The sequence below is a fragment of the Sinohyriopsis cumingii genome, chromosome 5, assembly GCF_028554795.1.
Source record: "Sinohyriopsis cumingii isolate HCF-2022 chromosome 5, ASM2855479v2, whole genome shotgun sequence".
Taxonomy (NCBI): domain Eukaryota; kingdom Metazoa; phylum Mollusca; class Bivalvia; order Unionida; family Unionidae; genus Sinohyriopsis; species Sinohyriopsis cumingii.
The window spans coordinates 37,808,975-37,938,651 of NC_142965.1; the positions used below are offsets into that span (position 1 = coordinate 37,808,975).

Below are 129,677 nucleotides of genomic sequence, written 5' to 3' on the forward strand. Positions count from 1 at the left end.
TGTATCGGTATTTAGTCTGAGTTTTATTTGTGAACATTAAATATCTTTGCACAGTATTTATATTTTCCCCATTTTAAAAATTCTATATTTCACTACTAGAGGTGCCGAATTTTAAAGAGAATTTTTGCCGTGTATTAATTTTGAATTTGTCCTTGATAGCTGGATACGTTTGGACATGTACATATCTGGATACAACTGGACATGTTCGTTTACATTGAAGTTTTGGTTAAAAACAAACTATTCTGATTCGGATAGTTCATGCAAGCAATACACAATGGAAGAAGTTGAATCTGAATTTGATTGGTCGGCTCGACTACCATAAATATGATTCAGCAAAAAGTACTATTTAAAAAATAAAACAACAAAATCTTAAAATTACAACGGTCTTCAAAACCATAACTATTTCAAAAGCCATTATCGCGTTAATTTTCTTTACCTTGGACACGAAAGACAAATTCATCAGTTTTCTTTCCCTGTTTCACTGTCTGCGTGTTTTCGTTAATTTCTAGAGAGTTGCTGCTCTCATGCCATTTTGTGTCAAAACTATCACTTTCAAACTTTATAAAGATTTTATGTTAATAGCACTATTGAGTCTGGGACGATACTATTTCATTTAGTTCATGCAATTTGTGTTTATTTCAAAAAAATAATTGAATTTGTAGCATCACAAAGAATCGTATTGCTACTCTTTATTTCTCATCACATAACTATTCTAAATATCACTTTAATTTGTGCTACTTAGCATATAAATACTAATCTAGATCTGTGCAGGGGCTTTGTGGAGTGTTAATGAGAAAGGGCTATTATATTTAGGCATATTAAGGGCTTTGTGGAGTGTTAATGAGAAAGGGCTATCATATTTAGACCTATTAAGTGCTTTGTGGAGTGTTAATGAGAAAGGGCTATCATATTTAGACATATTAAGGGCTTTGTGGAGTGTTAATGAGAAAGGGATATCATATTTAGACATATTAAGGGCTTTGTGGAGTGTTAATGAGAAAGGGCTATCATATTTACGCATATTCAGGGTTTTGTGGATTGTTACTGAGAAAGGTCTATCATATTTAAGCCTATTCAGGGCTTTGTGGAGTGTTAATGAGAAAGAGCTTTCAAATTTAGACCTGTTAAGGCTTTGTGGAGGGTTACTGAGAAAGGGCTATCATATTTAAGCCTATTCAGGGTTTTGTGGAGTGTTAATAAGAAAGGGATATCATATTTAGCCCTATTCAGGGCTTTGTGGAGTGTTAATGAAAAAAGGCTATCGTATTTAGGCCTATTCAGGGTTTTGTAGAGTGTTAATGAGAAAGGGCTATCATATGTAGGGCTTTGTAGAGTGGTAATGACAGAGGCCATCAGACCAAGTAACAAGACATTCTTAAATCCTACATGAAATAGTATAACCTGACTGCAATTCACTTAAAGCGGTCCTTTACTGTTACCATTCGTCACTGAATTAAATACCAAAATACATAATTCCTAAAAGCCGTATCACGGAAACATTATCCTTTCGAATTCTTATGGAGGAGTGCTGATACTTGGCAAATTTTCTCTTATGTCCCTGTTCCAGTCTAGCTGTCCATTGCATTGTCTTTTCTAACAAAATCACATGTTCGGTACCTCCTGATCACAGATGCCTCTTGCTCAATTCTTTTGTGTCTCACCGCTTCTCGCAAAGTCGATGCCGTTTGGACCAGTTTCTTTCTCCTGGCTGTGTGTGTGTGTGTGTGTGTGTGTGTGTGTGTGTGTGTGTGTGCAAACAGATTAATGTATCTGTAACGTCGCCTTCTTAGTAAGAGGGGTGGTTAATTGGATTTGGCTGGCGTTATCTAGAGGATGACCTCCCTCGATGTTATAGCCCGGTGGGAGTGAAAAGGAATAGAATTTTAACACTGAGAACCGAGCAAGAATATTGGGAAGAAATAAAACAATAGGAGCCCCCTTAGACAAGAAAAATAACAAATTTAATCAAAACAAATTAATAACGGCAATTCAAATTCAATTTAAATTATTTCAACAAATTGAATAGTGTCCCATTTGGATTTGTTCCATCATAATAACGAGTGGTGAAAAGAGCTCAATGTCCGCGACCGATTTGCATCACCTGCAATTACGTGGGAAATTAAAATTGCGTACCTAAATGTTGCTCTCTTGCAGAGCGTTGCGTCCTAGCACTAAACCCTGTCTTTTCTCACAAGACGGCCATCTGGTCCCTTTCTTGTTTATCGAAGAAAGCGCTATTCTCTTTAGGCTTCCCCCGTGTCAAAACTACTCCTCTCTCAGGAAATTAAGACTAAAGAATTCCGAGTAAGGTCGTCACTTTAAATTCACATTGCTTGTAAAGTGTACGCCTTAATTTATTCTGCCCAATCGTGGGCAGTGGTTCCTAAATTTTCCCCAAGATAATAATTTCTTCCACCAGATTTAGACAGCATAGAACCTGTGAACTACGGGTTATATCATTTCACTTTGAAAATGATAATTTGACAAGGGTTCCTATCAAGAGGTTATGGTTGGTAGCTCAAATGTTTACATTCTCAGGTCATCGTAGCAATGCTTTTGGTCAAATCTCACTCAGTCAAAAAATTTATCCCTTAAAGTTTTAACACTAACACGGAAGGTGGGAGAAAAGAAGAAAGGTCAAAGTGACCCTTCACAAAGACTTTTCTGGCTTAAATGGGATAACATTTTAATACTTAACGCATTCAACTTTAAGGTTCAACACAATTCAAAATTCGACACTTCGCGGTATCTCAATATGGTGATCATGACCAATAAATAATGTTTTAGTAAATGAAAACCTATCGCTATGCAAAGTATTTCAACACACCTAGTGAAATAGTATTGAAATTATGAAAATAATCAACCACACAATATTGACACTATTTTCAGTCAAAGAACTATTTTATTTGCGTAAATTCAGCAATTTTCATCGCTCGCTATGTTTGAGGTACTAGCACTTCTGTTTCATGAAAAATGGTGGGTGGGGGCGAACTACTGTAATCAGATTCCTGTTTCATAGAGGGGGTAGTACTCCGGTCTTCACAGATGAAGCTTTCTTCCAAAATCCTTAAGTGTCGGATTTTTTTAAGTGATCACTAAATTATGTCAATTGTCTTTCAATGACAGAATTTGAATTCACATAATTTGGACATTATATACATGTATAGTGCCCTTCCTTTCGTGATTTAGATTTCTCTAATTTGTTAGTAATATTGGATAATTGTCATTTTTATTTCTATGTTTTTTATCTGTGCATTTGTTTATGGTCTAATGAACTTTTCAATCATAAAAGTATTTAATTTTCGTTTTGAATTTATTTTTAATGAGATAATGTAAACAGGTATGGCATTGAGTTTAAATTGATAGTTCGGAAAAAAAAGCAGTTAAAGCACCTCTGTGCCAATATTTAACCTAATTGTTTACTGGAGTTCAATTTCTAAAACATTAGCATAATACTTGGCAAATAACACAAGTAAATTAGTATGCCCTATGTTTGTACTCAAAGGCAAAATATCCCCTACACAAAGTTATGTCTCAAACCCCTCTTCTTTTTGGGTCTTCAGTTAGGCCATCACAACATATGCACCTGTTGTCACAGCAGCCTTACAAAGACGAAATTAATTTATAGCGTTTTAAATGAAACTGTAATTTATTCAGCACTCTTTGCATTCACAAAATAAACAGAAACAGATATGTTACACTCAAAACATAACAGTACCATATCACCCTTATAAACTATATACACTAGATTCAGTTAATTCCGGCAGAATGTTACCGCGTGATCAAAATTAATTGCATTTATTTCAGTACGAACAGTGAGGAGAACTACTTTTCCAACAATACCCACGTCTAAAAATAGAGTCAAGTGTACAGCAGAAGATGAACATTGCCAGTGAACGCAGACACGAAATAAGCATTTGAAGAAAAAAAAAACATTATTAGAATATTTTTAAAATAAAATACTTGAATAAATTGAATCTGAGATAATAAAGCAACAGACATTTCTCATCTTTTATGAATAAAATCATTCCTTCTTTGTCGAAATTGTGAAAAATATTGGCATTTTGGCATCAGTTTTAAACGTTTTAATGGGCTAACAAATGCCTTGATTTTTGGACAATAAAATAATCTCGGTTACTACGTAACATCAGTAAGAACATATAGCATGTTTTGTGTACATGTATATACATTGTTAAGTTCAATTTATGATACGATTTGCTACGGTATAAGATACAATTCACTATGGTATAAAATGCTTCAATTTAATAATGACCATTTCTTGGTCGATTTTAAAATTGTATCATAAGGTTCAAGCAATACCACGTGGAACATGTTTCATAATTTGATCTGTTTTTGTTATTTGGAGTTTCCGAAAGAGGCATCTACATTCTTGACAAAACTAGATAATGGAAAATCTGTTTTAGGTATTAACTGTCACTATTGGGAAGCAAATAAGAAAAAAGGACAAATGAATTATCAATCCCGTGGACGAAAAAAATTTTCGACAATAAACCAACATTAGAGTCGGATCGGGAGGGTGGGGTCAGGGATTGTCGGACCCTCCTGAGGCTAATAGAGACGAACACACACACGAAGGTACAGTCACTTGCCATTTTAATTTGACAATCATTTTATTATTGAGTATGCCTTTTAGGTATTGTGCATGCTTTGAGTAAAAAAAAACATAGACTTTTGCTTTGGTGTCCTTTAGAGGAAAGTCAGGGCCCGTTTGAAAGTTTGGACCCCACCCTCAACACATGACATGATCCGGTCCCGAATATATATAGTAAATTATTGGAATAAGATATAACAGAAAAATATAAATAAAAAAGGACTCAAAAAGTTTAAATAAAAGTTGATGGCATTATTGGTACGCCTGTAGTAAACCGTATCCTTAGAATATATACTGTACATGTAAACATTGTAAATAACTATTGCATTGCATATCGTATTTCACATTTTTATACACAGAATGTTTACAATGGTAATTCCCTGTAATCTAATGAATATAGTTAGAATCAAAATATCAATTATATAAGCCAGACTTATTTATATTCAAGGAATACTTGACTTGGACCCCCCCCCCCATAAAAAAAAAAATATTTGGTATCTCTGTCGGAAATGTCTATGATGTAGTTGACTTATCATTGGGACCTGGTCGCTTTGGACAGACTGATATTGAGACTTTACGGACGTCCATCCTAAATCTTACGTAAAAGTACAGAACTGTCGATACAATTTTATTGCCCATAAAATATTCTATAAATAAAAAGGTGAAAATTAAATAAATATGAATTTATTTGTTTGTTATCAAAAAGGCCAATACATTTCAGTCTATCACCTGATGTCTTAAGTCAAATGTACATGTTTATATATGGTGAGTTTAGGATAATATATACATTTATTGATAGGTAGATGCGATGGTCTGCTTGCTTTTTTAAGAGTTTAGATGCCAGAACCCTAAATATATTTACATTTGTGTTTTTCTGTACGAATTCAGACATTTTCTGTTATTTATCGCCTTCCTTGCTGAATGAAATACGTTTAAAACAAAAATCTATTTGCCTCTTCTTTCTATCCATACAAAATAGAAGAATTACTTCCTGTCATCCATCAAACCGTTTTAACCGAATCTCTAGTATACAGTTTATAAAGAGTGGATACGTTAACAAAAGTGTCTGTAGACATAGAAAGATGCTGGCAACTCTTGTAATAACCTTGACATGAGGTCGTTATTCCACAGCACTTTCAGGCCGACGCTTGTCACACACAAGCCTTCCAGCAACGAAGACAGCCACAATATTTCTATCATCACCTGAAATAGTATGTACAAATATCGATGACATTCATTTATGATAATATTTTGTCAAATGTTTGATGAACACGTTTACTATCCACATCAGAATATAATCTTAGTAAGTAATTGAAATCAAGTGATTATAATCCGATTTCAATAAACTGAAACGCTTTTCAACATGGGCTGCTAATCTTAAAGTGTTATCATTTCTGGACAGATTGACCTCCCTGCCTCTGTCGCCTAAGCGGTATTTCTGTCAGGGATAGTAATTTTCAGATATTGTCATATAGGACCACCTTTTTGACTCTATATTCTAAGCGACCACTCCTGTTGCCTACGTGTTTAGAGCGACGCCTCGGATGTGTGAGGGCGCTGGTTTGAACCCCAGTCGAGTCATACAAAAGACTTATAAAAAGGGTACCAACAGCTGCCTTAGTGGTAAAGGGGGATACTTTGGCGACAATGGAAATCCCAGTCAAAAAGGTCGTGGGAACGTTTGGCGACAAGGGAAATTTAACACGGGGAAATTTAACATGGGTGGGACTATAGAGCGACATAAAAGTATTGGGACTGTCTAGCGACAAGGGTAAAATGGAACAGGTGAGGTGACATCACGGTACTAGACATTGGCAACAATGTGGCAAGCGGCTGATCTGAATACGTGATATCTTAAGTAAACACATATATAATATTCTTCTTGTTGTTGTTGTTGTTGTGGGGTTTAACGCCATTTTTCAGCACACGATAGGCTATACATGGCGGCCAGTATTAATGGTGGAGGAAGAACCCGGGAAAACCCTAGAAAGAACCACCGACCAACCAGAAGCTACTGGCAAGCTTTCTCGCATACCCACATTGGCTGAATCCGAGACTCGAACCCACGCAGACAGAGGTGAGATGGCAGTGATCCGTAACGGAGAGCCACTTAGGGCCCCTCATATATAAGAAAACAAATCTTTTCGAGGCAATGGAGTGGCACTGAAAAGAGTCTTTGGCTTTCTTCTTCATCTTCTAGTTTCTTCTTTTCCTCATCTTCTTATTTTTGTTATCGCTGTTGTCTTCTTCTTTTATCATTTTGTCCTCTTGTTTTTCCTTCTCCTCCTCTTTCTACCTTTTATTGTATTCTTCCTTTTCTATTTTATTATTGCATTCTCTCATCCTCTTTTTGTTCTCTTCATCCCCCTTCTCCTTTTCTTGTTTAATGATATATGTTAACATATCCTTACACTTTCTCAAGGTGTTTATCTCCATCTTAACTCGATGGGGACTTTAATAATAATAATAATAATAATAATAAAAACCATCGCTTTGTTTTGTTAACATTTCCTCTATCATCCACAAATTGTCTCGAATGTCTTGTAACTTCTGCATCTTTTTAATGAAGTTAGTTGTTGAATGGCGCAAACACAACCCATATATACTATCCACACACGGGAAGAGAAAAAAAACAAACACAAATCCACACACCTGACGAAAAAAAAGAAAATCTACTATCCACACAACGTACGCGCACGCATACAAACCCCAAATCTACTATCCACAAACGGGAAGGAGAAAAAAAAAAAACCAAAATATACTATCCACACACGGGAAGGAGGAAAAACAAACCCCAAATATACTATCGACACACGGGAAGAGGAAAAACCAAACCCCAAATATACTATCCACACAGGGGAAGAGGAAAAAAAATATATACTATCCATACACGAGAAGAGGAAAAAACAAGCCACAAAAATACTATCCACACAGCGGAAGAGGAAAATACAAACCCTAAAATATACTATCCACATAGGTGAAGGAGAAAAAAACACAACTCCAAATATATTATCCACACAGGGGAAAAGAAAAAAAAAACAAATATACTATCCACACAGGGGAAGAGGAAACAACAAGGAGATCCCAAATCTACTATCCACATACGGGAAGGAGAAAAACCAAACCCCAAAATATATTATCCACACACGGGAAGGAGGAAAAACAAACCCCAAATATACTATCCACACAACCTTTATATGGCCTTTCCACCCATCACACAACGGTACGGGTATGACGCTACCTTAGAGATCGCAGTACCGTTGTCCAGGAAGACTTCCAAAACAGGGCATAAAAAGGAACTATGTACAAGCTCGAGACTTCATTATGAATAGTATTATAAAGGTCAACGTCCAAGGCCGAAAGTTCATTGTAACTACAAAGACCAAGCTACAAGGATGAATACTTTTAAACAGACATCATTCAAGTTCGGGATTCTCAAGCGGAGTGCGATGCTGTACCTTGCGAATGCATGGATGCCGTACACTGTGACCTCAGCGATTCAGTACCACAGCACGGCAATTTTGCTATGACCACTAGTACCACTACTACTGTACCTACCAGGGAAAGTGATGATGTGCGTGTCAAACCTGACGGATACGAAAGAGATGCTTCTCGTTATCGTAGACTCTTTACTGGTTTTCATGGTGGGTGTCAACCTCCACGCGAGACCATGCGTCTACCACCCTACGGACGTCATCCAACCCTGAGCAAACTCCTGCGGATTTCACCGTACCCACATCGAAATGAGCATGTGAAAGACGAATATTTGTTCCCTGTGCGTTTGCTTGAATACTACGACATTGAAAGTCGTTTTCAAACGTTCCAAGGAAAGTGGCCTAAATATCTGGAAGGAACTACCCCTGAAGAATGAGGTTAAGCCGGATTTTTGTACTTGGACAATGGGGATAAAGTCAAGTGCCTCCGTTGCGGTGTGTTACTTGCTAGTGGAAGCAGAAAGAATCGGCTTACCTGGAACATGCTCGATGGCCTCCGCATTGTCACTACCTACCGTTAGTGGGACCCTAGTAATTCAAGTGGTATGCCATGTCGTTTAAGAAACCAGCTTGGCTAGGAGTTAAATCTATGACAGCAACTAGACAAGTATTTAAACCCAATTTATAAAATAATATTCAACAAGGATTACCAAACGAATTGTAAGAGAAGATTTACAAGAAAGTTTGGTAGGGACTTGCCAGAGCAAAATCTCATTTGGTGACTGAGGAACTTTTGTGTCGAGACATTCACAAGAGGAAATTGACAAAAGTCAACCAACTTGTCATATTGTTCTGGATCAAGTTCATCCTATTATTCCACTTTAGACCGATGTATGTTTATTGAGAAGATTTTACTACCATTCTTGACCGTTACCCTGAATAGCAGTGGACAGAAATTACTCAGTATGTCCATTACTTTTCCGCTAGGAGAAGATTTTAAATAAAATAAGGACAATTAGAAGTGACCCCAACATGGGTATAAATATGACTGACATGATCATGGAAACGTTACAAGAGAACATTCGTGGTTTGCCTCTTGAGTTGAATTGGTCAAAGTTCAACGCAAAGAACAATTGCATCCGTTATGTAACCGATGTTTAAATCAATGGTACCTGAATGATATAAGAGGACTTATTCAGATGAAACTGTTCCAGTGGTCAGACATTGATCAACTACTCACGGACAAGAATGGTTGGATTGTTAGTGATTTTATTTTACTACGACGTAGACATACTGCAACGAATTCCGAAATAGTTAGAGGATTACCAAACTCTTTTACACAACGTAACCTTAGTTCAAGAAGCAACTTCTGAATGGCGTGTGATGTGCATGTTATTGACTGAACCATTTAGATTTTCCACTCGAGTACGATCATCTCTGTGCAGAAAGTACATTTATTGCTTCTGAAAAAGAGCGTATAAAAACGTCCTACCATGCCACCACCTTTATCAGCTGTGATACAACAGATTCCGTGGAAGGTAAGCAATGAATGAGAGCATACAAACTCTGGAAGATTATCAACACTTATTAAGAGAACAATGTCCCACGAATTGGGGTCGACGTGTGGTGTATGTCTTAGTGACTTCCTTTCTGGGATTTCGTTTACAGCCAATTCCTTGTAGACTCTTCACGAACAGTACCTACCACCAAATAAAACATGAAAGCAGTCCCTTTAAATATCCACGAGAGATTCATTCTGTTAAAAGTCTGCGCTTTCATCTAGATACTTCTCGACCTCTACGGGAAAAAAAGATTCGTCAACTTTTAGCAACTGAAAATGTGGACGACGATGTGTGTAGCTTGTGACTTAGATCCTCACTGGACAAATGTGTGGGTATGTGAGAAAGCTTGCCAGTAGCTTCTCGTGGGTCGGTGGTTCTTGCCGGGGTTTTCCCGGGTTCTTCCTCCAGCATTAATACTGGCCGCCATGCATAGCCTATCGTGTGCTGAAAAATGGCGTTAAACCCCACAACAACAACAACAACTGGACATATGTACGTGACTGGAAAAGTTTGGGTTTAGAGGCTTGGACCAAATAAGTGGCCAATTATGCCCAAGAGTTGTGATCCTACATTCAAACATTCAGTGAAAAAGCACAATTTAAACCTGTGTTAGTGACAGTGTCAAAAGAACCCGTCACCGAGGACAACCACTCCCTTCGGGACAGAATTGTGATGGACATTCTCAAAAGGCCATTCTGGAAGGACAGCGGTGTGACTGTACCCAATGTAAAGACTGTAAGACCATTACATACTGTCCCTAGGACACCTTTGTTACCAAAAACGTGTTGTACAGTCATTTGTTTCTATTCCACTTTGATCGCTTTAATGTGTATTAAATCGCTGTACTTAACCATTTGGCTTTATGTATTTTTGTCTTTCGTGTTGTTCCATTTTTAAGAAACAACAATAAACGTGTCCTGAAAAAGTATAAAAATTCTTGTATTGTCTGTATTCGTGTAAAAAGTAACATTCTCTACAATGGCAACCTCTGCTGTCTCTGCTCCCTCTTCCTCTACTTTCAAAGTCATCGACGAAAACTTAGATCGTGCCAGTTGGGAGGCCTTGTACCTTCGCCATCCGTTAAACATGTTAATACCGGACCTAGCGGTTCAGGCAAAACCAAATTTGTCAAATGTTTGATCAAACATAAACATCATTTGTTCGATCGTCCACCTCAATGGACCGTATGGTGTTACAAAGTATGGCAATCGGAGAACAGTCTCTGGTTAGAAAGTCTAAGCGATTCCATCGTGGTTGTGGAAGGCATTCCTGGTGAAAATGACGGTATCGTGTCTGACCACAGTCATACCCATCTGGTGATCTTCGACGACATGTTAGGAAAAGACGAAGAAGAAATTAAACTGTGGTTTACGCGCAAAGGGCATCATCGTAATTCCAGTGTCATTTCAATCACTCAAAAGTTTGTTTCAACAAATTAAAGCCCATCGCACCATCAGTGTCAATGCTCATTATGTGGTCTTGTTTAAAAGCCCTAGAGATAAATTGCAAATGTAAGTCTTAGCCAAACAGTTAGGAACGCCTTGGATGACTCATTCGTACGACGATGCCACTCAAACCCCACACGCCAATTTACTCACGAAAACAATCCAAAAATATGTGCTCGTGTCTTAGAAGCCAGTCTCAAAGAAGTCCTACGATGGCTTGTGTTGACAGCACGTCAATTACTGCAAGACATCATTCACATTCTTCATCAAACCAAACGCTTTTTTGAGAAAAACAAAGTAGCCTTGACGCAACCTGTTGATCTCCCATCGACGCTCAAGCCAAAAAGCAAAGCATTTTGAAACCTGTAAGGTAGCGGTTCTCTAGGATTTATCATCGTTCGATCCCTCTTAAAATGGGACCCAATTCCCCAAAGTTCTCCCCAAGAAAAAAGCCACTCCCCCCAAAAAAAACAATCGGACCCAGAAGATAAAGAGCAGTGGTGTCAAGACCTGGTCACAGCCACATAAAAAGAAAAGCCCACAGAAAAAGAAAAAGAAAATCCCACATAAAAGACCACATAAAACAGCTTGTTTCCGCAAAAGGTCACGACCTACAGCGACGGTGACCGCGTCTCCTGTAGCCTCAGGTTCTTCCACTTCTCCGTTGCTGGTGATGCCAGCCAAACCCGATTTGACGCCCGTTCTGCCTCATTTGATGAAGCAATAGAAACCCGCGTCTCCAAGAACGTCTCCTCCAGTGATGACACCCTCCTCCTCTTTAGCTGCAATCACAAAGTACCTGCCCCAAAAATCAAAGTCAAAGAGAGACCGCGCATGTTACAGAGTTTAATGGATTGTTCCAAGGAAGAATTTACCGATATATCATCAAGTTGATATGACGTAAAGACAATCAGTGGCGACGCTTTCCAGTATAAAATAGACCTGCGGTACAGGATGGGGATCAGTTATTTTGAGCCCCTGAACGCCCAAAGATGTCCCCCCAAAGACACACCGTTATCACCATCGTTGTTCTACTGTCCTAAAAGGAAAAAAAATGGAGTCTCGTCATCCGAAAAAAATATTTAAACATCTAAGCATCGACGTCTACCCATGAAAAGACGCAGTCGTCCAAAGAAAAAGAGGAGCAACCAAAACAGAGGATTTATTCCAACATTTTCAGTCAAAAAAGATAAACGGACGCATGTCAAGCGATGGACATCAGTGTATTGTTTGCTCCTGAACAAAAATTCACTGAATTTGAAATCAAAGGACGGCCCGATGATTACATCGATCTGAATATCAGCTACTTGTACTTGAAAGTCAAAGTGAACGATACGGATGATACCAAACTAGAAGACGATGACAAAGTAGCTCCATCAACAATTTCATGCATTCTTTGTTCAGCTCAGTGGAATTGTACTTGAATAACAAATTTATCAGTAGTAGCATGGATAGGAACCCTTATCGAGCGTACCTGGAAAATCTAATGACGTACTGAAAAGAGACCAAGAACACTCATATGGATGCCTGGGTGGTATGGAAACCTGACACACTAGGCAAGTTTAAAAGCCTTGATGACCACAATAATGAGTTTAAAGACCGCAAAAAGAAAAGAAAAGCAAGCAGTAGTTTAGAACTGATGGATCGTTTGCATTTAGACATGTGGTTGCAAGAGAAGTATTTGCTGAACGGCGTGGATGTCTGTCTGAGACTGAGTCGCAGAAGTACCGCTTTCCACTTGATGTTTGAAGCTGCTGTTACCAATTACAAAACCATCATCCAAGAAGCCAGACATTACGTGCGACGCGTGGAAGTGTTACCTAAAGTGGGAAACGAAATCAGTCACACTTTGAGCAGAACGACTGCCAAGTATCCGATACGACGCGTAGAAGTTAAAACTTTCACCATACCCGCTGGACAGCCATCCATGATTGAAGATCATCTGTTGCAAGGACAGTTACACAAACGTTTATTCATTTGCATCGTCAAGAATTCATCCATCAATGGAGCCTACGAGGAAATTCTCTTCGAGTTTAATCACTCCGACGTGTCCAAGATCGAAGTCAGTCGCTATGGCAATATACTGTGTACCAGACCCTTCGAACCTGACTTTGACAAGAAAAATTACTCGAGATCGCACTTGTCCCTGTACGAAGCCATCGGACAGTTAGGGACCAACACCAGCCTCTGCATTACGTATGCTTTGTGGGCTTTTGATTTCACTCCAAACCAAGGCAGCGACGAGGGAAATCTCCATCCTATAAAATCCGGCCAGATTCGTGTGGAACTTCAGTTTAAAGCACAACTGAAAGTGACAGTGAACGTCATCCTGTATGCCGAATTTGATAATTACGATAGAAATTAACAGTTTGAGAGAAGTCATTCTAGACTATTAGAAGCAACGGAAGCCCAAATGGCCAGAACAAGAATCACTTTTAGTCTCTTGTTTTGCCTAACACCTGGCGGATACAATTAAGGACTTGATCAAGAAAGATTGCTATGGATGTCAAAAGGATCGTCCCAAATTCAACACGATAAATGTCTGATGCTGAGTCAAGAAGAAAACTTGGACGAGAATCTGACTTCAGAAGAAGCAGTGCTGCATCAGTGGTATAAAGACTAGCGTGATCATTCCTCTTCTCCACTGACTGCTCTAGAGATCCATCACATCGAAGATCTCTTGGCTCAGGGTGCGGAGACGAATAGAAGAAACGGTTACTTGTCAGAGATTTTTAAGCAAAATGTTCGGACTGAATTGATGCTTTATCATTACCTGTTAAACAAAGCAAGAAAAAACAACAACACAAAAAATAGATACCTGGGAACTTTATTACCTTTTGAACAACAGTTCGTATATCTCTGCTTGGAATCCTGTCGTGTGTGCTAAAGATGAACTGCCTCATCGCAAACTTCACGACCATCAAGCTTATGTCATCAACACGGACGACAGTCATCTCCCAGGAACCAAATGCATAGCCGTCTACTTTACCCGTGATCGTTCTGTGGAGTATTTTGATTCGTATGGCCTGCTTTGGAAGACGATATCGTCGACTTTATGAGAAGAAATGCCCAGACGACACGATTCAATAATGTGAAATTAGAAGGCACAGATTCCATGGTGGTGGACAATATTGTGTGTATTTTCTTCATCGACGCAGTCTTGATATTCTTTAGAACATTTAGTGACTTATTTTGATCGTTACTCTTCCTTCTAGAAACGATGACAAAGTAGATCGATGGTTTTATGACCGTTATGGCTATATTTTGTCTTTAGCTAGGAAACTTAGTGTACTTCAATGGCCCACCTAATGACTTGCATTCGTGGAAATTTCACTTCACTTTGCAATGTTGTAAACCTTGTCAAAAATAATATGTTTGCTTGTTTTATTGTTAATTGTTGGTTGTTAGTTATTTTAATAAAAATGTTGAATTTTGTAAACAATTGTGTCTGTCGTTTGGTATTAAAATTGTATCAATATACATGGTCTTTGACTTCTCTATATCCCTTTCCCGACGATTAACTCTAATAATGTTCATACCCAACGAAACCATAGGGGTGTTTCCTATCGCGTCCGCGCTTGAGCCATATAAAGCAAGGCAGTATCAAGTCTGACCATATATTGTTGACTCATCTTCCAATGAAGATGTGTTCAAGACTAGCCAAGCTGAATGAAGCTTACGTGAATTTATATCGTGTCAGGCAAAACCTGATACCGAAGCCTAAAGAGACAGAGAATGCCAGAATGTTGCAAGTGACCGATGACCTGATAGAAGAGCTCTTCAGAGAGGAAATCAAGAAAGAACAAGAAGAGTGGACGGAGAAGTACAGACTTCAAAAGCACAGAAAGCAGAATGAACAGCAGCAACAGCAGGAACCATACAGAGGATTTGTTGACTGCCATGTAGACAAGAAAGAGTTCTCCTTCTCTTTCCGAAGAAGCAGACCTTTTCATATGGGAAAGCCTGCCGCCAGACGGGGACGCAATCTCAGACGATAAAAGATTGCCATAACTCCCCGTCAACAAAAACAAAACGTTGTGTGTCTGCGCTTCACAAATATAAAGGGAAGCGTTCGTCAGTCTGGCTACACATCGTTGAATCATCAACTTTTAGAAAAAAAATAGCAGAATTGCAAAATTGATAGAACTTCAGATGCATCTGGAGTATGCCAGGCGGCTACTGGATGAGCTGGTCATGGAGGCATTACAGGAGGAACCCAAGCAAATGAAGCTAACGTTTAACATTGCAAATGAAGTCAGCGTTTAACATTGCAAATGAAGTCAACGTTTAACAATGCATGCAAATGAAGTCAACGTTTAACAACGCAAATGAAGTCAACGTTAAACAATCTAAATGCATTCAGGACACACGGTACTAATAATATGGAAAAATGGAAACCAGGCTGGAAATGGGTGAACTATATAGTATATATGGGTTTGGCTGACCAGGATTGGTTAATACTGTAAGTTATATTTTAGGAAAAAAACTCTTTTGAGAGCTTACCCTAGCTGTAAGTGAAAAAAATAGTGACATTGTTTTATTGATTGAATTTCAGTCCTTTAACAGTCTTGACTTTGGAACACTCATTACTGAAATTAGCACCTGACTCTTTGGTGCGGAATTGAAAGCACATTTTTCAAACACATGCAGGTCCAGAAAATGCCACGGCTCATATCCTTTCCTCAACAAAGAAGCTGACATCCAGGTTTTATCTATACTGATAAATATATGCTTGATCATAAGCACTCAAAAAAATCGTGGTGTTTGCATAGGTTTACTATGGGAACTTAATTAGTACCGTGAGTCCTTCAAGAACATGCACAATTTATGAGCCACAATCATCACTGATTCAAATGTTCATATTTCTTTTCGATGTCAATTTTCGATTAAATATATGTTCGTGCACATTGTGTATTCTGTGTGTTGTAAAATTGGAAAATATAAGATTTGGACGATGCATTTTGATCTTTCGCTGTTTTCCGGTGTTATCTGTAAGATCAATTTCTAAAACACATATCAATGACATATTAAATATAATCAATGTCCTAAATCAGATAGAACTTTAGGTGACATAGTTTGTGTTAGCATTTACACAAATTTCTCACACACAGATGTACATTCCTGAAACAAATATGCTGCGTCTCTCTGATCATATGGCAAAAAATATTTTGCAGTTTAGCATGATTTGCCTTTAATAATAATAATAATAATAATAACAAGCATCATCGTCATCGTCATCATCATACGTAGACATACCTAAGTACATGAATTTTTCCACCATATCCTCAAATGTATCTTCTTTAAATACATCTAATGGTGATCCAACAACTTTGGCATCTATTAGCACTGCATCAAATTCCTTCCCAACCTCAAAATTGCCAACTTTGTCTTCTAAACCAAGAGCTAGAGCATAAAAATAAACCAATATAAAAATTTAACAAAAAAAGGTTCAGGTGATTATTCAATCCTTTTATTTCCTTATGCCAGTTTATCTATTGTTTGTGGCAAAGTCTACAGTATTTTCGTTCTTATATGTGTTACTTGAATCCCAATTCGACCATAAGATGACCCATCTGCAAATTCACAGTGAGACAAAATATGAGTTACGTCCCTTCACATAAATCCTACATTCTTCGAAAGAATTATAGTACTAAATTCAAGTACCAGCTAAAACAATCTAAATCAGATTTGATAACTGGAGTACAGATAGATATTTGAAACTGAACTTTCTAGTAGAAGAAATGCAGTAATGAAAACTAAAATGAACGTTCAATGTTTGTCATTATAAGTGTACTCAATGTACATTTGAGGAATGTAAAAATGTTCCGACTTATAGATATTGCCTGAGTTTTAGATTACAAATTAAGAATATAAGACCAACCCATTGCTTTTTAGATTGAATTCCATTATCGAAAATGGGACCACCGAGACGCATTCATACGTCTTTCAAGACACAATCCACAAAACGTGACGATTACAAATGTACAAATATGCCGTATTCTTTTTTAATCAGTGACATACTGATGGTAAATGGCGTCCGGTGCGACTATGAAAGCCCATAAGGTTTTGGCGCCTCAAGAGACCTCTTGCGCTCGTGGTTTTGGCGCCCCAAGACCTCTGGCGCCAAGGGAAACCGCCCCGTCTGCCCCCTGCCCCGTTAGTACGCTGGTGGTAAACTATGATTTTCCAAATGACTTTTAGGCATGCCAGTACACTAAGGAACATAACATTAGGTGTATTTATTCTTAGGAATGGATCTACTTGTAAAATATTGATCTTGCAATCAATTTCATTTGGCATGTCTAAAACTCAAACCAGATAGCATAACATTTAAGCAGGAAATCTACAAGGAGTGTGTCCTATAAATAGTGGTTAATCATTTGGCAATATTATCGAGCACGATTTAACCCTGACCTTTGACCTTGAAATAATTTCTGCAGTTTTTCTAATCTCCAACAAGTATTAAAAGTGGCCTTGTGGCCTTCTAACTTAACAATCTCCAAAGCTGTAGAATGTCTGAAATGAACTATTATTTGCATATATTTCATAAGCAAACAAAGAAACAAAAAAAAAAAAAAAAAAAAAAAAGCAAAAAAAACAACAATCCTACTGTCTAGTTTATGCTGTTTAAAAACTACAAAGACTAAACTCATCCAAAATATGAGATTGTAATAGCAAACAAAATATAAGCATTACTATTTGCTCGTGCATTATGCAGCAGAGGTACATGGTTGTTACTGGTATACCAGTTTACCACGGTATGTTTATTTCGGTGGTACATACCACGGTCCTTTTTTACTGTACAGAAACTTCGGTAGCTTCCGACAGTAAGGAAAATTGCAAAAATTCCCCAAAAATCATGTTACAGATTTAAGGATATTAACAGCATGCTACTGTTGTATATAACAAAATCATTCATAAAAGTATTAATTTTGTTTTACAACACAGTTGAAATTGTCACAAATTAATGTTAAATATTACAAATAAAAATATATATATATATATATATATATATCAGTCAAAGCGCATTATTCACGTGAAACCTGTGCGCTGAATAGTGCAGTATTATAATCTATATCGAGCTGATCACCCCCATTTCACGGCCAGTCCATGTTTTGTTGACAGAAATGTTTTCTTATGTACGCTACACGTACGTGCCATTAGATCTGTGTTATATGCAGCAGACATAACTTCCATGATGACAAAATTATTAAGACAAAAATTAAATGCTTGCCTTCGCTTCCTCCGAGTGTCGCCATCATGAATGCTTCGTTGTGGCCGATTTCTCTATACGAATCGCCGTTCTGAATTCCAAGAGTCTTGGAGACATGAATCGCGCTGCGCATTGCGTCCAGCATAGAAGTGCTATACCCACCCGAGACATCTACAAAAAGAAACGGTACTCAACTTACATGACAAAGCAACACTGATATTATCTTCATTTTCTCTCTCCGTCTTTTTAGTTATTGAGTTAGCTTTGATATACTTTTCATGTTTGACCTCAGGAAGAAGTTAAAACATTATCAGGCAGAATGGCAATAAAAGGGTTAGCTATGACAGAACGAGCTGGAGAAGGCTTATAAATCTCGAAACTGTAAAACTTTTTAGGTTATCATAATGTCAGATTACTAGACTTAATTATTATTTCAGCTCATTAGAAATTTGTCAAACTACTGATTTTGATACATTCTAGCAAAAAATCTTCTAATTCACACAACATCTATATTATTCTACAACTATGGTACTATTCAATCACGAATTGATGATAATATCAAATGGAAGAGTATATTATGTTGTTTGTGGTGTTTGTATTTTAGTCTGTTTACTATTGATACTCAGCTACATAAGAATTGTAATATTTGTAATCCTTATTGATTGGTAAAGTGAAAAACGAATGAGCTCAGCTCGTCATGAAGGTTTATATGCAATCATTTCACGCGCCATCTCGTGCACATTGAGCAGCAGAGATCATATTTGACAGAAACGCTATTTAGATCCGCCCCCGCCAGCAGCAACTACTTTGGAATACACCACATCGGTAAATTCCCAAAAGTCAAATTATGAGGACAATTGCGAATGTTATATGACACAAATTAGAAAATGCAAAAGACTTTTCGAATAAATCACGAAGTCATGGATACTTTACAGAAACTAGCAAAAGATGCGATGCACAAAAACATTTGCAAAAAACACATAAATACTGTCAGGTAATTGTACATTATTCCCAACCATTTGCAAATACACATGGACCGCGTGATTTATATGACGTACCATCGATGTTGTGTTATTTGTCTAGTTATGTACTCAATACTATTATTACAAAATAAAGCAACAATTGTATGAATAATAAAACATAATTGATCGAAAATTCAACACGTTGTATAAAACGCTGCATATTAAAAGAACATTTACAAAGCACGTTTAAAAGGTCAGACTTTAGCATACGTTATATAGTTGTTGGTTTAAATTTTGAATGATCTCATCTTAATTTACTGAATATTTCATAATTTACGCAACTATCTCTAAATTCGTTGTGTATTGATTATTTCTTTCTTTAAATAATAGAAGAAATCTATGTTTATTCCTTTGTTTATTAACTTTAACTACATGTTTATTGTATCGAACAAGTGAGCCTTTTTCTTGTATTATTTAAAACCAGTTTTCTCTACTAAAAACATGTTTCTTCAATAATATTTACCCGAACATAATAACTTAGGTGAACTACAAGTACCTCGCAAATCCAACCCTCCCAGACTAACATTTTAGTTAAAGATCTAAAGGTTATCTGCCCACATATGTGGCAATTTTACAGAGTGATCTCCTCTTGATACAGGGATTGGCGCCAATTCACATGAATACTGCAGTTACTAAAAGTGTGGAAGATACGCTCTCTGTATGGATGTAACTGCGGAGAGGTTGGGTAGGTGTGTGTATATTGTGAACGAGTAAGCATTATCAAGAAAACGTATTTTACTAGGGAAAAAAATGGTTTATTCTTCAGATAGGTTACCCCGTCATAATACCTTAGAAGAATAGGCAAGAGGTGGAGGGGGTTGCATCCCCTTACCCCAGGGATGCCATCTCTTGTCCACTAAGGTATGTGCGACAGCTTCTAAATACGTCGACAGAAGAAAATACTCCATGTGATAATGAGCAACTTCGAAAGAGATTTTGTCCCTTCCAAAAATACAACGGACGTCGTGAAGCCGGGTCTTTATGAAACTGTCGAGCCACCCGCGGAATCTTAACCTACATTGCCACAGCAAACAGGTCTCGCCAGTTTGAGCTTAACCATTTGAGGTGAAATATTTAATTTTAATGCTGAATAAAGTGACCATAGTCGCCGTCCGACGGCATGGATAATGTACGTTAGTGAACAGTTTCTGCTCTTGGCAACTGCCGTAACTTTGAGTGGAAATGCGTAGCAAATTCATTTGATCTGTTAGGAATTAATTTCCCAATTTGCCGGATGAATAACCCAAAGTGTCGGTGCTGGTGTGTAATCGTTTTACTCTGTGAGGGCTAAGAAAAGGCGTGATCTAACTCAAAGCACCGGCTCCGACGTTCAAAAGTTCCACTTTAGAGCTTACACTTGATCTTGTAGACAGCCACTGAGATGAAGAGATTTCACTACAAAAGTCTGATTCCCTTTGAACGGGAGCCTGTTCTTGGCAATGAAAGCAGGGGCCGTCATGAATGATATTGATCCACTCTGGGCATAAATCTAACGCCTTTGGACTTGTGAACTCGAAATGTCGGATATCGTGAAACGGTAGCTTTTTATGATTGGCCCCTAACTGTTTCTTGTCAATGAGCCAAAGCTTTTTGTGCTTTGGCTCATTGTAGTATTGATGCGTTCAATTGCACAATGTGTTTGCGCTCACACGATTCTACGAAAATTCTTCATTTCACTCGTACGCGTCAAGTAGACAGTCGTCTCTCTGGAGAGCTTCTCTCCACCACTTGATGAGAGAATTGTTCTTAAGGACGAGCAGTTTCAACAACTCTAGATTGGGATGGAAGGCCTGATGTCGAGGTTGCTCGAGCAGATGATGAAATATCTCTATTTTCCTGAACATCTCCGTCTCTAGATTGATGAGGTGTAGTTGAGCCAGAACTTTTTCCCGTTTGTGAGCGACAAAACAGGATGAGACGGCGCTCATATTCTCCTGCTTTTTGTATTATGTTCAAAAACAGGTTTGTTGAAGGGTGAGCGAATGGGAAAAGCTTTGACTGAGACCCTCGGATCCGGGACTGACGAAATCATGGTTCGGAGATTTGCACTTTCCTTCACGCCAATAGATCCACCAGTGGCTGATCCTAGTGGGCACATACACTAGTGAAAACCGAAGGATGAAGCAACCAGTCTGCTTATATTAGTTGATTCTTCTGTGACAGCTAGTCTCATAATATTTGTATTCGGAATGGAATATAGCAAACTTGTCGACGCCGTTGCATTGTTGGCAGCCTGCATGAAGCATGTTGATAAACGAAAGCAGGCCCATAATTAAATATAATAGGCATTATCGGCTTCGTCACTGATCTCATACAGCCCGAGTCTGATAGCGACGGAACGGGGGATAATTGCATTACCCATAACCTTGTCAAATTTTTCATTTTGGAGCTGGATATATGATATTTATCCACGAATGACGCTCGGAAGACAGTGTCCTCTTTTTAGTGAGATCTAGCCAAGACGACGGAGTATACTTCGTCGTCTCTAGGTGAACAGGGTGACGATGACGGATTCAGTAAAATCTGGGATGAAACTGATAAAGATGGTGCAGCCCACCACCATGCTCAAAAATCTACCTGACTGGGGATACAATCACTTCGCAAACGTTCCAAAATCATGAGAAGACAGGGAATCCACATCCTTTGTGTATTGGGGCACTAAACAGGGTACCAGAAGCAGCAATGAATAACCTGTGGCTGATCCATGAGTGGGTTTAGTGGCGTAAAGTAGGTAAATTAAACAAAGACCTCCCGTCGTTTGGTTTAAATGGCTAGATCGACTGTGAAAGCGGCTTGTTACTATCTAAGACAAATTTCGTTTTATACGTACAGTACCATTTTTATATTGCATGATATATATTGTGCCGTTATTTGTGTTAAGATAAATTAGAGGATATTTGATACAAAAACCCGGTCCACACAGTTGATTTTCGCGATAATATCTACTTAGACTTGTTTAATCTTGATCTCGCTCCAATATAGTCGATAAAGGCGTTCTGTCTTGTGTTTCAATGTACAATAGGCTGTGGTGGTGAGATACGATGACTTCTAAAAGAGGGATAAATAAAGGCCCCCAGTTAGTAGCATAGACTTGAGAACAAAGTGAAGCGCCATCCCTTGGTTACAGAAGCTGACAATCCTTTTCAGTGAGTGTCTTATAGCACTACGCCGGTTAGACCGATCCACACGAGTGCCTATAAGGCTTGGCTTCGGCAAACTTCTGGTGACTAACAATGGACGGTCGAATGTGGTATTGACTCGTTGCGATCAGAACATATGGTTGAGACCGGTCGAGACGGAACAGTGACATCATAGTTGGCATGACGTTTTCTAGTGCATTAGGTTAGGACAAGGTACGAGATTTTTTTTATATACGTAGCCTGTCCCTACGTTTGAAGTACAGTAACTTATGTCGTTTGTTTTTTTGTTTTTCTTATCTTGATCGTGCTCAATGGCAAGTGATGAAGGTTACTGAGCGCCGAACCCAAGCAATAACAGACCTATTGATTCTTCGGTGAGGGAAGAGTCGGAGCTGTCACTGACCGTTATAGTCTGGATCAATTTGTGGTTGATGAACTGTATTGAGTATACTGATGAGTCTTCATTAATCAAGGTGCGCTTCTGCGCCTTCCCCTTTAGCAACCCTAGTACTGCAGCTCACTGACATTCGATCCACGCAGTGCACGTCTGACATACATGCGTAGACTGGCAACCGGAACAAGCTACACATGTAGAGTGGTTATAAGGACCGTATTTCTAATATTTCCATTGCTTCCACTGGTTCTAAATCTTTAAGACTAAATGGACCAGTCAATACATACAGGTATAGCGCGGCGAGCATCCTATGAACTTGGAGTGTGTGTAAAGAGCTAAACGCTGTGATAATTTACCTGTCAATTGGTGCGCGTGGCACCTGCTATGTGTGTCCATATTATTAATATTATTTTCATAATACTGATTTTAGTAAGGGTCATTTAGTTAATGACATTTTTAATGCTAATATTCTATAGATAGATTGTCGCGTAAAGTGTGATGTACGATTTTATTCATAAAATTCCAAGGTCGATTTCCTATATCAGTGTAAGTAAACATTACGTTATCCAACAAGGACATTGGAATTTGTAAAAGGGTCAGACCGACCTAGCTCCTGATTAGCTAGAAGAAACTACATGACCCTTGTTGACTAAAATGAGTGATTTCGAAATGCGTAAAATGATTCACTTAAGTCTTGAGTTGCAATTTCAAGCAATAGCGTGTTAGCTTACTATATTATGCGAATCATTGTGCGGACTTATTTATTCTTCATATTAATACTCTAGGAAGAGATACATTGAGTGGATGTATTTATTAAATATATTATATGTTGTAACTGCAGTGCTTTAACATTTGTTCAAAATCATTTGGATATGTAAGTACAATACAGGCTTTATTCAGAATACCTTTGGAACAGTTATCATTCAAAATACCTTTGGAACGTATTAGGATTACTTGGAACTGTTATATGTGATATAATAATGAGGATTGTTAGGAATTCATTAACAACTTAATGTATTTTAAAATCTTTCACTTTGAATATTAGAAAAATGAATTCTATTTTAAATTATTTAAAACATGCTTCTGATGATGCACCTGTCGTTCAGTATTTCGTGAAATAGCAACTTAAGTAAAAGAACAAATAGGTGTACGAAGTGCGATGTTAACTTTAAATGTGAACTCTTACCAAGAGTTAAAATGTCCCATCCTTTTCATACAATTATCATAAGAGAATTAATCTGTCAGGTTAGAGGAATTATCACCCATCGGTTTAAACCCGAGCAGCTTATGAAAGTTAGATGGTTTACAAGCCTTGCCTTTATATTTGCGTGCGTTATCCGCAATAGGTACACTCGTTGCTTACAATAGTTTTTCAGGTCTGAATACGGAATCTGAACAGAGATCTTGTTTGAGGACTAATCGCAACAGAAATTACAATAGCTAGAATTATAAACAGACATAGAGATAGACGAACGAAGAAGGTCATAACACTTTGTTCACGCTTGTAAATAATATTATTTTAATCAACAAACGTACTTACCTGTTCCCAGTCCGAGTTTAATACCAAGGTCCAATAGTTCTCGTACGTCTAAAAGTCCACTTTTTATTCTAAAAGTGAAGAAAGAAAAAACAGGTGAAAGTATTACTATGTTATATGAGCGGTGTTTAGAAAGGTCTGAATATCAATACGCTCTACAACATAAGTTCTGTATTAGTTCTGTATTAGTTATCTATTAGTGAACAGTGGAATAGCACAACCCTCTGTCCAACGATGCAATAACCACAATAGATAGAATTTCATTCTGTGCCAAATTATATCGCCTCTCCTCCTATCGAGCATGATATCAAAAGAAAAATCAAAGATTACACTGATCAGATTAACAGTTACTTGAACCTGAAAGTCAAAGAGCTCAAAAGCGACAAATCCAGTACATGCGTTAATGTCAGAGTGGCTTCCCTCAACAACTGCCTGTTCTTTTGTTTTTGTTCAGCGAAGTGAATTTGTACTTGAAGAACAAACTGTTCAGCATGAGCATGGATACTTCACTTTACCGAGCTGACCTTGAGAACCTCATGATGTACGGAAAGAAAGTCAAGAACTCACTCATCGTTGCATCATTGGTGTGGAGACCGGCACACCATGAATGTAACCGGCACAGAGTTGACAGAAAAGATGATCCTCACAATAATGTATTTACAACCCCTCCTCCCAAAAAAGCAAGATCAATCAAAGACGAAATTTCGAAATGATGGATCGCTACACATGGCCATGTGGTTGCACGACAGGTGTGGATGTACTGCTGACATTGATGGCAAACTTCTAACGAGTACAAAATCAACATTGAAGAAGCAAGAATTTACGCGCGTCTCAGAACAAGAGAGTGTTGAGGTACATTTAATTAGTTCAGTTTGAAGACGCCCTGAAGCATTGAATGACCTTTTTCATTTCTTTAGATTCGTTGGTGTGTGGATAATGTTGTATATGCATTTTCTGTCATCAACATAGTGTCGGATTCTCATTAAAATATGTACTGTCTTCAATATGATTTTTCATGAAACGATACAATAAAATAAATGTTTATTGATCACTATGGATATCTGTTTTCTTCAGCTCAGAAACGTAGTATAAATAGATGGCAAAATGACACTGTACTTGATGGAAGAAACTCTTGGTCTTCTCTTAAAATTGTAAAAACGTTCTTGTTAAACGTGGCTTTTCTTTTGTATTTATCAGTTCTTCATGGAGAGGGAGGGACTGGACCAAATCTTTACTTGTTTATAATTGAGTTAGCTGGTATTATTATTCTTGGTCAATTTTTCTTAACAAACTTTGCTTTTGACTTCTTTACTTTCTTTAACTGTCCAACTTTGAATTTGTTTTTAATAGGATGTTTTATTCATGTCCGTATCTACACATTCAAGAATATTTACTTCACGTCCGTGGTTAAAGAATATAAAGTGGTACATCCATCGGTCTTGATATTCAGCATGTACTCGTCGAGGAAAATGAGAGAGAACCAGCAAAAATAGGCAACTTAAGTGAAGCTATGTGCTTGTTTAACAGAGTACAGCACCTCCTGGGAACAACATTCTCAACTCCTCACTCAACGATGGGAGACGGTACAGTAGCGGTTGATACAGAGATGGTGAAGTAGAAGAAAGCAGAGACGAGAAGAACAGAGGGAGGAATTTTCAGTCCCCATAACATACGATTGGGAAACGGAGGCAGATGTGACTATTTTAGGATGTCAGTCTCCGGCAACTAACATGTCCAGATGTACCCCTAATGTCGAACCTGGTATGGAAGATGCAGTTACCCTGGGTATTGATAACATACGACATCCGGGATAAAATCCAACGACCCTGTTGTTTTTAGAAACAGAGATAATACTCAAGTATTGATAATGATTGGAATTTTTTTAAATGTTATACGTGTCTTTCACAGCTTAAACTTAAATCCACGCTCCATTATTATCTCTTGTGATGATAGTGTGATAATTTGTTTGAGTCTATAGTGTGTGAGACCATATACCCTTTTTATGGGTGATGCTATGTTTTTGTGTGAGCATTCTTACCCCACCCATGGATGGCAGTGTGTGCATTTGTGAGTACACCTACCCTTTCCGTTAGTTAATAAGTGTGGATACTGATCATTTAGGCGGCGTATTGGATAGTAGGTATGCCTGTGTGAACTTTCCTACCTTTCTCAGGGGTGATAGTATGCTTGTGTGTAATTGTACTCCTTTGCTTTTCGTCTGTTAGGATGTGCGGGTGCTGGTCAGTAGAGTAGATAACAGTGTAATGATCAGTGAAAATGATGTGGTGGTTAATCAGTGTTGTTTTAACATCACATGTTCCCTTATATCCAGATGCCATGTTTTACTGAAGATCAAAAAACCATTTGTATATACAAAGGGAAATGTCACATTCAATTTTAACAATACATTTCCGCTTGTACCGCAGGCGCCTTATTAATGTTGAACCTGTATAGTTTTAACATTACGAAAGCGCCGTTGAACCTATGTACATTTCTTTTAACATTACCGTTCTCTCATATTCTTTTAATCAGTGTCAGACTGTTAGTCAGACAGATTATTGTTAAATTCCCCTTGTGCCCAGACTCCCACTGTAATGGTGCAAACGTTCGTAGAAATAAATTAACTGTCCATTCTGTCGCAATCAGCGTGACATGTAACCATTAGGTTTTATGTATGGGCTGGACTCTCAATCTTTTGCTGACTGCAAGGTATGGAACTGGCTCTGTTTGGGGAATGAACTGACTTTTAATTAGGGTCCGTTAGATAATGGTCAGAGACATGGAAGACGTCAGTGTGAATGCAAGTTCAATAGCGGAAAATGGCAACTGTTGAGACAAATCAAGAAATATTTTAGGAAGTTTGGCGATTTGAATAAGTGTTAAAAAATGATATTTTCCAGCAAAGTTATTAATACGGCGGAATAGAGGATTATACTGACTTCAATGGGAGTTATACAATTGTTGGCGGGTAAAGAAAAAGTAATTCTGATTGGCTAATCTAAACGAGATTATGTTTTCCCAGACGGAGTTCAGGCTTTTAAGAAATTCTCCCGGAGAAAGTAGTCAGTCTAAGTTCTGAGGTAAACCAGAATTTAAGCTCCGGAAAATAATAATTATTTTTCGTTAGATTGTCTAGGGGAGGCGAGTTGGAAAGTGAGGGATACGAAAAGAGAGAGGTTCGGCTTCATAAAAAGTGTGCGAGCCTCGATAACGCATAAGGTTTGTCTCAATTGCATACAATATATGTCCATTGATATAAGTTTGTAATTATTCGTTGAATTATCCATTTAAAATGATAAATCAATGTTTTTCTTTGAGTTCAAAAGTAATTGTTTGCAAATTCAAATGTTATATGTACGACTCATTCATTATATGAATGAGTTCGGATATAGTTGTTTTGTATGTAATGGAAATCATGTATCATAAAGGTTTCATGCATTGCTGGTGAGAAGTAAATTGTATCTCTTAAATGATTTATATAATGTATGCTGAGAATTGATTTTTCTATGTCAGGAAACGTATGTCAATTTATCGCTAATTAGTAAAGTAACGTAGTTATGATAAGGAGTGAAGTCCATTGATTCGTTGTGTAATTAAGTTGTGAATTCTTTCAAACCGGGAATCGAGGTTGTAAACATTAGGAGTGTGTATCGACATGCATAGCTCAGCTGGTACTTTTTAGCTACCGCGGGATAGTACTGGTTACCCGAGAGTTCTAATTATGTCGTAGTTCCAATTAAGAATGCAATGAGCGGCTGGAAAAGTTATAAATTCACATTAACATGTTTGTGCGTGTGTGTGTGTATTATGTTGCAAACTGACCATAGCTTAGTTCTGTTGAATTACGATAGACGATATCTGACGTAAAGAGTATGAATATTGTTGATCAAAGGAAGAGGAAAAACCCGACACGTATTTAGGTTGGGTATTATATTTTATATTTGAAGCAAAAATAGCTTCATAATGTATTGCACAGTCGAAAAGAATACAGTCTAAAGAAATGGCAGTTGGTGACCCGAAGAGGCGAGAGAGAGAGAGAGAGAGAGAGAAGAAGAAGAAGAAGAAGATGATGATGATGATGATGATGATGAAATACGGCAAGGCCGACCTATCACCACTGGGATTTGGAAAAGATAGGAAGCACCAGGCGATGCTGACATGCCCGCAATTTCAGTTCGATCAGTCATTCGAATATATGATGAAATTTCTTCTATCAGTATAACATAACGGCTAATTGAATTTCGCATAAATGTTTTAACTTTGTTTCTAAGAGAAAGGTAGTCAGTCACATGTCATATTCAATTTCATTTTGCTAATGTAATTAATAAAATTGTTACATTTCAAATACTGGGCCTAATGTTATTCTATTCTATATCTCTGCTCAGATCTCTGTTATTCCATTCATTAATTTCATATTCTATTGTATTGCTTACTCCATCTAGCCAATAACACCGTGGTCGATCATCTCATAGATTACGATAGCCAAAACCCATAAGGAATGGGTGATATCACACATTATCATTATACCCCCGACACCAACTCACATGTTAAATCTGTGGGCATTTCGACATAGAATTTCCGCTGGACCCTGATTCTCATCATTCCAAGATGTTTGCCCAATGTTAGTTTCCCTTGTACCGATACTCATCTTTTTCGTACCCTTAGTAATTCTCTTAACTTCAGCGGTTCGCCTTCTCCGACATTTTTACATCACTGTCATTTCCCTATGTTAGGTCAAACACATTTCTCTTCTGGTGTGCGGTTTGCTGCACGTGCAACTGCAGATAGTTTTAGAGAGGTATTTTGGCTTTCAATCGGCATTAGATTTATTGATAGGATGAAAGAAACAAAACAGCTATACAAATAGTAAGAACTTTTCAAATACTCATCGAATCCTACATTGAACACCATTGCAACTAGAATTTATGACTGAGTTGCACTCGCAATTTCAAATGCGTACAAAATGTAATATTATATTTATCAAATAGCAGATATTCAATGAAACCGTGTAACACTGCAGCGAAGTACATTCGGATGTCTTCGATGTTATGCTTTATTGCCTTTAGTCAAAAGACGTCCTTTTGTCCTTCCCTATGCTCATGTGAATGTTTTTCCACGTGGTTAGTATGAAAACAATATATGTGTTTATTTAGCTTAAAAAGACAGTAGCAAAGTGATTAAAAAAAAACTTTCTAGTTCAGATCTAAAGTAATGGGGATTTTTTTCTCAAATTGCAATTATTTTTCATTTAATTAACGTTGTACTCAAATGATCAAAGTAATATGACTGATTACAGTTTTTATGTAGGTAATTCTGGTACGATATTTTTGTTGCATGTTATGCTACTGTATAGTGCACAAGTATTTGCGAAACGTAGAGACCCTTACACGGCAAATATAGTATCAATATTATTATGTGTGTGAGTGTGTGGGCTTTGGATTTTCAACGTAGTTTTAACACTTTTTCAGTCATATCGCTACGATGTCTGCAGGGTGGCAGTTTATAGTGATGTCTAGCACTGGGGCGTACTGCTGCAGACATGTAGCATCATGTCCCGCCCATTCATATGATCCTGACGCCAGGCCGACCAGTCCTAACACAAACTCCTTAATGCTGAGCGCCTAGCGAGTCAGCTATTAGAACCATTTTTATAAGTCTTTGATATGACTTGGCCGGGGTTCTAACCATCGACCACTCTAACCACTAGACCATCGAGTCTCTCTCTCTCTCTCTCTCTCTCTCTCTCTCTCTCTCTCTATTTGATTGCAGAACTCCCATGCTTCTATTGCAGTCACGGACAAGTACCAATTCCCCAACCTCCTAACTACCGGTATTTATAATTAAAAATTGCACGAATCTTTACATGGCAAAATAATACTACCAGGCAGGAATGACACAGACAGACGAACAGATACACAATACCAATTTAAGATGCTCCCGCTGCGATTTCACAGGGAATTTGTTATGGAATTGATATTCTTGTCACTGCTATCAAAGGCTTTCAGTTTGTTATGGAATTGATATTCTTGCCATTGCTATCAAATTCTTTCAGTTTATTATGGAATTGAAATTCTTGCCATTGTTATCAAAGGCTTTCAGTTTGTTATGGAATTGATATTCTTGCCATTGTTATCAAAGGCTTTCAGTTTGTTATGGAATTGATATTCTTGCCATTGTTATCAAAGGCTTTCAGTTTGTTATGGAATTGATAGTCTTGCCATTACTATCAAAGGCTTTCAGTTGGTTATGCAATTGATATTCTTGCCATTACTATTAAAGTCTTTCAGTTGGTTATGGAATTGATATTTTTGCCATTGCTATCAAAGGTTTTCCGTTTTGAGTTTTGAAATTCTTGCCATTGTTATCAAAGGCTATCAGTTTGTTATGGAATTGATATTCTTGCCATTGCTATCAAAGGCTTTCAATCAATAGCTGAGGTTTTGTTTACCTTAGAGATGATATGACATAAAGCTACGTGAAAGGTTAGAGATATGGAAAATGAGATGAACAAATGTCACGTGAAAGAGTCAGTGATGAGGAAAATTACATGAACTAAGGTCACGTGATTGAGTCAAATATAGGGAAAATTACATGAATTAAGGTCGCGTGAAAGAGTCAGAGATGATGCAAATTATATGAATTAAGCTGAAGTGAAAGAATCGGAGCTGTGGCAATAGAGACTTACGAAATATTCGAGTTGGGACAGTGCGACAACGAAGTTCCCATGGCTTTGATCAAAGAGAGTTCTTCTGAGGATAAGAATACGCCATGCGCCAAAACAGTCTGAAACAGATAAGTGTATATAAGTATGTATGCGTGTCTGTGTGTGTGTGTGTGTGTGTGTGTGTGTGTGCGAGAGACAGAGAGAGGGAGAGCAAAGTTAAGAATACAATCCAAGTTCTTGTTGTCGTCCTCGTCCTCGTTCCTCTCGCCTTTCAAAACATTTTAAAAACATATCTTAAAACAAGTGATTCAAAATATGATTATACAATACGCTATGTACATTTTACAGTTTCGTGAATATTGCCAACAATTCAAGTCCATTGCCTCTCTTTAAACCAGTTTCTTGAATACTGACACCAGGCCGACCAGTCCTAACACTAACCTCTTAATGCTAAGCGCCAAGCGAGGCAGCTGATAGTACCATTTTTATAAGCCTTTGGTATGACTGCCGGTGTTCAAAGTTGCGACCTCCCGCATTTGAGGCAGACACTCTAAGCACTAGGCCACCAGAGTGGTCAGCTCTATGAGTATAGGAAAATAAAGACATTTTGTGTTTAAGATAAACAAATAGGATCATATATTAGTGTCTGGAAAAAATAATAAAACTGGGATTATATATTTAATTAAATCCTTAACGACGAGTTATGATGCGCTCCTTTCTCTCCGAACGATCAATTAATGTACTAATTTGTACTTTAAAGTACACAAGCAGTACGCATCAACACATGCGCATTATACATGTAGTGTAAAGAACTTACTCTGTTTGTTAGAAGTCCGGCAGTATAGTAGGTGTCGGTGTAGTTTTTGCTTTCCGGAAAAAGTTCATGTACAAGTTCAACTTCCCTTTTATTCTCACTTATGTGCGTCTGAAATAATAATAATAATAATAATGCAAATATTATTTTTTTTCAAGAACAAAGTATGAACAATAACTATAGGTTACTGCATTTGTATGGGAAAATACGATCTTGGGAGTGCAGTATATTCATCCGACAAAACGAGTTCATATTTTGCCCATACAAATGCAGTAACCTTTTATTTATATGCTCATTTTCTTATTCTACCTAAGGCTTAATTATACAAACAAAAATACACTACAAGAAACAAAGTAACTGAATGGATGTCGTATTCCAAACTAAATACACACGCGCAAATTCATCATTACACAACAACAACAACATTATTAATGCGCACATAATTCCGCCCAGATAAATTTGAATTTAGTCGCGCGCTAGACATAACGTTCGAAAGAAAATTGCGTTTTGGTCTACTTAAAATTTAAATTTGAAGTCATACTGTGAATGAATGCGCATTGCAACAACTTTTCCATTTGATCTGGAATGAATAGATTTTGGTACTGTTGTCGTTTCTACGAAAATTTGTGATTATGCACTGGTTGTATCTATACCAGTTCTACATGAAGTACATCGGATTTAAGCGGCGACGGAGCAGCGTGTTGACATCTGCAAGTGTGTTTCTGTTCTGTCATTGAATGTTAAAATCATAATATGGGGAAAATATGAAGTCTTTCAATTGCAATTATCAAAAGGACGCTATGGAATACAATTTTTATTCCATTTTGAGTGCAGTAAGGAGGATGTAATTTCACTTGGAATAAAGTCGAAATTACAATACAAATTTGAAATGTGTAATCAAGCTTGAGAACCCATGACATGGCTCATGTAATTCGGATTTGCAGACCTAAGAGAATACTTTTTGAGGAAATTCAGGTTGTAAAACTGTAAGTATATTTTATGCCATTCTTATTACCAGCTAAAAAAGACAGTTTATGCCTTGTCACTTGCATGTTATTTGTAGGAACCCAGCATTTTTATGAAATCTGGCGTCTATCGCCCGCCTAAATCCGAAGCATTGCATCAAAAGGTAACGCGGAATGTAGCAAAGCAGCTGCTATGTGGCAATCCACGAAGCATCTGCTTTAGTTCATTCAGAAACAAATTTAATCAACCAAAAATGTAAACCGCCAGGTACGAGAGTGTACATGATTTGTTTAGAAATAAAAAGTGCTAGCGTCTGCGTCAATTGTTTGTTTAGAATAGAAAGTATTTTCTTTATGAGTGCAATATGAAGTTGAGCGCGAGTTCAGTATCGTACAATACTGAACGATTCTGACAATGCAATGTTAACGGAGAAAACAAATGAGCATATAATAATAGCGTCTAACTATATATTGAACTATCTCTCTGTCTGCTTAGCTAGAGAATTACCTATAGGTCTGTCTCTCTCGCTGCACACACACACACACACACACACACACACTGATGTTCATTACAAAATTATGCCACATTAATCATGCTGTGCACGCGCATATGTGTGTTTTGTATATATGAAAAAAATTCTACCTACCTGTATAGGCACCTTGTATTTTTTCGCCAAGTCTCCCAACTGCTTAAGTAGTTTGCTGTCACAAGAAACGCTGAATCGAGGGGTGATTACTGGCGTTATCAGTGGATACTATAAAAAAATGAAGCAACTACCAAATATTTCAGAGCTTTTATTTCTTTTAGAACTGTAAAAATATTTGTGAGTCATGCTTTATCATCATACGTTACAACCAGTATCTTCGGTCGAGTTTGCACATGTTGGTGCACACAAACACAAAGTCATGTGCCGTATATTTGCAAGCTTATGCCGAGACGAAATAGTTCCGATGTTCGGCTGCAGGAGTTTGCTTCACTATGAATAAATTAAGATGTAGAGCCAATAAATGTATTATATATCCTGACATGCAGAATGTGTCATCCGATATATTGGTGAACCAGCTGTTTTTAGAAAAAGAATAAAACACCACAAAAGTCAAATTCGCAATAAAATCAACTCGCCAACCACCAATACTTAAGTGGTACATTCAGCATAGTCCCTTGAGATGCTACCGACTGAGTGTGACTCACGGTAGACGACACAGAATGCATACGTCAGGGAACGTCACTAAATGCAGCAACAAAGAACTTGTGGTGAAATGAGATATTCCAAATGCAGTCTTTTAAAAAAAGTCATTTAGGTGTCAGATTATGACTCGTATGCAGGTATTTACGACAATATTTACATACGTAAGTATTCGTTAACTTATTGCATGAATTTATATTATTATTATTATTATTATTATTATTATTATTTGTTTTTCGGTATTCCGCTACAATATTTTCATGACAGATTCCCTTTACCACCATCTCGAAGCCTAGCATTACTTGGATGCATAACCTTTGGTACGTAACCTTTGGTACATTACCATTAGTACATTACCACTGGTACATAACCTTTGATATATATTTCAGTACCTGGTCTTCCATTTTTTATCCATAGCCTCGATTCAGGTCCAAATAATTTGGTACTCCGCCAAATTTGCAAATACAATTTTATTATTTTCAAAACGAAACACAATATAGATAATTTGTTTGACTCATTTTCAGACAGTTTTCATCTTTTTTGTTGCTGTTTTTGCCTCATCGATTAAATCTCTTTTGTCTATATTCCCTTTTTCATTTAAATGTGTAACACGCCTTCCTCTCGGCTTTTGTGTGAAGTGTCTTCATTGATGCAAGTTGTTTCCCCTCTAACGAAGAGCTCTGTTAACTCGAATCATTGGGATAAACACAAGTAACTGTGTCGTCCAATATTCCTCAGTAAGGTTCTATATATAGAAATATATAATAAATAAAAGATAATATATAGTGTATGTAATTTTCGTTGATCGCTATATGGATTTCATTGATCGCTATATGGATTTCATTGATCGCTATATGGATTTCGTTGATCGCTATATGGATTTAATTTTCAGGAAAACATCTGTTTTTGGCTACCAGATGCTCACTTCAGAAGTAAAACAGGCTGTCTGATTTAAAAAAAATTCAAGAGGAAGAAATTAAAACTTCGAAAAATCACATACAACTAAAAGAGACCAGATACAGACGCGAGACATGCCAATTTTCGCAAGGACATGTAAGTACGCACATACCGACAGACACAGTTATGAGGATGCATCCAACATTTTGCCGACATGTCTCTGATTATTTGCTTATAAAACAAAAAATTTCTCCTTTCTCCACATAATGACGAGTTTATTTATTACGAACATGAAATCCTTGATCATTAAAAAAATGACAATACCCTCCAGTTCCTTCCCATAATAAGTCCTTACTAATACAATGTGTTTCTGTATAAAACTTGATTGAAGTACCTTCTTTTCCAGGACACTTTCTATATAGCTGGAAAAAAAAGAACAGGAAAGGCAAGTTACAAAGTTAGGAAACAATAAAACATGGGCTAAAACCAGTTTTTCTTTGATTAAAAACACCGTTTTTTATTACATAATATGAAATCTGAAAGATATCACATAAAATACCCATTTACAGGAAATAAACTAATATAGTCAGAAAGTATTACTCCTTAGATGTTTATATAATTCATGCTAATTCGATTAATATAATATAATGTTCTTTTGTTAATTTTATTTATCTGTTTAAGTTGAAATTCAAAAGAATTTCAAATTGAGTTTACAAAATAAGATAATATCTATTTATCTATCTATCACTTGGATTCATTCACTTATTCCTTCATTTACCGCTCTGTTTCCTGTATGGATTCTTCTGCGTTTTCTCTGTAGAAGTCAGGGGAATTCCTGTTCATATTCACCTTTCCAACCAGTGCTCGTTGACCAGTCTTGTCTGTGTGTAAAGACCCAGATGTCAATATCTTTATATATATATATATATATATATATATATATATATATATATATATATATATATATATATATATATATATATATATATATATATATATATATATATATAAGTATGCTATCATCGAAGATATTTCGTATTCCTCATTTCATTTTGTAAACTGTTTAGAATTATATTGTTTAGGCAACATATCTATTTAGAAATAAATTGGATAGACTAGAGATCTGTTTTCGTATTGTGTGCATTGCAACAAAATAGCAGGCAGTCCTTGTCAGTGGAAGTCAATAGTTTTTTCTTCTTTCTAAGTAGGTGTAAAACTTGCACTAATATAGGAAAGGAATGTTTTGACTTTTACTGTTTGTAAAACTTCGACAGCATTTATATATTATTAAAAAAAAAATCCTTAAGCAGTTTAAAATCTGATTTCCGGCATTTCATTTATGAACTTATATATGTATCAGGTTTATTCCACATATCGCCTCGATACTGTATTGTAAAAATATCAAGACAATAAATTAACGACAGTAAATTAAACCGATTACCTGTAATCTAAAATGGTTGTCAGGGTGAAAATAATATGCATTTTTTCAGAATAAAAAATGAATTATTAAATTGTCTAAGAGGCGTCACAGTTTAAAAGTAGTGGATGTATGGAGCGCACGGGAGGGGTGTACAATTGTTTGAATCATTTTGTTGTTCAGACAAGTACTTACGAATGATGTCACACAGAAGAAGTGTTGCGTCGGTGTGTATTGTGGCGAAATAACAGGCAGTCGTTGTCCCATTTTGTATCACTCGGTCCTAGAAAGTAAACATAATTAGCACAAGGTTTCAAGTAAGTAGACATCACCTTTACTTAAAATCTGTCAGATTTGGTATGTTAATTCGTTTATTCTATAAGATATATTCACGTGTTTGTCAAATGTGTAATTCTGTACATCATGCCTACAAATATTGTGACACGAGTTACAAGATAATCTAACTTAATTACTGTCCGTTTAAAGGAGTCACGGTACTAATTCAACTGCCATAGTAAACATATGGAAACACTATCATATTCAAAATTCAATAACTTAAAATTTCTGGGTGCTGATGATCAGACTTATATTTCTCCATGCACAACTATCCTTGGTACAAGCTTCTGTGTGGAGAACACCGTATGACCCGCAGCATTTTCTTAATCTACATGTGCATGAAACACATGTTATTGATTCTGCACCAATGAATCGGGTGCTACTTTCATTAATGAGTACTCCTAAGTCAAGCCTGTAAAAATACTAAAACTACATCAATAGAATTTTGTCTATATTTTTTTAAATTACAGATAGGATAAGCTCTCAAAAGATATTATTACTAAAATTTTCATTTTCATTATTAACCAATTTTGGACCACCAAACCCGTATATACTCTATTATTTGTTCACCCATTTCAAGACTGGTTTACAGTTCTTCCGTATGATTAGTACCTTGTGTCCTAAAGAGAAGGAGGTAACCCTTGAAGACCCTCGGCTGCATCCTTTGTATTTATTTAATGCAAATGAAACTGTTAATATTTGAGTAAATATCGATTAGGTATGTATGATCTTTTCTATAAAACTAGTCAAAACCTCTCTTGTCAAAGACAAACATCAAGGGAAACTAACTGAACTTGTTGGTTGCATAGCTTGATAAAAAAAAAACATTGCAATTACATAATACTTATCATAATTATTTTTCTGTTGAAACTTCATCATATTTATTAAACAAATTTCAAAGATTGCACCAAAATGGTAATTTCTCCACCTCCCCAAACCCCATTTTTAACTTTAGCTGCTAGAGTCATTGTCTGTGAAGAGGGTCAGTGACCCCCAATAAGGACTCCTTTAATAATAATAATAATAATAATAATGAGGACTTTGTATTGCGCCTAATCTTTAGAAGCTCTAAGCGCTTTACAACATTAGACAACACCTATAAGATAAAAAACATATAATAATATTATTACAAAAACAAACATCATGAAATCAGAAAAACATTAAAAAATAAAAAAACGTGCTGAGAATATTTCAGTTAGGATAATTAGGTTTTTAAGTTTGTTCTTGCAGTCGAAATAAGTGAGTTTTGAGAGCCCTCTTGAATGTGATCACTGTCTTTGTGTCTAAGTTCAGTGGGCAATTCATTCCACGTTGCTGGGCCCTGGTATGCAAATGAACGCTGTCCACATAACTTTGTTTTCATAGTGGGAATAACGAGTATACGATTGTCAGAAGAGGAGCGTAAGTATCTTGCTGGTGTGCACACATGGGTGAGATCGGATAGGTATGTTGGACTAGAGTCCGACAGTGAAATGTAGCAAAGAGAACAAATTTTATGTTTGATTCTGGATCAAATGGATAGCCAGTGTAGGGTACAGAGCAGCGGGGAGGTGTGCTCTGATCGTGGTACTCTAAGTATGATCCGAGCAGCTGTGTTTTGAATTTTTTGAAGTTTCTGGAGTAGATATTGAGATGAACCAGACAGAATTGAGTTACAATAGTCCAGTCTTGAAAGTACTAATGAACACACAAGTGTTTTAGTGGCATCAACTGAGAGATATTTGCGAACTGAGCTGATGCGTCTCAGCTCAAGATATGTAGCCTTGGATATGTTCATAACATATTGGTGCAATGTGATAGTACTGTCCAGAGCAACACCTAGGTTTCGTACTGATTGTGTGAATTTAATGTTGGTGTTGCTGATATTTATTGTTTGAGGTAAAGGATGTGAATGAGAAAGTCTTTGTGTTGTGATCAGAATGGCCTCGGTTTTATCATCATTCATCTGCAGCTTGTTACCTGTCATCCATGATTTCACATCAGTAATGCACCTCTCTACACCTCGGATGGTAGCATCAACTTCAGTTGGGTGGCTAGATTTGTATATTTGGGTGTCATCAGCGTACAATTGGTGAGACACTGGATGATGATCTATGACACTTGAGAGCAACCGAGTGTACAGAATGAAGAGAACAGGTCCAAGAACAGACCCCTGTGGAACACCACAACATAGATCAACTGGGCTGGAGTGTATTTCACTTGCAGATACAATTTGTGTCCTGTTGACCAAGTAGGACTTGAACCACAGTAAGGCTGTATCATGAATGCCAAGTACATGCTGGAGACGGTGAAGTAATATATCATGGTCTATTGTGTCAAATGCTGTAGACAAATCAAGGAGGGTGAGGGCTGTAATCTTTCCGCTATCCAACGCAGAGAGAATGTCATTAACTACTTTTAGAAGAGTAGTTTCAGTACTGTGGCAAGGGCGATATGCAGATTGTACATTGCTTAAAAGACTGTTTGAATTTAGGTGAGATACAAGCTGGGATAGAACAACCTTTTCTAAGATTTTTTATATGAATGGGAGATTCGAAACTGGGCGGTAGTTCTTTAAATCGTTATGGTCTAGTGTTGGTTTCTTCAGCAGAGGCTTTACAAAGGCAGTTTTGAAAAATGATGGGAATTCCCCGGATGAGAGAGAGGTATTAATAACATCAGTTAGTGAAGGCAATACTGGATCTAAGCACTCAAGCAGCAGTGATGTTGGAATTGGATCAAGTTCACATGACTTTGGTGCACTCTTCATCAGGATTGTACGTACGAAATCCATAGAGACAGGTTCAAATGCTGCTAATGGTTGCCGCTCAAATTCCGTATTCCAACTGTATGGTGACGACGTGTCAATTGAAATTATGGTGTCAAGCTTATCTCTAATGGTTTGTACTTTGTCATGGAAGAAATTTGCAAACATGTCCGGAAGGTCGACTGGAGATAAGGTAGTTGGAAGTGGTGTTGATTTGTTCCTTGACATTAGCTTGTTAGTAATCTCGAAGAGCTCTTTGCAGCTGGAACTTTCCATGATCTTAGTAGTGTACTGGGCTGATTTCGCTGCATGGACTATATTTGTGACATTCTTCTTAGCGGCTTCATAGATTTGCTTATGAATAGTGATTCTGGTGGAAAGCCAGAGCCTCTCAGCTTTACGGCGATCTCTTTTAGCAGTGCGAAGCTGGTCCCTAACACTGCTATACCATGGAGAACACTTTTGAATTGATACTCTGCACTTGGTAGCTGGGGCATGTTTGTCAAGCAATGAACGCAGACAGTTATCGAGTTGTTCTGCGGTAGGAGGTAAGCAAATTGTTATTTTAGCTTGGATGTCGTGCATTAGTTTCGTTCTATTTATCATACGGAGGTTTCTCTTAGTAGCAGATAAAGGTGGAGGGTTAGGGACTGATACGTCCAGATGGCATATAATGCAGAGGGGATCTGATGCAAGGTCATGGGATACCAGGAAGGACCGTAGAATGTTATCATCAGGTCTATGAAGAATCCAGTCTAAAATGTGACCATGTTTATGGGTGGGTTGGTTAACTGACTGTTTGAGGTTGAAAACATTAATGGAATCTATGAGTTTTGATGTATCTGAGTTTCCAGGACAGTCAAAGTGAAAGTTGAAATCTTCAAGAATAATCAGGTTGCCACCTATCGAATTTCCAAGGTCCAGGAGATTCGGAAACTGCTCCAAAAAGAGAGAGTCAACCAGCTTGTTTTTTCTACTAGGAGCAGGGCGGTATAGGCAGAAAAAATGGACTGACCTTTGCTCCAGTTTGAGTGTGGTTTGGACTAGTTCAAACGATGTGTGGTCGAAATTGAATGTTGTGGTGTAGTTAAGACGTTTTATCATGGAGTTCTTTGTGATGACGGCAATTCCACCTCCGCGAGAATTACGGGGGAACGACTTGATGGAGTAACCAGTGGGTGTTAGATCCGCACACTTGGGCTCATCGCCTGATGTTTTTATCCATGTTTCTATCAGGAAAAATATGTCAACATTTTGGTCGTTGATAAAATTAACTATTTCTGTGTGCTTTTCCGGTGGTCCTACTGACTGGGCATTGAATAATGCAATGCGCATAGGTATTTCTTGGATAGTTGACACAAAGGTTGACGAATTAATAGGGATTTTAATTAGGTTATCTAAATTAACGGTCGAATTTTTTTTTTACTGCTTGTGCCGAAATAAGGGAGATAACTGGGATTCTTCTTCCTGTTCTACGCCGGCCAGCTTTGAAACAACGTTTAAATCATCAACTTTGTACGGGTAAGAACCCTACTTTCGATTTGTTACAATTTCGGTTTTCGGAAAATATACCCACCGTCGCTAATTAAATTAAAACCCGTCATCATTATCTGAATTATTTGGGATATATTTTTAAAGGGATGCCAAATGTATTTAAACACATTATGATCTATATTTCTTGATGAACTGAGGAAGGACACCTGTTTAAAGCTAGTCATTATCATTCATGTCAAAAAGCCAATTAGGAAATAAAAAAAAAGAGTAAACCACCTCTTTTCACGAACTAATTACGTAATTTTTATATTAAATTATGAATTATTGAGATAAGTACGTGCCAAGACAGTTTGATTAAATCAGATCTCCAAAAACCTACGTTATATATAGAAAGAGGCTGACATAAGAGGTTATGATCTGATTACAGCTCGTGAACCAATTACTTACATAACATAGAAGTATACTGACCATTTGGAAAGTCTTTTCATCGGCTTTAGCCCTTGTTATTTGGTGTACGGGGAAGCCTACACCGATTGACAAATATGTTGTTGAATACCTAGAATGACATTCAGAATCTTGAAAGCTTCAGGGTTACTGACCATAAGGTCATTATAATATGACTCCAGATAGGGACGGTAAGATCTTCCAATAACATTGGTCCGAGGAGATCCAACTGTAACCAGATTTGAGTGAGAATAAACTTATCTATGTTAATAAATAATTTCTATCATTTCCCTGGCTATGCAGCTGATATGCAATCGTGGCCTTTATTTTCTTTAAGACTGCTCTTAAGTATACAAAATAAGGAGGTCTAACTTGAAATTAGTGTTCTTAGAATTATGGAAATACACCTTTCATCTTAGACTGATCTGATATGCGTTGCTCTGATTTGAAATTAGAGACCTGAACAAAAGCTGTAGTAAAGAACCCCGAGGGCTTACCACGACTATGTCGTAGGCGTTGTTGGCAAAAGTCAGATCCTTGTAACGAGCCTCCGTTGGAAACGTGTATTTCTCTAACCAGTCTAGGAGCTGAAGGTCAAGGCCCTTTCCAGCATTAGGGTATTGGGATGCATGTATATGGGTATCTACGAAGCCAGGAAGTATGAATTGCCTGGGGGGAAAATATCAGTTGTATCATAGCTAGCTAACTGAATAGACTATATATATATATATATATATATATATATATATATATATATATATATATATATATATATATATATATATATATATATATGTATGTATGTATGTATGTATGTATGTATCTATCGATCTATCTAAAGTATCAAATAAACCTTTTACGCAGTATATTACATCTGCCAAGACTTAAATTTATCATAAAGATTGGTTGGGTTGTTGCTTTTTTAGTAAATAATTGATCTAGAGATATTCAGGTTAATCTGTTATGATCTGTCGGGTTTGGAGCTAGATTGCAAAACCATTCCGGCCGATCGATTAATGACATTTGCTCATAAGTATGTCCGGTGTCAAGACTTAAAGTTTATGTTTAGGTCATTTTTTTAATGGTAAATAGGGGTTTTTGTTGTGGGTTTAATGGCATTTTCCAGCACATGATAGGCTATACACGGCGGAGGAAGAACCCAGGAAAATCCACGGAAGAACCAATGACCGAATGGAAGCAAAACTTTCTCATATACAAATGTTGGCTGAGCCTGAGACTCGTACCTATGCAGAGATGAGGTATCGGTAATCTGTAAGGGCGAGTGCCTTAGACCACTCGGCCGCCTGGGCCCCTTTACAGTAAGTAATGACTACAGATATGTATTGTGGCGAGTAAAAGGAGCGTACACTTTTCTTAAATGTAACATCCTGAGTTGCATTAAAGATCAAACGAAGTGTAGATAAAACCTATATTATACGAGCTGCATGGACTGTTCATATTTTATTACTTCAAGATATTATGTAACTTACATAACCTGTATCACATTTGTTTTATTACACGGTTCTTTATCCACGGCTGAATCGTAAGTTTTCGTTTAATTCTGGCGAACGTGGGTGATATCATTGGTGCCAAAATACAACGTTTAATCATGGTATATTATTGCTGCAATAAAGGTCACCAGTCCAGTATGATCGATTCAATTATTCTAATCGGCTCAGGAAGTAAGGAGAAATCTCGTTAACTTTCTTCATTTTGTTTGGAGGCTGGGAGGGGAATGGGGTTTGAGAAAGGCGTGAATTGTGCTAAGTGATTTGGAGAGCATTTCGTACAATCCAAGTACTCAAACTAGTAACTCAGTAACCCCTACATTCTTTCTCGGCTATTCAGATTTCAGTCGAGGCCAAATTATCGTAGCTATATATGTGCCAGGTTGTAGAGAACCTTTGGAGGGTAAATTCCCATTTCTGCATCCTGCCTGACATCGGTAATTTTTCCCTATATATTTAAACTGGCATGTCATTTTATATTAGAATTTACTCGTATAAGCTGAATTTCTTTATGGCACATGGAGATTTCAGATTAGATTGAATCTTTGCTGGCCTAAACAAGTTTTTAAATAATTAGTAATATAATCAAGTATGTATGTATGTATGTATGTATGTATGTCCTCGTTCTGTCATTTTCAGATGATCGTAATGTAAAACGAAAACTTTAATTGCGCCTTACACTAACCATGTCAGTAAACACGTATAAATATATACTGACTCAACAGACATTCGCATTTAAAATCAAAGATCATATTTTTCAGTCTAGATTTATTTTGCATGATACCCAGTATGTACCAACATGGATATGCTGGAGTATATGTTTGATCTTAAAAATATTTTTAAGAACATGCAAGAATTTTTATATAAATTTACCGCATGCTATAAAATATACAGAGCATAAAATGTCGTTAACATATTGATTACTACTTACGATTTGTAAGAATGCTGGGTAATGTCTAAATGTGTACCTATTCGTGGTCATTTTCAGTGTGAACCCGTATTTGAGTGCAGAACTCGGTCATTGTATATAGCATGTAACGTCTCATTCAAGCTAACTCTTGCATAACATCAAAGAAGGGTTTAGAATGTATTGAAACAAGAACGTACACTGTTTGAGAAGAAAAAAAAACTAATCTAGCCAAAGCAAATTATATTTAAAAAAAAAACAGCAAACATTTATTGACCAATGGAACGACGTGATTGTCAGGCAATCACATTAACTTGATGTACGAGACGAAAGTCGATAATGGAGACTTCGTAATATCAGAGAATCTGAAGAGGGAAAAATTGTGTTTAACGCAAAATGAAAATGTATATTCTAATTCTCCATTTCATTCATGTACAAAATAAAATAGTTTCATTTTAATATAAAGAATAATATCCTTTATATTCAAATATAGTTTTCTAAACGTACTACACATTCCAAAGCACACTACTAAAAAGTTGTATAAGAAGGTGTGTGTGTGTGTGATTTGGATTTTTAATGTAGCCTTAACAATTTTTCAGTCATATCGCTACGATGTCTGCAGTGTGACAGTTTGTAGTGATGTCTAGCACTGAGGCATCATGCCGCAGACATGTAGCATGATGTCCCACCAAGTCACATTATCCTGACACCAGGCCGACCGGTCCTAACACTAACTTCTTAATGCTGAGCGCCTAGCAAGGCAGCTATTAGTACCATTGTTGTAAGACTTTGGTATGACTCGGCCGGGGATCGAACCCATGACCAACCGCATCCGAGGCGGACGCTCTAACCACTAGGCCACCGGAGCGGTCGCCTAAGAAGGATATTACCGATCTGCATAAAATACATTTTTCTTACTAAACCCAAAACAAATATTACAAACTAGAGCAAACATGCTCTCCTTTGTATGCTAGTGTAAAATGCATTTTCAAAGAGTGAGAAAATACCAAGTATAGAGAATTACAAAATTTTAATGAGATAGACTCAGCTTCTAGACAGCAAACTGATAGCAATGAACGACCTAGATAAATAGATGTAATAACATACGACAATCTCTTGTCGATTACTACTACTACTACTACTATCTATCTATCTATCTATCTATCTATCTATCTATCTGTGACTGTGTCTGTGTGTGTGTGTTTATTCACCAGAAAATAACAGAGAACGACTCTGTTGTGCAGACAAATTTCGTGTTAAGTTACTACTTAACAAAACGACAATAAAATGGGTTTAACACAACAAAACTAGTAAGTGTTGCATCGATATATTTTCAAAACTTCTTTTTGTCGCCTAATTGGCCAAAATGACCAACCATTTTTTCCAAACCGTGTATTTCAATGTAAAGGACTAAATGGCAAAGGTTGAATGTATGCCCAGATTTTAAAGTATGTAAGTTCATAGCGTTCTATTTGCAATTGATGTCCTGCAAGTAAGTTGACATTAAAGTATAATAGTATAGGTTGAGATAAGAAGGGTAAAGTACTTAGTAAAGAGTGGTACCAACGACGTAACGTTAAAATATAATTGTATAGGTTGAGATAAGAAGGGTAAAGTACTTAGTAAAGAGTGGTACCAACGACGTAACGTTAAAATATAATTGTATAGGTTGAGATAAGAAGGGTAAAGTACTTAGTAAAGAGTGGTGCCAACGACGTAACGTTAAAATGTAATTGTATAGGTTGAGATAAGAAGGGCAAAGTACTTAGTAAAGAGTGGTACCAACGACGTAACGTTAAAATATAATTGTATAGGTTGAGATAAGAAGGGTAAAGTACTTAGTAAAGAGTGGTACCAACGACGTAACGTTAAAATATAATTGTATAGGTTGAGATAAGAAGGGTAAAGTACTTAGTAAAGAGTGATGCCAACGACGTAACGTTCAGAAAGTAACTACACTTACATTTACCGAAAGTCAGTTGTGTTTTCTTCGTGGAGTAGGAGGTAGCTATTTAAAACCGCAATTTTTGGTTTAATAAAACAAACAACCAATTAGATTTGTTTAATAAGATAATTTGAATGGTACTTTATCGCAGACTTTATTTTCCTAAAATTTGACCTTTAAGTTTTACGATATTTAAATGCAAATAACTCGTTATGAATACGTATCATTTAGAGTACTAAAGTGTTGGACAGATTTAGGTTACCGTTGCCGATGCTTCACAGTCAGTGATATGCTTCATAATTAAAATTTATCTCAGTTTCTCAGACACTACTGCCTGTAGAATTACGTACTTTGATATGTATATGCTTCATGTAAAGTACTACACTGTCGAACAATTAGGTCACTGTTACTTTGTCTGTCAGTACGATACGGTTTGTTTTTCCTAGAATATACTGTTTACAAAGTCATCCTGTTTGATATATGTTTCATAAAGAACATTACAATGTTCAGGTAATATTTGTCGAAGGAAATTGATATAAAACGCTTTGTGTATATATTTGCGATAGACTTAATTTCTTAATGCTTTGAAATTTGGACAGTCTACATGTAACCCGTTTTTGTAATGTTCCTTCGGACGTAGCTGAAGCATTTTGACTGGAGAAGTCCATGTCCTATAAAGATAGGTCTTGTTATTGTGGTTGTTGTTTCTGTCATCTGTTACATATATCTGATTTAATTCATATTTATTTTAATTTAATTGTTTGTCAATTTAAAATTTTTTATTGTATTATATGCTATTATAATGTACATTTTTTCACTGGAGATGATATTTTTCCAGAAAATCAGTTGACCTGCATCATTTTTTTTTTTTTTTTTTTTTTTGTAAACACCAGGTGTTTATCTAAATCCTGACCTTGTTTCAGAATTTGTAGCAAATTTCGTAAAAAAGATCTATTTTATTTTAAAATGATTGGTTTTCGTCAGGGTCATTTTTGGAATACGTGACATAAACACGACCATGTGACCTCTCCCTTTCGATTTCGCATATCCGGTTTTTCCATTACTGCGCATTTGTCAGTTTTAATAGAGATGTGTAGAGAGAGAGAGATTTCTCAGTTTTGGGCTTTTTACACTGATGTCAAGTTATTTTGTTGTAGCCAGATTTTGAGTTATAATTTTCTTCAGATCAGTTGGATTTCAAAAAGGATTCATTCTTTTTTCTCTGGAAATATTTTAAGGAGTGCTCACACAGAAATTTTGGAAAGACATTGCTTACAAATTTAATTTGGATTTCCAACACTGGAGTGTCATTATTTGTATTTCTACAAGGAATTGTAGACTTCAACAATACAGATTATAGCATATGTCATCGTCTTCCATCTTGGATTCTTCGTCGAGATTCGAACGTGAAATCAGTAAAACATTTTGCTATTAGGACTACTAAAGTTTTATTCTCGGACTATTTTTGAATCCTTTTTGGATCTGATTCTATAAAACCGTAAGTTCATATTATTTTTTAGTTTTACAGAATTTTGCCAGGGAAATAAATTATTTGTTAAATTTTAAAAAGCTTGTTGTTTTCACTCTTTCTGTGTTACTGTTTATTCGAGCCTAAAAACGTCGGAATATGTATTGCTGTTGTTATGAGCACGACCACACGTACTGATTTTCTTCACGCTGCGTGATTTTAGTTATTGATTTAGATCTCCGAATGGATAATGCAAAAACACGGAATTATTTTTTTCAAACATAAAATTAACTCTGTTAATTGGGCCCCATTCTTGTTAACTCCTGCCATTGGTTGGTTTTCATTTTTATTGTCTGTGTTATTACAATATTTTATAGGCTTGGTAGATGATATCATTAAAGTGATATATGCCTCTTGTTTGGCTGGTTTTGTTTTTAAAATAGAGATCCGGGTTCATGTGTATAATGCCATCGCAAGCCAGCCCAAGTCGGCTGCATGCCTTCATTTGTCATGGGGAAAAAAAACTATTCTCCAGTTTCCTACATATGATTAAGCAGAGATAGGTTAAAAGCGCCCTCTTAAAACCACATACCCATCTAACCAACCAAATTTAAATGTTGATTTTATTACTTAGTTCTGGCTATGTTTTAAATGAAAAGAATGTTGTAATAATCCACGTGGTCACTCTGCGTCGCTCTTTTTCTCTAAGCTGGCACGTGCATTGGCATTTTTATATTTTAAAAAAACTGCCACTTAGATGAATGACTAAGTTAGTAAATGTGAAAGGAGCGTCCGTTTATCTATTATGTACTCAATCAAAACAGTCATGTTTCATTATTCAGCTTTATGACTGTGCCCAAAATGATTGATATCTTAGTACCACATGCGAAGTAGAGTTAATAGGGTTGAAATAAATCTTTTATTTTCCTTTATCACTGTAACGCTATTGTTGACAATAAAATATGTTTAAAAGCAAACACTGGCATAAATGGGTCAACGTGTGTTTTAATTTAGGAGCACTATTTTACCACTCTACCACTTGGTCGTTTTGTATAACTGGTTGGTTGGTTCGTGCGATAAATGTTTGATTGATTGTGTGTGTGTGTGTGTGTAGTTTGGATTTTTAACGTAGTTTTAAAAAAAATTCAGTCATATCGCTACGGTGTCTGCAGTGTGACAGTTTATAGTGATGTTTAGCACTGGGGCATCATGCCGCAGACATGTAGCATGATGTCCCACCCAGTCACATTATTCTGACACCAGGCCGACCAGTCCTAACACTAACCTCTTAATGCTGAGCGCCAAGCGAGGCAGCTGCTGTTAGTACCATTTTTGTAAGTCTTTGGTATGACTCGGCCGGGGATCGAACCCACGACCTCCCGCATCCAAGGCGGACGCTCTAACCACTAGTCCACCGGAGCGGTTAATGGTTGATTATAGAGATATCAAAATTTTATCCATATGTTTATTTTCAGAGACATTGATTTTGTGAGAAATCGGTCTCCTGATAATCTGCCTTTCATCCAGTAAACAACTATTTGGAATACGTCTATGGACTACTCCAGGAACGAGTGCATTTTTTTTTCCTTCATAATATTCAGTTACATTATAGACGTAATTTTCGCATACTACACATTTCTCGCTCATGATTACATGGCTACTTTCACTGTGAGTTCAATCTATTATTGGATGTGCCAAGTGTAATCCCCTAGATGATCAAACAATTAATTTAAAGGTGTCAACCACGTTAATTTTCAATTCCAATACCTATTTATGTGGGGGCCCCGAGTGGCTGAGTGGTCTAAAGTACTCACCGATACGAATTGCTGCCATCTCACCTCTGTGTGGGTTTGAGTCTCGGGTTCGGCCAATGCGAGTATGTGAGACAGCTTGCCAGTGGCTTTTCGTGGGTCGGTGGTTCTTTCCGGCGTTTTCCCGCGTTCTTCCTCCACCATTAATACTTTCTGCCATGTACAGCCTATCATGTGCTGAAAATGGCCTTAAACCCTACCACAACAAGTTCAACAACCTATTTATGTATTCTTATGGGTCACCACATTCGTGATAGGAACAGTCGCAAAACTAACTCATTATATAATGTTAATTCGTAAAGAAACATAACCAAGTTTAGGCCATCGTGCAAGTCTCTAAAGTTGTCCTTTCATAAAAGTTCAAATTAATTCCCCCAATATTCGGAGAATCACATAGAAATCTAGAGAGACCACTTTGTCCAAACAGAAATGAAAATGGAAGTGGGATTTCCTGTAAATTACCCTTCCTTTAGGTTGGTCACATTTTCCTTTGGTATCAAGAATTCTTCTAATCTGGCCTCGAGTGTCTCCATCTTCTCAAAGAAAACGATCTGAATCAAAACATATATGATTTGTTGCAATATCTGACGTTTATTGTCTAATCATGTGATGTTTGATATACACTGTACAATACATGTCCTAAATATACAATGCACAACACGTTTCCTAAATATATCACGTACAACACGTTGTCTAAATAAACACTGTACAAATACAAACATACAACGTACAACACTTTTCTAATTATACATTGTACATGTCCTAAATATACAATATAGAACACGTTTTCTAAATGTACACTATACAATACATGTTCTAAACATAGTATGTACAACATGTTTTCTAATTACACACAGTACAATACATGTCCTAAACATGCAATGCACAACACGTTTTCTTTAATATACATTTTTGCAATAAGTGTCTTAAATGATTGTCTCCACTCGAATTAAGAAAATGCGAGTATCACCTAGCAGTCCTTACTTACGTAAGTGGTTGTTGGAAAGCACATTATCAAGCAACCTTTTCATGTTTGGACTGCAGATGTTTAGACAGTTTGGGAAACTCGGTATGTTGGCATAACCATGCGCTTAGGTATGGCCGCCCGACATTTGCGTTGTTTAAATATATTTTCTTGAGTAAATTGTACATGCATTAAATGTTAGCCGCTTACCAATTTTACTAAATTAACCTATCCCAGAAGTTGCCCTACTTCCTACTTTAAAAAATTGTTAAGTCACTCGCTATACAAGTAACATTATTTTTACACTCCACTACTCGACTACAGGAACAAATCTATTCGATAATTTTGTGGAGAAATTGAGGTACTAAAAATTGCCTTGTTTCATATATTCATGTATCCAAGCATATAATCTGAGTTCCGTTTATAAAAGATTTCCTGTTTACACATCTCTCTCTCCCAACCATTAAGAATATACGACAATCAAGGAATTCATACATGCATGTAAGTAAAAGTCCCTGGAAAATATATATATATATATATATATATATATATATATATATATATATATATATATATATATATATATATATATATATATATATATATATATATATATATAACATAGAAGCAACACAATGTATCTACATTACCTTGCCATCCACAACTCCAAGACAAAATTTCTTCAGAATAACCAAAGGTACCTCTTTAGTTGCATGGACAAAATTTCCACAAAATGCAAGTCTATTATGACCTTCCCCGCGACAATCCATGATCGGAATAATTTTACCTTTCTATGCCTATACCGTAAATGGATCATAGTCCTACCGCTTTAGAACCCACACACCATACATATAGCAGCAGGGAAGTTGTACAGACCTTCCGTTCCAGACAAAATAAAGCTTCCTACGAGAACTTTCTCCGTAGAAGCCTCAGATTTCACTTTTACGGCCTTCTACGGAAGCTAATTTTCATGCATTTCAGACCAAGTGCATCAGGTGGTCGCGCCGGTGTGTTAGTAAATATAGCGTTCGAGACAGGAAAAATAAATGAAGGGAATAAATTTTTGTGTTAATTTTTTTGTTGCAACGTGGGGCTACTTTTTCATGAATAAATTTGATCGAGACCAATTCGATACCGACTGCGTGGATCGTGAAGATTGATCGTGATAAAACCATGCGGTGTTGACTGAGCGCGGCTGAATAAATTTTTGAATTTATTTATATCCATGTCGCCGTTGCACCAGGTCTGATGGATATTTCTCAACGTGTGCGTGTCTACGCCATTGAACACCGATAAAATATTGCAATTGTCCCTAATCACCTTTGGAATCTGCGTATATCTCTGTGTTACATAAATAACATCGGTGTTCTTGTGTCTGCCACGCGAGAATATCCTAGCCGGGTTGGTCTGCTTGTCCAGCATAACGTCATCGAAAACAACAAGATTATTAACATCACCGTCCAAATTCTCCACGGATGGAGCTTCATTGATGTCTGTGATGAATTCGATTGTACCTTCGTCGGTATTGTCGCTAAATTCTTTTAGCACTTGATAACAACGTTGATCGTCCACGGATGGTGCAACCAAATACAATTTGTCCCATTTCAGCCATCGCATGATCAAATTCAATAACAATTGTGTCTTACCAGATCCAGATGGACCGATGATTATCATTCTAATCGAATTCGGTAATACCGCATGATGTTTCACCTGCTCGCGTCGTTTCGTGGCTGAAAAATCAATTACATTCATGTTACTAAAATACATGGATCTATATTGTGTTAAGTGTCGCACACACACAGCTACGATAAATCCAACCGAAATCATTACACGCAACAACAGGAACGCAATTGCAGGAGAATGTGAAGTTTGTAAGACGCGTAAGTTCAGATTTGTAAAAAAAAAATAGAAGAACCGGAGGAGATATCGCAGCCTCCTTGACAAATCTACCTGGGACCCCCTGGGAGTAATATCCGGGAGAGAAGCATCTACCTGGATACAATTACTGCGGACCCGGAACGAGGCTCGATATCAGACTCGACGATAATGACCAACCAAAGCAAGGTGAAGATCCGGTAAACGCAATCGATAAAGCTTGTTACTACCACGACCTCGCATATCGCAGCGGAGATTTACAACAAAGACATCTCGCTGATATCAAGCTAATTCACGCATTAGACGCGATTCCTAATAAAAGTTTCAAAGAAAAATTGGCAACTTGGCTGGTAAAAGGCGCGATGAAAGGTAAATTAGTATTCGGTGCTGGTAAATAAATATGGAGCAAATATATTATTCTCCGCGAGGATTTTGGCGAGGAAAATCAGCAATTGCCAAACTTGCCAAAGCCGCTAAAGTAAAACAATCCGTCGCTGAATCGTGGCTATCGAAACAGGCAATCTGGCAAATATATCTCCCTCCGCCCAAGAAAATACCGTACGCGAGTTTCACCGTCAGCGTCCCCAATGAGGTCCATCAAGCGGATCTGATGTTTCTTCCTCACGATACCGTCGACGGAGTCACATATAAATATGTCCTGACAGTCGTTGATATCGCTAGTAGGTATAAAGAAGCCGAGCCATTATCGAATAAAACAGCAACGGAGATCGCTAAGGCGTTTAGCGAAATTTATTCCCGATCCCCGTTAACATGGCCGAATCTTCTCCAGGTTGATCCAGGTCGAGAATTTCTTGGCGCGGTTACTTCATTGATGAAAAAAAATAATGTGAAAATTCGTCGTGGTATCGTAGGTGTTCATCACAATCAAGCTATCGTCGAAAGATTCAATAAAACGCTTGCAGAACGATTATTCGGATACCAATACGCGCGTGAATTTATTCAGAATAATCGATCTCACGATTGGGTATCAAGATTGCCTCATGTAATCAACGCGCTGAATAATGAGACGACTCGAACAATAGCAATGAAACCCGCAATTGCAATTACAAAATCGAATATACCCCTAAAGCGAGATTCCACAATTCAACCTGTACTAGGTAGCGTCACAGTCAGATATTTATATAAAGAAGGCGAGGCTGAAGGAGGAAGAAAAAGAGCAACCGACCCAACCTGGAGCGTTACAACTCACAAAATATCCGCCGTAACAAGATCGTCAGGAAGACCAGCTATTTATATCCTAGATTCGTTAGCGCCTCAACGCGGATTTACCAAAGAAGAATTACAAATAGTACCAGAAGATACTCAACTACCGCCAGCGTCACTGATGTGATTTACTCGAATTCGTCCTAGTTGAGATAATTTTCTTACTCTCGACACGGCTAAATATACCAAATTTGACCAGGAAATTCTATCATCGACGATCCAAACTTGGCCATCTACGGTCAATCCCTGCGATGAGTGTATCGTTGTTGCGTATCCTAGTTTCCACGGTGATTTTTCTGCATTTATCGCGTCATTGACAAGATTAATATCAACAAAGATAATATCATTTAGGACCAAAATCTTTTCCTTTCCGCATGGCAAAGTAATATTAATATTTTGTCGTCGAGTATCAGTGGGCCTGTAGCATAACGGTACCTGCAGTGTTGGAAATTTCTCACAATGCAGCTTGAATAACATTTCCTGAATAATATCACGAACAATTTTCCTACTAGCAACGATCAAATGATCGGGACGCCACAAATTTAGAAAATCGCACATCGGAGTCTCGTCGATTATTTTCCTCATGACGTCACATTGAATCTTATTCGGCTGTAATCGAATCAATTTTTTGAATTCTGTTAGTAAAGTATCCGTCGATCTATAATCAGCGTCGATTTCCTCGTAATAATCAACGAAGTTTCTGAGCCATTCGTGAGGCGATTCGCCATCGATAGGATTAGGTTGGCCATGATCGCCGCACATTATTACGGCGGTATTTTTCCCTCCCAGCCAAGCTAATATCGATTTTAATATATCTAAATTCACCGTGCAAATCTCATCAAATATTATGATCTTGTTGATATATTTATCGCCCATGCGTGCCGAGTCCCATGATCCACCGCTGTATTTGAAATAGCTATGGTACGTGCAAGAATTAACACCGCGCTGCTTTATTTCTCGCGCTAATCTATGTGTCGGAGTCAATACGATCATATCGGAGTTCGCAAATAAGTTTATTACTCGCGTTGTTTTACCGCTACCACCAGGCCCATTTAGGTAAACAAATTTGCTGCGTGAAATTGGGTCAAACGCAGATGCGGCTGTCGAAGATTCCAGAATCGAAGATTCTATCGAAGATTCTCCAAATTTATCTCGATGAAATTCATCGCGATCTTCAACATCAGCGTCTTCACAATAATCTAGGATATCTTCGTTTTTTATCCTCCATGTTCCCCATGAACTACCATCGGTGATTAAATTTTCCAACTTGTCCTGATATTTTTTATCGATATAAAACGAATCCGTCGCGACCCTTACCGCGATATCAGAAAATTTGTTTATCATCGACAGCAAATTTATACTAACATAGGCGAGCAAAATCGATGATCGTAGATGCGTATATTGCGCTGATTCTCCGTCAAGATAGCTAATCACGGTACCTAATTTTGCTCCATCAATGATAATATTTTCTCTGTTACAAAATATTCCTCGTGATACCGTATCGGCGATTATAAAATCCATCTCCGCATCGTTGATAAACAACCTAGCGTGTCGATGTTTGTGATCAACGGATCCACCTTGAGTAAATTTACCAATTATTTTTCTTCCGATATCTTTCGCGTTGTCACAATCTGTCGGTAGCCACACATCGGTCTGTTTTCTGTAGGATATAATCGCCTCGCTTACTGTCAACGATACTAACATCGACGAATCTAGCATATATCTCAATAACACCGTAGGAACCCAACGGCGCTGAGATAAATGCCTACCGAACCAAATATAGCAAATTTTATGTAAATTTTCAGCAAACTCGAACGACGTTACACAAGCGAATCCGGTCATGACAAAATCAGGCAACGGTCCGTTAATTGCTACCCTTGTCATTTCGCTGGTAGGATGGCCGAATTTAGCAAAATAATCTGCACAATCGCCGTATCCAAGGAAACTTCCAGGATAACACGCGCTCATGTCAACGGAGATCATATCTTCGAAATCGTACTTGGTATTCCACAATCCGCCATGGCCGTATTCGATACAACTAAGTTGAATATCAGCGAGATATTCATTCCTCGTAGGCTTCCACGAGTTTTTCTCCCTAGCGGCATGAGCGGCCACAGACGGAACTGTAAAGCAATTCGTTAGCAACTGATCGGGATTCGACGAATATTTCACCGCAAGTTTTTTCATCGACTCGTGTAATATTTCATCCCTGTAAATATCGCCACATGGCAAAATAAATTGATCGTATTTTTCTTCACTCGAGAATAACCATATCGATATTGGATCAGATGCGCTTAATTTTTTGATAAATCTAAACATAGCATCGGAATTATTATTCTCAACATCCGCCGTGGAAAATTCCGCAGATTTATTATCTGTGGGATAAAATTTGACAATACGATCTCGTGGAAATATCATTACCGACTGTGACCACGCATGTGAATTGTGATCGACAATCTCGATTGGTGCTCCTCGGGATCTATACGGTGATGAGTATAATATTTCTCCCGATAACGTTTTCACCGTAATTGGAAATTTCAGTTTTTTGCTCAACGCAGCTACGTCATCCACCGATGCACCATTAGCGACAGTCTTCGCCCACGCATTAATTTTATCTAGCCTTAATTGTGTTAAACCAGATCCACGTCGAGCGTTTTTCATATGTTCGATAACACGCTCAGCCACGCAATTTATCATCGGCGATTCTTTCATCGCAGGTAGATTTTTCACATCCGGATTATTATTTAGCCGATAAATTCCATAAACAACTGCACTAGATGGATATGCCCTAGCGTAATAGGGGCCATCGATTACCAGTAACAATCCGGGTTTAGAATTTTTATCGAGGACAACGTTTTTCTTACCGCCACGCACTGGATCTCGTTTATCACGAATAATCCAAGTATCGTCGGGCATTTGTGCGATAAATTTTATTCGAAAGATAAATCGCTCTTCTTTGTGTTCGGTTTTTATGTACTCGATTATTTTCTTAGCTCGCTCCAGGTTCATCGTGGCATCGATGGAATTTGTTTTCCATGTCGACCAAGTGTGAACGGCTCCGTCATCGAAAAATTCTTTCTTCGCCAGATCAGCCTCAGGTATAATATATTCTGCCTCATCAAGATCAAATGCGTCCATGATTATATTTTAGACATATGTTTAAATTATAATGCATTGCAAGTGGATATTAATCGGCTCAACAAAATTCTGTGACAAATCCTGCAGAGGCGATTATTGCGGCGCTCATATACATGCGATTCGACGTGGCAGTAAAGGACCACAGCGATGTTTAGTTTGTCAAGTTGGCACGCGAGGGAAAACTCGATTGTGTTTGGCATGTGGAGGAAAGAATTATCGGGAATTGCGGAGATATTACGAAAAAAGATCCTCGACCGTGATAACCTGCTAAGAAGATTATATTAATCGATTCAAGGCAAATAACGATTTAGACATATAATTATTATATAATGAACTTGAAATCAGTGATTCCAGAAACAACAATGACATGCGAGTTTAAATCTCATCCAACGATCACTGGATACGAGGCGTCGTCCGATGGTATCGTTAGAAATATTAGAACAAAGAATCGGATCGGTAGGGTTTGTAATTCAGGTTATCTTGTTTTTACCATCAACAAAAACAAAAAAACGAAGATGCGCAAGTTATTTTTGTCATAAGTTTGTATTCGAATGTTTCAACGGACCAATAAAAGTCGGTCTTGTTATTGACCACATCGACGGAGATAAGCTTAACAACAAGATATTCAATCTTCGCGCGGTAACTCCGAGTGAAAATTCCAAATTTGGTAATACCGGTGGCGTATGGCGACCATCTAAGGCAGTTAAATCAGTAAATCGAGAAACAAACGAGGAAATTGTATTCACGTCGATGAGTGCCGCTGCAAGATATTTTAGTATTAATCCAGCATCGGTGCAACGTGCGACAGAAAAAATAATCAACGCGACGTTTTCCTACAAATTCGGCGAATGGTTCGAATTTTACTATATCCCGATAATATCCGATTAAAAATCTCAGGATTTTCTAAAATTAAATTGAAGATTGCAAATATAGATATAAATGAACGAGGAGAATATAAATAATATCATCGAGGCCATCGAGGATTTAAAAAATAAAAATGTAAATTTATCTTCTGATTTGGACGCAGGTAAAATCCGGTCCGAATTTGAAACGATCGTCCAAGGAAAACTCGAATACAGGTACACGCTACCGTCAGAATATAAGTTTATAAAGAAAATCCAGATTGCGATGTACCAATCTCTTGCGACTGTCAGCGATGATCAAATCGAGGATTTTGTTAAATTATCGACGCTGGTAGAAAAAGTTAGGTCGAGTTTGTCTGACGAATATGAGTCAAGAAAAATTACCAGCTCGCGCGTCAGGCAGCTAAAAAAGCTGGTCGATGAAAGTAAAATTAGCGTCAAAGATTCTTAAAAATCTTTGATTTTCATTCTTGCCACAAAAAAAACCAAAATTTCAAGAATCTTCGATTCCAATTCTAATTTTTATTATTTTTTTTTTTCATTTTACTGAAATTGTACAAATTTCTTATTTCTGACTACCATTTACCCCAACAAATTTACGAAATTATATAAATTACTCAATTTGACGGGTATTTACCCCAGCAGATTCACGAAATTATATAAATTACACAATTTGACGGGTATTTACCCCATCAAAAACATAAAATTACACAAATTTCTTAATTTCCCTGATTTTTATTATTTTTTTTTTATTATTTACTAAATTAATTTATTTACTGAAATTGTACAATTTTCTTAATTTTGACGGGTATTTACCCCATCAAAAACATAAAATTATATAAATTACTCAATTTGACGGGTATTTACCCCATCAAAATTAAGAAATTTACTAATTTTGAAAAATTTCCTGGTTTTTATTTATTTTTTTGGCCATTTTTCTTTGGCGGAAAGACTACGATCTCACCAGCAAGTTGATACTCAGCGTTTCTTTGCGTATATCAAGTAAATTTCCGTTTTGATCCGTCAGTTTGAAATTTATCTTCGATAATAATCGATTGTGGCATCGCAGATAAAACGGATTTACTGGCTCTTTTATTATCAAAAAACCCGGAGATGCGCTAGGTGAAAACGAATATAAGATAAATCCCTGCTGTGCCTGCTCTGACACAGACGAATCCACGTTGTAGCTACCTTCGACGACATCCGCGTGAAGATAAATCGCGATAACTTCCGTTATGTTAACGATACCTGGCGAGATATGTCGTCCCTGCCCGGTTGGATCATTATTATGTTTGAGAATCGATTCTGATTGTATTTTTTTAGTCCACGCGGCATGTAATTTCGGAAATAAATCATCGATGGTATCAGTGACGGATTTTCTCATTTTATCAACATCATAATCGGGAAATTTGAAATTTGGTAGCGTTTCCTCGGTTAATCCGAATACTGTCATGAATTTTTGTTTTTCTCCTGAATTTCTGATCAACTCGAATTTGCTAATAGGAAGAACATAATCGGCAATTGATATATCGTCGATTATCGCCCGAATGAACATACCATGATAATATTCAACATCATTCGCGAGTTGATTTAAAAACTTCATGCGTCCGATAATTTCGCTGCATGAGCCTGATTTATTTAAGATACATTCATGAAAGAATCCCCGCAATAAATTTAACTGTATTTTATGTTCTTGATTAAAATCGTCGATGGTTCTTCTTATCAAGATACCGTCTATGGGGGCTATTATCCTGTTAATATTCGTAGCGTCGAAGATTTTCACACCGGGGGGAATTTTGGGAAGAGGCAACCACGAGAGAATTTTGTTGTCCCTGAAAGTAAAAGCGAACATCACCAAGTTAAATTTGTGGTTATTCATGAGGTTGATGGCATTGTGGATCGTAATCCTGTGTCCAACATCTCCGTACCATCCTTCGTCGGTGATAAAATCTGATTTTTTTGGCTCCGGTAGTTCTGGAGGAGCTTCTTCGTGCCAACCTGGAATAATAAAATCAGATTTTTCTGGTTTTGCCAGAGGTGCGATTTCAGGCCAACCTAGAACTGTCCTAATCGATGACTGGTAAATATCGACGACATATGGCGATTTTACTTCGATTATCGATGACAACGTTGGTTCGTGTGCTAATATTTTTATTCCTGGATTAGCATCGCCGGTTATATTCGATATCCTACTGGTAAGTTCCTTATCTAGTTGCTCAATTTCGTAACTGCCTGTTGGTATGCCAACGACGATCCAATCGGGAGTTCCATCGGGGCGGTTTTTATTGGCAAAAACAAGCGAATTATTCGATGATAATCTACCAAATGATTTCGACCTAACATTGGGCCAGCTATTATAGACGCGTAACTGTGACAGCGCAATTTCCTTGACGCTAATTGGTATTGGAAAATCGATACTAAATTCTGGCCTGGTTGAGCTTGCCGATATCAGCGTTGTTATCGGCGGTGTCGTGTTTGTCACGATTTGAGTTAGTTCCAACATTATTGATATTCATTTGTTCAATCTCAGAATAGATATTTACCATCACGGAAAATTCGAGATCGGATATAACTCCGTCGTTGAGACTCTCAGAAAGCAGCGATGATAATTTCGAATACGCCTCGTTGACCTGGGATAGTTTACTCGTGTACAGGGATAATTTTTCATTTGTGCATGAGGATATTTTTTTTGCGATAATGTTGAGAACACCGGCGATTGTCGTTGTCGATGAGATTATTATCGTTGCTGCGATCGGCGCGATTGTTGTCACCGCGGATAAGATTATTCCCGCGCCGGCGATTATTGCACTTACCGCGTACACGGCGACATCGATGGCAATTAATCTGCGTTGATATTTTTTTATTTTTATCTGATACTCGTCGAGAAGTTTTTTTAACGAATCCTGCCATAAACGCGCCTGATTGTATCGGTAATCCGATGCAGTCATTTATTAGTTAGGTTATCTAACCAATTGCGTGTATTCCGGATAAATATTCGAAAATTACTTGACAATTGGCCATCATCATGGTTCTAATTAGTGGTTCTAGCCTAAAAGTTTTTGTTGTATTTTCAAATATAGTAGTAACAAAAAACCCAGGATAATATTCACGAAGATCATAAATATCGTCCATTATTACATTGAATTTTGCCATCAAGGTGATAATATATACTCGATATACGCCAGTAATTGGCGAAGTAAAGCTAAATGTGTTATTCTCAGGTGTCCACTCAACATCTTGTATTTTTACCACAAATGGTACATGACAACTAATATTTTTTGTTTCTACCTCCGCTGGTATCGAAATACGCGCTAATATTCCAAGATTCATTGACGATATTTTTGTGTTAATATCGCTAATTTTTGTAGTTGCGTCAAGAAGTTTCGCACTTAAATATCGAATTTCTCCGTCGTACACCGATGTATCGACTTTTTGACGCGCCAATTCACGTACCACGTTAATTTCCTCGTTGATTTTAGTAATATCCTCGTTAATTTTTTTTGTTTTCTCGCTGAGATCGTCGTGTAATGTTTTATCGCTTTTCTGACTCATTACGGTTTTTATCTCGGTAATATCGACGAGAATATTAGTAATATCCTCGTTGATTTTTCTTACTTTATCGCTAAGTTCATCGTGCGATGCTTGATCGGCTTTTTTCTTTGCAAGCTTGTCTGCGGCGGTGGAGATATTATCGACGGATGTTTTTATATCTTCCTCAAATTTTTTGCTAAATTTAGCTAAGGCATCGTCGAGTTTTTTAAGGTCGTGATTTAGCCTGTTAAGTCTTTTTGTCATTCTGTCCTGAAGATCGTCGTGTAATGTTTTATCGGCCTTTAGAAGCAACGTTGCTGATAGCTCGTTGTCCTTTTTTTCCACATCCGCGATATTAGCCTTCAGGGGTAACTTCGCTATAATATCGGCGATATCAGCGATGGATTTTGATACCGAATCTGATAGGTGAGTAAATTGATTAATGCGATCGTTATATTCGTCTCGCTTGATTATATCAGTTATTTTGACGTTGCTTGTTTGTAATCTCCCTTCGCGGCTCTGAAAAATAGCAACTTCGCCAGGATCTACCTCTGACAGCGACAAAAGATTATTAACATCATCCCTGGTTGCGAATTTTGATAGATCGACGTCAGTCACTTCTGCTTCCTTCTTCCTGTAGATGAATCTACCGTAAATATCAACCATGATATTTATCTACGGCGTATTTAAATACGATCTTGTGGTACGGACCGGATGATTTTGAAATCGCATCAAGGACATTAATTGATTCAGGACCGCATATCGGTGGATCCATTAACGTCTGCGTCGGAAGTGTCGAGTACCAAATCGGAATATTTAACTTTGACACGTAATCGATAAATTCTTTTGGTGGAGCTAGTCCGTACGAGTCAAAGTAAACAACTTCGCGAGGATTAATCGCGTAGGCGACCCAGTGTGTGCCAGGGCCGGTATTTGAATCGAGATTTATTATTCCTGTCTCGGTGGGGTTTGGTTTTTCTGGTAGTTGATCCCGCATAAATACGCCTCTGAAAAATTTTATTTTTTTATTCTTTGCTTCGTTGAATAAATCTAAATTTGAATAGGCCGTGCTAATCTTAGGCCGGATCCGTACGGGGGGCGTCTTAGATAAAGGCCGCTTCCCTTTTTTTTACCGTATCGCCCTCCCATTACTTTGTGTACTAGTTTGTCGCCTACAGCTCCGGCCGCACCTAATCCTATCGCTTTTGCAATTGCCGGAAGAGCCCCGGATAATAATCCAGGAATAGCAGCTAGGAAAGGGAAAATTCCGCCCGTTTTGACCATGTCTCTGATGGCACCTATACTAAGATTCACATGAACGCCGGAATTTGCTGATTTGGCTTTGGTAAAGCGTTCACGTTGATTCTTAGTTAGCGATAGTTTGTTAGGACCGCCCTGAATTTGATCGTTTTTCAGGGTTAATTTCACACCGCATCGCTTTGCTGTTGCTGTTTGGAGTTTTTTCATCTGACCCGGGGTCAGAGTTACGCTGACGTGTTCGTATGGCATATTAATAATCGTTTAATCTAAATTTAGAAATCTTCGATTTTGTTACATTTTCTCAACAGGAGCGTCGATGATTCTCATTCTACCGCTGATTCCTTCCAAGATCATTGTTCTATCGCTGAGAATCACCGCGATCGCTTTATATAAATTATTTCCCGTGCGAATTCTTGCCTTGAAATGGATATCAACGACGGATTGTTTTACCAAATCGAGATGTTCCAGGGAAAAGTAATAGATAGGATAAAGTTTATTAAAATCCAGCTGTGATATTTGCAATCCGGTATCGATATTTTGATCGCGACCCATGAAACTTAGCAAGCGATGATACGCGCGAGCTGTCGAATAATTTTCAAAATTAATTGATATTTCCTCTGATGGTTCTTGTTGGCCATTTACTCTTAGAGACACATTTGTTGCGTGGATACTATCAAATATCATGTGGCTGTATAATTGATGATACCTTCTTGTGTGCAAAAAAGCGATAAAGATATGCCTAGGTGCAGAGGTACCTTGCTGCGATGCAATACGCCAGGTAAAATCACCATCAATATCGGTATTTATGGAATCTGTTGTTGTTGTCAGCCATGACATGACAGATTTACCGCCTTGGTTCATGAACGATAATAATTTTTCTTCCTCGATTATTGATGGAGTTATCGCTGGCATCCACAAGGTAAATTTAAGTAATTTTACCTGGCCGGCATTTGCGAGATCGGCATTGGCATCTATCACGTTAGTATTGTAATTGATAGCACCTTCTCGCCAGATAGCATCATCGCTATTTCCTTTTCTGACAAATGTTACGGTGTGTTTTGCTCCGAAGATAATTTTCCTGAAATGCCTGCAAAATCCGAATATATGGGATAACGGAATAGCACAAGAGAATCTTCTGCGATTTCCTTCTAGCATAAGTTTTCGCGTGGCAAATCCGAGATTATAATCAGTATTATTACTAATAATTATATTTTCGACATCAGCGTCAGCATTATTAGCGTGATTTCTCGGTCTCCCGACGTTGTGCTGCCTACTATCGGGACGATCAGAATTATCTTTGGCAAACATCATACTAGGGCCAGCTGATCTAGTAAAATCATCCGAGTATCTAGCTAGGCCTATTATCGTCGTTGCTAAGTCAACATCATTAGTAATTGACTCAATCTCTCTTCCGTCGATCATATAAGTGGCACTCTTGAATAATGCCATAATGCCGTTGTTAACAAATCCGACTCTAAAATTTGCTCCATAGGCTGTATTATCTGCTTTAATAACTTCCCCGACAACTTCGATATATGCCTCAGATGGGAGAAAATATCTTGTTGTATCGTGAACTTGAATTTCCAAGCGATTTCCAGTATTTGGTTCAACTGCATCGTATGAGAAATACTGGAAATCCCGCACGGATGTATCTCTACCTACAGGCTCGTCCATGTCGAACACTTCATTTGACACTTGTGCGAACATTTATTAATAAGAATTTCATCTAAAACGAAGACCGCTACCCGATATGAAGCTTGTGTTCGCGACTTCCTGTGCTAGATTTGTGTTAGCAACTTCCTGTGCTAGCTCATTTATTTTTTTATTTGCTGCGTCGTTTATAGCTTTACTGACCTCGGGGGGCATTTCGCTGGTGCTAGGTAATTTGACGGGCTGCTTTTTTTTACGCGTTAAATTTGATATTTTACCTCTGACAAAATCGAAGCCTTTAGTGGCCAAATTACCAATACCAGAAACGACAGTCTCGCCGATCTTTCCTATTGCTTTTGACGCGAATTGCTTAGCTGCGGGTCCTATTTTAGGGACTACTCGCGTGACGAAACTTTTAACGATGTCGCCGAGTCCATTGCCGTGAATATATTTGTATACAGGCAATCGAGAGTTAACTATGCGGACCTGTCTAGGTCTGCGCTGATGTTTGTGAATAATCATGTTATTTCAATTGTGTTGTTTTAATCGATGAGTTCATCGACGAGTTCCTTGTAAATGTAAGAGTCGATGACACCGCCGCGGAATAATCGCTGACAAATATCTGAGGCCTCGTTGATTATTTCACGAGAATTGTTTCCGGCTCGCTTTCCTCCTATTAATATTTCAAGTCGAGATACGTCGTTGACGACGCTGTCAGGGCAAACGGTATATCCGCTTCCTATTTTAGAATTTTGTGGTGGTGGGGTACCTGGTCTAGGATAAGGATCCCCTGGTACCCCGCTAGGATGTTGTGGAAACGATCTTCTTCTTCCAAGTGTTTCTTGATATTCATCGAGCTCCTTTTTAAAATTTGAATATCCGATATCGAATAAATCCATCGGTTTTCCCAAACTACCAAAATAAATTAACTGCGGCCATGTTCCTGGTCCAAACGAATCAATGTACTCTTCTTTCACGAATATTTTTTTATTTTCTGGAGAATAATCCGCAGCTATAATTAATCTTGTAAAATTATCTTTGAGCATATCGATATTGTCTTCTCTCAAATAAATATTAGCGGGTTTAGTATAATCAACTTTTCCTCTTAAACGAGATTCAATTTCTTCCTCAGTTAATTTTTCTTCCAATTCCTGTGGTTGAATATCTTCTTCTTGTGGTTGAATATCTTCCTCCTGTGGTTGAATATCTTCTTTTAATTTTGCTTTTCTTTTCCGTGAAGATTTAGCCTTTTCTTCTTTCTCCTGTCGTCTTTTTCCTTTCGCTTGTTGCTTTTCTTCTTTCGTTTGTTGCTTTTCTTCTTTCGCTTGTTGCACATTATAATTATACGTTTCCTTTGCGGCTGTTAAAAATCTTCTGTAATATGGATCCGTTTCTCTCGCCTGTGATTTTCCCGTGTAAACTTTATATAACATATTATACCAATTTTTACGGTTTGCGTATCTTTTTTTTCCTTCATCAGTCAGATATTCTCTTCGACCATCAAAATAATCTTCCGCAAATTGACCAAATTGATCTATATTACTATACAACGTCGAGAGCGGCTGTGATATTATTTCCCATCCCGCCTCGGTGAAATTTCCTCTTAAATCCTCGAGATGGAACGCTTTTTTTCCTACTCCAGGTTTTCTTACTCCAGGTTTTCCTTCTCCAGGTTTTCCTTTACTTATTTTAAAACCAATTGCAGGTTTTCCTCCTCCTGGTTGTTGCCCGCGTTGTTGTGCTAGTATTGCTAATCGTTCCGGTAATACTCGTGAATGTTCCTCGATACCTTTCAACATGGGATAAATTCCACTTTTCATGATATCCTTATCTTTTTTCTCACCATATACGACTCGCTCGGTTGTTTCGGTAACTGGCTTTAACCATTTTGACGATATCTCGGTAATTCCAAATTCTGTGTCTTCGTGTGCTCGGACATTTTTCTTATATAATTCTTTTGCCGGGATAAGTTTCTTTACCGCCGCTAATTGTTCTCGCGCTAATCTAGCAGAATGAGGCTCTCCAACTGTGCTAGTTTTCTGACTCATATTATTTTCAAGTATATTATTTTAATGCGACGTAAAATTGGCCAAAGCAGCCCAACGTTGCAACAAAAAAAATCCCTTCATTTATTTTTCCTGTCTCGAACGCTATATTTACTAACACACCGGCGCGACCACCCGATGCACTTGGTCTGAAATGCATGAAAATTAGCTTCCGTAGAAGGCGTTATTTTTTAATTCTGAGGCTTCTACGGAGAAAGTTCGTGTAGGAAGGTTTATTTTGGCTGGACGCACTGGTCTGTTCAACTTCCCTGCTGCTTACATATACATCCATCCGATTGTTAGGCTTACGTCAACAGCCAAATGAAGGTCATGAAGGTCAACTTCGAATTACACTAGTGGTATGATTAGGCCACATACTAGTATATCGGTCACAGGCAAGAAACTCATACATATTTTGTCCAATCGTATCATTAGCGCATATTCACGTTGTTATTTCCAGTGATTAATCTTTGGGCGAGAAGACATGACATCGCCGTATACAATAAAATATACAGAGCATAAAATGTCTTATCATATTGATTACTACTTAAAGGTAGACCTGAGACCCCCGTACCACTTAACTCTAAATTATTAAATATCATTATTTATGTAGTATCTGAAAATTTCTACCCTATGCGATCAACGGATGGCAAGATATTTATTTTAAATGTACATGTCATGAATATTCTCCGTAAATCAAGTACAACTTCGGCAGTTTCCGTGATCTCAGGCAGTGTGACGTCACAAGAGGAACCCGACATTGTAAGGAACCATTGTTGTACCGTTGTCAAGCGTGAAGCGTCTCTGTATTGCATTTTGATTGCGTGTATTTCTAATTATGGGAAAGAGGTGTATCGTTGGTGGATGTAACAATACACCAAAAGATGGTGTTTCATTGCACTTGTTTCCTTCGGACATTAAATATAAAGGACTTTGGTCCCGGTTTGTGCGGCTGACAAGAGCGGATTGGACAGAGCCTTCAAAACATGCCACAATCTGTACACAGGTGCTCGACGCGAGCTTGATGTTAAGAAAAAAATAATAATCTAAAGGAAGAAAAATTATACAGAGTGACAAAAATACCTTAGATTACCCCGATGACCCGTTCTGACATACGACCCTCTCTAACATAATATATAAGAGAGAAGGTACGGAACTTCCAAATACTTCGCTCCACCCATGACCCTCGATTTCCTTCTGCTATTTCCGTCTGTAAAGGCACACGACCATACTATTTGGCTTGTTTTACTTCTGAGATATTTTTCTATCCATCAAGCCATCATTGACTTTTCTGCGTTGTACCAAACTGAAGTTACTGGCTCCGAAACGTGCGATTTTCGCGAAGTTTTGCTTTGTGGACACTTCTGTGCTCATCCGAAAACCGGTGACAACAGCGATATTGACAATGTTTTTAACTCTATGGTGCATACCTTCTTGAATTACAGAACAGCGGTAGATGTAAAAGTAAGTTTTTTACTTACCATTAACTCGATTCAACTTTAGGAATCCTGTTCTATGCACGTATTATACATTGTCTTCTTCACTGCACAACACATCGTATACATGCATCTCTATTTTCAAAATAGGCGGCACTAACGTCAACTCCGAAATATGATTGGCTCAAAAGGTTATTCTTATTATCATAGGAGCACGGAAGTGTCCACAAAGGAAAACTTCGCGAAAATCGCATGTTTCGCAGCCCGTAACTTCAGTTTGGTACAACGCAGAAAAGACAATGATGGCTTGATGGATAGAAAAATATCTCAGAAGTAAAACAAGCCATATAGCATGGTCGCGTGCCTTTACAGACGGAAATAGCAGAAGGAAATCAAGGGTCATGGGTGGAGCGAAGTATTTGGAAGTTCCGTACCTTCTCTCTTATATATTATGATAGAGAGGGTCGTATGTCAGAACGGGTCATCGGGGTAATGTAGGGTATTTTTGTCACTCTGTATGATTTTTTTTTCCTTTAGATTATTATTTTTTTCTTAACATCAAGCTCGCGTCGAGCACCTGTGAATCTGTAATGAGCATTTTCAACCCGATTCTTTTGGGCCCAATCAGAGCTTGATGGCAACGTTTGGAATAAAGAGAAAAGCTACTCTTCTCCATGACGCAGTACCATCCATTATGCCACGAGCAAAGCGTGCTCATAGCCCTGATGTGGATGAAAGCCACCCACCCACCACAACCAATAGTTCAGGCCAGACACCCAAGTGCCCGAGATCGGCATACAAGAAGAGGGAGAGAGAACGGGTAATATAGTATCTCTAACTTTTGCAAATTGTCTTCTTTTTATTTAATTGCTTTATGAATGATTCTTTTTCATGTTAGTGTACATGTGTGAGTGTGTGTGAGAGAGAGAGAGAGAGAGGGAGAGAATAGGCTGTCACACATTCATATGGACAGGTTTCATTGGTGTAATAGTGAGGTGGAAAATATTTTATATAAATGTATGTAATAGCTTCTTCATGTAAAGTTTCACATGACAATTGCATCAGTATTATGCTTGGCAGTATAACATCAGCTAAATTTTTCTTTCAGACATTACAGGATGTTATGGCTACATGAACAAGTTCAGTAGCAGAAGATGAGGCAGAGAATGGAACTGCTTTTTCTGACCCAGATATGGTAGGTTTCACTTAGCAAGATTGTAAGCACTGCAGAGCATTCAATAATCAGGAAGAAATAGATGTTTTTAAAAAAATTGGGTATTAATTTTTTTACCAACAAATATTGAATTTGATTAATGCAAATATATGACAAAATTGTCACACACTTCAGTAATGTGTGCATTTCTATTAAATCATTATCCCACCCATGTGATTTGGTACTATTGTACTTTTTTCCTACAATGATGCATGTCCTAAAGTTGACAGATTGTTATTTGAATATTAAGTTATCTAAGTATTTTTCCTTAAATAAAGTTTTGGGTAAAATGTCATAAAAGTAATATATAGAAATACACAACTTGAAAATATAGTAACTTCTATTGCATTATAAACCCAGTGTCACAGTCTAGCAGTGGTGGAAAGGAGGTCAGGGGGGTGGGCAGGATATTTACTTGGTTGAAATTAGACTGTAGTCATCCATGGTAGTTGCTATACTTGATTCTTTCTAAAATTTTCCAGACATATGATGCCTGTGACTCAAGGGTGAAAACAGTAACAACTGGTTGTCAGACGTCACTCAGACCAAAGAGAAAATCTGCTAGGACCCAGTACAGTGGACCAAGGAAAGTTGACAAAGGTAATGGAGATGATTGATGGTCTAGATCTTAAATTGACCACAATGTGGCCCAGCAGTGTTGATTTACCTTTAGTTTTATGAAAGCCTGACTTTATACCAAAGAGGCATCACTTTAAGCTCATTGCTCACTGTAATCCGACTTAATGGATATTCTTTTATAACTAATTAATTTCTACATGTGTGCATAACAATTATAATACCAACAGCAATATATATATATATATATATATATATATATATATATATATATATATATATATATATATATATATATACACACACACACACAATTCGAGTATAAGTAAATATTTTTATATTTTTCTCAGGTTTACAGGTCCTGTTTAAACCCAAAGTAAGGAGCTGCGGTACCCAAACTGATAACCCTAATAACACGGATGAACCACATCACACAACAGTTACTGTGGATGACTTGAATACCTCTTCGACATCCGAGTCCAGTGAAATAACAGTCAACCTCAGCGATTCAATGGACTCCTCCTATGCTGCTACCAGTTCAAGAAATTCATCGTGGCAGAGCAGCTTTAATGAGGATCAGGGGCAAGTACAATGATGCCTGTGTAATACAGTCACCAGCCCACCTTTAGTATTGGCAACATCTAGCTATATTATAAAAGTGGCCTCGATATTGAGGTTCATTTATATGAATAATTTCATTTTACAACAGATGTGGTTTTCTTGTACAGGGGACTGTCGTTTTAACAATTTCAAAATCTAGAGAGAAAAGGAAGCATAGTTCAGCATTTATGTCATAGGACTAATTATGAATTTTTAGTATTTCTATTTTTATTTGCAATTTCCCTTGCTGTACATGAAGTCCCTATCATACAAGAAATGTTTATTTTTCTTACAGACAAAGGTCAACTCATCAAGAAAAGAAGTTTTTAGTAGCAGAGAGTGCTCTCCTAAGCCTATTCAGTATGTGTGTTAACTGTGGAAATGAAGCTCAAGGAAATATTAATCACAGAATGGGAACTTTCATTAATATTGTCCAGAAATGTGACTTTTGTAACCACAAAAGATCATGGAATAGCCAGCCCTTCGTTGGATCCATTCCAGCTGGAAACCTACAGCTTTCAGCTGCTATTTTGTTTGCTGGAGCCATTCCGTTACAAGCCATGAGGATTTTTGAATTCCTGAAAATGGCCCATATCAACATGGACACTTTCTATATGCACCAAAGGTACTACCTCCAGCCAACAATTACACATTTTTGGAAGCAAAAGCAAGAGAGTTACTTTGAGGAGGTGAGGCTTGGTGGTGGTGGTATTGTTGTAGCTGGAGATGGTTGTGCTGACTCACCTGGTCATTCTGCCAAGTTTGGAATTTATTCTACTGTGGATGTCAATACTGGGAAAGTAGTCAATATGGAAATTGTGCAGGTAATCAGCTTTACTAATATATTATCATATACAGGGTCTATTTCAATAGGGTAGAGGGTGAATGTTATACATGTAATAAAGTAGTCAGGCAAAAGTATATAATTTGTTCAGTCTTCAAAAGAACTTATTATTCCTCAACATATTTATGTTTTATTTTGGGAGCTGTGGTCTAGTGTTGGACTTGGTTGCAGATTCATTACCAGCCAGTGTCAACTGCCTCGACGTGTCATTGGGGAAGTGAATTACTTCTAGTTTCCTCTGCATGTTATAGCGAAAGTTTTAATTGGCTTTTAAATTAACAAAATCTGTTTTTTCTTACAGAGCAATGAAGTCCATAACAGTTATCATATGGAGTTAGAGGGCCTTAAGCGCACAAATGATATTTTACAGGAGAATGGAATTCACATTGAGTCCATCATCACAGACAGGCACACACAAGTCAGCAAGTGGGTGAAGGAGAATTTATCTGACTGCACCCACTACTATGACATTTGGCACTGTGCTAAGGGTAAATATATTTCATTTTTATTAATGGCAATATTTGGAGATTATGTACGTAAACATTTGACAAATTTAGACAACTTGATATATAAAATGGGGGTAGAGAAAATAAAATCACCCGTTTGTTCATTGTTCAGGTGACAATAGAACCAGAATCAAACATTGTAAATCAAGCAAAACTGCCCCAATTTGTTGTTCAAAAAGTCACTTTTTTGTAAGAATGCTGGGTAATATCTAAATGTGTACCTATTCGTGGTCATTTTCAGTGTGAACCAGTGTCTGAGTGCAGAACTCGGTCATTGTATATAACATGTAACGTCTCATTCAAGCTAATTCTTGCATAACATCAAAGAAGGGTTTAGAATGTATTGAAACAAGAACGCATACTATCTGAAAAAGAAAGTAATCCAGCCAAAGCAAATTATATAAAAGAACAGCAAACATTTATTAACCAATGGAACGACGTGATTGTCAGTCTATTACTTTAACCTGAGATACAAGATGAAAGTCGATAATGAAGACTTCGTAAGTTATTCAATAGCAGAGTATCTGAAGAGAAAAAAGTACCCATGTGTTTAACGCAAAATGAAAATGCATTTTCTAATTCTCCAATTCATTCATGTACAAAATAAAATAATTTTAGTTTAATATCAAGACTAATATTCTTTATATTCAAAAATAGTTTTCTAAACGTACTATGCATTCCAAGGTACACTATATTGCGAGTTTCCTCTGAACCATGCCACCACATTTTTGATATTTGGACATTTATGTTGGTGTGTAGGGTCAGAGTCCATTCCCTATCGAAACGTTGGTATTCGCCGACAACATTTGGTGTCGGCATGGGGTAGCCACTTACTAGCCGGCCCAACAAACTTTAAAGACCTTTCATCAAGAGATACCTGCATGAAATCGATAGGAATGTGATTTATTTTCTTAGAAATTGTGATCATAGATTTCGTCATGTCCTTAATCCGCTGACAGTCGAGAAGAAAGTACATCGTTTCTGAAATTTTACCTGGATCTGGCCCTTTGCATTCCTAGTCGCGTGACTACACAACTCATGCAACCTACATGTCAATGACATCAGAGGTCATACAGTCACGTGATATCAACAATAGCCATTTCAAGTGTGCTTGAAAACAAATCGAACATATAAATAAAAGTCGCGTAATTTTTATATAAAAATGAAAAAACAAAAACTTCTCAAAATATTTATTCTGAAAAAAACGGCCGAAATTCTGTAAATGTTGCAGCAACTTAAAGAAAACCAGATTCAATGTCAATGTGGTAGTCACGTGACACCAACAAAAATATCACTGACACGTGCACGGTGCTGCTTTAAAACGGTTATCCCTGCTGCGATACCGACAGGTTTCTGGTCGTTGTTTTCAGATTAAATATGTTGATAATTAAGTGTGCATTATATTTATTTACAAACATTAAGTGACCTATATAATATGTCCAAATTCTAAGTACAGCAACTTTGGAAATTTGTTTATTGTCGATATCACGTGACTATTTGACCTCTGATGTCAATAGACATGTAGAATGCAAGATTAGTATAGTTATGTGACTCAAATGCAAATGAGGAGATCCGGGTCACATTTAAGCAACGACGTACTTTCGACTCGTCTGTCAGCGGATTAAAGATATGACGAATGCTATGATCACGATTTTTGAGACAATAAATAATATTCCTATCGATTTCATGCAGGTATATCTCGATGAAGGTGTCGGCGAATTCCAACTTTTCGATAGGGAATGGACTCTGAATCTATACCCCAACATAAATGTCCAAATATCAAAAATGGGATGACAAGGGTCCAAGGAAACTCGGAATAAGCACACTACTAAAAAGTTGCCTTAGAAGGAGAATACAAATCTGCATAAAATACATGTTTCTTATTAAACTCAAAACAAATATTACAAACTAGAGCAAACATACTCTCCTTTGTATGCTAGTGTATAATGCATTTTCAAAGAGTGAGAAAATACCAAATGTAGAGAATTAAAAAAATGTAATGAGATAGACTCAGCTTCTAGACAGCAAACTGATAACAATGAACGACCTAGATACATAGATGTAATAACATACGCAAGCTCTTGTCGATTACTACTACTACTATCTATCTATCTATCTATCTATCTATCTATCTATATATCTATCTATCTATCTATCTCTGTGTCTGCGTGTGTGTTTATTCACTAGAAAATGACGGAGAACGACTCTGTTGCACGGACAAATTTCTTGTTAAGTTACTGATTAACAAAACGACAGTAAAATAGGTTTAACACAATAAAACTAGCAAGTGTTGCATCTATATATTTTCACAACTTCTTTTTGTCGCTTAATTGGCCAAAATGACCAACCATTTTTTTCCAAACCGTGTCAATGCATGCCGTTATCTTGGAAGCCTATCTTAATGTCTACCAGTTATATAACAACGTCTAATTCCGTTCAAAATATGTAAATGTAGGATATCAAGTACGTGCTGGAATGGACATAAATATATATCCCAAATTAAAGCGATTTTGATGTGGTATGGAAGTATGTGATCAGCGCTATGCGTATGTATGTATGTATGTATGTATGTACGTATGTATAAGGGTAAAAATTTATGTCGATCTATAAAGAGCAAATTAATTTGGGCAAGAGAACAATTACTTAGATTTATGGGGACAGGTGCGTGTTAAATCGCTATACTGCAATGCTTTTTAATGTCTGTGTCGTGAGATGAAGTGATTATTAATTAAGCCTTCGTTTATTAAACCGTCAGACAGACTGGAAGGAAAAGGTAAACTTCGATCTTTGTATCGAAAATGTCAGAGTTGAGATTGACCAGTCTCAGTTATTTGGGAATCTAGACGTCAGGCTGACCACAATTTTGGCGCCCGGTTATAAACGGCAGTAGATATATTTAATCCTGATTGGTTACGCTAAATAAGGGGCATGTTTCCCACACGAAAGTTCTTGGGTTTATGTGCCCCATCGCAAACGTTTAGTCTACGTTTTCCTGCAAGAGGAAACAATATAGGAGACCCCAATATTGAATTTAGAAGAAATTCTCTCGTAAAACATTTATCCGAGGGACCGGATATCTGGAAAGTCAACGGACACATGTCTGGTGGTAGAAACGAGGAAAGCTTGAAAACACAAGGTATTTGCGTTAATCTCATGTAATTCGTTGATACCAATATAATGATATGCTTGAATTTATTTGCTTATATTTTCGTGAATTTATTTGATTAAATCCGTAGATCAATTTTCTTCATATGAATATAACTATGATTGAGTCCATCTATCTGAATTCGTACAATTATCTTCTTTATATAAGTTTGATGAATTGTTTGAATTTGTCGTCTTGATTGTTATAGGAAGAATCAGGTATTCTAAGGATTTCATGGAATACTTTATTTGATATGAGTTACGAGAATCCGTGTGAATTCTCCGATCTTAGATGATTTCACGTATGATAAATACTTGAGTGCCATTGAATGAAATTAACGTTGTTAAGCAGTGAAGTGAGATTTCATGTATGCTAAAGACTTGAATGCAAGTATTCGCTGAAAATAACGTAGTTAACCAGATAATGAATTTCATTCAGTCATTTGTGTAACTGAGACGGGAACGGAACTGTTATGTCTCGTGTGATGGTAATGTGAGTCAGTGATGAAATAACCGTTAGGAAGTATATAATCTTAATGTACTAGGTTTGTTTATGGTCTGCATGTTTGGCTTGACCAGATAGCTTTTGGTATCTGCTTGAATTCCGATAGGATGATATTTGACATAACGAAACGGGAGTAATGATTTATTCCCAACAGGATATCTGACAGAAGATTTCGATTGCTTCTCTGTTTATTTTGAAAGGGGAAATAGCTCCACTGACGTATCCATGTACTTACTTATCCAAGTATCTACGTACTTACGTATCCACCTACCCACACAAAGTTTGAGGGCCGAAAGAGGCGAGACAATAGAGAGTTTGGAGAAGACAAAAAGCGAAAGGACCAAGAAGAACAGCCACACTGAAGTTGGAGTGAACCGGAAATAAGCAGGTTATGAAGTTGTAAAAGGCAATGATTCGATTGTTCACTCGAATCTATGATGAACCAATTCGGCTGTTTATATAAGTATATTTGTGTTTGAAATTCGGTGAATTATTTATTTAAGAAGAGAAGTGTATCTTCCAAATGTAACGTATTATCACAGTTGTTTATGTAATTGATTAAACTGTTGTATTTCATGTACGGGGGCTCTTGTCATTCTGCTCTATATATCTGCTCAGATCTCTATTTATTCCATCTAAAAGTTTCACACTTGATATTACTATTTACTCGATCCGGGCCACAACACCGAGGGATATCACCCTCTAGATAATGATAACCAAATAAATCGGACACCTTGTAAGAAGGTACAATCCATCAATCAACACCACCAATCACTCAACCAACAACCACCCACAGTAGGTATGTATGTATCTCTCTCTCTCTGTCTCTGTCTCTCTCTCTCTCTCTCAACCATTAACAATATATGTAAAACAAGGAATTCATACGTGCATGTAAGTAAAAGTCCCTGGTAAATTAATATAACATAGAAACAACTAAATGTATCTACATTACCTTGCCATCCACAACTCCAAGACAAAATTTCTTCAGAATAACCAAAGGTACCTCTTTAGTTGCATGGACAAAATTTCCACAAAATGCAAGTCTATTATGACCTTCCCCGCGACAATCCATGATCGGAATAATTTTACCTTTCTATGCCTATACCGTAAATGGATCATAGTCCTACCGCTTTAGAACCCACACACCATACATATACATCCATCCGATTGTTAGGCTTACGTCAACAGCCAAATGAAGGTCATGAAGGTCAACTTCGAATTACACTAGTGGTATGATTAGGCCACGTACTAGTATATCGGTCACAGGCAAGAAACTCATACATATTTTGTCCAATCGTATCATTAGCGCATATTCACGTGGTTATTTCCAGTGATTAATCTTTGGGCGAGAAGACATGATATCTCCGTATATGGGGTGAATCTAGTGGGGTGAACGAGGGAATTTGTATTTATTTATGACACTTGTTGTACCTGGATCAGGCGACCGGCATTGTCCATAACTACCCACATCGAACAGCAAAATGAATGAAAACAAAATGAATGGTTTTATACGATTATATAATTCTTAATGTGCCACTTGGCGATCAAAAATGATAGATTTACTTAATCAATTTAAAGAAATTGCAAAAGATCTACCTGCCTTCATTTTCGTATTTTTAACGTAACTGAGATTCATCTTATATCAAACTGTTAAACAGTATTTGAAAAATCATCGACTATTCATCTGATGAACAATATGGCTCATCGTAAAGAAAACTCGCAACGAATGCTGATTTTCTTATTAGTACTATGTCATGCAAAGCATACGTGCTGAGACAGTCTGAAAGTGTGACCCATAATGTTATTTGAAGAAATAATATATCCATATTGTGACCATATATTGCATTAGAACAAACATTTTCATAGAAAACAAATAGTTTTATATTCAACCCTAAAATTAAAATGAAATACTTAAATCTATTTGTCAAACTTGCATGACCTTCTAAATATTCTTCACAACTTCACGAAAATCTTGTATTAGAAATTATCTTTCGTTGGGAAAAAAGATTATTTTCTATAAAAAAATAGAGAAGTTTAATGAATGATTGAATTAATCATGAATGAATGATATAAAGAAAGAACAGACGAAGGAATGAATAATTAATGACTGAAAAAAAAAACAAATGGGAGAATTAGGAAATATAACGAAAATAGACAAGAGATTAATACATGACTATTATAGGATTGTAAGATTACAGGATAAGATAGTAAACGTTCTTGTTTTATTCACAAAATGACATTTCGTTTCACAAACATACGTTTTAAAGATAGTGAAAGTACGAAAGGGGAATACAGTTGCAAAGTGTAAATTACGAAAAGAAACTGGTCTTGCTTTTGAGTGGGAGTTTGATTTAGTTTTTGTATTAAATTGATGAATAATGAATTCATTTTTAATAGCCGGTGTCCCTCAGATACACTCGGGTACACTCAGATATACAGAATAAAAACTTCTAGCATAGCTTACAAGTCACTAATATGATTGCACTTAGAGAACTGAGCAAATCTTTACTTCATTTAAACCGTTACATCTGCCTTGTGGTTTATACTTATGTATTTTGATATGAGTAGATCAACTGAAACCAAATTTGATCTTTGTCAGTTCCCATGTGGGCCACATGATGTGGCATAATAAAAAAAAAAGCCGTCTTGGTGACGGATAATCCCTTTAAGCACAATTTATCCATGCCATTCGGAACAGCTGATATGTTTGCCCCTCTGGTAAAGCCTCGTAGAGGTGTGTGTGTGTGTGTGTGTGTGTGTGTGTGTGTGAAATTTGTTCACTAGCTTTTTATTCTTCCAGGATCGAGATCTCGCGTGTCGATGCAGAACCAAACACTCCTTTTATAACCTCATCGGCCCGGTACAACATTGACCACGCCACATATTTCTCTCTCTCTCTCTCTCTCTCTCTCTCTCGTTCGTACTAACAGCGGCAACTAGATATTACTAGCCTCCATTTTCAGTTAATGTGATTATTTATTTTATTATTACACGCATACGGGTATTTACTTGACCGAGCGATTGTCAAACCCTGGCGCGATTTTCGCTAGAAGTCATAAGTTTACTCCGACTTTCCAAAGACTTCCATACAACTTCAGTTGTAAATTAGAAAGCCCGACGTGTCCATTCTATACCTAAATTTTACTCTAATTAATGCAAGACCACAGATAAAACAACCTGCCAGATATATATCAACCGCACATCTACATGTTTCATCTTCATTATGTTTCCGTACCGCCAACCGTTGACGCCTTAAAAAATTTATGAGTATCCCCTAACACTAGGAACTATTTTAACTCCGCCACCTTAGGCCAGTCAATGTATGCTTTCCAGGTAGCAGCAGAGAGGGTGAACAGACCATAGAATTCCGACAAAAACAAATAAAACAAACAAATAAATCATCTCGTAGAAAGGTCCAGATTTTACAAATTAACGTTTCCTTGAGATGTTTATTTTTGCAATAACCGATTGTGCTAATAAAACCTCAGTTCGAAATAGTAGCTGAAAAAATAAAGTACTCTACGTGTTTATTTATTTCTTGTTTATTTGTTTGACGACCAACGTTGGTAGGTACCCTCTCTGCTGCTATTAATTTACCACCATACCAAGTTTGATGAATATTTTTCAACGCGTTCTCGCTGTCGTTTTTCCTCATCTGTTTCATCTTCATCTGAATCTTCGGAATTTGTTCTATGTTTCAAGTAATATTCAAGTTCTGATGGTGGTTTTTCTATTTTGGGATTTATGTTCTTTCTGTGTTTATAATATATCATCAAACTTCTGTATTCCTCTTCTGCTGATATTAATTAAATTATTATGTTATAATAAAATGATACATCCAGAATCTCATACTGCAAGAACAGCACGAGAACGATTAGAAACAATTAAAAAATTTCTTCCTGTCAGAGACTCATTTAGAAAAAATCTGCAAGCGCAGCAAGAATCAAAAGTTGAGTACGAAGAAGACACTAAAAAACTGTTTAAGCCCGTCACTGCAGCTACTGAACAAGTTACAACTGTCATCAAAGAAGATCTTCTTCCGGTATCAGAAAAAATAGCAAGAAGAACCAAACAAACAAAAAAGATTTTACGAGACCTTCCAACTGACATAGCTGCAGCTCAACCTCCACGTGTTGATGAGGAAATACGTGAAGGTATTGGAGCACTTCGTGCTGAAGTCGCCGATGTGAGAAAAAAACTTGCATCTGAACCCAAATCAGCAGAAGAAAGCTTAAGATTAATTGCAAGATTTAAAGAAGGAGTTGTTGAGGAAATTAGAAAAACTGAAAGAGAGAGATTACCTGAAGCAATATTAAATAGTATATCTAATAAATCTAGTATTTTAAAACCCGGTCATGAAAAAACAAATGATGATAATTTCATTAAATGGATATATCGCGTATATTACAACAGAAAACAAGCTAGAGGTCAAGAATTTAAAAGACTTAAAGAAGAAGTAGAAAGACTTAGAGGGAGACGGGAACAACCAGAACAAGGAGAGTCCTTCCAGTATCAGCTTCCTCCACCTCTGCAACAAATAGAACAACAACAACAATCTTCTTCGCCACAGCAAGGGTTGATGTCGAAAATTAAAAAGGCTAAAGAGTCACTTAAATCACCCTTCTCGAAGAAAATTTCTGCACCGAAAATGACATTTACACCGACAGGTTCACCACATGGATTTCGAGAAGGTGAATCACCCCCGGACACCACTGAAGTACCTACTCCGGTAATGCAACCACCACCCCAAGATGAACCTAAAACAGGACGTGGTTTATGTCCTGATAATATCATCAATGATGTGTCACGGTTAGAAGTTCTCATAGGAGGAAAACGAGCTGGAAATAATTCACCAGAAATAACCAATGAAGCAGCTGATATTTGTCGGCGACTATTTCAAGGTGGTATCATGGATATTGGCGTTTACCGAGAACTTATTGATGAGCTCGTTGATGACTAGTTGTTAGATAAATGGTAAATAAAATAAGATGATTGTGCATGATAATCATCGTAAACCCGCACAGGTTAGAGCGGTAAACTCACGATTACCAATCTATAGTGTTATTTACGGAAATGGACTTGGTGATGTCATTCGGGGATTATTCACGAGGATAGCTCCCAAAGTAGCACCTGTTGCAAAACAATTATCGATGAAGGCTATTGATATTGTTCGTGATAAAGCTCCTGGTGCAATTGTCAATGTTGCTGGTAAGGCGTTCTCGGCGATCAAGGAAAGACTAGCACGATTATTGCGACGAAAACAACAACCACCGGTGAAACTGGCAAGTACTGAGGTGATGCCCTCAGACGTAAGTAAAATAATAAATCAGGCTGCAAATCAAAAACTAGCGGCGATATCTGAAGAAGCAGAAAAAAATATAACAGCAAATTTAATAGCAGGAAGCGGTCTTCGTCGACGATGATCATCATTTGGAAAAATGGTAACTATAATAAAAATGTTCAGGCGCGAATCAGACCCAGCATTTGATATGGAGGCACCTGTCCTTAAGTACGAGTCAGTACGTGATTATCAGTTTTATTCTTATGACGCAAGACAACCAAATCATCAGGGGAGAATCGAATTACAGGTTCATGATACAAGTAGATATTTCTTGCCCGCTGAGGCGTTTATTGAAGTAGAAGGTAGACTTGTAACGAATGTTGTAGCTAATACGCCATATGCTGCTAATTTGCGTGTTGGTTTTGTCAACAACGGGATCATGGCGTTGTTTGATAGCGCCACATACATGATTGATGGAAAAAATATTGAATCAGTTCAGAAGGATGTTGATGTTGCTACAACAATAATTGGTCTGGCGAGATATTCTGACGACTTTACAAGATCAGCTGGTCCAACAATGATGTTTGCTAAGGATATTACCAACAACGCTGATCATGTTCAGTATATTAAGTTACGAGCAGAACAAAATACTGCAGTTAATCCACAACCAGTTGATTTTGAACACGAAGACAGACCGGGTGCTGCTTTTGATATTATAAAAAGTGTTAGTGCGACTTACAACCTAGGATTTGCAACACGCCGGGCGGCGCTGTCGGGAAATGATAGAAATTTTTCGTGTGCAATTCCATTATCACACATCTTTGGATTTTGCAGAAATGTTAGAAAAGTCATCTTTGGAGCTAAACACACAATTGTGCTCGTAAGAAAAGGTAATGATAATGATGCAATCTGGCGAGATGCTGGTGTTGCCGAGGGTAAAGTAAATATATCAAAACTTTCATTGTGGATGCCAGTAATGACTCCATCTATTACTGAGGAACAAAAATTACTATCTTTTATGGATCAAGGCGGTAAATCATTGCTATCATGGTTAACAGTAACCACAGATGCTGCTCAAAGCAATATTAATGGTTTATTTACATGGCATATAGCATCACAACAGGGTGTTTCTGCACCACGACATATTTTTATTGCATTACAAGATAATGCTCGGACGAATAATCAAGAACGTTCACATATGATATTTGACAACCTTGGAGTTAATGAAGTTTCCTTACGGATAAATGGACATCAAGAACCAGCCGAGGATATACAACTAAATTATGCACAAAATCATGTAGCGCGCGCATATCATCGTTTGATGTCATTTATGGGACGTGATCAAAATATAGATACCGGGTTGCAAATATCACAACTAGATTTTACAGGTCTATATCCGATTTATTATTTTTCACTAGAACATCTTGATTTATCCAAACAATCTGTTGTTGATATACACTTTCGAGCTCATGTTACTAACCCTCCTCCTGATATAGCTGGTCCACCAGTTGTTCCCGGCGCCTACAAAGCGATCGCGGTCATACTTAGCGATAAAGCCATGTTACTTGAAGGTGGTAGTGGTCGAATGAGGGTCGTTGATGCACCGGTGGAAAATCTTTAATCGTGTTATTTAGAAAAATATATTTTATATAAAAATGTCGTATAGTCATGTTAATGTTACTCTGACCCCGGGTCAGGTAAAAAAGCTTCAATCAAAAACCGCCAACAAATGCGGAACTAAAATATCACTAAAACGAGATCATATTAGTGGTAGTCCAAACAAATTATCCTTGACAAATAATCAGATTAAACATTTCAATAAAGCCCTAGAATCAAAAACTGGAGTTCAATTCCATCTCTCCCCGAGCGCCATCAAAGACATGGTTAAAACGGGTGGTATATTCCCACTACTTGCGGCCATTCCGGCATTAATAGCTGCAGCTGCTCCAACCGTAGCAAAAGCGGCCGCGTTAGGTGCTGTTGGAACAGCCGCTGGAATGGCACTAAAGAAAGCAACAGGGCAGGGATACAAAAAAAAGGGACGCGGTCTAAGATTACCGGGATCTCGTTGGGGGAGAGGCCTAAGGCTTCCAGGATCATTTCGTTAGATGCTCCAGCATCAAATTTTGATTTACTTGATGCTGCTAAAAAATTAAAAATATCCGCCTTTAGAGGTGTTTTTATGCGAGATCAATTACCGAAACAACCAAACAAACTAGAAACAGGTATTATTAATCTTGACAAACGTTCCGGACCCGGTACTCATTGGGTATCATACGCGGTTGATCCGCGTGGAATTGTTTATTTTGATTCGTACGGGTTAGCTCCACCTGTTGAATTTATCAAGTATGTCGCACCACTCCACGCAACAACTAGAGGTTCCAAAGTTTGGTATTCAACGCTACCCACACAAACAATGACAGATCCGCCAATATGCGGCCGTGAAGTAATTAATGTACTCGATGCTATATCAAAATCATCCAGGCCACCACATAAAGTCTTGCACGATTATACAAGCAACCGATATGTTGCGCGTAAAGCATTTTAAACAACGGATCTTATTATAATGGTTGATATTTACGGAAGATCTTCTTCACGCGTTAAGAAAAAGCTCGGCGACGTTGATCTGTCGAAGTATGTGACTAAGGATGACCTCGCTGATATCATGAACCTGGCTGGAGTTGCCCCAGATGAAGTTGTTATTTTTCAAGATCGATATGGTAAACTAAAAACCAGCAATATCAAATGGAATGATATAGTCCGGCGAGTACTCGGTGCAGTTACAGATAATATTCCCGTGTTTACTGACGGTGGTAGAATCAGAGATTCAAGTATGTCACTTAAAACCATCAGAGATGAAATTGCAAAAAGTGTTGCTAATCGCGTGAGAAACACCGGTGACACAATGATGGGTGAACTTAGCATGAACGGGAACAAAATAGTAGTTTTAAGAGATCCAACATCTGACGAAGACGCAGCAACAAAAAAATACGTCGATGTCAACTATGGCACCGTAGACGGTAAATTATCCACGTTACGGGCTGAGTATGACGTTCACGCAGGAACTTTTGGAAGATTTCGAAGAAATTTTCAAAAAACCGATGATACCATAGATAAATTCTTCGGTACTCCACGCGCCATTGACATGAAACTCGTTGATATCAAAACTGACCTAGACACGATCAAACAAACACAGCAAGACGTCGTAGCGGAAATTCCTGAGATTGTCAGTAAAACCAATTTGATTAAAATTCCAGCTGGAATAACTCCCGGGCATATCACAAACATCGTATGCACGGTATCATCGGGATTTGCAACATGGTCAAAACAAAATAATACCATCAAATATACCGCAACAAACACTGGCGTGTACAGGTTGTCTGTGTTCAGTGCTGCAAAATTTGAAATATTTACAACGTTTCCATGGCGTCATTCCACAGACAGGTTTTCCGGGGTTGTATCTGTTGTATTAAATATCGGAACCGAAGAAATATTTATTCTGGAAGCAGCTGATAAGAAATTAACCGCAACATCCTTCTGGTGGTGTTTGGAATTTGTAGCTGAAACACCTCAATTGGTTACGGCATAAAAATATATATGGACGGTGCACAATACAGATACAATCAAGCGCGTGAATGGCAGGCGACGCTAAAAGATCAAGTCGATCAATATACAGTAAAAGTAAAAAAATATCGACGACGATTGGTTATCGTTGATGTGATTGTTTATTCAGTATCCGCTGTTGTTGCTGAAACCGGTGTAATATTATCAGCGTTGACAACGATGGCACCAGTAGCTGTAACTATCTGTATTTCAGCAGCAACAACTATTGCAGGTGTGCTTGGTATCATCACAAAAAAAATATGTACTTGTACGAACGAAAAATTATCCGATTACAAAATAAAATTACATACAGCGACGGTAGCATACTCGAAATTATCCTCGTTGTTATCAGCGAGTCTCAGTGATGGAATTATATCTGATTTCGAATTTTCAATGATGACCAAAATATACGATGAAGGTATTAAAGATACAAGTATCAATAATGACAGAATTACTGCAGCAGATCGTGACCAACACAACTCCGCCAAAGATAACGATGATCTCGGTAAGTTCAACTAATCCTGAATTTAGTGTTAATTTTCCTATTGCAATTCCAGTAAAAGAAATAGCACTAGCACAATTACGAGTATATTACAGCTGGCCAAATATCAGATCAAAATCATTTAATGGTACACCAGCAAATAATTCGCTCGTATTTACTAACAACAACAAACCCGATGGAACACCTGACTGGGTTGTTGTTGGAATACCAACCGGCAGTTACCAGATTGAAGAGATCGGTGAGGAATTTGCGCGTAGAATAAAATCAATAACGGGAAAGGAATCAAAAATATCAATAAACGTTCATGAGCCGACGTTGTCCTCGACGGTTGAAATAAACTCGCCTGATTATGCCGTCGATATTTATCAATCTTCAATCAGATCCGTGCTAGGATGGCCTGAAATATCACCACCGATAACACCGATACCACCAGAACCGAAAAAGTCTGATTATGTCACGGATAGACAATTATATCATCAAATTTATCCATCATACGAGGTGTTACTAAGTATTTTAAAAAGTAAATCGATGCTTGGCGAGTTTTTCTTTCGCGAAGATATTGAGACATGGTCTTTTATAAATCAGGGGGAGTGGAAATATGATGTGAGGTTTGATCGGAGTGATATTATTATATTTTTTCAGGAAATCAATCAAGAGTGTAAAAAACAACTAGATCAACTAAATCAATATTTTAACGAACATATTTTTGACATATCAGCGTCATCGCGTGAAAAAATCATCACGCGTGTGGAAAGATTAAATCGGCTTATATCAGACATGGAATATTTTAATAACCGAATAGTTCAGGCGATGGTTAGTCTTTTAAAATCACCTAAAAATTCTGATGCAAAAGCATGGTTAGAAAAATATAAAATAACAGAAGCCGATGTACCAAATTATAAATTTCCCGGGTATAGTGTAACCGAGTTAAGAAAATCTGTCAGTGATGTCATCGATGAGTTTTTTCCTAAAATACTCGATGCATGGAGAAAATTAATTCCGCCTTCAACTGTTCTCAGATATGATAATGATCCACACGGCGGTGGAAGGCACGTATCTCCGCGGATCGTTAATATAACACCGACGGTCGCGGTCAATCTGGTTTGTGACGTAATCGATGGCAGCTATCAAATAGATCTCGGAAGATCAAATCAGGCTCAACAAGGATACATCCTATACACGTTCACACCACAAGTTCCCCCTGGAAATTTAATCGTGCAAGAACCAACTAATCCCGTGTATTTGCGGTGTCACAATAATATGTTAACACGAATCAATTTTAAACTCACAGACCACCTTAATCGCTTGATTGACATACGTGAAGAAGAGCTTGTAATAAATCTGTATGTAAAGTCGTAAAGACTTTTGTCTTAAGGATTTCTGTCCTAGGACTTTTGTCTTAAGGATTTCTGTCTAAGGACTTCCGTCTTAAGGATTTCTGTCTAAGGACTTTTGTCGTAGATCTTCAGAATCAAATTCGATCAACTTAAAAAAATATTTTATTATTACTAGCACAAATTTGTGTTTGGTACAAATTAATCGGCCCAGGCAACTAAAAAAGCTAGTCGATGAAAGTAAAATTAAAATTTCTATCACAAAAAAAAATAATATTTATTAATTTTCCTGATTTTTACTGAAATTGTACAAATTACTTGATTTTGACTACCAACTACCCCCTCAGAAACATAAAAATGCACGAACTACTTGATTTTGACTACCAACTACCCCGTCAGAAACATAAAAATGCACGAACTACTTGATTTTGACTACCAACTACCCCGTCAAAATCAAGAAAGTTCTAACCTTGTCAAAATGTTCCTAACAAATTTTATTTATTATAAATTAATTTTATTTATTAATAATATTATTTTTACTGAGATTTTTATTTTTTTTTTACTAAAATACAACGAAATTGCTCAATTTTCCTGATTTTGACTACCAACTACCCCGTCAGAAATCAAGTAATTTGTGCATTTTTCGTTGATTTTGACTACCAACTACCCCGTCAGAATCAAGTAATTTGTGCATTTTTCTTGATTTTAGTAAAAAAAAAATAAATTAATTCAGTAAAAATAATATTATTAATAAATAAAATTTATTAGGAACAAATTTGACAAGGTTAGAACTTTCTTGATTTTGACTACCAATACACGTGGTCAGCGTTGACTTGGACCCCAGTTACCAAAACTTTCATTTTCATTATCACCAGTAACGAAGTTACCTTGGATCGTTTTCACCAGTAACGAAGTTACCTTGGATCGTTTCACCAGTAACGAAGTTACCTTGGATCGTTTCACGATCTAACATTATTTTTCTTAATAGTCTTATGCGAGTACTAATCGTTTTCTTTGCCTCATACTCGTGGGATAATAACGACTTAATTCTTTCTACGGCGGTAGAAAGAGGAACGAACTCCTTCACATGATCATCTTCTACGGTAGCTAGCGACTGAAACATTGCCGATTGAATCCGTTTCATGAGCCTGTATTCAGATGATAGTGTGTGTGTCCCCATGGTTTTACGTTCTTGTAAAATCTCAAAGTCAGAAACTATTTTTTCAGGATTAAGTTCATCAGATATATTAATTCCATCTTTTTTTAATTTTTTAATAGCGACAATTACATCACTGATATTTTCATGGTTCATTATATAATATATAAATCTTTAAAATAAAAAAATATCCCTAGAACACCTATCGAGTGTATTAGCGAGTTCGTCGGGATGTTTCAGGGACAGCACAACATATACAATGAATGAAGAGCTCCTATCGAGTGTATTAGCGAGCTCAGATTATGAATGAAGTACAAACATATAACTTAACTAAGGAAATGGATATATACAATGAAATGAATGATATACAATGAATGAAGAGCCCCTATCGAGTGTATTAGCGAGCTCAGATTATGCTTGGACGGCACAAACATATAACTTAACTAAGGAAATGGATATATACAATGAAATGAATGATATACAATGAATGAAGAGCCCCTATCGAGTGTATTAGCGAGCTCAGATTATGAATGAAGTACAAACATATAACTTAACTAAGGACAGTACAAACATATACGCTCAGCAAAATCACACCCACAATAATTAATCCAGTGGGTGATACGAAAATATGTATCAACCACAAGTCAATATTGTGGGGTGAATTTTGCTGAGCGGGGTGGGTTCTTGCGGTTCCCCCCACTATTATAAAAATCGCAATTATGCGCACCACTGACAAATTGTCAGCCATGGGGGTTTGATCCTGGACCGCGAGCGCCACAGTCCAATACCATACTGATCGAGCTATCAAACATTGTTACGAACATATGTTTCGGAAGTTAATATATAGCTAGCTATATAGCTAAGGAACCAATATTTACACTAAACAGCGGTTTCTGAATAATAACGGTTTCTGTATTTAACAGTTTCTGTATTTGTAGCGGTTTCTGGATAATAACAGTTTCTGTATTTATAACAGTTTCTGAATAATAGTTTCTGTATTTATAACAGTTTCTGAATAATAGTTTCTGTATTTGTAGCTGGTTTCCTAAGCAGACCGAAAATCAATAATAACAGTAGCATTAATGCACCAGTCAAAGAACTTTCCAGAATGTAAGTTCAGTGAACACACAACTGCAGGTCAATTACAATGAGTAACGGTTTCTGTTTCACACACAGCTCCCTACGGATCAATAATATTATCATGTGTTGTATGATGGGGAAATATTTAAAAACCATAAATAATACTTATGAGTCTAATGAGTTAGGTTCGTCGGCACTATACGATGTAATTAGTTAAACTGACTAATTACGATCATAAAAAACCAACCATCTACGAAGAAAACTATATATTGCAAAGTAATCTCCCCTTAAATCAAAAATTCAGTAGTGTATGGAGGACCTACTGTGACATAAATTAAAAAAATTAATTCAATGTGGTGATGATAGTTAATAATGTGGTGATGATAGTTATTGATACTGAAAGATGATTTTCTGCTTATATTTTTTCGAGAGAGCAGATCTGGTTATATTATCTGCTACTTTTTGTACTGAACGCGAGTTAATATCAAAATATGTCGCAGCCGCGTTCATAGACTGAAACATAATTACTTTACCGGTTTCTATGTTTGTAGAAATTACCCCCCTCTTTCCGATTGTCTTATATCTTCCTGTATTACCACATGCAGAGTTCACGCTTCGAGTGACAACACGAAGGTTGGATAAATTATTGTTTTGAGGATTTCCATCAATATGATCAATAACAAGACCGTCATTGATCAAACCCTTGTGACACTCGTATGTAAATCTATGACATAGATATCTTCTCTTTCCAACTGTAAATCTAAGATAGCCAGTATTAGAAACATTACCAACTTGTCTCTTCAACTTGCGGTGTCTGATGATACCATTAATATTTGATTCATAGTTTGTTATGACAGGATGTGGGACAAATATATTTTGCTCCATTATAATAATATTATATGTTTAAATCATTGTTTGTCTGAAATCTTGATATATAATCCTTCACGGATTTTATAGCGTTTTCACCGCTATTATTTTTTTTGTCATAATATCTTTTAAGCTCTCTGAACCGTTTCCCGCCACACTTTCCACATAATTCTGTCTTTCCTCGCACTCCAATACCACACCGTAGACATGGTATTGGTCCTAGACTTCCTCGTCGTATGTTTTGTGAGTGCATCCAACAAAATTCCTTTCTACAGGATTTGTTGCATCGATTTACTGAGCCGATCATCAACCATCTACATTGGGACATTGTATATATATATAATTTTCTTTATTTAAATATTTGTTTTAATTATATGAACGAGTTTGAGAGATTATCCCAAACTAGGCCTGTTAAGTATAAATTCAACCTTGACAGATTATCTTCTGACTTGCCAGTACGAGATCTGGTTGATCCGAAAAATAAAAGTTTGATCTCGAAAATTCACGACGCCAAGAAGGAATTTTACACGGATGGTGCATCTCATACATGGTCAACGTTCAAGATTATACGCAACACTGACTTTGTCACGGACGCTACAATGAATGACAAGCGAGCGGCAACTATCATTAACTACATCGCTGAATACGAGGGCAATCAAAAATATTTCTTCAGAGTAAAATTTATTGTATTAACAGAAACAGATAGTTGGATTATCCGTGACAAATATGATCCTGTCCTTGGCAATAATAAAACTATCATATTAAGTAAAAATTCCAGACCGGGTCTACTGACAGGTATTGATAAACCGTATTATGAGCGAGCGTATCCTGTAACAGCAGTTATTTATGGAATTTATGAGATAAATAAAAAACCCAACGTTGATAAACTAGCGCCGATGAAATTTTCAAGGTTAAATTGTGTAGCTGAACGAGTAATAGAACACTTTACAAACGCGATGCGTGGAAATGGATTAACTGATTTAAGGCGTGAAAAAATAAACTCGTGGGCTGATTCAGTTAAGGATACTGGTGCTACAATAAAAGATGTTGCTGAGTTAGGAAAAATATTAAAATTTCCAATAACTGTGGCGACAATAACGGGAGAAGTACTGTACCAGTCGAAATATAAATCGAAAGGAGCTCCAATAAATATTATCGATCATAACGCGCACGCATGGACTAACGCAGTAACAATATTTCCACGTGATCGAACTGTTAGATTTTACCCCACAGAATTATCTGTGGCAGATATGAGTATGTTTGATTTTATCAACGAAATAAGTAAAACCGATCCTGTATCGGTATGGTTATTCAAAAGTAATGAGGAGGGTGAATTTGATCAGTTTGTCAAACCGAACGGTGAAATATATCGCACAGAATCCCTCCATGACGAGATGAAAAATCTTGCGACGTTTTTACAGTGCAAGCACGCGGAAAATACTGACAAATTACTAACTAATTGTTTTACCGTTCCATCTGTTGCGGCTCATTTCGCCAGGGAACGAAATTCATGGAAACCAACACGATTTGATTTACTCGAGGACGTACGCGCAAGTTGCGTCGAATATGGACATGGCGGATTATGGAATACCAAATACAATTACAATGATGTTATTTCGGTTGATATGGTTGCATGTTATCCAGGAAGTTTTCTGGGATACGGAGATTGTTCTACGTACTTTGAAAGATTTGGTCACCCTACAAACGAGATGACGCGAGTGGCAATTAATGGACCATTACCTGATTTTGATCTGACTGGATTCGCCTGTATTGAGTCGTTCGAGTTTAACGAAAATCTTCACAAGATTTGTTATGTTTGGTTTGGCAGACATTTTTGTGAAAAACGTTGGGCACCTATAGTTTTGTTGCGATATATGCTAGATTGTATGATACTGACATCGTTGGTGGTCAGTGAGGCAATTATATCATATCATGCACAGACCAAAGTTTGGTTGCCCATGTCAGATTCTGAAGTTATTAGCGAGTTTAAGGATGTTTCCGAAGATGATATTCCTAATAAACTCAAAACCGCAAAAGATCTCGGTAGAAAAATTATAGGTAAATTTACTCAAGGTGGTGCATATGATTATAAAAGACATCACGCACGATTAATTTTAGATGATGCCGAGTACGATTTTATAATCGCTGATACAACGGCGAAAAATACATTTGTAAATCGAGAGAGTGTTTATTTATCCGACGGAACAAAATTAGGTACGATCGTTAGTTACATAAATGACGTATCCCCGCAATATACTCATCTAAGATCTTCCATGTTGGCTTATGTTTCTATAAATTTATTATCGATGATTAATAGATTTCCTGAGACCGCAGTCAGAGTCGCAACAGATTCGTTTTATATTTCAAGTAAATATTTAGAACCTGTTATGAAATTTACAAGTAATGATGAACGATGGGGTTCGTGGAGAATAAAAAAGGAACTATTACACAATTATGTAGAATCAGCAGATGTTCCAGTGAGAGATTTTTATCGTGAGGGTAATAAAATATCAGAAATGTCGAAAGCACCATCGTTGAGTGATCCAATAACCAGATATAAGACAGTATATCTCAATGGACCTGGTGGATGCGGCAAAACAACTCGAACGATTAATGTTTTTAGAAATTCAGATATAATCGTGCTGACACCCACACATAGACTCGCACGTGAGATGAAACAGCGGCAAGTACAATCGTGCACGCATCATAGTTTCTTTCGGTGGCGCGGGGATACATGGACTCCTGAACGGATGGGAGAAAAATATATACCTAAAATAATTATTTGGGATGAGATATGCACGGTGTCATTAGATACATTAAAAATGTTTCTTGATTGGTTGTTGACAAAAAATACCGCCATAATAATGTGTGGCGATCATGGTCAACCGCCGCCCTTTGTTGGACCATCTCCACATGATTGGTTAAAAAATTTCGTTGATTATTACGAAGAAATAGATGATGATCATAGAGCTCTTGATGCAAATTTGAAGGAGTTTAAAAAATTAATCAGATTACAATCAAACAAAATTCAGTGTGAAATAATACGTGGAGTGATCTCAGAGACATCAATGAGTGATTTTTTGAACTCATGGAGACCCAACGATTTGATCGTAGCAAGTAGAAAGATAATCAGAGACGCTTTACAACAACAGTTATTTCAACTACATAAAGAACAATATTCAGAACTACCCGTACCGTTGTGTTATAGACCATCAGATACACGAAAACAGAATATTAATGTTGATATTCCAGGACAGACAGAGTCAAGGAAACAGAATCTCGTATTAAATGATATTGTCGCTGTTGATATCAGTGTGGTCGAAGATGCATTACGTGCTGACAAATCTCCATGGGTGTTGGGATACGCTATGACGATCCACTCGTCTCAGGGATTAACTATTTCTGATACACGAGTCTGGATTGTAGACGATCGCATCGAGTGGTCAAATTTAGTTTATTTGGCGGTATCGAGGGTCAGAAATATATCTCAATTACGTAGAATTATAATTCCTGAAATCGTTGATAAATTTAACATCATCGATGATGATATAATAAGAAAAAAATTAATCGGATACAAACAATCTGACAAAAAAAATAAACGTGACTTTGATCTTGATGCTGAATTTATTATTGAGTTAAAACAGCAGCAGAATAATCATTGCACCAGTTGTAATTGTATAATGTTATGGCGGTATTCGAGTAATGATTCAAGACAATTTACCGTAGATAGAAAAGATAATAGTCGCGGTCATACACGAGAAAATACCATGTTAACCTGTCTTGAGTGTAATCGACGTAGAGGCGCTAGTTAAGTGATCGAAATCACCGAAGTGATCGCGGCGGTAGTTGTGTATCCGCGGGAATTATTTGTAGTTGTTCACGTGTAAATCCACGTTGAGGAGCAGCCGAATCTAATCTGTAGATTGCAGGTCTGGAAACGCCTACATTTCTTCCAGTGGATCTTGTCACGGTAGATATTTTGTGTGTGGTACCACTCCAAATAGGATCAGTTGCTCTCGCGCTACCACCTTCAAGTTCACCAGGCTCATATAAATATCTGACTGTGACATCACCTAATATTTTTTGTTTTCCAGCATCTTTCCGTTGTGTTGGTATATTTTTTTTGTGACCGCGCTAATGGGTTTCATGTTGGTTGTTCGTGTGATCTCATTATTTAATGCAGCTATCACGATTGGTAATCTTGCAACCCATTCTCGAGATCTTTTATCCTGAATAAATTCCCTCGCGTATTGATATCCAAATAACCGTTCAGCAAGTGTTCGATTAAATCGCTCAACAATTGCTTGATCACGGTGAATTGCAGTATGACCTCGTCGTATTTTGGTATTATGTTGTTTCATCAGCGATGATACTGGACCAAGAAATTCCTTACCAGGATCAACCTGTAGTAGCTGTGGCCATCGCAGGCCACCTTGTGGTCCAAGTCCTCGTTGATAAATTCGTTCAAACGCATCGGCTACTTCAGATGATGTTTTCGCCGATAGCGGATCTGCTTCTTTATATCTACTTGCAACATCAACTACGGTTAGCGCGTACTTGTACGTTTTTCCACGTACAGTATCATGCGGTAAAAACAGAATATCAGCTTGATGAACTTCATTAGGAACACTGACATCGAAATACGAGTACTGAATTTGTTTAGGACGTGGTAGATAAATTTGCCATATTGCTTGTTTAGATAACCACGTTTTAGCAGTAGAATGTTTAACCGATGCTGCATCAGCAAGTTTACCAATTGCTGCTTTGCCTCTCCAGTATCCTCTCGGTGAATAATAAATTGATTCCATTATTAATTACCAGCCCCAATCGCTAATTTACCTTTCATCGAGGATCTTACTAACCAATTAGCTAATGATTCTCTAATATTTTTATTTTTTATAGAATTTAATGAATGAATTAATTTTACATCTGCAATATGCCTATCTTGTAGATTTTTACTTTTATAAGCTACATCATGAGCATGACAAGCTCGATCAATAGCATTTATTGGTTCCTCGCCTGGTTTTGGTTGATCTTGATTATCGAGCCTGATATCGAGTCTGGTACCAGGACCGCAATAATTATATCCTGGTAGATGTTTTTCTCCGCTGTATTTAGCCCATGGAGCACCTGGAAACTTTGACATCAAATTAGCAATATCACCACCGCGCTTATTAGGTAAAAATGAAAATTTCTTTCTACCGCATATAGAACATTTTCCACCGTACGCTATTTTTTATTTTTTGTTATAACTGTAGCTAAATCAGTAGTTGGAGTTTTAACTCTACAGCGTAAACAATATAAATTCATGTTATAACATATATGGATATAATTGATTTCTCAGCAACTCGGCAGCGAGAGCCAGTTAAGCATCATCCTGCGCTACCGAACTCCATCAGAATGATTATCATAGGACCATCTGGATCGGGTAAGACGCAATTATTACTTAATCTGATAATGAGATGGTTGAAATGGGATAAGTTGTATTTAGTAGCACCATCCGTTGATGATCAGCGATGTTATGATGTACTTAAAGATTTCAATGAAAACGCGCGATTACTGGATGAAGATAATGATGTTATAGAGTTTATAACCGATATTGATGAAGCACCATCCGTAGATTCCATAGACGGATTTATTAATAATTTAGTCGTATACGACGATGTGATGCTAGATAAACAATCAAATCCAGCCAGAATATTTTCCCGAGGTAGACACAAAAATACAGACGTGATCTATGTTACTCAACGATATACACAAATACCAAAAGTGATCAGAGACAACTGCAACATTTTAGTTGTGTTTAATGGCGTAAACACACACACGTTGCGAAATATTCACCAAACTTGGTGTGGTGGTGACATGGATATAATTAAATTCAAAAATTTCTTCTCACGAGCGCAAGCTACCCCGCATGGATTTATAACAATAAATTTACATGATCCAAGAACAAGATATCGTGTGGGTATTGATAAAATATTTGGGTAACAGGGGTGATGATAAAATTAAATTGAATTAAACAGATATCATTAATATAATGAACAACTGTGCGTGGCTGCGTCAAGGAACAACAGATAAATGCAACAAAAGGTGCCGTGGAGAATATTGCAAGAAACATAATTATCTTATAAAGAAAAACCTTCATGCTGGTCCACGAGGTTGTGTTGGATGTAACAACGGCGTTAGAGGATTATATCAGATTTGCAAAAATTGCGGTGGAGATCGATATCGAAGTTTGATGAACTATTACAGAAAAAGAAAAAACATAAATCCCAAAATAGAAAAACCACCATCAGAACTTGAATATTACTTGAAACATAGAACAAATTCCGAAGATTCAGATGAAGATGAAACAGATGAGGAAAAACGACAGCGAGAACGCGTTGAAAAATATTCATCAAACTTGGTATGGTGGTAAATTAATAGCAGCAGAGAGGGTACCTACCAACGTTGGTCGTCAAACAAATAAACAAGAAATAAATAAACACGTAGAGTACTTTATTTTTTCAGCTACTATTTCGAACTGAGGTTTTATTAGCACAATCGGTTATTGCAAAAATAAACATCTCAAGGAAACGTTAATTTGTAAAATCTGGACCTTTCTACGAGATGATTTATTTGTTTGTTTTATTTGTTTTTGTCGGAATTCTATGGTCTGTTCACCCTCTCTGCTGCTCAGGTACATTTCGCCAATATAACTGCACCATATTTGTACCGCATGGCGACATAAACGGTATCTGCCAAGTCCCTCCTTATTTATTCCTTTGTGTAATTTAACGGTTTCCTACTATAAATACTGCCCTTGCAGTCACAACACCAATGTACACCACTAGATTTTAATATGGACTATCTTACGACAGGGACATTCATTCGGTTTTGGCCGGAATTCACTACTAGTGAACCATGGCATCATGGAAACTCACTAACACTTCACTCCGTGACGTTTGCTCCTAGCAATTGGCTATTTTTTTCGGGCTAGGAATATTTCCATGGGTCCGAATTCCAATAATCACACAAGTAATCACACAAATCTAAGAATTCCTTAAAACGGGGCGCTATAACCAAATGCGCATACTCCATATTTATTACATTATTTTTCCTTCCAAAACAAATCTTTGGATGTATAGAGATTTTCTCTTTTTTGGCAGTATACATAACACATATTTTGTTATTTAATGAGAGCATAATTTACTGATTCTCCAATGCTGGTGTCAGGTAGAAAGGGTTACAACGGTTGCAGAAATCTAATAACAATCTGATTTATGAAGTGGTCAACATTCCACGTTTCCATTATCATTTTTATTTACCGTAGCCAGAAACAATTCATCGAACAGTGGCACGTGTTTACCATAAGTAAGAGGTGAACATATTTTACTTAACTAAAATTAATACAACCTGGATATTGACCGGAAGCAACATGTTTGAATGAATATATATATATATATATATATATATATATATATATATATATATATATATATATATATATATATATAGAGAGAGAGAGAGAGAGAGAGAGAGAGAGAGAGAGAGAGAGAGAGAGAATTATAAATATACACCAGACAGAACGGAAAGTGCTATCCCTGGATTCCTATAGAAGAATGCTTGGTAAAAGTAGGCAGAATTAATATTTTAATGCAAATAATACTATCATACACGGTAAAGAATTTTTAATTCGTATTCTACGGAGATTCGAACCCAGGTCGGCGGGTAAACGGCACCCATCGCCTTGCCTGCACACACGATCCCATATTCCTTCACGACTAAGCACACATCACCAAAGAATGTTGTTACTCAATCGGTGTTATATGTACTCGTGTGTAGCAGACACATTCTAATGACAACCTAGTAATTAATTCTCATGTATCTACCCATTCCGGATTCCTATGAAAGAAATCAAGGTATATAGAATTAATTATAGTGAATTATAAATATACACCAGACAAAACGGAAAATGCTACCCCTAGATTCCTATAGAAGAATGCTTGATAATAGTAGCCAGAATTAATATTTTAATACAACTAATACTCTCATATAGGTTAGAGAAGTTTTAATTCGTACACGAAGATTCGAACCCAGGTCCGCGGGTAAACGGCACCCATCGTTTTGCCTGCACACACGATCCCAGATTCCTTCACGACTAAGCACAAATCACGAAAAAATGATAGGTATTGACATTGTCCAATGTATTCTTAACAACGAATTTACTATAAGAAGATATGTATACATGAAGCATCAGTAAATTTGTCCACAACGTGACACCTACATACATGCATACGTACATACATACATAGAGAGAGACAGACAGAAACTGAGAGAAGCAAATGGAATTATCATCGATACAATGTATCAGTCAATAACTTCATCGACTTCTAAATAAATCTATATTCTTTTTATTTTATCTTTATATTTAGGTATTATTTAAGGCCGATAGACCACAGCATTCTAGCAACAATCATAACACTGCACTTTCAAAGTTTACCCGCCACCATGACAGCAAAATTTCGACAAACTCAGCGATATTGTAACCTTGTACCGAATTGTTCTGGCCCATCTTTTCATAAGCATATCTTCAACTCTCATTTATATATTTGTCATTCTATTCTAATATTCATATTTTTATGTTTCATTGGCTATATGACATTCCATCCTTTTTAACAAACTTAGTATCGTTTATTGATGAATGAGAAATCACCTTGTGATTGCGTGCGCCTCTATAGCGATAAAGAAGTGACCTACTTTGTTAATCAATATGGATGGATAGAAAAATGGACATACAAGAAAAGCCGGCCCTAGAGATTTCATTAAATGTACAAGTAAGTACCTTTGGAATATTTCAATTTTTCTTTACAATATCAACTTCGCTTTCGTTAAATAATGTTAAAGAAGCCGTAGCCGCAGCAATAACTTTCCAGGAGTTGTCATCGTCGAGAAGAGTAATTTCTTTTAATTATAAAAAAATGGTTCTTCATTTGCATGTATTTCCTAAGCCCCTTGATAGATTCCCCATATAGCCGATATGGCAGATTATGAAGCTTAGACAATTAACTCTTTGACACGCGTGCTGGCACATTTCACTTTGGAATTAACACCGTCACGATCATAGCAAATAAGCATTCAAGGTAAGGGGGTGGGGTGGCGGAACCAGCCGTTTATTTAGGCTTCTGCCCAAGATTTGGATTTGAATATATTTGCTTAACATTATTATACATGACACGAATCATTATGAAGCTAAGTTAAGACAATGTATTCAATAACACTTGTGCTTACTCAATTCACCTTGGGATAGAAAACGCACACATAGAAAATATACATTAAAGATCATACATGGATAGATGACGAAATCAACAGTAATCATGTTCAAAGTGAAGAAACGGAAACGAATGAAGCTGGTACACCAAGGGTTACAGCTAAATCGAGCAGGAAAATCGTAACTATTACCGGAAAAAAATACGAAAATACGTTGCATTAAAACTCAGAATCGAGATCTCGGCGTATTTTCTGACTCTTATATTATTTAAGCCACTCAGAGAAAATAAATACACCAGATCCCAATTTTAGAAAAAAGTAAACTGCACTTTCAAATGGACCACGGGTTCCTCTAAATACACCAGATCCCAACTGTCGAAAAAATAAACTGCAGTTCTGTGAAATGGACTATGGGTTCCCGTCCCCTGTTAAATATAACCCTTTCTATCCTAAGACATTGTTTGCAATGTCATTGTTGTTGTTCTAGGGTTTAACGCCATTTTTCAGCACAAGATAGGCTATACATGGCGGCCAGTATTACTGGTGGAGGAAGAACCCTGGAAAACCCAGGTAAGAACCACCGACCCACGAGAAGCTACTGGCAGGCTTTCCCACGTACCCACGCTAGCCGAGCCTTGGACTCGAACCCACGCAGACAGAGGTGAGATGGCAGTGATCCGGAACGGTGAGCGCTTTAGACCACTCGGCCACTCGGGGCCCCTTGCAATGTCATACTTATATATATATATATATATATATATATATATATATATATATATATATATATATATATATATATATATATATATATATATATATATATAGATAGATAGATAGATAGATAGATAGATATATATATATATATATATATATATATATATATATATATATATATATATATATCACTCATATGGTCTCTCTAACGTTCATAACACACCATGCCACAATACAAAATATTTACACACACACACACACATACCACACACACACACACACGCACACACATCAGAGTGGTTAGTTCATCAGTGCTATAGCTGTTCCACGTGATTTCTATATAGCGTATGATTAGGCTCGTCATAGTGTCACGTTGTGTTAGAAAATTTGCTAACAATTCCTGCCTCATGTTTACATGTCTTCTGATAGAACTCGTAATTCAAAGTACTTTGGCTAAGGTCAATACGTGTTATATAATACTACGACTTCAGACCGAATCTGAAACAAAGAAACTACCTGTCCACGACTTAGCTATTACGTCACGGTGAAGTTCGCGGTTAATTCAAAGGGAACCTTGCCGCGTAGGTGAGAGACTGTTTTGCAATCAGCTATCGATGTCACCGATCGACTTAGTTGAAAAATACGAGAGCGACACCATATAGCAAACATATAAACCACTAGGGTTTTAATTTCACAACAACGCAACGCTATCTCGTCCAAAATCAAAATTATATAGCCTCCGAGAGAGGTGATAGGACAACTGGGCTGAGATTTGAACACCGCTGAAGTCCCTACATAGAAACAATATATAGCAAACACAACACATAGCACCAACATATAACACACACGGGACGTAAGAGACCACTAGCAAGGTCACCAAAAGAACAAAGGGAAGCAAAACCAAAATTAGGTGATGGAAATCTATTTCGGAAAACAACCCTTTATACACACTAGGGTCATTTGGAATACCCCGACAAAATTCTAAATAAAACTTGCTTTGTAAAATTCTTTTAATAAAAACAACAGATACAACAAACCATTGGGGGAAACATAAACACATAAAACTACTTTCTCTTTGACTAAGTAGGGGTGGAGGGGCATCTGTCTGGTGCCTACCAAAAAAAAAAAAAAAAAAAAGGCTTAGAAACCGGAAAACCCGACATTATAAAATGTCAGTGCTACTACCCCAAACAGTTTTTAATGAGACCACGCGGTATCCATTCAAAGCTAAGATAGTTAAAATTTTGGGGCGGTTTCTCACGCAGCCATACGTTGTCCTGTTACATTCATTTTCGAGGATTAGTACATGTTTAACGTGACTTAATAGAATAGTGTTCCGAAAGCATATTGTGCACTCGTAAAAAAAGAGCGGGAAAAATGAGTTCTAGAAAATTCGGACAAGATTTGAAACAAAGGCTTCGGAGGTAAGATATCCTTGCCCGTATCTTTCTCACTTTCCAAACTAGGTGTCGTACGATTTATACGTAATGTGCATTTAATTTAGTAATATAGCGTATAGCGAATTATTAATATTCAAGATTAATGTATGCAGTTATTATGATAGGATCGAAGTGGATGGTGTGATCTGCTACGATGTTGCATCGTGGTGCATAACTAAATTTAATAGTGAGTAGTGTTAGAATTTGTACTTGTTTACATTTGAATATATAGTGTGGATTATGCAGAGTTATACATTGTTGGCCTTGTGTACGTATAATTAGGCACTTTATATTTGTATGTGTCTTTATAATTTGAACATAGGAAATATAGTAGGAATTTTGTTGATGTTGATAGTTTGCTATATCGAGAATTAAGGGTATGTGTATATACATCAGAAGTCGTGTTATTTTTGCTGTTGTTATAGCCTTTATTATAGAACAAGCGTGTATGGAACATTTAGCTGTGAGTGTATGTGTTGACCTAATGATTTGATTGCCATTTTGCTGATGAAAGATCCGTGAGTGTGTGTTAATTCTCGTGTTTTGAAGCAAGGAGACAAAATTGTACGACCCTTCTAATCCACAGGAAGCTTTCTGTGTGTGATAGGGCGCCACCCGAAGATTAGTTAGAGAAGAGAACGTGGAGAGCACGGAGAATAGACAGTTGTGGAATGCGCAGGGCCGGGATAATAAGCAATTGTGTGAAGGCGCAGTGCCAGGAGCATATGCGGTTGTAAGAAAGCGCAATGCCGGAGAACGGAAACAAGGGCACCAGAAGTACCAAATCCGGATGCAAGGCGAAAGTCGCAGATGAGTAACGTAGAAGGGACACGGGAAGGAAACCCTCTCACCTTTAATTTCGCGTGAAAACTGGCAATTGGAATAGGTCTTTGTAATGATTCAAAGAAATTGCGTCGAAAAAAACAATTTCTGTATTTTTTTTAATACCGTGATATTATTTATTAAATTGTTATACCTTTCACCTTACTATTTTTATTCTTTTTACACCTAGACCGTCGGGTTTGGTGACTGGGGGTCTCGAAGCTATTTAAATTTTTAATTGTCCGACCTTCTCCGGTGTTGGTAACTATTCCGTAGGGAGCACGTGACAAATAGTAACACTTGACTTATTTCCAGGATAGAAAATAAATTTCCAAGAACGTAATGAAATTTAATTCTACTCACAGTGCTACACACTTATAACTGTTTACCCAATATTGTACTGCACATATGTACCGTTGAATACCATAGAACATATTCCAAATTAGAACCGATGAAAATTAAAACTTAATAGTATAAAATATATTAATTACGTATTTTTTTATATGATAGCCATCGATTAAATGCGATAATACGATAATAATATGTTTCTATTGTAATAAATTAGGAGTATGTGCATTTGTTTATAACGCTATGTTTTAGAGATTTCTTAGATGTTTGTGATTACTTGTTTAATTATGGGAAGTCGGTGCTGGGAATATATTCCTCATCCTGAAATAATTAGCCATTTACTAGGAGCAAACGTCATTGAGTGAAGTGTTAGTGAGTTACCATGATGCCATGGTTTACTTTTGGTGAATTCAGGTCAAAGACGCATGAGTGTCACTGTCGTTCAATAGTCCCTATTAAAATCTAGTGGTGTACATTGGTTGTGTGACCCCAGCTGCCTATTTAAGATTGGAGATTGGTATACTAACGAGAGGGGGCTGTTCCGTCGTCGGCAGGCGCCGTTTATTGTTGCCATGGTGGTAAATATGACGCTATTTTACAGGCTAAATATGGCTTGAAGTCACGGTTTGACTGGTTTAAGATGGCGTAGTTGAAATAGTTCCCGGTATTGGGGGGAGTTTTATAGTTTTACGGCATGAAATGCTGACGGTACGTTACGGAAAGTTAATGAAGAGAAACGATGCAGATGTGCGGTTGATAGACAATTGGGAAGCTGTGAGAACTGTGGTCTTGTATTAATTAGAGTATAGTTATTTATAGAATGGACACGTTGGGCTTTCTAGTTTACAACAGTACTTGTATGGAAGTCTTTGGAATTATGTGAAACTTCTGACTGACTTCTAGCGAAATCGCGCCAGGGTTTGACTCGCACGGTCAAGAACAAATAAAATCCCTGGATTGTTACACTATTTTCTCATGCTTGTACACTTACGGTCGACAGGTCACCCCATTGCCCTCATTAATATATTTGTATTAATGTGCGGTATTTATAAACATAGCATGTTGTTACAGTTGCTCATTTTGCAATACTTCAATGTATAACAATTTTATCTTTTTCTTTATTTATTTCGTATTTTCTAATATCAGCGTATTGAGCTTGATTCTAATTAGATAATGATTAGTATTTTCATAAAAGAGTACAAGACCTGATGACCTTTATATAAAGTTGGAGGTATTAATAGTACCTCATAAATATGTGTTTAACTATATTTAAAAATGCAGCGTTATTTTAATTTCATTTAAAGAATTGGGCGAGAAAAATGTCTATGTCGGTGTTTTTACCAAGACAAGGGAATCCCAATCGCGGAGTTACAATATTTGTCTCCACCACGATGCTCTGCCAGGTGGGGAGAAAATACTGTAGTTCCTTGGCTGGGATTTCATTGTCTCTGTGAAAACCCGAACATAGATTCTTTTAATATTAGTGACAGGTTGTCGTGTTCTTGAATGGCGTCACACATAACAGCAAAGGATCTTTAGTCAAATGGAGGTAATGCAGACCTTAATTTTTGACGACTATTACACTTCATTAATTTTACAAGTATATGTATGTAATTAGACTGGAGTAAATCTAACCAGATATATGGACTGTTAACTTTAAATTCTAACAAATCTTGTACAATATCTTTGATTTGTAGTTTTGTTTAATGTTTTTTTTTCTTTTTCATTTTTTCATTTGCTTTTATTTCCTAAACTTCTTTATGGATTTCGTCCATTCTTGGAATGAATCATAATGAAGCTAAGACAATTTATTCTGTGATCTGTATGCATGCCCGTTTGACTTTGGATTCCATGTAACAATCAGATTTTGCTAAGGTATCGGTTTCAGCTTTTTTAATTGTTTTTATGTTTTATGCCGCTGGATGGGTTTTCTGTATATGGCTGGATGACTAAATTCACTAATGAGGCACAAATCAATGTCGCTGGCACGTTAAGTTATTATATACGTTTCTTTCCTGAATGCATACCTTTTTGCTATATTAATATACGTCTAACATTCCAAAAAAATCAATGTAAACAATAAATACAGCTTGTATCTGAAAATATCGCAACTTAAATGGTGTATATCAATACTTATTTACTGTCGCTAGTGTAATTATGAGATAAAAATGAAAAATAACAATGAACATTGAATTAAAAATTTCTTTCCCTGGAAAAAACAAGGTAAAAATGAAAACAAATGGAACTTAGGGTTTTAAGAATCAAATCCTAAAATAATCCAAGAATAATTTAAGAATTAAAAATTAGAAGTCCTAATAATATAATGTTCTATAGAAATTTGAGTTCGAGTCCCGACGAAAGTCCAAAATGGGAGGTGATGACGTATACTATAGCTAGCATAGTGCTGTTGAGTCTACAGTCTTTGTTTTTCCACAGACAATAATATTCCTTTGTTTGAATTCAGAATAAAATTTAAAGAAGTGTTTTTGTCCAAGAATTTTGTATGAGCACTAAAATATTTCCAGGAAAACGAATTGATCTTTTAGAATCCAAATAATATGAATAAAAATTAAAATGTAACTCCAAACTGGTCACAACATACCGAACACCTTGACATCAAATGTTTTAAAGCCCAAACTCACTAAATTCTGTATAAACATCTGTATTAAACATGACTAATGCGCAATTCAGGTAAAACCAGAATTTCGAAATAGAGGCTGTTTATATCTAAAGTCACGTATTCCCAGTATGACCTTGAAAAAAAACTCAATCATTTTACTCTAAGAATAGATAAAAATAAAAAGTTGTTTACTTGACTCACTGGTTTCTGAATCAAGGTCGGGAACTAGATCAGCTTTATGTGTTTACGGCATAACATTTAGGTCTAACTAATTTCCGGAAAATGCAAAATTCCAGTAAACCAAATTACATTACTCTAACATGTAATAACTGTTTTTAAAACTTACAGACAAGTTCAACTTACAGACAATTTGAATTAAAGCAAATATAAATTAAAGCAAATATACATAACACTTGTTTATTTTAGAATGGCCAAAACAAGAAAGGAAATACAAAAGGCCTACGGGGAACGCCAGAAGACTAAAGGTCCAGAGTTCCTCCAAAAAGAGAGAGCTAGGCAAAGGCAATATTATGTGCCATCGTCACAAGTAAGTAAGAAGAAAAAGGAGAGAAAAATATGAAAAATAAATTAAGAAACAGACTTTCACGGCTGAGAAAAAAGAAAGAGAAGAAAGCAACGAAAGCATAAATGAACATACCAGTGGATATGACAGTGATATTGTACCAAGAAATGAAGAGCAGAATGATCACCTGATACCATTTATTACTAAAAGTAACAAAGGAAAAGGTTTGCAGATGATCAGGCGTAGGGCTCTTGCGCGGTCCCACAAAAATATAGGCATTCTCAAATCTGACGTTTCAAACCTGAGACGTAAGATAAAGACAAATAAAAATAAGAAAATTGAGCGACTAAGTAAAAACTCAGACTGTTGACAGCACCTAAGGAATTGACACCAAGTAAACAAGCCGTTGCAGATGTTGAAAATTTATATCTGACCCCAAGGAGACGGAATCTTCTAAGAAGAAAACTCCTTGTATGCAATGCAGTTTTGCCTGAAATAAATGCGTCAAAACAGCTGTTTGAACTTTAAAATATTTCCGTGATTTACACTACAACACAAACGTTACCATTCTACCTCACAAATGTTTTTATAAAATGAATTATTTTGTTCTATTTAAAAACAAGCATGAATTCACTATATTAAGCATAACAATTTGAATCATTTTATCTTCCTATAAATTATAAAATAAACCATAATGATTATATCAGATCTATGATCATGCAAATAATGATGATGCTCGACTGTCACATAGAGGAGAAAAATACTAAAATGACGAATGTACGTGTTTAATATGGTTAATCAAACATATTTGTAATAATTTCATGCCATATTTCCATGACCAAAAGGGAACCAAGAAAACTGAGTGAAATTTTTTAAATAAATTTAATGAACAGTCTCTTGTCGTGTGTATCTGTTACATACGTTATATTTTTGGAGTGACTGGAAAGGCATACACATTTTAAACTTTCGTGCTTATATTTTGAATCGAAAACTGTTATGATTAGAATGGTATTAATTTGACAACTTAAAATGTTTTTGATGTTTTGAATATTCATTATTATCAGTTTAAATGAAATTTAAAATACGAGACATTTTGGTAAAAATGCATTTTACTTTATGCACATTTATCTGTCTTTTTTCATAACTCATAATAGCAAAACACAATAATGTTTTGAGTTAAATTTATGTAAAATTATCGCAAAATACCTAATTATACAAATTTCAACCATTTTCCAGGTATAGTTTTATTTGTAAATCATAACAAGATATTTTCAAATACGAGAAGATCTCTTGTAACTTATGTATTTTGCTTGAGAATTAAGATTTTGAGACCATATTTGTGAGTAAACATAAACAAAATATGGGTCAATTGGTGTTGTTGAAATTTTTACAATTTAAATTTCAGATATTTCTCTGTAAAATAGGCGAATAAAGTTGATTTTCTAGATCATTTTTTTTCTTCCAGTTTTATGTCTAATTACGCCTCATTGGTGAATTTGGGTCTGGATATGCATACCTTGACTTTCTTATCTAATGTAATAGATCGATTTCACTTTGAGGAACGGAATTATTTATTTCAGCTTCCTTCTCCCTCTCTCTCTCTCTCTCTCTCTCTCTCTCTCTCTCTCTCTCTCGTTTTGTGTTAGTCCAGCGTCTAATAATAGAATAGTACAATCAACCTGACCTTTTTTCAAACGTTGATAGATCGATTTCGTGTGGTTGAAATAGAGTACGCTTCTTCCGATCAGCTGAATCTATTTTCTTTTTATTTCGTTATTCGCTTGCTTCTTTATTCTCAAGATATTGTCATAATAAGTAGTACATTTTCCAGTCTCTTTTCGAATTGAAAGATAAAAATAATTCAGAAATATTTGTCAATGCCTGTTTGACGAGGAAAGACAAGTTGACCTCCTTTGTTCAATTATTTTGCTTTGAGTCAATGTTTTGAACTCGTATATTCGCATTTTGATTATTTTAAAATGACCAAGTTATACTTGGTTTGCGTATTTGAGTCGGGTTTTGTGCTAAAACATCTAACGGTTGATGACAAAGTACACAATTCTCACAATAATAGAAATAAAAGTTGTGTACCAGTGAAGTCATTTTTACATGCATAAATTTTATTTTATTGTTTCAATTCACTTCGTCTCTAGTTTTTCATGTACAGAAATGCATTTGTTCGAATTCTGTTTATATCATGTATTGTCAAAAACTGGCAGTCTCACTCCAGGTTAAAAAAAAAAGAAATATAAAGGAGTCTGATTTTGTTGTTTGCGGTGCATGCCTAATTTATACCGATAACCTTTGCCTTCAATGACTTTTGAACTTGTCCTTGATAGTTGGGTACATTTACGCAAACGATCAACAAACGGTGAAATTGAATGAGAATTTGCTTGATCTGTCGGACTGCTACAAATATGATTCAGCAAAAGTGATTATTTTATAAAATCGACAGCAAAAACATTCTACAGTTACAACGGTCTTCAGACCTTACCTGTTTCATAAGCCAGATAAACATGAAGTATAAACGCTATGGACACTAAAGACAGATTCAAAATTAATTTTCTTGGTTCTCTCTCTGCCCTGTTTCCAGGAATTTCTAAAGTGTTGGTACTCTCATACCAGTTAGAGTAAATACTATCACTTGTGAACTTCAAAATTATATATCGTAAAACCTGTCTTGAGAGACCATTACTTCTGTCGATAAATCGCAGTCTCTCAAGTCAGGTGGACTCATAACAGACTTTTGTAAGACAACCAGCTTTCAGGGTCGAAATTCAACGAGCCAAAAGAAGTCAAAATGCCCATATTTATTAAACATGCATTTTATTCATATTCATAATTATTGTTTAAATATTGCATTCGTTTCACCTGAAAAAAATTGTATACAGTAACAAAGATTGCTTTCTTCAAAAACTATCCATGTTTATATTGTGAAATTATGTGTACACGTATTAGCCTATGCACAATTGCACTAATTAATTAAGGTAATATTTATTTTGCATCCCACTAAATTAAATTCACATGTCCACAAATTTATGAGTTACTTCAAACATTTACTGATCCTGTGTATGAATGACGGGTTTTATACGGGATTGTGTAAATATGGAATATCTCTGTACCAAGGAATAAAAATACAAAATAAAAACTAGCTTTAACCCAGTCAGAAGCAGACTGAATTTATTTTGATACAAAAAGGTCTTATTTACCGACGACATAAAAACAATTAACTCCATGGACAAAGGTTGTAATCAGCTGCACAATGGTGAACTGATGTGAGCTTTATGTGTTTACCATTAAAAAATAACAACAGCAAACAACCACACATATCTTTTAAAATGACACTAAAATCTGGAAAAAGGCAAACAACCACACCAACCTTTTATAATCACAATAAAAGCTGGAAAAAAGCCAAACAAGGACACAAACCTTTAAAAATGACAATAAAATCTGGTAAAAGGCAAGTAACCACACAGACCTTTTAAAATGACAATCAAATCTGGAAAAGGGCAAACAACCACAAAAACCTTTCATAATGACAATAAAATCTGGAAAAAGGCAAGCAACCACACAAACCTTTTAAAATTACAATAAAATCTACAAAAAGGCAAACAAGCACACAAACCTTTCAAAATGACAATAAAATCTGGAAAAAGATAATCAGTTCTTAAAGACACGACATTCACCTAGGCATTACTCCAATGACAAACAACGTACTCGACCACTACAGCGAGATTGACTCCAATGACAAACAAGGTACTCGACCACTACAGCGAGATTGACCCCAATGACAAACAACGTACTCGACCACTACAGCGAGATTGACCCCAATGACAAACAACGTACTCGACCACTACAGCGAGACTGACTCCAATGACGAACAAGGAACTCGACCACTACAGCAAGATTGACCCCAATGACAAAAAACTTACTCGACCACTACAGGGAGATTGACTCCAATGAAAACGTGCTCGACCACTACAGGGAGATTGACTCCAATGACAAACAACGTACTCGACCACTACAGCGAGATTGACTCCAATGACAAACAACGTACTCGACCACGATAGAGAGATCGGCTCCCATGACAAACAACGTACTCGACCACTACAATGAGATTGGGAAAGTTAGATGACACTTGAACACCTTCCACCAGCTTATGGGATAGTCTGTTACTCATTCTATCTACATATTGCACTGGAAGCAGGACATCACGTGATTACAAACATGTTGGTTGATTAAAGGAGAGAGAGAGAGAGAGAGAGTTAAAATCCAAAGACATCAACATGTTTTATCCTTCTTCTGTTTTTTAGGTTTGTGCTAATCTAATCCATTATTAACGTATAAATGTTTGCTGCTTTTCCAGGCTTTGATTTGTTTCGTTGTCTCCGTTGTAGGGGTTGTCTCCTTTTAATATTGTGAGAACTTGCAGTTAGACATCATTACCTCATGCAGACAAATGAGATATATTTTAAAGTCATACCGAGACACGCCATAGCTGATTTCCAAAATCAGTGCCTATTTGATATGCAATGCTTGGTAAGAACTAAATACATTTTTGGGTTCTTGCCATTACCTTTTATTAAACAAATCAACGTGCGCATTATCAAAGTACTGACAGTACACAACATTTGGAGATTGCTTTCATTATTTAAAGGAGACCAGAAATCAAAATTTTTCTTTTACGTATGTAATTATCCAGAGATTTTAATTCGACTGTCATGTTTATAAATTAAATATCGTAAGCGGGTAGTGATTATATTGCGTGGAAGATACCACGATTCCGTAAATTGCCGAGTTTTTCCGAGTTTTGATGAGACGACAGATCACGTGGTCCCGTGACGCAATACTAGCCAGTCCTCGAATACAAACATAAACATGACGAGCGAGGCAGACAGGAGAAGACCACATTTGGGTTGCACCTTCAGAAGTTGAACCTGCTGTCTGATATAAAATTTTATGTACTGTACTGGTCAGTGCTAAACGAATTTTTTTAGGCACATGCACCGGGCTGATGACTTAAATAAACTCAAGCCCCGACTGAAATTCCACAAGCCCGGACAGTTCATACCTGTCAACTCTCAAGTCGGGAGAAATACCTCCCGATTTTTGAGGGATTTCCTCATCTACCTCAGCGAAGTCCCGATTATTACATTATGTCTGTCTATTTTTCATTTGTCAGAAGAAAACAGCCCAACCCCAAACCATTTTTAAATAGATATAACGTATGCTATCCAGTCTAAACTGCCACACTGCAGACACCGTAGCGATATAACTGAAAAATTGTTAAAGCTACGTTAAAAATTCAAATCACACGCACACACGTCTAAATTCGGCACCGGACGAAATAATTAACATCACACAATAGTTTTGTTTTTCTTCAGTAAATAGAACGTGAAGATTAAACATTATTCAAGTAAATTTCAGATATTTTTAAACAACTACAACAGTACTATAGTAAAAAAAAAATAAAAAAATTGTCACCAATTAGCTTAAACGAATGATCACTGTGAAATTTTCTCTGCAAACCAAATCAACAAAGAAAATCGGCCAGTTAACACCTGACATTCCTCTATCGTATATGTAAAGTTTAATCACTATGATTAAATTAAAACAAAGAATAAAACAAAATATACCACGCAGTATATGTGCCCTTAACGAACTAGTTCAGAATAAATATTTTATTCAGCAAACAGTGTTACATTGATTAAGACTTAAACCTAAGGAAATAAGGTGGGGCATAAAACGTGGGAAAAACAGTTGCCACGTGTACGGTAACTTGTGACTGCAGATTTGAACAGTTAAAATAAGTCCATGGCATCGTTTGTAACAACACAATAGGCATCGTTTATTTGGCAATCAATTGCAGGTGCTTACATACGCACACTGTCGAACATGGTTTCTTTGAAGTATGTCTGAAGGGCAGTCGTTTTCACAAGATCAATGCAAGGATAAGGATTATGTTCATTAGTCACACCAGTTTTATTGTTTGCTTACCTAAATCAAAACTTAGCTATTTTGCAATTTAGCCCGAGCTGACCAGAATATACAAACCGGGCTTGTCCTGTAGGAATAATAAGGCGTTGTCGTTGTTGTTGTTGTAGGGTTTAACGCCATTTTCAGCACAAGATAGGCTAAACTAGCCTGATATTAATGCCGTTAGATCGTTACTGAGTTGACTGCTTGGGAATTTCATAGGTCATTGTATCGTAAGCTACATTTTTCATATTTCATTTATTCTCCATATCATTTTACTCACCTTTATTCTATTTCACATTTTCTATCTCTTTAGTTTTTGTTTTTTTCTCTCTTCTATCTACGTTTCTATCAATATTTTTCCTTGTATCTTTTGTATTTTCCTCGTTTCATAGGGGAGAGCAATTAGTAGCAACACTACATAACAATTAGCTTGATACATTAACATTTGATTTTCTGTTGTGACGCAATATATATATACTGTGATTACCTAAATGTGTGAGGTTAATGACTGCTGTTATTGTTTGTGACTGCATATGCAATATCTTGACCGGTATAGTTAGACTATACAGTGACACACTTCATGTGCACTGGATAATTAGTGGTGTGAGACCTGATAAGTGAACACAATTCAAAACATTGGATTAGAATTAGAATGGCCAGAATCAGTGAAAAAATTGTTGGTGAGCCCCAAGGCACCAAACTGAGTGTATATTTCAACACATATATAGAAGAAGGACAATTATACGCTCGACATGCAGAAGGATGTCAAATAATTGACTTTGGAATGGCAAAGGAAATCCCAAGACAAGGGGAGATACTTGCAGCTCTAAACAACATAATTGATATTGGGAAAATAGATGCGCTGCAGAATGCGGGCTTCAATAGATTTTGCCTATATCCGAAAGAAAGTGGAAAGAAATTAATAGAAGCTGGCACCCTAGAAGTAAAGGGGATAGTGGCAACGATAGAAGATGCCCCCCCCCCCCTTCACAAGACAAATAGAACAACGTGCAGTAGAAGTACACGCAATGGGACTCCCCATGGAAATAGAAACCAAGGAGATAACTAACAAAATCGCCAGAAAATTCAAGGCAAATGTTAAAGCACACAAGATGGCTACTATCTGGGGATTTGGACCCATAAAATCGGGCACTAGAATCCTAGTGATGGAAAGAGAAGAGGCAAAGAAGATACCACCATTTTTTCTACGTCATGGGTTTCAGGATAAAAACGTGGTATAGAGGGAGTGAGATGGACAGGGTATGCCCCATATGCAAGCAAGTGGGACATGCACCCAAAAACTGCATAAATGGAAACATAAGACCGGACAACACTGACACATATGCAAGCAAAGTGGCCACAAATAAAATAATAACACCATTACCGACAGAAATAGAACAAATGATAGAAAAGGCAAGAGAGAATACGGAGGGACTACAAACAGAAAAAGAAAATGTCCAGAAACCGGAAACAGCGCAAATAGAAGAGACAAACCGCCAGTGGGACAAATTTCAAATTTTTAAGCCCCTATAAAACTGGACCAGCCATAATACCAACTAAGGAGGGGATAACTCTGAGCAATAAATATGGTGCTCTACAAGAAATAGAAGAGGGAGAAGAAGAAATAACAAGTGGGGAGGAAGAAGATACAAATATCTCCGGAATGACCCCCTTGGATTGCTCGACACCACTGACACACAAAAGAATTCACAAAAGGAAGGCAAGGACGCCCACACCGCTCTCACAAGAAGAGGGAACATTTATAGACACATCACCAGAAAAAACAGTGAAAAAAAAGAGGGACCAAATGGAACGAGGAAATGAGGAGGAGAGCGATAGTGGAGGGGATAATGAAGACGAGGAGACAGAGACCGGGGACTCGACAAAGGACACGAACACAGAGACAAATACGGATACATGGATATACCAGAACACGACGGAAAGCATGGAAACGGAAACGGAAAACACGACAGATGGGTCAGAATTTACGGAAAAGTCACAAACAATAATTGAAAATAGTTCAGGGGGTACCCAGTTTCCCCCACAATACATTACTATAACTTAAAGAATTAATATAACTATTAATATTATCAATATTAAACGAACATACTTTGAATATTATTAAAAATTACGACCAGCGGCAACCTGGGAAAACAAAAAATGGAGGAGAAGAACTTCCGGATTCTGTCTATTAATACAAATGGGATTAACAAGGAAAAATTACAAAATTAAGTACAATAACCAATTATGGTATCTTGTTTATACAAGAAACACACAATGGGTTCACTAAAGAATTAACCAAATTATGTGAAGAACAAATGGATGGGATTTTAATTTTAAATAACTATGTAGAAAATGATATTAGAGGAGGAGTGGCAGTAATTATAAAAAATAAAAGGGGGATACAATGGGAAAGGAAGGAGGAAGGGAATTTTTTGAAAGGAAGATTATTACATATTATGATTGGAGAATTACAACTAATAAACGTATATGCACCAGCAAATAAATATAAGAAACAAGAATTTTTGAATAATCTTAATAAATATATTGAAAAATATAACATGGAAAAACTTATAATAGGAGGGGATTTTAACTGGGTGGGAGATGTAATAGATAGAAAGAGTGGAATTCTAACAACTAATGATTTAAGATTCAAACCAAAAATAGAAACCTTCGTTAATAACCATAAATTGGTAGATATTTATAGACATTTAAATATTTTAAAAACTGAATATACATATGAATACAAAATAAGTGAAGGCAGTAGGATAGATAAATTTTATGGAACAACTTTTAATAAAAACATGTACAAAGAGGTACCTGGACGTTTCGCCCCATGGACGTTTCGGCCCAAGACATTTCGCCCCACTTCAGTGGACATTTCGCCCCACTTCAATGGACATTTCGCCCCACATGGTACATGGACGTTTCGCCCCATGGACGTTTCGGCCCGTGGACGTTTCGCCCCACATTAAATAAAGTATGAACCCTCACTCGAGTACAGCCTGTCTCAGTATAATTTTGAATTTTTTTGTTCAGAAATCTTTTATAAAGCAAACAAATCTCATACCTTTGGGGAAAACATATACATATAAAACAACTTTATTTTTTTTTATAAGTAGGGGTGTATCTGTCTGGTGCCATAAAGAAAACAAATGTTCTGGCGTTCACTATTGCTCCCAGCAAGTGTTAATATGACTTAATTACATCCATGTAACTTCTTTGATCTTCATATTTAAATAATCTACTAAATATGGTATTAAGGTAATTAAGCTGCAGCCAGAGTTTTGAGTAAGTCGTGTAAGCTTTTATGAAAAGGAAATTACTATTTAGCACATATGGTAGGACGTTCACTAATAGCAAAAAATAAACAACGTTTGATCTTAGTATATCAAGTGCATTGTCCGACAGATCGTTTGGTATAGAAGTTCGTGGAAATTTATCAGTGGCTCTATAAATTGCAGTCTTTCCTTTTCTTGGTACTAGTTGTTTTAATATCACGTAAATCAATAGATCGAACAATGTCTTCGTGCATTTACTGCAGAAAACCAGTTACCCGTCGTCAGCAAGCCATAGATTGCGATAGTTGCGGCCTATGGCAACACAGAGCATGTGGAAATACTGGTAAGTTTATTTATTTATTTATTTCTACATCATATTACGATCATTCCGTAACTGAACGGGCATAACAAAATAAATACATTTTTTATAATAATTTTATGTATCTAGTGACCCTTTCTCGCATGTTATTGTTCTTGTTTCAGTATGTCCAATGTCTTTCAAAATAAATGTTATCATAAGACGTAGATATAATTAACTAAACGATACTGAGAAATGGTTTCTATTTACAGGTTTATCAGGCTACAAGTATGGTCTCCTTAGACGTAAAAAGATATCTTTTCAGTTTGTGTGTGACCTGTGCAGTTCTAAACCTGACGTAAGATTTCATTACAAACAAAATATTTTAAGAATAAAGACATGTTACAGTAGCTGGTGCCCATTCGCATTCGATGTACTTAAGTTACGGTTAAATACAAATTGCGAACAAAACGTGGATCGCTGCCTACATTCTCCCTATGACAAATGCTGGAAGATTAGTAAAAATAATTTTTCTTGTATCAAATAATTCGTTGTTTTTCTTGGGCTACACGACGTTCCATTCTAGTTAGCGTTCTTATGTGTACTATTATAATTTTTAAATATTAATACTGTTTAGAGGCAGATGGCTACGATGTCGAAATGGACTTAAGCGGCATACCAAATACATCTGACAGATTTGAAATGTATGCCGGTACAGCACGGGGGCAGATGGAGAGCACGAGAAATTCGACGTCGATTTCTATCAATAAAGAGGATATTTCGACAAGGTGAATGTTATTTTATTTATTAGAATCGTACGGGTGCTTGCATACGTCTTTATGTTTAAATACCATATTCGGTATAGTTAAACTTGGTTTTCTTTATATTTGCTTGTATGTTTTCAACATTTTCTGACAAGTTCAGACATTTCTAATTACAGGCTGGATAGAATTCAACAAGTGAACGAGTTTATGGGCAACAATGATGCTGCATCAACACTTGCAGCCGATATGTCTTCATTTGACGTTTAGCGCCCACACAGATCCTTGACACCAGAAGAAGAAGAAGCGTAAGTTAAAAATCGAAGCGGACAAGAAAGCACAGAAAATAGCAACAATTTATTCCAGTAATATTGATGTACATAAATCGTTATAGAGTGTATCTTCTAATCAAAGATTGATCATCTTTTACTGAATCTTGTTAGGTATCTTGTAAACATGTTATTTTACTGATGTAAATTTTTTGTTCATGTAAAATAATAGTTTTTTGATAATCACGATTTTTCTCCTTTCTTTAGGTCAGTTAGGAATGTAACTGTTTATGGAGAAGTGCCAGTGGATTCGGAGGATCGTATAACATTTCAGGTATTAGCCACAGGATCCACTCGAGGAAAAAGGAAATTAATATCTAGTGCTGGATATATTTTTGTTGTTAAGCGTGAGCTGAAGAATGGAACCATCGAATGGCGTTGTAGCGTGCGTGGGAAGAATACGCAATGCCCTGCAATATGTATATTTGTATTTCAGTTTCGTATAGCAGTAGATGATGTTTTACTTGCATGCATTAAAAAAGAAATCATAGTTGCTGTTTAGAAGTATACTTTTGCACATCATAATTTGACACCTATACCTTGTCATGAGATGTAATTTTGATTAGTGATGTGTTGTGATTTAAAAATGCAAATACATGCTTCATATTTCAAAAATATAAATCTCTGAAACCATTTTTATATCTCTTTATTGTTAATTACAATTAACATTCCTCGCCCCTCCTCTTGTCTTTTCATTGCTCGCGATATGTCGGATTATTCTGTGCACAGCTTTGAAAAGATGTAATGTATAGCGATCGGGCTATAGAAATGAAATACATTAATTTGGACTGTTTCTGTCAGCAGTTCAGTCGACTAATTAGGACCCGATTTATAGCTAGTTTTACAAAATTCAAAGTAACAATGCCAATAAATGGCAGGAGATAAAAAGTCAATTAACCCGAGCTTGAAAAAAAATGAGTAAAGTTCAACATTTAAAAAAAAAGTTTAACGATAGATCTTATTACATAAATGAAGAAAAAAAAAAAGGAAAATATTGTCTGATATAACGGCACGCTGAATGTAATTGAAATGGATGAGAGTGATGGGATTATGGGGCTTGAAATTAAATCATAACGGCAGGCCCCTAAAGTAAAATGAAGAAGATAATGGTGTAATGCTTGTGAATTTCTATAAATGTCCAATATTTCCAGTGATGTGGGGCGCAACGTCCATGGGCCGAAACGTCCATGGGGCGAAACGTCCATAATCCGTACAAAGAAACAGGAATTGAGGATTTTAAAATATCAGATCACAAATTAATATATTTAGAAATAAAAATAAAAAATTCATCCAGATGGGGCACAGGAACATGGAAACTAAATTGTAAAATTCTGGACTCACAAGACCTAACAAAAGAAATTCAGGAAGAAATACTTAATTTTAAAGACAAAGGGAACAATGACATAATCAAGGAATGGGAAGAACTAAAAAAAACTTCAAAAATATATCGATAAGACATTCACAAATAAGGGCATACAGGAATAAAAAGGAAAAGGAAGCAATTTTATATACACTTAAAGATAAACATAAAAACAATATCACGAAAGAAAGAGAAGAAACTCTAACAAAAAAACTAAACAAAATAAAGGAAGAAGAAATTAAAGGGAGAGAAATACGGGCGGGTAAATATACAAATATATATATAAAAAAGCGGAGGGACTATTCAAAAGAGAGGAAATCAGGAGAGGGAAGGAGAAAATTTTACACAGAATTAAAATAGGGAATAAAATAACTACCGATAAAAACGAAATATTAAATCACATACATAATTATTATAGCGATCTATACAACTCACAAGCAATAGAAGGGAAAATCATTGATGACTATTTGGAAGGAGTAAAATGCGAAACGATAACGCCACATCATAAAATCTTATGTGACGATTTCGTTTCGCTAAATGAAATTAAGACAGCAATACAAAATCTATCACTAGGGAAAGCACCAGGGAGAGATGGACTCACTGCAGAATTCTATCAGAAATTCAGTAGTGAGTTGTCGCCAATTTTAGAATGGTTGTATAACAATATACTATTAAGAAATGACAAAATGACTGAAAGTATGAGGGAGGGCACGATTACATTAATTTATAAGGGAAAGGGAGAAAGGGAAGATATCAAAAACTGGAGGTCCATCTCCCTTCTTAACACAGACTATAAAATTCTTAGTAGGATACTAGCCGAGCGGGTAAAACAAGATATGGGGAAAATAATAAATAAAAATCAAACATGCGGAACCAAAGGACGAGACATACAAAATAATATTCTAAATATCAGAACTATCATTGATTATATAAATACTTCGGGTCAGAGGGGTGCTATGGTACTACTCGATCAGGAGAAAACCTTCGACAGATTAGAACAAAACTATATACAGAAAGTTTTAAAGAAATCTGGATTTGGGAAAAACTTCCGAAATTGGACTAAAATCCTGTATAATGGAATTACTTCAACAGTACAGGTTAACGGAGCCAGCACAGATAAAATTGACATAAAAAGATCGGTGAGGCAAGGATGCCCCCTGTCGATGCTATTATACGTGATAGCGATTGAAATACTAAGTATAAAGATACGTGAGAACAAACAAATTAAAGGAATTCAAGTCCCGAACATAAAAGAAGAAATTAAAATGCTTCAGCACGCAGATGATTGCACTAACTTTATAAGGGATGCCAATTCATTCAAGTATCTTATGAGTGAATATGATAAATTCGGTAAAGCATCAGGTTCCCAACTCAACCACGGAAAGACCGACATTTTAAAAATAGGCAACTGGAGGGGAGATCACTTTGGGATAACTCCCAATTTAATAAAAGGTACGGTCAAAGCATTAGGAATATACTTTGGCAATAATGAAGATAAAGAAAATTATAACCTTATTAAGAACAAAATAACCAAAAGTGTGAACATCTGGGCTCTAACGCCATTATGTCTCATGGAACGGGCACAAGTAGCAAAGATATATATGTATTCAAATATCAACTATATAACTAAATCAATTGACTTTAAAAATGATAGGCTAAAAATAATAGATAACCAAATTATTGACTATACCTGGGATTTTAAAACTCACTATATTAAAAAAGAAATACTTTACAAAACAAGGGAAAAGGGGGGTTTAGCACTTACTAGTCCAACTATACTAAAACAGTCAAATATAATAAATAGGTTTAAAGATTAAAACCCATGCCAGATATGGCATGGGAAGGACTTTACATATATTTGTTTGGTTTTTTAATAAGGCATAGGAAAGACATATACAATAATAATAAACTAAGCAGACTACTGGAAACACCCAAAAAGTTCAGGGAAATTAGAGAAATACTTATGAAATATAGAGACAGAACAGAACAGTGGGAATTAGAAAAAGACAAGACATACAATTGGATTAGGGAAGATATAACCGGGAAAACTAAGAGTAAAGTAGAGTTAGAAAATATATATGTAAACTGGGATAAAGCATGGGGAAACTGGGTGAAATTAGGGTCCTTAAAAATGCAAAGCCTCTGTTTCAAATACATGCATAATGCATGGTTGACCGGAGAAGTCGCAGTGAGGCGGCACATGATCAGTGTATCGCCGAAATGCCCACTGTGCAAAAAATACAATTTTACTAAAACACATACTATAATACAATGTGAAACAAGACAGACTCTAAGGCAGAAGATAATTGATGAAATTAAAGAGAAGACTACATACAAGACGCAGAATCTACTATATCTCGACGGTAATTTTGACAAGAAAACCTTGTACACAGTGACAAATTACATAGTAGACACCATGATGAAATGTGGACAAATTATAAAAATTGGAAGAGACTGACGGACAACCCTCTGCAAATCGCAAACCTCCCATTTAGGGGAAGTAGGGGGAGGGACAGGGCCCTTTATGGAGCAAGTACTATCAATGAACCACAGGGCTATATCACAAGGCGCCACGCGAAGTGAGCAGGTCTGTGGAAGAAAATGGAAAAAGCCCATAAAGGGAATTACAATAATACAACATAACACAAAGACTGACTCTTAACATTTAGTCTTACTTCTTTTTCCTTGCCTACTATATTCTCACTCTTCTATTTCTATACAAAATTTAGAACAAAAATAAACTTTAGAAATTTTGGAAATAAATAACTAGAAGACAACCTGCTCAAGAGGGGAGAAGTACAATAAATAAATAAAATACTGAACCCACGTCGAGCACAGTTGTCTTAATTGAAAAATACGAGAGCGACACCATATAGCAAACATATAAACCACTAGGGTTTTAATTTCACAACAACGCAACGCTATCTCGTCCAAAATCAAAATTATATAGCCTCCGAGAGAGGTGATAGGACAACTGGGCTGAGATCTGAACACGGCTGAAGTCCCTACATAGAAACAATATATAGCAAACACAACACATAGCACCAACATATAACACACACGGGACGTAAGAGACCACTAGCAAGGTCACCAAAAGAACAAAGGGAAGCAAAACCGAAATTAGGTGATGGAAATCTATTTCGGAAAACAACCCTTTATACACACTAGGGTCATTTGGAATACCCCGACAAAATTCTAAATAAAACTTGCTTTGTAAAATTCTTTTAATAAAAACAACAGATACAACGAATCACTGGGGGAAACATAAACACATAAAACTACTTTCTCTTTGATTAAGTAGGGGTGGAGGAGCATCTGTCCGGTGCCTCCGCCCCCCCCCCCCAAAAAAAAAGATAGGCTATACATGGCGGCCAGTATAATTGGTGGAGGAAGAACCCTGGAAAACCCCGGGAAGAACCACCGACCCACGAGAAGCTACTGGCAGGCTTTCTCACGTACCAACGTTAGCCGAGGCTGGACTCGAACTCACGCAGACAGAGGTGAGATGGCAGTGATCCGTAACGGCAAGCGCTTTGGACCACTCGGCCACTCGGGGCCCCATAATAAGGCGTATCACAGGGAGAAAAGGCATGTCCCATGGGCGCTCGCACATTGAGGCAAGGGGTTGGGTCAATAGTCTCATCCCCCCCCCCAGTTTATATTGTCAGCCAGTTAATGTGAAACTGACATCTTTTCTTTTAATCGCTGCTATTTAAACTGCCAAAGGGATAGTTTTATATCGGTTCCAATCATTACAGGTTACCGTTTATGCATACTACATGTAAGAGGCATACACTGAAATTTTTTTGTTTTTAATTTTTAATTTTTTTAAGATTACTGAAAATTTTGTTTTCTCGAAACACGACAGGTTTAGAATCTTATTTTCTAGCAAAGCTTCCATTTGATTAAAATCAGATATAAATTTCACCTAGGACAGTGGTGATTTGATTTAAACTGTGCCGTGTTAAGGCATGTATGTCAACCTCTTGAAAATACTTTTACTCTTTTCACCAGCGCGATCAAAGTTTCCTCAGGCAAACAATTTTTGTTTCGACAAGCCCGACAGGCACCTCACTTTGAATACAGGATGGGCCGAAACTAAAACCAGAGGGGCCCAGGGTGTCGGGCTATCAGATTTGTTTTTAGCACTGCTGGTGTAGATAAAAGATCTGTGAATTGATTGTTGCATTTTGTGGTCACCTACTCGGCCTTCTGCCTATTTTCGTAACTCACACGTTTAACACTTTTCCCAGGATTTATAATATTCAAAGGTATGTCTGGAATAGCGCCAACTTTAGCCTAGGCCTAGCATTTGCGTATCCTTGAGCTTCCATTTTTTCATGATTCATCTCGTAGCATTCTTTTAGAAATGTAACGAGCACAGAGTGCTGTATGGTGTCGCTTTGAACTCGACTCGTTTGTAATAATGTATCCATTCTTTCATTACGCATTTATCTTTCGGAAAAGAAAAAAAAATGTTGTCCACAGGCTTTTCCTAATGTTCTATTACACCCGTAAGCAACGCAAAACGGCATTGCCTTTTACTCTGGCAACTCCCACTTGGGCTGCTGGAGTCGCTACTATGACGTCACATCCCGAAAGTAACCGAATAGGCGCGGAAATTTTGCATACGAAGTCACAGAAATTCAGCTCTTAGAAGATAGGCCAATATTTAAATATTGGCAATACGGTCGCAGATGATTCTTCAGAATAAGGTTTTCTGCTATAGTACTTTTATTATTATTCTGTATTTCCATTGGTTTCTGGTCTCCTTTAAACTATTATTATGTTTCATGTCTTTTCTGATTTCCTTTTATCACATTAGTCTATGCATCACCACTACAATAAATAGACAAGTAGTACCTTATTTAAAAACTGAAAAGTGAATTGTAGTTCAAAACACGGATTTTGTATTCCTCGAGAAAAACACTGTAACCGTTTCATTCTGAACCTACATCTGATAGAAGGACGGGCTCTGTACTCTTATTTTATTCAAGGATGATATTTATAATCTGGGTATAAACAAGTCTACTGGTTCTGCTCAAGCCACATCAATATGACTTCTAGTTGACAGGTTCACGCAGATAAAATGCATTAATAGTTGATAAAGGATGAGATGAGCTGTTTGTTGACTTTAGTTAAAAGTAAGCATATACCATTTCTTTTAGAGAGCGAAGCATAAAACCTTAATAACGATATCAAACGTTTAATTTGATTGTAAAATGTTATACAATGACTCCTGAGTGTTCTCGAGAACTATCAATGATAAGGAATTGCAAGACGCTCAAACTATTTGGAATTGCAGGCATTAATAACCGACCAGGTAGACTAGACTCGCCATGTTGATAATGTCCACAAATGTTAAATTGGAACAGGTACAATTTTAATATGTATACATATTGTAATACGAAACACACCATTCTATTCCTGGATACCCATGTTCACGATATCCATGGACAATACAGGTAATATGAATTTTTATGACATACAACACGTGATTTGAAAATAAGTAAATATCTCGGTTACCATAATCATGCATCACTAACAGCCAATTCTTTTTATTATGTGCACCACATAGAATATATATTATATATTCATTCCCTCATGTTTGTAATAATAATAATAATAATAATAATAATAATAATGATAATAATAATAATAAAATTAATAATAATAATAATAATAATAATTATTATTATTATTATTATTATTATTATTATTATTATTATTATTATTAAATATTTTCGTCAAAGTGACATGCATGTACAAAGAAGCCAATTAATATATCTTTCATCTCACCTCGCAATGATACTTATCTATTCTATTATATTCTACTATGATGTACTTTCATGACCCCAGATTTCAAGTGCATGTTTCCGGACCCCAATTTCGGGTACGAGAAGTTATCACCTGATCAATGACTTCCGTGTTTTTCAGTTTCCAGGGTTACTGTCAAGATTATGAGGAATAACTATATCATAAAGTACAAATAGTGTCTTTAAAGTAAAGTGTATCTAATCTCAGAAGGCCAGTTTTTGTAACATTTGACAGCATTTTGCAGACATCACAATCAGACACATGGGACTTCAGTTTCAGTTATTCTTTTTCACAAAGACCCCACATTGACATTAAACACGTGTGTGTGTGTGTGTGTGTGTGTGTGTGTGTGTGTCCCTTTTCATGCCTGATAGTACGTTAGTGTGTGCTTAAGGATTCATACTCTTCGTTGGTTAGGAGGTGTAGGTGTTGGTGCTATCACTTGATTCCTCTAGAAGAATGCCTGATAATAGTAGGCAGAATTAATATTTTAATTAAAAATAATACTATCATACAAGTTAGAGAATTTTTAATTCGTACTCTACGGAAATTCGAATCCAGGTCCGCAGGTAAACGGCAACCATCGCCTTGCCTGCACACACGAGCCCATATATATATATATATATATATATATATATATATATATATATATATATATATATATATATATATATATATATATATATATATATATATATATATATATGTATGTATGTATGTATGTATATGTATATATATATGTATGTATATATATATGTATGTATGTATATATATATGTGTGTGTATAAATATGTGTATATATGTGTGTGTTTGTATAAATATGTGTATGTATATATATATCTGTGTATATATATGTGCGTATACATTTGTGTGTATATATGTGTAGTGTGTATATATATGTATATATGCGTGTATATATGTGTATAATGTGTATATATATATATATATATATATATATATATATATATATATATATATATATATATATATATATATATATATATATATATATATATATATATATATATATATATATATATATATATATTTATATAGATACATACATACATACATATGTTGGGGTAGTTTTCGTTGTGTGTTATTTGTTATGCTTGCTTTATTCATTTGATTTTTGCAAAAGACCCATCTTTGCTATAAAAGACATCAATATTTCGACTACAATGACACTTTAGTGTGAGTTTCCTTTATGCAGTATTGTGAATGTTAGCGTCTGTGATGTATATTTAATTTTTTATTGTTTGTTGGCTTTTCTCCATGATTATGTTATGTGTATCTATTTTGTAAATTACCTTTGTTCAAAATCGAATCAAGGGTCTACCTGAATTTGTCATTTATTTTGTGAACAACATAATACATATCTAATATCTCTTTGATTATAGATTAAATTTGTAAATCATTATTAATGGAGTTAAGTATGTAAACTTGCATCTGAGCTTAAGACAACAGTTTTTCTCTTTATAATTCCTAATCTTGTTCACAACTTAGGAAAATATGTCATTTATTCGGAACACCACTGCAATTTATTTAGAATTTTATACATTAGAACTTGTGATATAACCTTTATGACTACTTGGAATTTAATACGCAATACTGTAAGTTCTTTTAAAATTTTCACGTTAAGGAAAAAAATTATTCGTTGAATTTTACATAACTTGTTGGTTTTCACTCTTTTATGTTACTTGGCTTAAGACCTTAGAATCGTACCACTTCAGAGAAGCGCGCTGTGTAATCGTTTTGTTATCTTCTGGTCATATTTGTTATAATTTGTGTCATGTATGATTGTACTTATGACAATAAGCTTACATCCATACAATTTTTTAAAAATCATTTGATTCTTTATATTTGTTCTTAGATATTGACGTTCAAAGTTACTTTCTAATTGAACTAAAAGATAGGATTCGTTGTCTAAGTGCCTAGGGGTTTTGCAGTTAATTAGGTCTTTTCGATAATTCGCATCTGGCCTGTAATTCTCAGGTGTGTCAAACTGGTTGATCGATAAGCGGTAAGGTGAATTAGAACAGAGCTAGATCTTTATATATATTTGAGTCATATTTAGTGGACTAGCTTTGGAGGCACTGCAGAAAATGTTGTAGCATACTTAAGGAACGTGTAAAAGGTAAAAATATGTTTAATATTACATCAGTGAAAGTACCGTTAATTTCTTGACTGAGAAACAATTTAAACTAGAATAAGAATAATCCTCCAACGAAACTCACCAGTACTGCAAGTGAAACCGATAGGGATAGTTTCAATATAGTATGAGACACCAGTACTGCAAGTGAATCCGAAAGTGAAACCGATAGGGATAGTTTCAATATAGTATGAGACACCAGAACTGCTGTATACGAAGTCCCATCACAGAAACGCTGTGATTGACAGACTCGTCAGATTGATACCTGTGTTTAACGTAAAAGCGGGTTTTGATATAAAATCATTGCTTAGATGAAAGTATGAAAGGCCGTAGGATAATGAGATATCACAAAAAAGTTGAAACAAAAATTGCAGAAAATGTAGTGAAGATTGAAGAACGACGCTTTTACACAAGGTGCACATGGTTATACATGTAATCAATTCAAAATAATTGTAACGGATGGACAATCTGTTAAATTGCATCAATAATGTGTTATGTAGAATACTTGATTCGAGCATTCGCATTGTTAAATATGGGAAATGTAAACGTAGTTGTTTTTAAGAGGGCTGTAAAAGTTGTGAAAGAGTGTCTTCCAGGGTGCAGTGCTATAGTTATCGAATATTAAAATGCAGTGTGTAACAATATATTTATTATTATGCTGGGCCTGCAAAAGATATTTTGATAAGACTACTCCTTAAATTAAAGTAGAGAACTTCGAAATGAAAAGGTTTCTCTCAGAATAGATATAATCAATTCAATTGTCAAACTCCAGTATTTATGGCTATAATTATATCATTCTGATGTCAATATGCAGAAATGTATGAATTTGCCAGTTGGTGCAATTTCTTAGATGTGACGGTGATAATATTATGAGTAAGTTAAAAGACACGCGGGTCAAAGCTAGAAGTGGAAGGTACGAACGGATTTTGTTCGATATGAAGCAAGCAGTCACGATACCTGCTGACTATATAATAATAATAATGAGGACTTTGTATAGTGCATAATCTTTAGAAGCTTTAAGCGCTTTACAACATAATACAACACCTATAACATAAAAAACATATATAATGATATGATCACAAAAACAAACACCATGAAATTAGAAAACATTAAAAAAACATACTGAGAATATTTAAGGTAGGAAACATTATTAGGTCTTTAAGTTTGTTCTTGCAGTCGAAATAAGTGAGTTTTAAGAGCACTCTTGAATGGGATCACTGTGTCTTTGTGTCTAAGTTCAGTGGGCAATTCATTCCACGTTGCTGGGCCCTGGTATGCAAAAGAACGCTGTCCATATGATTTTGTTTTCATAGCGGGAATAATGAGTATACGATTGTCAGAAGAGGGTCGTAAGTATCTTGCTGGTGTGTACACATGGGTGAGGTCGGATAGGTATGTTGGACTGTATAACATCAGAAACTTAAAATTTGGTCATTGAACTCAAACTACCTATGGAACGCTTCACATTTCAGCCAGACAACACATATGTAAATGGGTATGACATGGAAAAAACTCTTTCATTGGTTATCGCGAACCGCAGAAATGGATATTGTCATGTACCCTGGCATTTACTTTCGTCACAAGTAGTGTAATAAGGAAACCAATTAATAGAAGTATATTTTACCTGTAAGCCTCATGACATTGATTTATACAATTTTCTAACGTTTTCGTCATGAAATTTGTGTATACATCTGAAAATTGCTTAAGCAGTTTTATTGCTGACGGTAACACTGTTTCATCACATGGCAGCGGGTGATGTGATGTCATCATTATTCATATTCTATTGTAGCTTTTAACAACAATAGCGAGATACAATTATGATAAATATTAGAAGCATGACTTACATGATCCTTTCTCTTTGCTTAAATTCCTTGGTCCGTCTACACTTTTACGGGTTAGTAATGATATTGGAAAGCTTAAACATATGAGAAAGCACATCTTATGCGATAGTATCTTATCAGCCTATAAAATGGCCACCTTTTACGCGCTGTTAGCTTTCACCATATGTTTTATTCTTGATGAAGTTTGTTGTATCCTAAAAGGACAAACCTTTGAGCTGTATAAGTAACAGGTTTGTCCGTAATGGACTTCAAACTCCTGGAACGCATCATTGTCATATTTTTCTGGGTTGAAGGTTTTCCTCCTATAGAAAAAAGCATTGGGAGTTGGAAAGATACCTTTTCCAGTGTCTGGACACAGCAGTAAGGTACGATATTCCTTCCTAAAAGGAGGATTCAGAATTCCATTTTACCGTATCAAAGAACTGCAATTACACTCTCATACCAAAACTGTAAACTATCAGAAAAGTTGTTATGTACATGTAATTTAATTGTTTGTTTGTTAGATTTGAATTCATTTTTATAACCATTACATGCTAATGTAATGTAATATTGTTTACTGAATTTGATCTTGTCCAGAATAGAGTTCAGTTCTGTTTAACCTGACGGACGTTTTATTTTTATTTTCGATGTCAACAACTAAATAATAGAACATTGTATCTAGTTGCTGACCTTATTCCAAACCCAGTGACAGTTTTAGTAAACAACGTTTTTTTTATTATATCTGTCTCTGAGTAAGAATCTTTGAGCTCAGTCAAGGTCATACGTGGTCCACGTGACGTTAAGCACACTTCAATTGACAAACTTCTATTTTTTTCCAAAAGGATGAACTCTTGACCCTCATCCGGGAATCTGTTTTGCATTTCAGTTAGTCTTATAACTGCTGTTATGAAAAAAGTTATAAATCAGTTATGCCTTAACACTTGAGACGTTAAGTTGCTTTATGCTGTGTCCAGTTTGAGCTGAATCTTTATTTCCTTCAAATTATTGAATTGCAAGTAAAAACTGGGGTAATATTTTCTGTGATTCAACAAGAGAATGTTGACACATCAGTACAACTCTGACTATTACAGACGTCATCGCCTTCCATTTTGGATTTTCATCAAGATTTGAACTGTAATTCACTTCGGGCTTTTCATTGATAGGAATTGTGTTTTTAAATTCTTGATTAGTTTTGGATTTAATTAGTAAAACCGTAAATTCTTTTTTTTGTTACTTTTCACTTTCATTCTAAGGAAATAAATTATCTGTTAAATTTTACAAAGCTTGTTGTCTTCACTCTTTTCTGTTACATTTTTAAGACCATAGACTCGTAACAAAATCAAGTGCTCTACTTGTCCCAAAACGGATATGTGAAACACAAGATTTTGTCGTATTTCTGATTTCAGAAAGAGAAGCGGACAATTATATCAAGCAAATTGACAGGATCAGAAAGATATATGAGTTGGTAAGACTCCCTAATTGTAAGGCACCATATAGCCAATATGGATATCTAACTAGCAATAATGCAGAAGTAGCGACATATTATGTTTATCGCTATCTTTGCAAATCTGAACCTGATAATCTGAGATGTGCCCACGTCAATCTCATTAATGCTATGTTCAGAGTTAAATCCCAATCTGCCCTCCTGCTAAAGGCTTTGGAACATAGGCATGTCTTCAAACACAGAAACTAGGTGCACACTTCAGTTTTAAATTGATCTAAACATTCCTCAATATATCAATACAAAACCTTGTGCAGGACTTTATAACAATTATAACAGAAAAGTAACCTGGATGGGTTAGATGATCAAAATATAAATACATTTTATTCAAATAGTACTAGCGGCCTTAGCGAGGTGCCAAAGGTGTGATCGGTAGGGGGAGACCCTTTTGGAGTTTGCTTGAAACAGATTTAATATAATTAAAGCAGATTATTTAAAAATACATTTTTAAAAAGAAAAACATGCATTTTTATATGAATATTTCACAATCGTTCTTCAGTGATATAGATATTAGATTTTTGGGGTCCGTTGTGATCATTACGAACCTAGTCCGCACAGCTTCAAGACCGCCGTTGCAAATAATATAGGCGACTACTTTAAAGGGATAAAATTGATGTAGTTAATTTCTTTTTTATCTTGTTTCCTGTTATAAAATATGTACTCCACAAGAAATGTACGGGAATCTTAACATCAGTTTGCGCAGATATATATAAAATAATATGATTTAAGATATAAAAAGAATAAAGCAAGAAACAGCTATTGGTTAGGAGAATCTTTTCACTTTTTCGGGATTCCTTGGAGAATCCTTGATCACCTACAGCCGCCACCTCGCCTCCTTGATCACCAGCGTTGAGGCCACGCTCATGAAGATATAGCTAAGCTGGGGTGGGCACGTGTCCAGGATGGAGGATCATTACCTGACAAAGATCGCACTGTATGGTGAGATGTCCACTGGCCACCGTGATAGAGGAGCATCTCGAAAGAGATATAAAGACTCCTTGATAAAGACCCTCACCACCTGTGGCATCGATCACCGTCCATGGGCATCACAAGTTGCTGACAGTGAAAGTTGGAGCCGTACAGTTCACCCGGCCACTGCCACTTTTGAACAAAACAGACGAGCCAGCTTGACGGAAAAAAGATGGCGAAGAAAAATCCAAGAACCATCAGCAGCACCCACCACAACCCAAACAATCTCCTGCAGCCACTGTGCATGGACATAAATGTCACGTATTGGGCTCGTCAGCCACCAGCACGCGTGCAATAAAACCGTGGACATCCACCTTCCTAAATCTTCGCAAGCGAAGTCAAGCCAACATTTAAGTCTTCCACGTGTAAGTGAGGAAGTTCTTCACTAACAATATTTGCAGAGTCTTCTAACTCGGACACGGGCATCTTCAATAAAGGATCGGCCAGGTTGCTTATTGATTTGAGCATCCGCCTATAATGCAGGAGATCGCACGTTCGAACCCCAGTCCACTTATACCAAAGACTTATAAAAAAGGTGCTAGCAGTTCCCTCGCTTGGGGCTTTGCATTAAGTGAATAGTGTTAGGACTGGTCCTTTTGGTTTCCGGATAATGTGACTGGGTGAGACATCATTCTACATGTCTGCGGCATGATGACCCAGTGCTAGACATCACTAAAAACTGCTACACTGCAAACATTGTAGCTCTACGACTGAAAAATTGTTAAATCTATTTTAAAAATTGAACACACACACACACACACACACACACAAACACACACAGGCACACATCTTCAATAAAGATGTAATGTATTCATACCAGTTTTGTGGGAGATACATTCCACTTCATGTTGAGAACAATGCGTTTCCCGTTTCAAAATATGCCAAAATTGTCGAGGGTTTCCCCTCGCTTGAGTTAATTTATTCATCTTGGATTATCTGGTGTATCTGTCCTGGAGTTCAATTATTTATTTAAACGCTGAATTATGTTCCCCATAAAACTTAGTTTCAGTATTTAAGAACCTTAAGCGTCGTAGCCAGTAATTTTTATTATTGTTTGCCTTATCGCATTCTTTTTCTCACCATTTATTGGGAATAGGGAAATTGTCTTAAAGCCAGCCCTCTATAGAATCACCTAGTTGTCTTGTCGATATTAAATTTATTAGACATCACACTCCATACAGGCAACTGATCAACAACAACAATACTTCTTATATAATGTAAAATAATGATAGCGTCATTATTTCCAGTTAAAGTATCAACATTTGTGACAATATCACGCGACGACAAGCAAGCCTAAAACCATAAGAGTCAATCGAGGCAATAACACTCAATGTGAACCCAATTTTCGATACATCTTGTGCAATGTAGAGTTGTAGTAATGCACACTGAGATCACTGAGCGGTTTCCTTGTAGAAATCAATATTGCATTCTAACTTATGAAAATACATATGAGTCATACGATTTGAAACCACAACGCCTGTATCTTGTCGCCATTGCTGTCAGCGTTGATGTAGTTAACACCACCATCGTCCTCGT

General features: G+C 36.6%; 2 protein-coding genes and 1 long non-coding RNA gene across 3 annotated transcripts; 2 read left to right on the top strand and 1 right to left on the bottom strand.

Moving 5' to 3' along the window:
• Positions 1-2,955: 2,955 nt before the first annotated feature.
• LOC149798963 (guanine deaminase-like) lies at positions 2,956-50,696 on the bottom strand. Its single transcript, XM_089958111.1, has 13 exons — positions 50,577-50,696; positions 49,425-49,513; positions 41,821-41,992; positions 36,499-36,586; positions 35,665-35,767; positions 35,281-35,308; positions 33,450-33,557; positions 31,841-31,948; positions 31,045-31,142; positions 24,363-24,430; positions 18,288-18,437; positions 16,310-16,456; positions 2,956-5,815 (listed from the first exon to the last, which is right to left on the bottom strand). The coding sequence occupies exons 1-13, from the start codon at positions 50,694-50,696 to the stop codon at positions 5,733-5,735; spliced, it is 1,362 nt and encodes a 453-aa protein (XP_089814237.1). The 3' UTR covers positions 2,956-5,732.
• Positions 50,697-68,092: 17,396 nt separating this feature from the next.
• LOC149798964 (uncharacterized) lies at positions 68,093-111,918 on the top strand. The gene is made up of 7 exons (XM_089958112.1): positions 68,093-68,143; positions 68,644-68,761; positions 69,088-69,319; positions 69,633-70,161; positions 70,483-70,669; positions 103,778-103,898; positions 111,378-111,918. Exons 1-7 carry the CDS (start codon positions 68,141-68,143, stop codon positions 111,916-111,918), a joined length of 1,731 nt encoding a protein of 576 aa, XP_089814238.1. The 5' UTR covers positions 68,093-68,140.
• A 1,382-nt stretch (positions 111,919-113,300) lies between these two features.
• Positions 113,301-114,457, top strand: LOC149798965 (uncharacterized). The gene is made up of 3 exons (XR_016420854.1): positions 113,301-113,790; positions 114,072-114,220; positions 114,373-114,457. It is a non-coding gene; the product is annotated as an uncharacterized LOC149798965 (long non-coding RNA).
• Positions 114,458-129,677: the final 15,220 nt, after the last annotated feature.

What these genes read in the sequence shown, in the direction of transcription:
- LOC149798964 (XM_089958112.1), top strand. An exon ending in CATTTGGCACTGTGCTAAGG is followed by an intron (nt 70,670 to 103,777) that starts GTAAATATATTT and finishes TGTTTATTTTAG; the next exon opens with AATGGCCAAAACAAGAAAGG. An exon ending in ATTATGTGCCATCGTCACAA is followed by an intron (nt 103,899 to 111,377) that starts GTAAGTAAGAAG and finishes CAAATTTTTAAG; the next exon opens with CCCCTATAAAACTGGACCAG.
- LOC149798963 (XM_089958111.1), bottom strand. Translation starts at nt 50,696, where the DNA reads ATGGATTGTCGCGGGGAAGGTCATAATAGACTTGCATTTTGTGGAAAT. An exon ending in GACACTCGGAGGAAGCGAAG is followed by an intron (nt 16,457 to 18,287) that starts GCAAGCATTTAA and finishes TTTATGCTCTAG; the next exon opens with CTCTTGGTTTAGAAGACAAA. An exon ending in GGAAAAATTCATGTACTTAG is followed by an intron (nt 5,816 to 16,309) that starts GTATGTCTACGT and finishes ATACTATTTCAG; the next exon opens with GTGATGATAGAAATATTGTG.